Source organism: Saimiri boliviensis, chromosome 3 (assembly GCF_048565385.1).
Source record: "Saimiri boliviensis isolate mSaiBol1 chromosome 3, mSaiBol1.pri, whole genome shotgun sequence".
In the NCBI taxonomy this organism is placed as follows: Eukaryota; Metazoa; Chordata; class Mammalia; order Primates; family Cebidae; genus Saimiri; species Saimiri boliviensis.
Genome location: NC_133451.1, coordinates 59,176,456 through 59,320,634, shown reverse-complemented (window position 1 = coordinate 59,320,634; position 144,179 = coordinate 59,176,456). Strand labels below are relative to the sequence as shown.

Genomic DNA, 144,179 nt, shown 5'->3' with positions numbered 1-144,179 from the left:
GGCCTGCATTCAATTAACACTTGTAATGTTAACAGATATGGACCATCAGGAGATTGTCTTTTCATGGCTCCCAAATTATCAGTGTTAGAGAGGCAATGCGATAATTGCAGCGCAATCACTCAACATTTTTAGTGGAATGAGGGACAGGCTTCTCCTGCTCTGCTCATGCCTAACTTCTTGGAACAAGTTTTACTTTGACAGATAAAATTTTAGGTAAAATTTTTATTATTTCAAGCTAATATATTTAAAGGACACTTTATACAAGTACCTCTTTGTGGTAATAATTAGTATGCACATTGAGTAGTTATCAATTATATTATGCACATACTATTACAGCTGCAAAAAAGGTAGTAGGATTCAATTTTTGGGAAACAAAGACAAGACCACTTTGAGTTGTCCCACATTTCTGAACCAACCCAATGTATTTCTTATAATTTTAAGTTGCTAAGCTCATTTTCTTTTTTTGAATAGTTTTCTGTGACTCCATTATTTATTTATTTTTTTTGGTGCCCATCTTGATATCCAATTCTCTGTTCTGTTATCTCTGAGGAGTAAGCTCTGATATCTTATCTTGCTCAAATCTAGGGAGTCATGCCTTACAAACCATAAATTGTCATAAGATGGGTTTTATTTGACCCTACGTATTGTGACTTACTATTTAATCTGACTCTGGTATAGCATTATAAAAGGAAAAAATACTTAACCCCAAAATAAATTTCCTTGCCATACCTTCAAATTGCCCTGCAAAGTCTCTTGTGGGAAAAAAATCCGCATTCTATAGAGAACCTCCTTGCCCTTCATTTTTTTTTTTCCTTTATTTACAGATCCAGGAGATAATCAACTAAAAGCCAGGCTCCCCTTTAGGTTGATTAGAAATATTTTACAACTTGCTTTCTCTGTCTGAAGTCTTCTGAGAAATTTCTCTGCACAATAAAACTTTGTCTCCACAATCCTTTATCTTAACCTGAACATTCCTTTCCATTAATCATTAACCTGAGCTAAGACACCAGAATGGGCCCATTAAAGCCTCATGGAATTTCCTCTAGTGAAGTTGGTAAGTCCTGATCCTGATTTGGTTGATGGTCCTTGATTGATTCATTCTTAGCTTTTTTTTTTTTTTTTTTTTTTTTTTTTTTTCCTATCTCTTTTTCTCCTTGAAAGTTGGTTAAAATCCTAATTTTAGTATCAGAGATGCATTCAAAAGGGTCTTTCTTTATTGCCTTTTCTCTCAAAATTAATCTTAATTTGCTTGTCTGCAGGCACTTTGGGTGAGGAACTCAACTATCATTTTTCGTAAGTAAATGACAGACTGAGTTCCTCAGCTCTGACGAGAAAGAGCATTTTGCTCCTCCCAGTCAAAAGGCACCCTTGGGTGACCAGAGGCCTCATGGGAGTGTCTAAGGTGTTGAGTCATTACAACATGCAGCAGCTCTATAAGAAACTCCCTAACAAAAATTAATTTAAAAAGGCTTGTCCAGGAAATGCATGTAAGGGCTGATCACCCAGTGTTTTGAGCTCTCCCGGAGGTAATAGACCTCTGAAGAGAGCAACTGAGATATATAAGAGTGTAGAAATGACTCCGTGGTGACACACGGTGAGTCCTGACCAGAAGCAGTACATATTGATCCCCCACGCAAAAACCTTAAGCCACAGGTAAGTACCTCTAAAAAAGAAAAAAAAAAAAAAAAGAGAGAGAGAGAATGGGAAATAAATCCTCTAAAAAAAGAGGAAAGGGAAGGACAACAGCCTCCTGTGGGCATCCCAGCTAGATTATGTTTAATAACTATGGCACCTTTACTTGCAAGTATTTATATAATCGGGAACATCTTACTAAAGATTACCTAGGTCTCAGATTTTCAAAATCAAGAACTTCTGATATCCCTAAATTAGTTTTCTTACTTGCTAGATTGGAATAATTGGCCTCCCAAATCAAAGAAAATGAATGGGAATTGTACTTTAGCTGGTACCTAGAATCATCAAAAAGAGGGAACAATAATCTTGCCTTCCTCCAGAAAGTTAATAAAATTTTTTTTGAAACTGTCTCAGGATTAAAGAAATGAGTAGAAGCCACTTCTGAAATCAGGAAGGCTCCAGAAACTGTCTCTCCTTCTGCTCTCTGAACTTCCTTGTTTGGACAATTTCACTTTTCTTCCTCCTTCCTGTACTCCATTGCTTCAAGCCACAAGGGTACCAGAAATAGCTGAAGAAAATGATAGAGTAGATGTTCCTTTCAGAGTAAAACCCACAGGCAGAGGGGATCCTAACATAATATATACCCCCTGGAACAAATCAGAGTTAAAGGCCCAGGTATCTGGATTCCCCAATGCAAATAAAGGTCTCTTTGGATTAGCTAAGGAATTCCAATTAACACTTAAGATTTATGATCCAGGGTTCTCTGATTTATATCATCTGATTGAGTTACTGGTTCCCAAAAACAAAGCTGAAGAATAGCTTAGAGTAGCAGATTAGAAACAACCTTTAGAAGATTTTTGACAGAATAGATACAATTGGAAGAGAGAAATACAGAGAGCTTTGGAATCACCTCTGAATCTCAAATATTTCCCAAGGTTATAGATGGGCAAAGGTTAACAGTGTAAAATATATTCAAATGAAACCACGTCTGGCTTTTACATCAGGTTTGAAAAGGCATTCAAACAGTTTTCAAAAATATTTCCTGAAAACTCTGAGCACAGTAGAAGTGACACCTTACTCACTTCTGGCTTTATTCGAGGTTTAGATAAGGGGTTAGCAACACTAATAAATAACAATAGTGCGACTTGGGTTTCCTTGCCAAGTAGCCATCTAGTCACCCTACCTAGAAACTGTCACAAGCAATCATTAAGAAAGAAATTAAAACAGTCTCTAAAATTATGAATTTACAACAAAAAGAACTTAGTAATCAAATTGGGAGTTTGCAAGAGTCCCACGGTCCCTAAAAATCTAAGCAACCCAAAGAGGAAGCATTTTGCCACTGTTGCAAAAAGAAAGAGCATTTTTAAAAAGAATGAAAATAAAAAAAAACTTAAATGGGTGCTAGCACAAAGCGGGCAAAGGGCTCCAAAGGAAGGCAACATAACAAGTCAAAATTCAGAATACGGATGCTCTGAGGGAATACAGAGGGTTTCCTTGTACTTGTAACTAATGCTTTCAGAGAAGTAGAAATATCCATAAATGGGGAAAATGCCAAAGCCCTTGTAGACACTGATGCTACACTGTCAGTCCTCACCCCTACTTAACTTAGAACCCTCTCCCTCAAAGTAAAGAAAAAGTTGAAAGGGTAGGGGTTTCAAACCCCTATTACAGCCTTTAAATCAAATACCTTTCAATTTCAATTAGGTTAACTAGTGGGGCAGCACGTTTTTCTTATAGTAGATGGTGACACCATATATCTCCTGGAACAGGATTTCCTAGAGACCCATAATGCTTGCATCTCATTTTCACAGAAAGAAGAAATGATTCTCTACTTGGGAGATGTAGATTACAAAAGTCCACATGTAATATTATGATTGTGAAAGTTAATCAAGATACTGCACGGGAAGAATAAGAGCCTTTCTAATCTAAAGTACTAGACTCCTTATGGGCAGCTCTTCCACAGGTATTGGGAGAATTCAGCCAGCAGTCCGTATAGAGATAACCATAAATAAATCCAAACCTCTGCCAAATGTAAGGCAATATCCCCTCAGAACTGACGCCTTACTAGCAATCAAATCAATCATTCAGAAATATTTAGACAAAGGACTCGTAATATCCTGTACCAGCGCTTGCGGTATGCCAATCCTCCCAATTAAAAAGCCAATTGGAAGGGCTGGAGACTTATTCAAGACCTAAGGCTATAAAGAAAATAATAATTCCTAGACATCCTGTTGTTCCTAATCCCTACAGCTTACTGTCCTCTATGCCTATCTATACCAGCCACTTCTCTGTTATTTATTGATGTAGTGCATTTTTCAACATACTTATAGAGCAAAATACTCAGTATCTTTTAGCTTTCACTTGGAAAAATCACCAATACACATGGACAGTCTTACCACAGGGTACTCTGAAAGTCCTACTTATTTTTCTGAAATACTAAAGGCAGATTTCGATTATATTGAATTTCCAAATGAATCTACTCTAATTCAGTATGTGGATGATTTATTGTTGTGTTCCTCCTTCCTACTAAAATACGAAGAAGATATTGTCCACCTATGACAACAGCTTGCTTTTAAGGGACACAAAGATAAATTACAATTTTGCCTTCTCCAAGTTAAATATTTGGAACATATGATTTCCTCAGAGGGGCTACTAATAAACCCTTGTGAGAATCTCTGCTATTCTGACATTTCTCCTGCCCCAAACTGAAAAGTAATTAAGAGTATTCTTAGGGTTAATGAGCTATTGCAGAAGTTGGATTCCAAACTACTCCTTAATGGCCCAATTCCTATATAAGAAACTAAAACAGATCCAATCCACCGGAAGATGGGGAAAAACAACACCTGGAATATCTAAAACAGGCTCTCACCCAAGCACCTGCTCTAGGTCACCCCAATTACAGTCTTCCCTTTTCCCTCTTTGTACATGAAATATAGGGGAATGCTCTAGGAGTATTAACTCAAAAACATGGTGACAACTAGAGACCACTTAGTTATTTCAGTCAACAGATTCATTTGCAAGGAGGCACCCCCCTTGCATGAGGGCTATATTAGCTGAGCCGTCTTTTGCAAAAACATTGAATAATTTTTCCCAGGGTACCCTCTGACCATCAATGCCCTCCACTCTGTGAAATCTCTTTTAAGCTCTTACCCCACTCAACACTGTTCTGTTAGCTGCTTTACCTCCTATGAAGTAATCCTGCTTTCTGCTCCCAAAATCACTTTGAAGTGCTGTAACACTCTTAATCCTGCCACCCTGCTCTCCCTTCCAAGTGAATAAAAAGAGGAAGAGGAACATGACTGCAGTCTATGGACAAATACATTACTCTCCCCTAGGGAAGATTTATAGGAAACTCCCTTTTAGAATGCTGAATTAATTTTTTTCATAGATGGTTCTTATTTAAGAGAAAGCAGGGGTATTACTGAGCAGGATACACCATCAGTTCCATAACAGATATATTGAAAATGCCAAACTCCAAGGAGTCAAATCAGCCCCAGTGGTTGAATTAATAGTATTACCTAGAGCTTGTAAATTAGCTAATGGAAGTGGCATATGTATATATACCAATAGCTGATATGCTTTCCAAGTAACCCATGATTTGTGCATGCTACAGAAACAGAGAGGATTTCTTACCTCATACAGACAGCCCATAAGAAATGATCACCAAGTCTTGAGTTACTAAAAATAATTCAGATCCCAAAGCTGCTTGCAATCATAAAAATTCCTAGGCACTCAAAGAATAACACTGATGAAGCAAAATGAAATAATTTAGTTGATGCTGCAGTAAAGAATGCTGCCCTAGGAAAGATGGTTAGTCCTGTACGGGAATGTACCTTTCATCACACAAATACCCTCATTAACATTCTTTTACAATATCAACAAGCATCTACCCCTCAAAAGAAGCAAACTTGGCAGGGGAAGAAAGGCGTGTTTGACCCAAATAAGGAATTACAGATAGAGCCTAGCAAAAAAAGCCATAGTTTCCACAGGTGTGCAATTGCCTTTCCTTAAGTTTATTCATGAAGTGACTCATTGGGCCCCTAAAAAAATGGGATCATGTGAAAAACAATACTTTTGGAAACTATCCCTCATGATAGCTTAAAAGGCATACTCTCGATGCACTATATGCCCAAAGCATAACACTGGCAAGCCCTTACATAGCTCCCAAGATAATTTTCCTTTGCCAACAGGACCTTTTGAAGTAAGGCAGTTGGATTTTATTCAGATGTTCCTATCTCAAAATTTCAAATATGTGCTGGTCTTAGTTTGTAAGTTTCCTCAGTGAGTAGAAATATTTCCTTGTCAGAGGGCTATCACTTTAACTATAGAGAAAATTTTGTTAGAGAGAATCATTTCAGTTTGGGGAATTCCTTCTGTACTGCACAGTGATCTTGTGACTCATTTTACTGGACAAGTTGTCCAATCTATTTGAAAATTCTGGCTCATAATATAATATTTCCATTGTGCCTATCATCCCCAATTCTCTCCATTACTGGAACAGACAAATGCCACAATAAAAACTCAATTAGCTAAGTTGATGGAGGTTTTCAAACCTCTTTTAGCCAAAATACCTCCCACTGGTTTTGCTTAATTTTAGATCCACTCCTTTTGGAAAACAATGTTTATCACCCTGTGAAATCATAACAAGGAGACCTATGAGCCTGGATGAAGGCTTATATGAACCAGCCTTACTCAAAGGGAAATATTGCACTATTGTCAAGGGCTCCTCAAAATCTTAACAAATAATGCAAAGCTGCTAACATAATCTTTTCACCATGACCTACTAGGGTCTGATGACCCCAAAGACCATGGATTACAGGCAGGTGTCTGTATATTGAAAAAGACACCGACTGAGGGATTTCCCAAAACCCATTGGAAAGGACATTATCAGGTGCTTTTAACCAACTCTTGTGCTGCAAAGTTAAAGGGAGTCGCTTCTTGAACTCACATTTCACACCTAAAATGAGTGTCTGACCACAACCCTTAGACTTCTGAAACCATTTCTGACACCAGCCTGCAAATCAGAACACTGGAGGTTCAGTTGGTTTCTAGGGCTACAGTGAAAGCTGACATACTTTCAGAGACACTAGATCACGCCACTCCTCATGAACTCTGAAATAACTCTCATTTCTACTTTCCTTGTTATAGAATATTGCTGAAACACTGAGTATTTTAACTGTGACCTCTAAGAAGCTCTTTGGATTCTATGCAATTTTCCTTGGTATAACTTTCTAAATGGATGTGGCTATACATTTTCTTGCTAAGGGAAAATGTTTTACTTGTTCATTCTCAGTCCCACCATCTCCTCTGTCTGCCTACCCAACACTCCTGTTTTCAAACCTAAAAATTTCTCCTGGTCCCCTGAAAACCTCAGCAATCTTCCTGCAGGTGGAGCCCACATCATTTGGAATGATATAGACCAGGAAGAAATGAAGACTCATATGAAACAGCACAATTCTAAACATTCCTTGAGGTTTCCCCTTTTAAGGTATCTCTATTATAGGGCTGTAATGAAATATGACGCCCTGCAGAAAAATTTGCTTAAACAATGCCTCAGAACAATTACTGAGAGAGTCTAACCAGGTAGAATATTAGATAACAATAGAGATTGGGGATGATTAATTGAGGCAATTACCTGGTTACAGTGGGAGACATCTAGCTGCCTCCTGTGAAATCTGCCATAGAAATGTCTGCCCAAATAACCACCAGCCGTATGACTGCAGCTGGATGCCTCTATCCAGCACCAACCATACTGACACAGCCCTTAAAGAACTATTTATGTGAGTTAATTCTGGACCCAGATCTCTGACAACACAAATTTCACCCTAAGACCAGGGCTTCTCTGGAAAGCCTTATGGAATACCCAGACAAAGGTATACTTACATGTTACCTCCCCTCTGACAGTTATTTGGTATACCCAGCGGTTCTGGATTAATTCCATTTACCCAAATTGTACAATGCCATCAGTATACAATGGCAACATCATTCCTGGTAGATGCACCATTGCCACCAAAAAACAAAACAAAACAAAACAAAAAAAAACAATAATAAAGTCTGACTTCACTAAAGGAATTGGAGCTGAGCTAGGCATATTGGGGCAAACTGAGCTCATGACTAATGAAGAAAGATATTCTTTGGAAAAAAAATTCCTGTCAAAAGAAGGCCACATAAAAGGAATGCTATTCCAGGAGGAGGGAAAATGATGAGAAGCTAAAGGACTTATAAGATAATGCAGCACTCAGCTGGGTGCAGTGGCTCACGCCTGTAATCCCAGCACTTTGGGAAGCTGAGGCAAGTGGATCACGAGGTCAACAGATCGAGACCATCCTGGTCAACATGGTGAAATCCCGTCTCTACTAAAAATACAAAAAATCAGCTGGGCATGGTGGCACGTGCCTGTAATCCCAGCTACTCAGGAGGCTGAGGCAGGAGAATTGCCTGAACCCAGGAGGCGGAGGTTGCGGTGAGCCGAGATCGTGCCATTGCACTCCAGCCTGGGTAACAAGAGCGAAACTCCATCTGAAAAAAAAAAAAAAAAAAAAAAAAAAGATAATGCTGCACTCATCAAAAGGATAATAGAAATAATGACATAATGTTTACAAGATATATATAATGCTAATACAGTGACAAATACCATAGTAAGAGCAAAGATTAGGCTTCCAAGAAGGCTGTAAGTAGAGTGCAGTAAACAACCTAACTAGTCAATGGATACAGTTAAAAGATGATGCACCACTCATCAAATGGATAGAAGAAACCAGACAAACCATGAAAACATACTCCCAAACCCAAAGACGGGAATGAGCATGTATTCTTATCCAACAGGGACTCATGTCTATACAAATGGAATCTGAGGTGGCTATGAAGCAATGACCTACAATCCTCAGTACTGAAGCATAATGCAAACAGCTGTGGAAAATATACGGTTCCCCAAACTTATGGAGATTTTTGGATGGTAAATGTGACCTTAAACATTGCATTCTCAGAGCACAGGCAATGAAATTAGATGAGCTCTAAGGTTCTCTGCTGTCCAACCGGCAGGCACTGGGACTATCGTAAACCATACAAGAATATTCCCCCTGGGAAACAGGTGTGCTATTTTAGCTGATAAGACATGGCATCCCATATCCCTTTCAGATTATTAGAACAGAAAAGGAGAATGACTATGCCCTCAAATCAGTAGGAACCCTGATTTTTCCCAAACGTTGCCTTTAACATCCACCCCCATGGGACATAGCATCTGGTATATGGGAAAGGGCTGCTTCTGTTGGGTAAGACGACAAAACAGCAGGGTCGAATTATATGACTTCTGTGACAAAACCTCCTCTTCTCTCCCAAATACCGGTATATGGTGCAATACAAAACTGGAGGGGAAAATAGATTTGCCACTGCTAACAGGTCCTATGACAACTTAGACATTGAGGACCAGGCTTTCCTTACATTTGATTCTACCCTCCTCATGATGTTATATCTCTGGAGATAAATTGGAAGGAAGAGAGATTAAATTTACTGGATTTTGATTTAGTGTCAGTCCTACAATCCTCAAATAAAATTTATCATAAGTTTCAAATGACCCTTGATGAGGAGGGTAAACACATTGTGAGTCTAATAAAAGACTATGATTATGTATGCAATGTCTTTTTTATTTCTTAGATGGAGAAGTTATTTACTGCCCTATGACTCTACCTATAACCATCTTGGACACCTACTCTTTGCTATATTTATGGTATTTGTCACTGTATTAGCATTATATAAATCTGATAAATGTTATGCCAGATACAGCAAAAGGAAGAAGGGACAATTAAAAACTTGGTTCATAGTTGCTCACAAAATAGATTTGATCCGGGACTTTTTTATAGACTAAACCCTAAGCCTGACTCCGTTTCACCCCTAACCTATTGACTATTACATCAGGTCAGATCGTGTCCTCTCCCTTGACCCAAGTTGCAAATATTTAAAACTATTTTCATCAACCATACTACTCTAGGAATGAGCCTTCCCAGTACCCTGTGATCTTGCAAATGACTAGATCAGACATCGCTAGGAATGAGTCTCCAAGTACCAGGAGAACTGTTCCTGTTTTGTTGGCCTGCATATGCATTCTGTGAAATGTTTTTTGGCCAAGAGTGGGGACTGAGGCTTAAGCTCTGATTTTTTTAACTTGCCCAGATTCCTACTTAAGCGATATAGGGAGTTAGGCCATACAAACCGTAATATATTCTCATCTGATGAGTTTTATTTGAGCCTATATATTGTGACTTACTTTTCAATCTGACTCTGGCGTAACATTATATGATAAGGAAAAAAACATGATGCAATAAGGATATTTAATCCCAAAATATAGTTCCCGGTCATATCGTGAAATTGCCCTCCAAGATCTCTTGTAGGAAAAATCCACATAAAAATATTTTATATGCATGCGATTTTTCCTGAGCATTAGCAGAGCTTGTTTTTTTCTTCAGAATTCTTGATTTTGGAGACCAAGGGATAATTGATTTGTATGTTTCTCAAAGTGGCTAAACCTCTAAATATTGCCAGCTTTTGATAGACCAGTTTTCCATCAGATATAGGAAGCTAGTGTGTTTCAAGAAATGAGAATAAAAAGAACTTCAGTAAGGAGGGGCGATCCCAAGTGAACAGGAAAACCCAAAACCCAAACATTCTCCAGCCCTAATTTTGGATGTTACATGCTCAGCTGCAAACTTTCTTATCCAGAAACTTCTTGCTCATCTCCTGTTTAGGTGATATCTCAACCATAAATTACCTTGACCCCTCAGGTTTTTTGTTTGTTTGCTTGCTTGCTTGCTTGCTTGTTTTGGTCTCACTCAGTTAAAGTGGTTTTCAGTCACTTGGAATTTAAATAGTACTTACCAATACAACATATAAAATTTTATATTTGGAAAAAATATTTTGTGGAAAAAATGACATAATCTGATCCACAGAAATCAGTTCATTTCTATGCAAATTTTTCATATACATGTGCAATATACCTTAAAGAAAGACATTAAAAATGAGTAAATTTGTTAGTAAAAACATGTGGAATAACCCAAAATAATCTAAATAAAATAAGTGCAAATTACAAAGAAAAAAATCTTGAAAAGTAATTTTTAAATAAAATATATGAAGGATTATTAGTTACTTTAAATTTCCTGTTCATTTATTGTCATGGGAGAGTGACAACTATCTGGGCTGGTGGTGCGGACGTAAAAGAATTTACCAAGGCAGCAAAAGTAGATTTATTAGAGAAACTAGGAAAATATGCTTTGAGGAGACAATGAGCAGAATTAGCAGAAGAGGGGCTAACTGCAAAGAAAAAAGACTTGCTGGAGATAGTACTGATAATGCCAAGGCTGCAGTGAGCTAACTTTCAGATGTCTGGTGACAGTTGGGAGCCAGAGGGCTGCATGTCCTGGAACCTTAAGAAAGGCAAATAATACTGTTCTTGCTCTATTAAAGTACTAAGCAACAACAATGTGCAATAATTATTTTAAGCCTAGTAGAGATTGCGATTAGTACTAGTCAGAGTTCTTGCATGCTAGCAACTCTGAAGGAAACAAACAAATGAGATTATTTTGTAAATATGAAGGGTGGAAGAAAATTACTAAAGACTGGAGAAGTAGCTTTTAAATAGGGCCACATTCAATATGTCTGTAGAAATTCATTATTTAAAGCACTTAGTCAAGGCACCATACCTTGTATATACCATGTTCAATGCATGTTGCAAGTACAACTTATTCTTGAGTCACTCAATCAAGAACCTGAACTGTTGGCAAGAGAGACCACTTCAAAAAATGTAGGCTACCAATCTCTGTCTGCCAAACAATGGAAATACAGAGAGTATTCTCCTTTCAGATTCCAACATTCAAGGAACATAATAGAGAATTCCCAAAACGTGTAACATAATTTACATGTCCTGCAGGCAGGAAATGACAAATGTCTTTACCACTCTTTATTACACAAATAAAAAACATGGACAGAAAGTTATAATAAAGAATAAAGTAGAGAGCAAGGAGAAATCAAACTATGTGGTATTTTACTCAAGTATTTTTAATTAACTTTGCCTAATACCCAACTGATTTATTCTAATTAAAGAGCATATTAAATCAATGTTGAGATGTACTTTTAGTCATGCAATTTATAGCAATTGAAAAGGAACAATATTAGTATTCAAGAGTGTGAAGAAAAATAGTTACATGTGCTGCTCAGGAATCCACAATTTAGTAGAAAGCATATTGGAAAGTCATTTGACAATAGACAGCAAAATATTTAAACGTAGATATCTTTTGAAAAAGCATTTTGTGTTCAGATATTTATAACTACCTGAGTAGAAATATGAATAACATTTATCTATGGATATAATCTCTGGATATTTCCTGTTCCATTGTTAACATTATTTTTTTTAGTCTGAGTTATTCACAACCAGCCTGTCAGCAATTCCTGTTTACTTTTGCTCAGGAATGTTTCACCACATCACACAATTTCCATCGCTACCTTCCAGTATAAACTCAGCACATTTTGCCTGGAACGTAGAAGCAACCTCCTAACTCGTCTCACTATTTCTATGTTTGTCCACTCTTCAGTCTATCTTGAGTAGAGTAGCCAACATTATATTATTAATTCAGGTCATTCCCCTCTTCTTAGAATCACCCAAAGACTTCTCATTGCTTACATAGTAAAAGGTAAATCCTGACTAGGACTTCCATATTTCAGTATAATGTGCCCCTTTATGGCCATTTGATACCAGTCCCAAATGCTCTCCTCATTCCTACATCATGCCAGCACCCTGGCTTCTTCTCCATGGCATGCTGCTATTTTGGAATTCTGTACTCACTGTTCTCTTTCTGGCATGGTTTTTCTCCAGATATTCACATGAATGGTTTCTGATCCATGTCCTCATCAAAACACCTTCTCATGAAAACCTTTCCTGAATACTCTAATTAATACACAGTAAACCTTGATAATCTGTATATACTTTCTCACTTATAAGTTTTATGCCTATCATTGATGATATTACACAATACTAAATATTTACTATTTTATGTTATTTAGTTTTAGTTTTCTCCAAATTGATGGCAAGCTCTATGAGGGCAAGAATTTTTTGCCTCTTTTAATCATTATTGAATCTTCATAATAAAGTATTAAAGTGGAGAGCTGAAAACGATTTAAGAATATAAAAGATAGACATTTGATTAAATAGGATTTTATATATAATACTATGGGATCACTACAGTTTTATTGTAGAATTACACTTATTGACTAATACACTAGTCAATATATAACCTAAAATATATTTTTATATTTATAGCCTAAAATATTTGGGTATTAAATTGCCTTAAATAAAATAGACAATTGCATATACTGAAATGTTAGCAGTAATCAGTTTTTGGAATTGTGGTTAAAATGATGGATGAGACCAGGTATGGTGACTTATGCCTGTAATCCCAGCACTTGGGGAAACTGAGGCTGGTGGATCTCCTGAGATCAGGAATTTGAGACCACCCTGGCTAACATGGAGAAACCCCATTTCCACTAAAAAATACAAAAAGTTAGCCAGGTATGGTGGCATATGACTGTAATCCCAGCTATTTGGAGTCCGAGGAAGAAGAATTGCTTGAACCCGAGGGGTGGAGGTTGCAGTGAGCTGAGCTGGCACCCTTACACTCCAGCTTGGGCAAAAAGAGTGAAACTCTGTCCTCCCCCCAAAAAAGTGATGGTTGAACTTCTTATATTCTAAAATTTGCTCAAAAGAACCTCAAATATAATTGTATCTTAAAGACGGTTATTATATCCAAAGAAAGTCAACCGTTAAAGATGAATATTTGAAGGAGAAAATTGCTGTCTTACACATGATTAAACGAAATCAATTCTTCCATTCTATTAACTCAGTGAATCCCAAGAATGATAAATAAGATGAAATTTGCAGGCATATATATCTTAGCATAACTTGAAAAACCAATGGTGAAGAAAAAAATAATTAAAGCATCCTAAAAGGAAAAAAGAGAAAGAGAGAAGAAAGAATAGATAAAAACCGGGGCTGAGCATGCTGGCTCATGCCTGTAATCTCAGCATTTTCAGAGGCCAAGGTGGGTGGATCATTGGAACTCAGGAATTTAAGAACAACCCGGCCAACGTGGCAAAATCCTATCTCTACTAAAAAATACAAAAATTAGCTAGGTGGTAGTGGTGCACACCTATAATCCCAGCCACTCAGGAGGCTGAGGCAAGAGAATCACTTGAGCTTGGAGGCAGAGGTTGTGGTGAGCCAAGATCATGCTACTGCACTCTGGTCTGGGTGACAGAGTGAGACTCTGTCTCAAAATAAAGAAAGAAAGAAAGAAAGAAAGAAAGAAAGAAAGAAAGAAAGAAAGAAAGAAAGAAAGAAAGAAAGAAAGAGAACGAAAGAAAGAAAGACAGACAAAAATTACTTAGAGAATAATAAAAATTGATGGTCAATTGATATCTTAATAGGAATAATGGAAGCAGGAACAGCAAAATACTATCTTCAAATAACCTAATTGCAACCCCAACAAAAAATCTTTTAAGAAGAATAAGGTAAAAAATTTCTAATATAAACAATATATCCAATATATAACTTTGGGGATTAAATTCAACATGGGATTGGGATGAGGACACATAGTCAAACCATATTATTCCATTCCAGATCCTTCCCAAATCCTATTCCTTCTCACATTTCAAAATAGTAATCATCCCTTCTCAACAATCCTGAAAAGTCTTAATTCATTTCAATATTAACTCAAAATTCCAATTCCAAAGTCTCATTTGAGACAAGGCTGGTTCCTTCCACCTATGAGCCTGTACCATAAAGACAAGTTAGTCACTTCTAACATACAATGGGGGTACAGGCATTAAATAAATACTCTCTTTCCAAAAGGGAAGAATCAGCCAAAACAAAAGAGTTGCAAGCCCAACACAAGTCTGACACAATATTGTCAAAGAATATTACTTTAGAGCTTTCAGATTTAATGATTGCCCTGTGTCATATCCAGGCAACATTGATGCAAGGGGTGGGCTCCCAAGGCCTTGCTTGAGTAGCCCCACCCCTGTGGCTGTACAGGATATAGTCTCATGGTTGCTTCACAGGCTGGTGTTTAATGACTGTGGCTTTTCTAGGCACATGGTGCAAACTGTTGGTGGATGTATTATTCTGGGGTCCAGAGGACAGTGGTTTTCTTCTCACAACTCCACTAGGCAGTGCCTCCCAAAATTCCCCTCTGCATTGCCCTTCTAGAATTTCTCCATGAGGGCTCCACTCCTGCAGCAGACTTCTAACAGGATATCAGGTGTTTTCATGCATCCTCTGGAATCTAGGCAGAGGCTCCCAAGTCTCAATTCTTGTCTTCTTCATACCTACAGGCTTAACACAGTGCGGAAGGTGCCAAGGCTTATGGTTTGCATTCTCCAGAGCAACAGCCTAAGATCTTGGGGCTGGGGCCCTTACAGCCATTGCTGGAGCTGGAGAAGTTGAGATGCAGAGAGCAGTGTCCCAAAGTTGCCCAGGACAGAGGGGCCTTGGCCCTGCCCATGCTACCACTAGGTCTGAAAGGCTTTCAATGAATTTTTCCCATTGACTTGAATATTAACATTTGGCTTGTCATGCAAATTTCTGTAGCTGGCCCAAATTCTTCCCCTGAGAATGTGTTTTTCTTTTCAACCACATAGCCAGGCTGCAGATTTTCCAAACTTTCATGCTCTTCTTCCCTTTTTTTTTTTTTTTTTTTTTTTTTTTTTTGAGATGGAGTTTCGCTCTTGTTACCCAGGCTGGAGTGCAATGGCGCCATCTTGGCTCACCGCAACCTCCGCCTCCTGGGTTCAGGGAATTCTCCTGCCTCAGCCTCCGGAGTAGCTGGGATTACAGACATGCACCACCATGCCCAGCTAATTTTTGTATTTTTAGTAGAGACGGGGTTTCACCATGTTGACCAGGATGGTCTCGATCTGTTGACCTCGCGATCCACCCACCTCGGCCTCCCAAAGTGCTGGGATTACAGGCTTGAGCCACCGCGCCTGGCTCTTCTTCCCTTTTAAATGTAACTTCCAGTTTCAAAGCATCTCTTTGCTCATGAATATCAGTAAATGCTGTTAGATGCAGCTTGGCAACGTCTTGAATGCTTTGCTGCTTAGAAATTTCTTCCACCAGGTACCATAAATCATCTCCCTCAAGTTCAAAGTTCCTCATATGTCTGGGGCAAGGGCAAAATGCTTCCAACTTCGTTGCTAATGCATAATGACAGTGGCCTTTGCACCAGTTCCCAATAGATTTCTCTCCAGCTGAGAGGACTTCAGCCTAGAGTTCATTGTCCGTATTGCCATCAGCATTTTGGTGAAATGATTCGACAAGTCTCTAGAATGTTCAAAACTTTTGTTCAACTTTTGTTCATATATATATGTGTGTATATCAATTAATAATAAAAGATATTTTTATTTTTGGCACAGTGGCTTACACATGTAATCCCAGAACTTTGGGAGGTCGAGGTGTGTGGATCATTTGAGCATGGGAGTTTGAGACCAGCCTTGAAAACATGGTGAAATCTCATCTTTACAAAAGTACAAAACTTAGCCAGGTGTGGTGGTGGTGAGTGCCTATAATCCCAGCTACTTGGGAGGCTAAGGTAGGAGGAGCACCTGATTCAGGGAAGTCAAGGCTGCAGTGAATGAGCCAAAATCATTCCACTGCCCTCCAGCCTGAACAACAGAGTGAGATTTTGTCTCAAACATATATATACATATATATATATATATATATATATATATACACATAATTTAGAAAAACACATAAAATAAAAATAAAATAGTACTTAGAAACCTATCTTTAATGTTGATTTAGATATTAAAGATCTGAATCAATATTAAAGATTGTATCACTGTATTTTTTTAAATTAAGATATAATTTCTAACAAGCAGAATATAAAAGAAAAGCAACGTAAGGTCTAAAAATATAATTTGTAGATAAATCAGAGAAAAAAAGAATTATAAAAAATTACAATTAAATATTTTCTTGAATTTATAAGAATAATACACTCTATACTTTTTTTCAGGGAACTTGATAGGCTAATTTATAAAATTAGTAAAAAAGAGTAAGGAATCAAACATAATTGCTAAACCTACAGAACAACAAAGAAGGGATTATTTCTCCTCCTTAATATCATGGTTATTTATAAAACTGTAGCAATAAAATTTCTTTAGTAATGGTGCTAGAATGGCCAATTCACTAATTTTAATATATAAAAAAACAAAAATCAGATCACAGAATTTATACATTTTTTTGGAAAGCAATATAATGGCCAGTAATTAGTTCTCTAAAAGCTTATCTTAAAAATTAGCTAGATTTTGTGAAGTTGAACTGAAAAGGAATGTAATACCAATATGTGATTTTGAGCAGATGCATGTGTGTTGAATACATTGTTTTACGGATGGAAAACACTTTCTGTAACATAATACCAGTATATATTATAAAACCAGTATAAGCTGAGTACATAACAGAAAGCAGTATTAAAGTAAAAACTCCAAATCTCAGTCTTCAGAACCAGTCATTATTATTCAACTCCAATAATATCATGTTGACATCTACAAAATATAAGAAATAATTTTTTATTGTTAGGGAAAGAGCTTCATGTCATGATGTATAAATTATTATAATTGATAGTATATTTACTTTTCTTTTTATATGAATTCTTTATTTTTATGTTAATGTTCTCTTCAGTATTATTCTTTCTCAGAGTAACTGGGTGAGTAGATTATTTCGCTTTGCACATCGAATAAACATTAATGTGGACAATATGAAATACTAAAGAGTAATGAAGGTTGATTTTAATTAAAGAGAAAGATAAATATTTAGAAATTTGAGGAAAGTACTGCTATGTAATTATGATGTGGATTAATAAAAATGAGAGCGACTGTAAAAGATAATGCATTGTATTATGTATGCATAATGTGATTGAAGAAACTATTTTATGACTATAAACAATTTTTTAGAATTGTGAAAAATAAGCTTTAAAGAATATAAACAGTTGCTAAATGAATTAGCTAGAGGCTGTTTGCCTCTGTTCTGAAAACTATCATATTCTATATTCAAGATCTTTCTCACTCATTTTATTGATAATTCAATATATCTGTTTAGCTTGACAGACAAAAAATATTAGTATTTCTATGTTCTTCTCTAAATCTTGCATGATATAGTCTGTCCGAAGGATCAACAACAACAAAAAATCTTAGGATTGAGAACATTATCAGAGGTATGACAGAAATAGCTTCTGGTCTAGAGAGGTTTTCTTGATGTAAAGAATAGATATGTTACTGTGTCTTTTGTCCTTTATGATTCTGATATTTACAACAAATAAATCTTTGATTATTTTCAGCTACAATGAACTGCAGCACATTTAAACTGTCTGCTTTGCTTCATACTTAATTAGTTTGAAAGCATTCAATAAATATTTCTTACATATCTATCACATGCCAGGCAATTATTTTTGATGTTGCAGATACAACAGTAAAATAGACTAATCCCTCCTCTGTAAAGCTCATTTCCCACTGGGAGTTGGGGTAAGAAACCAAACAAACAAATAAAGGCATATATAATGTATTAAATTGTGGTATCTGCTAAAAAGAATAAAGACAGAATTGTGGGGATATGCTGAGAGATGGAATAGTCTCCTATGTGTCTTCTTTTACCTGGGGAAAGAGAGATGATGCAGAATTGTTCCCTTAACTTTGACCCTCCTTCTCGAGTGGGAGCTGGAGAGGGTTGCTTTACATGGCTCACCACTGACCACTCCTCACATGAGCATTATATTGATATGTTATATTTAAACAGACACCTGAAAAAAAGTGTAATCTTTCAAAAATTGGAGTAATTGCCCTCCCAAAAGGGTGAAAATAAAATGCAAACCTGAGAGGAGAGATGCTTGGTGTGTTCCAGAAACAGCTAGGCCAGAGTGATGGAGCAGAACGATTGAGAAGAGTGGGAAGATACATGAGAAGAATGGAACTCTAACAAGAGAAGATTCTGTAGTGTATAATATAATCTTGGTGCTTACTTCTCAGGGCAATAAGAGCAATTTGGTTTCTGTAGGAATTGGCTTTCAGAGAGTAAGATTAGAACACAGATGGCAGTTTGAACATTATTGCCGTATTCAAATGAGTGATAATGGTGTCTTGGGTCAGAGTGGGTTCTGTGGAAATTATAAAAATGTTCAGACTATGGATATTTTAAAATATAAAGCCAATACCATTTACATATGATAAGTGTAAAAGAAAATAGCAATTTATGGTAAAGCCAATAGCATTTACATAGCTTGGTTATGGAGTGTGTGTAAAAGGGTATAGTTAAGATCAACTACAGGAATTTTGTCCAGATAAAACTAGAATAATTGTCACTTACTAGAAAGTTTTGCATTTAAGAATTAAAATATAAATGGCTGTTGGAAAGAATATTGTTGGAAGAAAATCAAGTGGTTTTTATATTTTTATTCTTAGACCTATTTTGTCTGAGATGCTTAATTAGGTAGCCACTTGAGGTGTAAGTAGATAGCTGGATATAAGCCTGTAGTTACAGGCTAAAGCTGTAGCAATAAAACTGGAATTTGTTTCTTCATACAGAAGCCATATTTAAAGTCATGTGACTTCCTAAGAATCCATTGTTCACTACTGCACTTTCTTTATGTCTTTACTTAAATACTATCTGTCCTTCAAGGATTTCCTTGCCAACTCTGTTTTAAATTACAACCGTTTTTCTAGAAAAATTTATTTTTCTTTTTAGTAGTCATCACTTTCTAATACACAATATGATTTTCTGTCTATTGTTTATGTCTGCATTCGATAGAAAGTATACTGCAGAGGGCAGAATATTTATTCATTTTTTAAAATTGATCTATCTCTTTCACTCAGAATACTGCTGGTCACATACATAAGAGGTGCTACATAAATGTTTGTTGAGTAAAGGAAAAGATATAAAACAGGAAAATATTATTTAGCCATTTGTTTGTAAATGGAGTAAACAAGATATTTTGGACTAATCAAAGGGAAAAGCAGCAACATTTAAGGGTTCAGAAAGAATTCTAGAAAACATTTCTGTTGAGAAGATGCAAGTGATAAAAGAACCATGGGAGACAGAATCTCAGAAGTCAACTGATGATGTTTTGGACAGTGTGACTGGATGGGGTAAATGCTGTAGTCTGGTTCAAAAATTGAAAATTTAGAATACAGAATTTTATTTTCAATAACGATGATTGATGATTTTTTTTTTTAAGATGGAGTTTCATTCTTATCACCCAGGCTGAAATGTAATGCTACCATATCAGTTCACTACAACCTCTGCCTCCTGGGTTCAAGGAATTATCCCGCCTCATCCTCCTAAGTAGCTGAAATTACATACCTTCACTACCAATATTTTTTTGTATTTTTAGTTGAGACAGGGTTTCACCATATTGGCCAGGCTGGTCTGAAACTCCTAGCCTCAAGTGATCCACCTGCCTTGGCTTCCCAAAATGCTGGATTACAGGTGTGAGCCACCATGTACAGCCTGATTATTAATGATTTTTAAGAAATAATTGGGCCTGAAAAAGAGTTGTAAAATGAAGCCAAAAAAAATAAGTGTAGAAGAAATTGAACAAGAATCTTTGGCAAAATTTGCAGGGAGTTATTTATAAATGAAAAAATAGAATTGAATAGCTAGCTGGGAGAAAATATGGGATAAAGAGAAGTTTTCATTAATAAGTTTATATTAATACAACAGTAAAATTTTGAAAGTAACGATAGAGAAAAGAGGCCATTAATTGCTGGAGCAATGTTCTCAAATAGATGCAAGGACAATGGGTTTAGTGTATAATTGGAGGCACTGACTTTAGGTGGGCAAATAGTTCATCTATGCACTAAAAATACATAGAAGGTCTATATGAACACAGCTTCAGGTTTAATGATTCAACAGTTGAGAGAAAGAAAGGGGGGTAAATTTACTGAAAGAAGAATAAAGAAGAGAAATCCTCAGGCACTCACATATGTTCAGGTAAATACAGATGTACAGGACAACATGCTCTAATGTAAGGGTTAGCTCTTTCCAAACAAAGTATGAGCCTATACATATTGAACAAAAGATAAATAAATTTATGGTAGATAATTTTCTATTAACTTCTATTACTGAGAAATCGTTTTTCATCTGTAGTTTGACATAGTTGAATATTTTAATACATATATACACATTTTCTTCATAGATATTTAACGGTTTCTTTTTTATCAATATTTAATCTTCAATAGTTCCAATTTAATTTTCAGTGTTGTTTTTTCAGGTTAGAGACTTTTAAGGTTAACAAGCATAACAATAATATTTATCTACACAGTTCATAGAAATAACACTTGTTTTGCATATCAACTTGAATACAGTTAAAATAATACTAATATATATGTGTAGATATATTAAATTGTATTATATCAATTAGAGTTATATATTAACCACACTGAAATTTATCACTATCACTTAGCAAATGATTTATATGATATTCGCAATTCAGTTTTAGGGTGTTTATATTAATATGATGATCCTGCAGATTTACTAATATTTATAAACAAAAGTCATTAGAAATTAAAATAAGAAAAACAATGATGATTTTCATGGCATTTTCTCATAGTTTTAGGTGTAAAATCATTGTTGCAGTATGTACTTCATAATAATTTTATGGTGATTATTCATTTTCAGACTTGATTAAGTATCCTTTCTGTGTAGACTTCACAGATGACAGTAAATCACTGAATGTCACTACAGTGAAACTCCTTGTTCTGAAGGTTAGCCACGAGGTGTCACAGATTTAGAAAGTAAAATTCTAGATTCCAACATTTTTTTTATGTCTGATATCATTGCAAATGGAAAACTAAGGACTTCTGTAGTTACATATTTACTCTTCATATCTTTTGAATGTTGTATATGAGGGCCTCTTCATTTGTAAAAATAAATATTTCTTATTCTGAAATAATTACAAACTGAAAAGGAGATAGCATGAAAGCAACGTGAATATTTTTAACCCAGGTTAATATATTTAACCCTAATGCATTTTTAACATTTATGATTGTATTATTTTTTTCCAAACTATTTGAGATTTAGTTCTGGACATCATGGCCATATTTTAAGTAATTTAGTATAAAATTAACATTTATATATTAATATTATGAATGTATGGTTAATTCTTATTTCAATTATCTCAAATTCATTCTGTACAGCATTGACCCTGGATCTAATTATAAATTAATTATTATTATTAATATTTATTTAGCCTCCCTTAATATGAAATAATTATTTACTTGTCATATATTGCAATTGTTGAAGAATTTATTCCTGCTGCTTGTCTACTATATGGATATTTTCTTATATCTATAATAAACTTTATTTTTCACAAGAATGACACAAATTTTATATTATATCCTTTGATATATATCAAGAGATACAAGATACCAGTTTATCCTGTGCTTGTTAATATTAATATAAATCACTTTGTCATTGTTGTGGCCCCGAGGTTTCAATGATATTCCCATTTTTTCCTCAGTAAATAGTGATTATACTACTTGGAAATACTTTGGAACTATGTAAATATCTTGTTTCATCATCTTTTAAATAATCTTGCCTGAAAAAACTATGCTACAGTGGTAGCAAAGTGCTATCTTTGAGATGTCATTGTTATTTATTAATTAATATTCTATAACAAATATTTTGTCTTTGTTCACTATTTCTGAACATACAATAGGACAGAACATACAAAACATACCTGAAGCTTTTATATTCTATATATATTACTATTTTTTATTTATCAATTTTTCATCCATTCTGTCAGAAGACATACACAGCCAAATCTGGGTAAGAACATTCTTGACTGGATCTTCATTTCCCTATAAAATCATAGGAATATTCTGGTATCACATAGACTCTAATCCAATCCTGATAGCTACTGTGTTTATTAACATAAAACTACATTTAATTCATATCTTTTTATTACATTGTCTTAAGCATAATTTTTATTTTGACATTTATACATTTGTTCACTAAGCTATACTGAAAGCTAACCATACTATGCATAATGTACTGTGCTTTGCTCTTTGAAAACAAGATTAAGTAAGGTAAATCTTAAGATTTTAAAAAATACAATCTCGTTTATAAAAAGGCATAATATGTCAAATACCAAAAAACGAAATATGTTGTTATGTAAATTACTGTTCACTGTTTGGTACAGTGTGGTTTAATTTCCTTATGTAGTAAACGTAATGAACCTGTGAGGACCCTCATCAGTCTTTAAGAAAACTGTCTAACTCTGGATTTAACTATTAACCATGGCTCTGTAAATTCCAAAATCGTTGAGATGTAGGAATTGCAGAAAAAATGACTCATGATGTTAATTTAGAGTTATTGAAGGTCAGAGAAACATGAGCCTATGTACCTGTCAAGAAGCATCACGTTTTGCTATTTCATTAAATGCACTTGTCTAAAGCATCAACAATGTCTCTAAGTTCCTAAGTAACCACTCACACACACACACATGCATATACACACAAAGATACACACACAGATGACATTATGTGTGAAGGATCCCTGGGTTTTAAAAGTTGCCATTGAAAAATATGTGTATCTGTTTTCTATTTTGCAGTTCCAATTATATCTTTATTTTATTTTATTTTATTTATTTTATTTTTTTGAGACAGAGCCTTGCTCTGTCCCCAGGTTGGAGTGCAGTGGCACAATCTTGACTCACTGTAACCTCTGCCTCCCGGGTTCAAGCGATTCTCCTCCCTCAGCCTTCTGAGTAGCATGTGCCACCAGGTCCAGCTAATTTTTGTATTTTTAGTAGAGAGGAGTCTCACCACGTTGGTGAGGATGGTCTCAATCTCTTGACTTCGTCATTGTCCACCTCAGCCTCTGAAAGTGAGCCACCACACCTGGGCCCCAACTATATCTTGGTAGTATGTGCATATTTCTGTATAGAATGATTTTTAACTATAATGATAAATAATGGATACCCACATATGTATTTAGCTATATGTATTTCTGTGGTCATGAGAGGTGAAGTGATTAACAGCTTATACTGCTTCATGATTAGTTGTTCCACATTTTTAATGTTACAGATTTGGTCAGTTTATTCATACTCTCTAAGATTTAGCTTCTGCATCTATAATAATATCTACCTTATAGAGGTGTTAGGTGGTTAAGCACTGCATAGATTGATGGCCAAGGCCATAATATGCCTCACATGAGCATTGGCTATTGTTAAGTGAATGATAAGCACTTCAATTCAGACATAACTTTTTAAAATGTAGATTGATCTATGCAAATCTAGTGGCATAAAGCATATTTCAAAATAAAAACAAAATTATATTCTCAGAATCATAAGGTAAGATGATAATCAATATAATGATAGTCAGTTTCTCTGCTTCTAGGCCAAAATATACATCAAAAATCCAAAATAATATTATGAAAATTATTTTATATGTACATATAGACATGAATAAAATACTATAATTTTTTTTAAAATTATAGAAAAGAAGTGTTAGCTCTCTTACTCTGTACTGTCTCATTCTTATCTGTCTGGTGTATTTTAAGTTTTCACGAATATCTATGAAACAAAGAAATGTATTGGCCTTGATCCCCTCACTACAATGAGAAAAACAGCTACATATAATTTAATAAAAATAAACTTAGTTCTTGATTCACAAATTGAATCTTAACTTTTTGGGGTCATAATTCTCCCACAACTTACCAAACTATTTAAAGGTCAAGCTACATAAGAAATGTGTAATTTTGTTTCTAGGTGTGTGAATCTTGAGCAAGATTTTTTTTTTTTTAAGTTCTTGCGATGTTAATAAAGAAGCTCTTTGTGATCAGAAATCCCTGAAAGAAAAAGAAGAAATAGGCATGGCCTCAGCTCCCAAAATAAAGGGCAACATGTGCCAACACAAAGAGGGGAACAACTGCAATAGCAAGGCTCAGATTCGGGAAGGGCAGAATGGAATGATCTGGAAACTCTCCAGGAATGATTTAGAGAACACAGACGGCATAGCCAACTGCCCTAATAAAAGAATAGCATGCAATTAAGAGAATGCAGTTGGTTGGGCTGAGTTAAGGACAGACTGAATGGTTTGTTGCGAGTTTGTATAAATTGTTCAAATAAAACATTTTTGTAAATATTCATATACATTTCCAAAAGAATCAAGATAGATGGCTTGGTTCAAACTGACTATGAAGAAGGTTCTGCTCCCTCTTTTTCCCCTCTTCCATAAATATGTTAATTTTATGGGTAACTGGAATCTTATGTACCAAGATGAGACCATTTTCCCCAGCTTTCTTAAGAAAAATTAAATCTCAGTACAATTTATTTTCTCTGCTGGAAACCATTTAATTTTACCATCATCTTAAGTAAAGAGTCTTCCACCTCGATCTGGCATATTAATTATTAATAAGTTCATAGGCTGTCATAGCATATTTTTACAGATATTATTTTGTACAATAACCTTCTGAAGGAAGAATAGCTGTGCAAGTTTTATCTATTGTGCAGTGTTAACAAATTTTGCTAACATTGATTTTAAATAGGAAGCAAACTTTTAAATATTGGTTAGAAATCACAGAAGAGTCATTAGAGATTATGTTGAGAATGACGTAATTTTATGAATTATACAACTAGTGTTCAGCCAGGTTACCTAGTTTATTCAATAACATACATCATGCCCTGGCAGTTTGAAAAATAATTCCCATATCTGACTTTTAACTCCAGAGCTCTTTCCTCTACATTGCAGCTACACTGTCTTTTTCAGAAGAACAATAACATTTATGTATAACATTAACTGGTTTATTTATTATTGTTTCTTATTGATAATTATTTTAGGTCAACAAATTCTATTTTGTTGGTCAACTTTAAAACTGAAATTCTGCCACGGTAACAACATTTACTTTTACCTTTTCCTCCTTTGCTGCCTTTACAGGGGATATACTTCATGTAACCAAAATAATTTTGTAATTTTTATGTGTTTCTTGAAATGTTAACCCTGGTACTTTTAACCTTACTGGGCAAATATTTTTTTTAGATATTTCAGAAGCTTGAGATTCAGAAAATAGTTTATTCCTGTGTTATTAAGATCTCTTTTATCTGCTTACACACTGTTGATTAACAGCCTGTGTCATAAGTCATGGTTAATACTAAAAATGGAAAAACTGGAAAAAGAAATGAGATTATATAAACCTTATGGGAGAAGCGGATAATAAGCTTGAAGATATTTCTGGGAGTCAACTGATCTGGGTTAGAACCCAGTGCCAATGATAAACCCAAAAGATACAATACTAAACGCCATAATTCTGAAAAAAAAATTAAAAATCCCTATAGATAAAAATTCCTAGAGTCTAAATTCCTAATGTCTTAAACCTCAGAATATTAAAATCTCAAATGTCGAAATCCTGAATGCTAAATCCTAGGTAAGAGATTAGTGCGTTTTCAGTTATATGTAGGATAGTTGCATCATGTTAGTGGCATCATGTTAGATGAAACTACTACCTTGTTACTGTATTTATTTAAAAATTAAGTGTGGTTTAAGGAGTTGAATATGGTTGCCAAGTTGACAAAGGTTGGATTTGTGGACTTAATTTTAAGTGTCAACTGGATTAAAGGTATCTAGAAACCTGGTGAAATATTATTTTGGGTGTGACTCTGAGGTGTTTCCATGGCAGCTTTGTGTGTAAGTCTGAGTGGACCAGGTGGAAGAGATCTCCCTTCATTGTTGGCATGTACCATCAAATCTATTGGGTTCCCAGAGAGAATGAATACATAAGGATACTTGATCTTTCTCTAAGAGTTGGGACAGACTTTTCTTTTGCTCTCTTGGAGGTCACACCTTCAGGGTCTCCAACTTTTGGACAGAACCCTGTTACTGACATCCCAGGGTCTCCAGCTAGCAGACAGCCTGTTAGGGGACTTCAAAACCACAGTAATTGCCAGTAAACTTCCTTATTAAGTCCTCTTTTTTTTCTCTCTGTACATATCCTATTGATTCTGTCTCTCTGGAGAACTGAAATATAGATTTGGTATTGGGGAAGCCAAAAATTATTCCTTCTACTGTATTTCATAGAATGCAATGGAAGAAACTTGTGAAATTGTTCTCTCACAAGAATTCTGTTAAAATTAAATTTACTAGACTATTTAATGGTGAAATGTGAAGTCTTTAAAGTGATTATTATCAGTGCTTTGAAAGCAAATAATTTTTTAATTGCAGTGGCTGTGCAATAATCAGATATTCAAATGGACAACACATATTTACAGATTTGGTAGACCACAACCACTGCCTTAATGTAACTACAGTGAGTGTTTCAAAGAATGCAGAAGTAAAAATTCAGGCAAAAATACAAGAAATATTTCTGGCCAAATTATTTAATCTAATATAACGTTTTTCTCTTCCCATATAGCACCAATTTGCTATGCTATTTCATCTTTGCCTAATTCTCAATACTGGAAGGATATAAATTGTGTAAGGATATTTAAATATTCCAATTTGTTTTATGCATTTTTTGCAACTTTGACTTTATGAAAGTGTATTATCACAACATTAACTTTGTGTGTTAATGTTGTGCAAGTACAGAAAGTCCTTGACATTTCCTCAGTACATTAAGAAGTATCATTTTTGTATATTTGCTTTTGTGAATAATAAAATTTCTTAGGATCATAGCTCTTTAAGGTGACCGCACCCATCACAGTTTTTGACCAATCTTATTAGAACACTTAGATTGTCTATAATGGTAATACATATTACTACAGTTAAAAGATAAAAAAAAAAAAAACAAAAAAAACAAAAAAAACAAAAACCTGGGTGCACAAAATTGCCAACTATAGTGTTATGCGTCTAGACATTTCACTTTTGACCTATTTCTTCATGAATATGGTTCATCTGCTCATATTTTATACTGATGTGACAGTTCTTATTATACCAGTGTCTATACTTACAAAAATATGCCTGTCATTATTTCCTAATTTATTGTGTAAACTGGCCTATGAAATATTCTTTCATATTTTTATGTTTCTGAAGTAAACTTATTTACAAATATAAATAAACATATTTTATATAATTGTTTAAATACTTTTTTCAGAATTATATTTTTGGGATTTTGATCTTCCAGGATTTTGATTTCCAGGGTTTTAAACCGTAGGAATTTTTATCTTTTAGGATTTCAGCATCCAGGGTCATGGCATTCAAGATTGTGTCTTTGGGGATCAAGGCCCAAACCCATTAAAACCACTTGCCTAATAGAATACTCATTGTAAATAACTTTTATTCCCCCTGTAAACATGTATTATAACAATTTAAGTTTAGAAAGTGAGAGCATAGGAATAATTTAATGTTCGAGCAGGGTGACTGAGTGATGAAAGACACATAATCTGATTTGAAAAACATATATATATATATGTTTATGTATATATAAAGTCTTCTGTTTTTAAAATTTTTTTTTACTTTATATGAATTTCCTTATTAGATTTTATAAAATTACTATAAGATTTATAATGTTATAAAAATGTGACAGATAGTAGAAACCTTGAGATCATGTAACTCTTTAATTAGAACAATCAATTTGAATTCATACAATTTCCAGTAAAGAATGCTATTTTTCTATATGTATCTTTCTTACCTATGTGTTTGCCTGCATCCAAGAATAATGTATCTGGATACAGTATTTTGAAAATCTACTCATTTCATAACTTCCTGAATTCCAGTTCTTTTTATTGGAATAGAAAGTGGTTTGACTTCAGAGTCCGAAAAAAATCTTTCACCTGCCCCTCCCCAGATTCAGTGTCTTCAAACAGAAATTTGAATAGCATTTAGCACATATTAAAAACACAATTTTTATCATGAGGTCCTCCAAGATAAGCCACAGACTAGACATTTGTATTTTTAACCCATATATCTGATGAAATAATATAATAAGAACACTCAAAACTCAAAAATAAGTAAATGACTTAATTACAAAGTAAACAAAAGATCTGAACAAACACCTCATAAAAACAGATATACAGATATCAAATACACATATTAAAATATATTCAATATCTCCTGTCATTTTGAAATAATTAAGACAAAGAAATGCCACAAAACATCCATTAGAATGCTAAAACCCAAAACACTGGCAATACCAAATGATGAAGAGGATATGGAGTGACAGCAACTCTCATTCATTGCTGGTGGGAACGCAAAATGATACAACCACTTTAAAAAACATTCCGGCAGTTTCTTATAAAGCTAACCATAAGCTTACCATTCAATACAGCAATTATACTCATAGCTATTTACAAAATAAATTTAAAATTATATTCACATAAAAACTTGCACACAAATGCTCACAGCAACAACCAAGGATTCCTTCAATAGGAAGGGCAAACAAAATATGGTACATCCATACAACTAGGTATTTTTCAGCAATTAAAATAATTAATGCGCTGTCAAGCTATGGAAGAACATGGAGGAAGTTTAAAGGCAAATTGCTAAGTGAGAGAAGCCAGTCTGAAAACATTACATACTATATAATTCCACCTTCTGACATTATGGGAAAGGTAAAACTATGAAGATAGTAATATCATCAGTGATTTCCAGAGCTTGCAGGGACTAAGGAGGGATGAATACTTGGTGCTTAGAATATTTTAGGTCATGGAAACTATTCTGTATAATATTGTCATTATGCATTTATCAAGACCCATAGAACAGTGAAACACAAAGGGGGAAACCTAAAATAACCTATTGAAATTAGTTAATAATAATAAATCAACATGATTCTTCAACTGCAAAAATTGTACTACACTGTGAAATATGTTAAATAGTAATAAAGAAAATTGATGGGGATATGCAAGAGATTATAAGGAAAACCTGTACCTTATGCTCAATTTTTTTGTGTAAATTAAAACTACTGTAAGCCTGTTATGAATTTGAAAATGAACTGAAAAGAAATAACACCTCAAATGAAAAATAAACTGAAATGGAATGCTTTTTGTCAAAAAATGTAAAAGATATGAAGGTAAGAAAAATAATATAATGTTTCTATTTAATATTTTTAATAACTAAATGCAACTGGAATAAATATTCCATCTTATGGCTGTCTATTTTTATTATTTTTAAATTTTAAATATATTTTAAATTGCAGTATAGTTTACCAAATAATAGCCATTGTTTAGTAAAAAATGAGTACTAATTCAGTGTTATTTTCATTGTGATATACTTAGAAAAAACCTTGTAAAACACCTTGGCAAATAATAATATTTTGCTTTTAAAACTACTTCATGTATATACATAATAAAATAATAAGTAGCATAATATCTGAAATTTTGTACTCCCTGCAACATTTTTAACTTACATGAAGAGATGCAATTTTCATCTTTAAAGTGATACTTGCTCCCCACCCCTGAACTTTTTGTCTAGTTCTACATTTTTAGTTATTATTTTGGTGGGTAGATTACTTTGGAATGATTTTACCAGACCTGAGAAAAAAGTGGAAATATTTGTATATTCATCACTCAATTTCTCCTAATTTTAACATGTTGCATAACCGTAGTATATTTACCATAATTCAGAATTAACATTGGTACAATACAGTTCATTAAACTACAGATGTTATATTTATTTCAACATATTTTCCCACTAACATTTTTTTTTGGTTCCAGAAAATAATGCTGGATCGCACATGTTTGAGTAGTGTCCTCGTGTAGGCTTTTCTGATCTGTCACAGTCTCATTTTTTCTCAATTTTTCTGAATTTTTTATCCTGTTGACACTTTTGAATAGTATTGGTCAGGTATTTTGTAGAATGCCCACAATTTGTCCTTGATGTGTTCTTATAGCTGGCTTGAGATAATGAGCTTTGGAAGAATATTACAAGAGTAAAGCATTCTTCTCCTTTCATGACATAATGGGTACGTGAATAGCAGCATGACTTTACACAGTGATAGTAGACTTAGTCAGGTGGTTAAGCTGATATCTACTTTCTGGATTTCTCCTCTATAAGGAGTGTCTGTTTTTCCCTTTTCATTCATTATTTTTTGTAAATGTTTCACTAATTGAAACTCACACTCAAAGAGACAGTATATAAAAAAATATTTGGAAGTCTTGTGTAAGGAAAACTTCTTCCTGATTCTTGTTTATTCATTTATTTTTTATTTAATCATTTATTTATACAGGTATGAACTCCTAGGTATATTGCTTTTTAAATTTAGACTCATTATTATTAGTACTTGTTATGTTGCTTGAATTGTTCAAACTCTGGCTATGAGAATTCAGATTGGCTTCCATATTATTTTGACTATTTCTTTCTCTCTCTCTCTCTTTTTTTTTTTTTGACACGGAGTCTAGATTTATCGTCCAGGCTAGAGTGCAGTGGCACAATCTCAGCTCACTGCAACCTCTGCCTCCCAAGTTCAAACAATTTTCCTGCCTCAGTCTTCCGAATAGCTGAGACTACAGGCACCTGCCACCACGCCTGGCTAATTTTTGTATTTTTAGTAGAGACAGGGTTTCACTATGTTGGCCACGTTTGTCTTGACTCCTGATCTCATGATCTGCCCACCTTGACTTCCCAAAATGCTGGGATTACAGGCGTGAACCACTGCGCCTGGTCAACTATTCTTTTTTTTTTTTTTTTTTTTTAAATAAAAAGTATATCTGGAGAAATATTATATGAATCATGTTTAGGTTATTTCACTATAATGCAGTAACTTATCACTACATCATTCTGCCTACAAATTCAAATACACTTTTTGGTCATTAATTAATTTAATACATGTTTACTGATCACCTACTCTATGTTGGAAACTGTTCTAAGTGCTGTAAATAGTTTAGGGGATGAGGTCAGAGATGTCATAGGGTTCTGGGTGATGCAGAACCTTGCAAACCTTTGCAAAAATCTTTGGCTTTTTTTCCCCAAAAATTAGAAAGCCCTTTCAGTGTGTTAAACAGATTAAGTTACTTACTTTACATAGATCCAGGTCACTCTAGCTGCTGTGTTAAAAATAAGCTATTGATTGACTAGTGTTGGGATAGGAAGAGCCGTTTGGATATGAAATTCGGGTGAGATTCATGCTTGGATTGTAACTGTGGGGATGGTGAACAGATAATGTCGCGGATCTCTGGTGGACTAGATGTGACGTTTGGGAGCAACTGAGAAATTAAAGATGATTCCAAGTTTGAACAACTAGATGATAAAGTTGCACAATGTGTGTCTGCATATGTGTGTAAAAACACACACATCACTATTTTATATTTTTGAAATATAAAATAGTGAATGCAATGTAATATATAAAATATTAAGTGTGAATATAATAACAGTATAAAGTGAATCTCTAGGGCATAATATGTAATAAAATTATAAATGAATACATTATTTTAGTTGTTTATAAAGATTAGCCTTAGGTAGATAACAGGTTTCTTCCTCTATGCTTTTTGTCATTTTTCTTTTCATGTTTTCATTGAAAACTACATTCCAGAATATTTTCCGTCAGTATAATTTTGAATCAGTGATGATATATTTCAATTTTTTTTTTCAGTTTTGTCTTCACCACATTTACATGTCTCAGAAGACTAGGAGTCTTTCTAAAAGCTCTTTGCCACAATGTTTGTCATATGTCATTGTTCATTCTGAGGCTATCTATCTGCATTTTCCGTAACATAGTGTTGTGGAAAATGTGATGCTTACCACTGATTTTATATATCAATTCAATAGTTTTCCAAAGATATACAATGTTAAAATAATGTTTACTTCTTTTCCCTAGGTTACAAAACTGTTCTCTACAAATTATAATCTCATAGTTTGCTATCTTTTCATTCTTTATATACAGTGAATAATTCACCATTTTATATTGTGTAACAGTTATTTTAAGTTAGTTGAGGTTTATTAGTATTGATAAAAATAAATTTTTCATTTTAGAATTCTTTACGTGCACATGCTCATATAAAATATTTCTATATAAAACATATATAAACATACATGTGCCACTTATCTTTACCTTAGGCAACATTTTTTAAATGTTATATAGTAATGTACTAGGACTTTAAAAAATTTAACTTTAAGATAGCACTTTGCTAATGTTAAATACATCTCAATGCGAATGTGTGTGTGTGGTTTTGAAGGTTAGTGCATCCAGAATTCAGAGATAATGAAAATGCTCTGTCTATTCTTGCTTTGGAATTTCAGATAAGAGTAGTCATATTACAAAGCAGAGATAAAAGGAGAAAGCAAAGAATAATTCAATTGCTGGTAAAGTAATACTTTACACAGCAAATCATAATAGGGTGTTATATATAGAAATAAGATCAGTCATTGCTTTCAAGCCTGCTAAATTAAACTGAACTCTTGGAATGGCATACCATTTGACCTTTCGAAGGTTCTCCAGCAGTATTTAACTGGTGCAAAAGGAACACACTTGCAATTGTCTACTTTTGACATGACAGATCCTCCTGTTAGTTCACAAAATGTTCAGAAGACAGAAGTCCCTCGCTTCAGAACGCAAGAAAGAATTATTTTCCCAAGGAGCTACACAGTTCATACTGAGGAATGATATGAGAAATTTTCACTTTTTGTCAAGACTTGTACTCTCAGCGGGCCCTCTAAAACCAACTCCAGCAGTCAAACATTCAAAGAAAATTCACTTTGAGATTGAAATACTTGATGCTCAAACAAAGAAACAGATATGTATTCTGGATAAGGTGAGTTTTAAAAATGCGTTTTTTTGTTTCTTCTATATCCCAAATATTATTGATTGTTTGATTAAATCCTAACATGCCTGTTCTAAAAACATCCCTGACTTTTAACCTTAATTTGGTGATAAACAGGATGCATACTTTATGCATTGTTTTAATAGATGTTCAATGCATTTCACACACTCAAATTAATTATATCATAGATAACAATGCAATATTGTCATTGATATGTCAATAGTATGTCGTCATTGACCATTGTCCACGGGGAAAATTACAAATGCTTAACCTTTTTTCATACATGAAAAATGTCTCTAGGTTTTTGTCTTTGTGTAGTTCATTTTATATACAAATTATCATAGAGTTTGATTAATTTCTATAGAAAATAGTAAGCCAAAGTCACAGCAGTTGTTAGAAGTGATATATGTGAAAAAATTAATCATTTAAACATTATTTTGAATTAATTGTTTTAAATGAAATTTTTTAAAAAGTGACCACCTCACTTTTTATGAAAGTTTACTTCCTTCAAAAATACCATTTAAGTTCATGAAAATAATCCAAATCCATATTCATAGATGTTGTACTAAAGAATGAGAAAATATATTCTTAGGTTAGAAAACTAAATTATGAATATATGTTTATATATTAGATAACATATGCATAAATAATACTCTAAGCATTTTCAGTTTTTAATAAGTTTGAAAAGCACTATTAATTTAACTTAATGTGAGAAAGACATATTTGTATAGGTAATAAAATAGAGCTTGATCTTGTTTTACAAAAATTTTGAATACATTTTTGTTACTTTGTTCTAAAAATAAAATGCAATCATTTATTCCATTTAAGCTTGCTCTAGCTAGGTCTTTAGGAAAACGAAAAAGAGAAGAAATTGTTTAGTCTTTTTGTTAATAATTGCCAAGTAAATAATATATAATTTATTATTCAGTAATTATAACACTATGAGCAGTTTATAAATTGAGTTATATCAATTTTAATTTATAGAGTTAAAAGAAAGATTAAGACCTTTTATAAGTTCATACAGGTTGTGAATGGCACTTAAAGATCCAAAACCATTTCTATGCAGTTTTAAATTACATGCTTTTTCCATAGTTCTACGGAGGCCATATGTAAGCAATGAGCATTTATTATATAAAATATAATTTTGATATATTAATTTCAGAACTGGTTTAATTTACTTTTAGTATCAAGGTAAAGTTTTTTTTTTTTTTTTTTTAATATCATACAGGAATAAGAAAAAGTTTTTTTTTTTTTTTAAAGTACCCTTCAGATGTTGCTAACGTTTGTAATACCCCACTACGAAAAACACAAAACTTACAAGAAAAACACAGTTAAATCCAAGGACACAATGCAACAAATGGAATGAAAACCAAATAAATCAAGGATTTCCAGACTAGGATTCTAAAATGACACTAGTTATTGTGTCCTTTCTGACATGTGTCCAGACCCTGACAGGCAATCCACCTTAAAGTAATGGAAAAGTAACAAATTCCTAGTTATTTGCCTCATACAAGATAATTTTTTATTATTGAGATTTTAGTTGAAGGTAAGACAAGGATTTTTACATTTTTGGGCGTTAATTACATTGCAAAAAAAACCTAAACATCTAGAATAAATGAAATTTACACATTCATTATTTAGAGAAATAATTTTGTATAAACTGTGATAGTTCTGGCATTTGCATCTCAAGTGGCAGATCTTTATAGAAACTTAGCAGGCTACATAGGGGATTAACACTGGTTTGCCATTATCCTTTATTGCACAATCAACCCTACTTAATGTGCAATTTACTTCATTCTAATTTTTGACTTCTACATAGAACTGGATCTTGGTTTTAGTTTTGTAAATTGATAAACTGTTTCATAATAGTACTGAGACACTTAAGAGAAAAAAGTCTTTTAGATTAAATTTTATTTTATTTTTTTGATTAGGGGTTTCTAACATTTTGCATTTGTAAACATAAAAAGACTGATTTTTTAAAATTATTGTTCCCGATGTTATTTTTCTTAGACAAATTAACAACTTTATAGTAAGATCATATTAAGTGCCCTTCACTGTATCTGGCTTTACCCAGTGTAAAAAAGATATATTGCTTATAAGTTAGTTACTGTCTTTCAATGCTTACTATGCTGTAAAGCAGTACAAATTATATATTATCTACTTTGGAAGTAAGCATATCTGGACTCAATCCCTGTTACATTGTTTATATCTTTCAAGGATTAAGAAAGACACTGATTTGCTGATCCCCAAGACCTCTATCTAGAATATGGGCTAATAAAATCGTATCAATAAAGTTGATAAAATTTAATTTGGAAACGTAGAGTAAAGTAGGGATAATATGTGTAACATGCTTAGAATAGTGCCTTGACCACAATATGGACAAAATAATTTTATTTTTAATAATCATGTGGAGAAAGTAATGTACATGAAAATATAACAATGATAAATGCTGAGCCTTTTGATAACTGGCTCAGAATTGAAACTTGACTTCTTAATATTTAATTATTATTTGACATAATTTGTTATAATGCTTAAAATAGATATGTTTTTCAAATATCTTAAATGGGATGTATTATCTTAGTAATATATGTTCTAACAGAAACATTGTTTTATGTCTATCACTCAAAATTTAAAATGGACAAAGCGTGGACTCAAAATTGTATCAGATAAAAATTTTGAGGAAGAGAATATATTTATCATGTTCTTTTATATGTATATATATATATATTTATTGTGTTTTAGGTTTTGGGGCACATGTGAAGAACATGTATGCAAAGGTGCACACATGGCAATGTGGTTTGCTGCCTTCCTCCCCATCAGCTATAGCTGACATTTCCTTTTACTTACACACACACACACACACACACACACACACACACACAGATACACACACACACACAGAAACAAACAAAAAAACCTTTCTCTTGCCTCTGTTGTCTTCTCTAGTTTTTGCCAATTTCTCTCATTACCTTCCTCAGGTGTTCATGTTGTCAGCTTTCATTGACCTCTTCTCACTGTATCCTAATTTCAATTTATTTGGACACTTGTTTTCATCACTTCTCAAAATCTGAGCTTACTGAGGTCACCAATGAGGCACAGCAAATACTTTGCTAAATACAGAGGTCTATTCTCATGCCTTATCTTACTAGGTATATCAACAACATTTTCTACTGTTAATTGCCTCCTCTTTAACTAGCATTTGTTATTTGAGTTCCAGGATAATATACACATTTTCATCCAACTTCATTGGCTTTTCCCTTTCTTTATTGCTGATTCTTCATCTGACTTACTAGATATGGACTTTCAAGTACCCAGTCATCACGACTTCTCCTCCTCTGCAACAATTTACTTTATTGAGTCTCATAATTAAAAAAAAATCTTTCTAGTGATGACTCATAAATATATACTGCAACCTATTATTTTCCTTGGAGTGTAAATCTATATATGTGTATACTGATTAAATCCATCGAGCTATCTGGATGTTTACCAGCATCTCAAACTTAATATCTCTAAAACTGACCACTTGATCTTCTCCCAAACATCTTTCACAGAGCTACTTAAGCAAATAAGTGACAACGACATCCTTCAAGTAGCTCAGGCCAAACACTTGAGAAATCATGACTTGTCTCTTAATCTCACACCTCACATACAATCCATCTTCTTGGCATTAGCTTCAAACTATATCACCCCTTCTACTTCTAGCACTCCTAAATCTTCCCCCTACTTGTGTCTTTATCACTTCCAATATATCCCCTGCATAAAAACAAGAACTAGCCTGTTAAATCCTGGCAGATAATATCATTCACTCCTCAAAACTAGTCAATGCTTTTCTTCAGGTTTTAACTGCTGAAATTCTAGAAGTGTTTTCTGGACTACTAAGAGAGCAAGGCCAGCCAACATTTTTTACTATGCTTCCTTGTTTTATTTCTTTACTAGACTTATTGTCATCTAACCTACTATTTATTTTTTTCTTCATTTAGTACATTATTTGGCCTACTCTTAGAATATCAGTACAAAAGTGTCATTTTTTTTGTTTATAATACACTATTGTATTTTCAGCATTAAGAGCAATGCTTGACACAAAGAAAGTGTTTAACCAATATGTCTTGTATAAATGCACTCTTGCTCAAGGAATTTGAGATTTTGACACAAAATTCACGTTCAGCAGTGACAGTTTTGAGATGGAGGAGTATAATATTTGAAAATAAATTGTATTATTTTCTAAATAAAATCAAATTAATTATTAGAGTATATATTCATACATTTACAGAAAAAGACATTTTCTCAAATCATTTTACCAAATGCTCAAATTCTCTCCAGCTTGCCCTGAAAACAAATATATATATCATTTACTTTGTGTTAGTGTATAATTCATTATTAGACAATCACATTCTGATGACAATTTTAAGAAGATTTTCCTAAAGTAGATAGAGAAATTTATTTAGCTAATTTTGTTAGTTTCCATGAATAATTAAAATAACTAATCATGGATAACAAAATGGAGAACTTATTTAAAATAAATGTTAAATACCATTTTCAAATATTTGTTGTAACATTAAATATGTGAGATTGTACGAAAAATAAATTTTAATAATGTAACAATGAATAATTTCCAGTTGCTGCCTACTGTTGTCTCACTTCTGTCTTGTAAAATGTCAGAAGCTTATCTGCTGCTAAGTCAATGATTCAATAGCATGCAAGAACTCTAAGAGCCCGAGGTGATAAATGGTAAATGTTTCCAATATCATCTTATTTGATTTTATTCAATCTTTTCTGCAAGTAACTTGACCTCAAGAGCCCTCTTTCTCCTATTGTTTAGTTTTTTGTTTGTTTTTGTCAAAAGTCTCAAAGGCTTTTAAAATATTTCTTATGTATAAAATAAAGCATTCAATAATTCTCTATTTCTTTTAATAATAAAATTAAGAATTATCATCAGAAAACAGTAGAAAAGATTACATGGTAGTAAGAGTGCATATGAATAATACCTTTGTAACCATAGAAATTAAAGACAATTCTTAATTTTTGACATTGCCATTTTATACTTTATCTTGTACATGAAACTTAGCATATTTATGTCTTAGTTTGTTCATCTGTAAAATGGGAATATATCTGCCTTAGAATGGCCTCATGGCAGTTTTCAGAATTTCATGTGCATGTAAATGACAGTATCTTCTTCTTCTTCTTCTTCTTCTTTTGTGTGTGTCTTTCTCTTATTTTTCCTTCTCTTTTCCTTTATCTACTCTTCCATCTCTTCTTCACTTTCCTGCCCCCCTTTTCTTCCTCTCCATGTCCCTTCAGTCTTCTTTCTCCTACTTATAATGATGTTTCATGATATAAGAGTTAATCAAAAGCATATTGGAGTTGAATTCAGAAAGACTAGAATATTAATGTAAATCTGAGGGTGTGATTTCTTTTTCCTTAGGCATGGTCTGATATCTCTGACTCATACTCATTTTTTTTTTTTATGAAACAGAAAGGCTTTCCTGGATAAGTTATATTTATGTGTGTTCTAGCTAGTGTATAAGAAGGATATAACTGGGAGATATGTCTGAAGCTAAAATAATTTACCATGTAGGGGGGCAAGGAGGGAAGAATATTGTTTGTTTGCTTGCTTGTTTACTTGCTAGCTTGCTCTCTAATTTTGAGTGCATACAAGTAGAGAGGTGGTTAGAAATCACTCTTTTTTTTTTTTCATTTTAAATTGGAGATTCCTGTGAGATATACGAGTAGAGTTAACTATTAGCCCTTTGCCTGTGAAGAACTCAGGAGAGTGGTCAAAGTTAAATATGTTGATTTGGAAATTAGAAATGTATAGGTGATCTTCATAACGGTTGTATTAGAGAAGATACATTTGTAAAGAACAATGTAATAAGTAGGAAGAAGAAAGAACCAGTTACAGAAGCCTGAGAAACTTCAGCATGTACGTGTCTTACATAAAAAGATGACAAGAAAAACCAGAGAGAGAGAAACATGGGGAATGTGGCATCAGAGAAATTTCAGCAAGATAATTTAATTAAAAAGGACAAATTAATGGTGTCAAATATGGCTAAGAAGCACAGATAAATACAATAAGTATCTCTTATATTAAATGCTGTGATGTTTATAGAGTTTAATTAGACTACTTTAGGAAGAGTAATATAGGGAGAACTCTTATCTGGAATGGGAAATTATAATCAATGGGAGATAAGACATTTGAGTTCACTGGAAGGCATTTCTTTCGTAGGTAGTAGAACTTTGAACAAACTTACTCTTCATTTTTCAACGTATACATCCCTTATGTATCCCTATTCACATCCTTGAGATTACTTTCTAGCTCCCCTGTTACTGTATGTGTCAACATTCTATAGTACTTATCAATCTCAAAACACATTTTGTGAATTTTATTTCTTGAGTTTTAGGAATATTTGATTCCCCTGCTTGGAGTGTCTTCTGTCACAATCTGTAGATTTCATATTCACTCTGTATTGTCCAAAAGAGATGACAACTCCTTTATGTGCCACTTAGTATCTCCTACAGGTGGATGTGCTCCTCATCCTAGTAATGATTCACTCTATCAATTTACTATTATTAGTATCTATTATTACCATACATAATCCAATAGTTGGGAATGGGTATTTGTAAGCTATCATAGATATTTAAAAGAGTAGTTTTTTTGCCTGCTCAATATAACATTTTAATAATAAAATAGTAAGGCTTAAAATTGCTGTATGAGTATTTTTCTAGTAGTTTATTTTCATTGTATTTTACAAATGTATCAGTCCATGAGAAAATAGAAGTTTAAAAAAATTCTACTTTGCTCTACACAGTTTGAAAAGCACCAAATTAGATGACATGGGAATATTTTTAACATTGCCATGATTCAAATGTATCAACATGATCTAAGAGTTATTTTACAATAAACATGTCTTGGATTAAAAAGAATAGGCCATATCCAGGCTTTTATTGAATTTGATTCTAAAGATTGCATTTCCCTTGTTAGGCAAAGTAAAAATAACTCTCAAATGTTTGTTTTGTACATATAAAAATAGCAAAAATGACTTAAATTTTTAGACCAATGAAAACTGAATAAATTGGGTTTTCTTTGGCAATTTTCTACTTAAAATGGTAAATCTGAGAAGATGAGGTAAATAAAGAAATGCTAACCATTAAAGGAATAAAATTAAGTGGAACATATTGTGCAAATAAAAGAAAGCCTATTTCCTATGAAATCAAGATTGAATGAATAAAGTTAAGTACTGGAAACACATATTTAAAAACATATATAAAGCTTAAGTAACATTTCTCTCTATGGAAATCAGCAGTGAAGTGGATTATATCGAGAGACATATACATTTGAGAAAGCATTTCCTGTTTTGTTATTCAAATAGCTTAGATTACATGAAGCTTATAATGAAATATATTTCCTAACCTTAAAATGCATGAATCTAATGGGAAAGACAGATGACACATTTAAAACAAATTATAATATAATAAATAGCATACACAAGTTTAACACAAATTATACTGAGAAGTCTGGGGGAATAATTCTTTTATGTAGCAGAAATTTAGGTCTGTATATGAGAGACAGAGAATTGTTTAGCTGAAGACAGCACTTGAAAGGACCTTTAAAAATATGTTGTATAATGTGTTATCCTGATCCAGATCAAAAGAGCACCTCAGGTAGAAAATTTATCATATCCAATAAGAAAGAGGCAGGAAAGTAACAAGCCAAACTTCCTGGACTGATGTAATTAAGTACATGGTGTGAAGTACATACTTCAAAATGGAGCAAACTGAGATTAGAATGGTATAGCTGGGACTGTTGAGAGAGGGCCTGATTGCCTTCCTAAGGCATTTAGACCATTTTTCTTTGAACAGGGTAGTAATATTTTTTTTGGATCTGCCTTTCAGAAATTAAATCTGTCAACTATGTGGAAGATAAAAGGTATAGTAGAAATCCCAAAAACAGTTCCGTAAAATGGAGAAGCAAATCTGTGTGAGCTCGTTCAGGACTGCCACACTGGGGAGGCGACGTGGTATTGGGATCCGCTTAGGCTTTAAGACACTCAGCCACTTCGCACACTTAACCAGGTTGTGACGTTGGGCTAACTTATTGTGTTTTCCCTTATATTTATCATATTAGGCAATTCTCACATTGATATAAAGAACTATCTGAGACTGGTAATTTATAAAGAAAAGATGTGTAATTGGCTCACAGTTCTGCAGGCTGTAAAGGAAACCTAGTGGCATCTGCCTCTGGGGAGGCCTCAGGAAGCTTCCAGTTATTGCAGAATGCTAAGGAGAAACAGGCACTTCACATAGCTAAAGCGGGAGAAAAGAGGCAGAAAGGGGAGACGGCACACACTTTTAAACAATCAGATCCTGCAAGAAGTCACTCATGATGAAGAGGATGCTACCAAGAGAATGGTATGCAACCATTAATGAGAAATCTTCCATTATCCAATCACTTCCCACCAGGCCACACCTACAACACTAATGATTCCACTTTAACATGAGATTTGGCCAGGGACAAATTTTTCTGTCCTGAGTCCCTTCCAAATCTCATGCCCTTCTCATATTTCAAAATATAATCATGCCTTCCCAATAATCCCCCAAAGTCTTAACTCATTTTACTGTTACTTCGAAAGACAGCTACATTGAAATAACCTAATTCCTGTGTCATACAGTTTGCCCCCATAACAAACCTGCACATCTACCCTCTCAACCTACAATGAAAGTTAGATAGAATAAAAGATAACAATTAATATATTTATATTTCTGGGAAATTGTCTGTTTGTCCTTTTTATGGTTTTGTTTGATGCTTGTTTTAGAAGTCAAGTCTAGATTACGTGTTACTGATACATTTTGGTAGCCTAATAATGAACCTATCAAATCATTGCCTAACTTAGTTCCAAGATCTTAGTGTGTACTTAAATGAAACACATTGTGATTGTTTTAATTGTTCCATTTCACTGAAGTTTTGTGCTCAATATTAACCAGTGACAGCTTTCTTTCCTTTTAAAATTAGCATTTAATAAGTGAGCAGTAATTTATGGCAATGTTAAGTAACTTTCATAACTTAGGTTAATGGTCCATGTATATGATTAAGTATTTAAATATAATTTGCCTCAAATACTTAATTTATAGAGTCTAGAAAACTTTGTGTTTTGCCAGGCGTGGTGGTTCATGCCTTTCAGCATTTTGGGAGGCCGAGGCAGGTGTATCACCTGAGGCCAGGAGTTTGAAACCAATCTGGCCAATATAGGGCAGTCTGGCCAACCCGCCATCTCTACTTAAAATGCAAAAATTATCCAGGTGGAGTGGTGGGTGCTTGTAATATCATCTGTTCAGTAAACTGAGGTAGGAGAATCTCTTGAACCCAGGAGGCAGAGGTTGCAGTGAGCCCAGATCATGCCACTGCACACCAGTCTGGACAAACAGCACTATAGCATCACCTCATTCCTAGCACCAAGTTATGTACTAAGCAGACTAGCATAGTGACTAGTACATAACTTGGTGCTAAGAATGAGGTGGTGTTGTAAGACACATTTAAATGATGTAGAGATGGCTTAATTGTTCATTGCTAAGCAGTGAGGAAAACATCAGAAACTGGAAAAATGAAATTCCAGGTCATGTTGTGGTAAAATATTTTGTAACGTTATGTGCATAGTAACTTATAAAGTGTGGCATAGACCTGATGAAATTGCTGATCTAGTAAAAGAGGGCAGAAAAAAGTTGATAATACCATCTGTGCATTGTTATTGGATTCTTTTGGCAATGCATTTAAGGAGAGAAGTGTTCACATAAAAGCATGTGAAGCTGACAGACAATGAATATAAAAGCAGAGTTTAAGTTTTAATGTCAAAATATCTATGAGGCTCAATTACTATTACTTTATGAGCCTCACAATCATTGATTTCTCCCCAATGCTTGGATGTAAAAAGTGGGCTGCAGAAAAGCAGACAACGTCTATTAGCTCAAAGGTTGCTAGCTTAAATAGGTACACTTTATGACATTCAGAGAGTCTGGAGTTTGAGCTCTATGTCATGATTAGAAGAGGTTTTGCACTTTCTTTAGGATATGGGGTGTGTATTTTGAAAATGTAAAGGAGATTGGACTGAATTTTTGATGATTAGAAGTGTAGACTACAATAAATATTACTGTTTTTATTAGGTTTTTAACTGGTTCTCTCACAGGAACATGGTAGAATTAAATTCACCTACCTCCCTGAAGTAAGTGTTTGATGCTAATGAAATATGGATGGAAGGAATACTTATTACCAGACCGAAGCTGGAAGAACCTAACCCAATTTGATTCCCTTTTCTTTTAGCCACTGTCTTAGAACGAGGCAATGTGGCAGATGACTTCTGCTCTGTCAGTATAGATTCTAGAGTGAGGAGAATGCAGGGTACATATAGCACTTAATCTGCGAAACACATGTAGTAAGTGTAGAAAATAGCATGGGCTATTTTAAACCACTGAGTTTCACAACACAACCTAAACTATTCTATCAGGTGCATTCAATTAAATTTGAATTAAAGACAGCTTTTGTGATTCTGTCGGTTTCTCATTAAAGATCCTTCAATCATTAGAACCTATAACAAAGAGAAAGAGTGTGAGAAATGTTTTCTATATCATTGTAACATATTTCTTAAATTATTGCCTGTAAATCCATGCCATATGTTTTATTTTAAAATGGAAGGCATATTTATAAAGTATTTTGTTGTTCACATACAACCACTCAATAAATTGACTTTATCACTTAATATATCCAGTCTATGCTATTCTCTTCAATGAATGTTTAGGGAGTCCCTACTATGTACTAGGATTCCTAATCAATAATATTGAACATAAGGGCAGCAGAAGTGAGCTTATTTTAAATATATGAAGTTGTATCAAAAGAACGATGAGATTTCTTAGATAATTAAGTTGAATTAACATAGCTGATATAAAGATTCTGGCTAAAAACTGTTTGAGTGTTGATGTTATTAATGGAGTAGACACAGTTTTTTGCCTAACACATATAGCACTCAGTTCTGGCCATTTAAATTTGAAGTTACTCTGAGACAACCATGCAAACTGGTTAAACATCCAATTGTATGTGTAAGTTTGCAGCTATGAAAACAAGCTGGTGCTGGCGGTATACATTTGAGAATACGAAAATATATGGCATTCAAAGTCATGGGAATAAATGAAATCAACTTCCTGGATAAAGCATAAGCTATTTTTATGTAGGCTCACCAAATCGATGCAATTAATGTCTTGAACCTTCACGGTTCATTTAATCATCAAACAAGTTTTAGAATTTCAGACATATGAAATAATAAAATTTTCATTTTTCTCTATAACTCAGATACTCTGAATTTGTCTGTATGCTGAGGACAAATTCTTCCAAGAGCATGCAATTTACACAGTTAAAATTAAAATGTAATGCAATCATTTTTAGTGGCTGGCAATATGTAGTAGCATTTATGGGGACTGTGAGCCAATGATCCAGAAATAATTGTAACTTCTACCTCTGTGGTTTGATGTCAAACAATTCATTAGTGATATGAACTTTCTAAAATTGATTTTCCTCCCTAATTATTTTTGCTTGGAACTCATTTCATATTTGTCACATTTAAAAAACTGTAACATAAATCTTGAAGTAGGAAAAAATAAATATATGACCATCACTTCAAAATTTGAACTGACCTCTAAAATTTTGAAATCAATTTTAAATCTGTTATCTCTCAAGAATATAGGGTATGAGGTTTCTTTACTTCAATAGATTTAATCTAGTTATCTTTTTAAAAAACCCACCACTTTGACAATATACAATTAATAAGAATACTGCTCCATTTAAAATAAGCAATGACTCCAAACAATCAATAATGTACAACAACAAAAGTATAATGCTCACTCATATGACATGCCCAATGTGGATGAACTGTAGCTTTTCTCAAAGACCTGTTTATTCTGGAGCAGATTAAGTTAAACAGCTTTTGCCTTTACTATTGTCAGTTTCCAAGCAGAGCGAACAGAAATGTAGTGAACTCATAATGGCTCTTAAAACTTACTCTTAGATGCTAAACTTATAACTTCCTCTTACATTTCACAAGCCAATCGAGTTACATGACAATGCTCCAGTTTGACATATTGAAGATACAAAATATTCCCTCTGAGAGACATGCCCAGAGAGGGACCACAGCAATTTGAACATTTATAACAATGCACTTTGCATCAAAAATATTTACTTCAAAATTTATGTGCTAAAGTTTATTCACTTTAATTATTTAAGGAGTCTCAATTTCTCATGCAAATTTTATTAATGTGTTTGTTCAGTTGGAATAGTTGTACCTACCTGGCTTCTAAGCCAGAAAAGTGAGACCTGTAATAGTTAATACAAGGACAAAACTAAAAAATATGAACCAGCAGCCTTGAAAACATACTCAACAGGGAAGAAGTCAGTAGCTTCCAAATATATGAAAAGTTATAATGCTTTGTAAGCAAAAGGCTTAACATGGACATACACCTTCTGTTTATATTCGATTGGTCAAAGCAAACCAAAAAGTTAAATGCAATGTCTGCCTGGATCCCTTTGTAATAAAGAGGAGGAATAGAACAAATGTCTGCTAAAAGAGCCTAATTTGTCACTAGTTTTCGGTTTCCAAGAACAATTTAAATTATCTTTCATCTTTGAATAGGCATATATTTATTTAAAAAATCAAATCAATAACTAATAACTTATCAAAACAGTAGTACTAGCACCAGATGGATTAATTGGTGAATTCTACCAAATATTTAAGAAAGAAATTATACCCATTCTCTACAACCTTTTTTTACAATACTTCGTAACTCACTCTATAATGCCAAAATTACCCTAATACCAAAAACAGACAGAAGGATTATAAGAAAAGTAAGCCACAGTCTAACATCTATCATAAATATAGATGTAAAGATTCTCAAGTAAGTATTAGTGTATGAATTTAACACTATATAAAAAGAAGTATTCTCTGCAACCAAGTGGAAATTATTCTACTTGTGCAAGGCTAGCCCAACATTTAAAAAGCAATTAATGTGGTTCATCACATCACCAGGATACAGTAAAGCAAATGTTATCAATAGATACAGAAAAACCATTTGATAAAATCCAACACTCATCCAGAATAAAAGTCTCAGTAAAGTAGGAATAGAGGCGAACTTTCTCAACTTAATAAACAATATCTCCAAAAGATGTACAGGTCACATCATTTTTACTGGTGAAAAATTAAAAACTTTCCCAGTAGGATCAGAAAGAAGGAAAGGAGGTTTACTATCACCACTGTTGTGTGGCATCTTAGTGGAAGTCCTAGCTAATGTGAAAAAAATGAAATAAAGAATTTACAGATATGCGAGAAAAAACTAAAAGTCTTTGCAGATGGTATGTTTGTCTATGTAAAATATCTGAAGTAATTGACCTGAAAAAACTCAAGCAAACAAACAGTAAAACAAAACAAAATAACCTCTGGAATTACGATACATTTAAAGCCAGGTTTCAGGATACAATGTTAATATATGAAAGTCAATCACATTTCTATATCATATAGTCTAGTAATGAATAAGAGCAATTCAAAATTGTATATGAAATTATTATGCATATGCATAATTATTATTTATGTTATATTTACTTATTTGTATTCATATAATTTACATTAGCAAATTAAAATTAAAATAGGTATAAATCTAACGAAACATTTACATATTCAATATGAGAAAAAACAAAATATTCTGAGTATCAAAGAAACTAAAAAACTAAAATAGAGAGATACTATATGTTTGTGAATAGGAAGACTCAGTATTTTCAAGATGTAAATTCCTTCCAAATAGATCTGCAGATGTAATGCAATCCCCACTAAAATTCCAGAAAGTTATTTTGTGCCATATTAACAAACTCCTTCCAAAGTGTATATGTAGAGGCAAAAGATCCAGCATAGCCAAAACAATATTGACAAATAAGAACCAGGTTGAAGAACTGACAGTACCTAACTTCAAGGATTACTCTAGAACTACAGTAAGCAAGACAATGCGGTATTAGTGAAAGAACAGACAAATATGTCAATGACACAGAGTAGAAATCCCACAAAAAAAGCAATCTAAATATGATCAATTAATCTTTGACAAAGGAACAAAGGCAACATAATATAGAAAATACAGTCTTCTCATCAAATAGTGCTGGAGTAACTATTTGAGATAATTTAGAGATACTTTACACATTTCACATTAATTAATTCGAATCTCAGACCCATATGTAAAAGACAAAACTATAAAACTCTTATGGTATCACAACAAAATTTTCATGACCTTGGATTTGGCAAAGACTTTTCAGAGATGATGACAAAGGCAAAATAGGTGAAAAAAAAGATAAAATTTATTAAAATTAAAATTTCTACTCTGTAAAAATCAGAGAAAAATCAGTGCCTAGAAAATAGACAAGAAACAAATGGGAAAAATATTTGAAAAAGTCATATCTGATAATCTTGAAATGTATCCTACCTGCGAAAGGCTAGCCCAACATTTAAAAGCAAGTAATGTGGTTCATCATATCACTAGGATAAAGGAAAGAAAATCACAAAATTTTATAAATAGATACAGAAAAAATAAAAACCAAAAAACCTATTTAAAAAGTGGGCCAAAAAACTTAACAGACATGTCACTAAAAAAAGATATACAAATAACAAATAAATATACAAAAATGCTCTACACTGTGTGTCATCAAGAAAATGATAATGAAAAGGATAATGAGATATTATCTGAACCTTCTAAGATAGCAAAAATCCAGAACACTGACATAAGATGCTGGGAAGGTGTGGAACAACAGGAACTCTTATTCCTGTTGGAATGCAAAATGGTAAAACCATTTGGAAGACAATTTGATGGTTTCTCATGAAACTAAATATATTCTTACCATACAATACAGGAGTCGTGCTTTTTGATATCTACTCAAATGAGATGAAAACTTACGTCCATACATAAACCTGCAGGCAGATATTTATGGCAGCTGCCTCCACTATTGCCAATACCGTACTTGCAAACAACCAAGATGTCTTTCAGGAGGTCAATGGATAAATTATGTTACACCGAGACAGTGGAATGTTATTCAGCACTAAAGAGAAATAAGCTATTAACCAATGAAAAGACATTGAAGGAATTTTAATGTGCATTACTAAGTGAAAAATGTCAATCTGAAAAGGCTGCATACTATGAATTCAACTATATGACATTCTGGAAAGACAAAATAATGATGACAGCTAAAAGATTAATGGTTGCCAGTGGCGAGGTGTGAAACACAGAGGATTTTTCATGTAGTGAAAACACTGTGAATAATGCAATAAGGGTAGATACCTGTCCTTATAGATCTGTCCAAACTTATAGAATGTACAATACCATGAGTGAACCCCGTTGTAAACTGTGAACTTTGGGAATTATGATGTGTCATTATAGAATCATCAGTTGTAACAAATACACCATACTGGTGAGAGATATTGATAATGGAGGATGCTGTGCATGTGTGAAGCAAAGAGTACATTGAAAATCTCTGTTCCTTCTCTTCAGCATTGCTGAGAACCTAAAACTGCTCTGAAATCAAGCGTATTATAAAATAACACAAAACTAAACAAATGGATTTTAATATCTGTGCCTGAGTAACAGGCTTACATTTTGTTTGAAATAGCAATTCTTAGTTAAATATAAACCTTGAAAAACAGCCTAAATATTAATACCTGTCGTAAATGTACAGCTTAAAAGACAATAAAGGATAAACCCCCTAATTAGCAAAAGAAATATTACACATGAAAAGCTACATATTCAAAAATCACTTCCCATACTTTGTCCTCTACTCTTTTTTTTTTTTTTTTTTTTTTTTTTTTTTTTTTTTTTTTTTTTGAGACGGAGTTTCGCTCTTGTTACCCAGGCTGGAGTGCAATGGCGCGATCTCGGCTCACCGCAACCTCCGCCTCCTGGGTTCAGGCAATTCTCCTGCCTCAGCCTCCTAAGTAGCTGGGATTACAGGCATGCACCACCATGCCCAGCTAATTTTTTGTATTTTTAGTAGAGACGGCGTTTCACCATGTTGACCAGGATGGTCTCGATCTTTCGACCTCGTGATCCACCCGCCTCGGCCTCCCAAAGTGCTGGGATTACAGGCTTGAGCCACCGCGCCTGGCCTTGTCCTCTACTCTTACACATATATCTGCATACAGGTGACTCATGAACATTGGTTTGAAATGCATGGATTCGCTTATGAATGGATTTTCTTCCACCTCTACCACCCCTGAGACAACAACCAAACCCTCCTCTTCTTCCTCCTCTTCAGCCTATTTAGCATGAAAATGATGATGATAAAGACCTTTATACCTATCCATTTCTACTTAATAAACAGTAAATATATTTTCTCTTATGATTTTCTTAATAACATTGTCTTTTCTCTAACTTACTTTATTTTCAGAATACTTTATATAATACATATTATATAATATGCATTATAATAGTTAATAATGCTATAATTATATAGATGTAATATGTGTTAATTGACTCTGTTATTAATAAGGCTTCCAGTCAGCAGAAAGCTATCAGTAATCAAGTTTTGGGGAATAAAAAGTTATATGTGGGCCTCAGAATGGCTGACTAGAGGCACCTGGCATTTACAGGACTGAATTATAAAGTAAATAGATGATCACAGTTGGCATAGAGCATCTAGGAGAGAACACTGGAATTCATCAGGAAAGTGTCATTAAAGCTCTGAATTATGAAAGGTGAAGAAAATAAAGCAAGAAGCCCAGCCAAGTGTGGGGAAAAGGTATGCAAGAGAGTCCCAATTGCCCACATCTTCACCATGGACTCCTCTAACCTTAGCTCTGGGATAGCCCCTTGGCCCTCATGGGCCCCAAGACTAGTATAAAGAGCTGCCTGGAGTCCACATGATGGCATTATTCTGGAGAGGGAATTCACATTGGGTTTCACACGTCTGGAGACTCAAATAGCTGGCACACAGCTCCATTTTGAGAGCTCAGTCTCCAATAAATTATATTCCACCTTGGGACCCAACCACCCCTGCATCTCCCCATTCCTAGAGCCCCACTGTCATCCCTCATAGCCACCTAGAAAGCTAAGGCAACATGACATCAGGTGGAATAGCAGCTCGGATGGTTCTTCAGCACCCAGCCTATACAGTTTCCTGTATCCCAGGAAACAAGAAGGTGATGTAGTGCACGAGGGAGGTTGCTGCTAGAACAGAGTGTTAAAGTGCACACTCCCACAAGCCCTGAGAGCTGCCTGTTTGAAAGCCAATGAAACATTGCAACACTGACCTCCCTAGCAGCAGGCTGCTACAAACCTGCCTGTTCCAGGGTGCCTGGGGACTGGCCAAATTGGGCACTATCCTGGGGCCTGAAGACAGGCCTGTCTCACACATCAACACAACTCCACAACTGGGTCAACATGCTGTTCAGGAGCTTAAGAATCAATCCACCTAGCCTGCCACAGCTAGTAAGCATGTATACCATCAGGGGCCTGAGGACAGGCCCGCCTGAGCACCAGAGTCAGGAGCCTCTATGAGGATTGTTCAGGCCCTGGAGGTTTAAACCACCCCTCTGTTTGTCCCTGGTGCCCACATACACCATCGGGAAAACCTGAAAGCAAATCTACCACACCCACAGCCATTAACTGTATGTATCATCCATGGGCCTGGGAACTGGTCCTCATTGCCCACCACTATCACTGCTGGATGTGAGCATACCATTTGGAGGCCTGATCCACTCACCATAGCCTATGCTTGCAGATAACATTGAGGAGACCTGAGGACAAGCCCACTTCTCCTAGCACCACCATTTTTTCCAGTGTCTGCACACATTCTCCGGGAGCCTGAAGCCACAAGCACTCATGCATGACTTCCAGGAACCAGGGACTGGCCTGTTCTTACTGCCAGGGCCCCATACATTGTCCAGGGGTATGGAGATAAACCAGCCACAACCTGTGTCCATGCACACCATCAGGGGGCCTGAGGAAAGGTCCATACAAACTGGCACTGTCCCCAACAATGCTTGCTTGCATCATTTGAGGGTGTAAGGATTGACCCCTTCACCACTACCACTAATACCTTTAACTGCCTTTTGGGGAACTGAGAATGGGCCCTTAGCCTATTTGTGACTGCACACATTGTCTGGGGCTCTGAGAATTCACCTGTTCCATCTGTCACCACCAATGCCTGCACGGGCCCCTTCAAAGTCTGAGGATGGGCTCTCTTAGCCTGCTGCCACCACAGTTAATAGCATTCATCTGCATGTGCCAACCTGGGGCCTCGGGACTGGCCTATTCATCCAGTTGCCACAACTGCTGACACCTGTGCATGTTGCCAGAAGTCTTAAGGGTTAGCCCACAAACACTACTGGCATCAACACCACAGAGATAGACGCCTGAGTACCCACTCACCTACCCAGATAAACACTGTCATTGTAAGCACATGAGAAGCCACCAAGGGGCCTAAGAATCATCCCACCTGGAACACTAATGCCTGCATATACCATCTGAGTGCCCCATGACTGGCACGCACAGCCTGCTGCTGTCACCACTTGTGTCTAAGGATTACTTACCTAATGTTCTCATTTATAGTAAAGCCTTACCACAGGCTTTCCCTGAAACTGTAGCCTAAGTCTCTGAGTATGACACAGACAATATTGATGCTATTGACAATATTGACAATATTACAGCTGAATAATCATACAGAGACCACAATACTATACCCAACAAGAATCAAAGTCAAAGTGCCCTGCCGAAACAAGGCTATAGGGACATCTACAGGAAAATTTTTTTCCATGAAATACAATCCATAAAATTAGAAGAAGCAACTGTTACATCAGATCTGCAAATATTGGCATATTGAGGCGAGAAACATGAAAAAATGAGATATCATGACAAGAACTGTAATAATTCTCTGGCAACAAAGAATCATCTTGAAAATTATTCTAAATAGTTTTATTAAAATCCCTAAAATAAATTCAAAACATTTTTATTGAAATTCCTAAAAATAAATTCAAAATGATATTAAAGAAGCTTGGTGAGATATCAAAGAGCACAAACAATACAAATAAATCAGAAAGACATTTGTAAGCCAAATGATAAATTTAACAAAAAGATACATATAATAAAAAAGAATTAAACCATACTTTAGAAACTGAGAAACTCAATTAATTAAATAAAACTACAACTGAGAGCTTCCACAATAGACTAGATTAAGCAGAAGAAAGAATTTCTAAACTTGAAGACAGGTCTTTTGAAATAACCCAGTCAGACAAAAAGAAAATAATAAAAAAAGAATGAAGAGAGCCTTTATGACATATGTGACTTCATAAAGCAACCAAATATTCAAATTTTGAGTGTTCCAGTAGGAAAAGAGACAGACAAAAGCATAGAAACCCTACTTAATGAAATAATAGCTGAAAATTTCCTGTCTTGCAAGGTATAGACACCCTGATACAGGAGCTTAAAGACATCCAAATATACTTAACCAAAAAGATATTATTTAAGATAAGATGTAATCACACTGTCAAAAATCAAAGACAAAGAGAGAATACTAACAAGCAGCAAGAGAAAGGCATCAAGTCACATGTGAAGGAATCTTCATCAAACCAACAGCTAAGTTCTTAGCAGAAATCATTAAACACAGGAAAGAATGGGATAACAAAAAAACACACACTATGTGGTGTATATGTGTGTGTGTGTGTGTGTGTCTATATCTATAACTATACTGATATATATATATATATATATATATATATATATATATATATATACACACACACACACACACACATACAGAAACTTTCTCTGGACATACACAACCTACTAATATTAGGTCAGAAAGAAATAGAAAATTTGAACAGACCAATAACGAGTAATAAAACTGAATCAGTAATAAAATGTCTCCCAACAAAGAAAAGCCCATCACTGTGTGGCTGTACTGGTGCATTTTATCAAACTTGTAAAGAACTAATGACAGTTGTTCTCAGACCGTTCCAATAATTTTAAAAGAAAGGAATTCTTCGTAACATGCTATGGGTCCAGGTTTATCCTGAAACCAAAGCCATATATTCACAAACACACACACACACACACACACACACACACACACACACACGCAAATAATACTACAGGCTAATATTCCTGATGGACAAAGACACAAAAATCTTCAGAAAAGTACTAGCGAATCAAACCTCACAACACATCAATAAGATAATACATCTTGATCAAATAGGATTTATTCCAGGAATAAATGTGTGCTTTGATATATGCAAGTCAATAAATATGATATATCCACAGAATGAAGGACAAAATTCATATGATTATCTTAATAGATAAAGCATTTAATACAATGCACCATCTTTTATGATTAAAAAAAACTCTCAGCAAGTTAGGTATGGAATGAATATAACTCAAAATAAAGAGCATAAATGACAAATCTTCAGCTAACATCATTCTGAATGGGGAGAAAATGAAAGCCTTTTATCTAGGAACTGGAACAAGAGGATACCCACTCTTATTCAACGTAGTACAGGAAATCTTATTTGGAGCAATCAGGCAAGCGAAAGGAAAAAAAAATCTAAATTGGAAAAGTGGAAGTTAAGTTGTCCTTTTGAGATGGCATAATTTTATATATGTAATAAAATAAAAACACCACCAAAATATTTCCAAACTGATAAATGAATTCAGTAAACTTTTAGAATACAAAATCAACATAAGAAAATCAGTAGAATTTTTATGCATCAATGAGAAACTAGCTGAAAACTAAATCAAGAATTTTATCTCATTTACAATAGGTACAAAAAAAAAAAACAAAAACAAAAACAAAAAACAAAACAAAACAAAACAAAACTTTGAATAAATGTAACCAGGAAGGGGAAAGAACTTTGCAAGGAAAAGTGCAAAACCCTGATGAAAGAAATAGAAGAGGACACAAACAAATGGAAAGACATCTGATGCTAAGAGATTAGAAGAATTAATATTGTTAAAATACCACCCCACCCAAAGCAATCTACAAATTCAGTACAATCCCTATCAAAATATCAATGACATTCTTTACAAAATGGAAAAACAATCTTAATCTTAAAATTTATATGAAACCACAAAAGACCCTGTATAGACAAAGGAATAGTGAGCAAAAAGAACAAAGCTTGAGGTATCACACTTCCTGACTTAAAATATACTGCAAAGCTATAGTAACCAAAACAGCATTGTATTGGTTTAAGAATAGACCTGTGAAACATAGAAACCAGATGTAAATCCTTGTATTTATAGTCAACTGATTGCCTACAAATATGCCAAGAATATACATTGAAGAAAAGACAACTTCTTTAAAAATGGTGCTAAAAATACTGGATATCCATATGCAGAAGAATGTAATTACACCCCTATCTTTTATCAAACACAAAAACTCAATTGAAAATGGATTGAAAACTTAAATGCTAAGACCCCAAACCATGAACTACTAAAAAAAAAAAAAAAAAAAAAAAAAAAAAAAAAAAAAAGAAAGAACAAGAAATAGGGAAAATACTATAGGACACTAGGCCAAAAATTCACGACTAAGACCTCAAAAGCATAGGTAGCAAAAACAAAAATACACAAATGGGAACCTGTTAAAATTTTAAATATCTTCACAACAGAGTAAAACAACAGAGTTGCAAGGCAAAAGAGTGGGAGAAAATATTTGCACAGTATTTATCTAATGAGGGACTAATATTCAGAATAGATAAGGAACTAAAAAAATCCTCAATTCTCAGAAGCATAAAAACAAGTAAACAAAGAGTTCATGGAAAATTGGACAAATAATCTGAATAGACATTTCTCTAAAGAAGACATACAAATGGCCAACAGATACATAACAAAGTGATCAACATTACAAACATCAGGGAAATAAAAATCAATGCCACAAGGAAATATTATCGTACCCCAATTTGAATGACTACTTGAAGAAGACAAAAAAATAAAAAATAACAAATAACAAATGCTGGTGAGGTTGCAGATTAAAGGAAATTTATGCTATTAGTGGAAATGTAAATTAGTACGGCCATTATGGAAAAACATAGAGAGTGTCTCAGAAAACAAAAATAGATTTTTTGTAAATTCCAGACTCCCATCTGGGTGTTTAGCCAATGGAAAGCAAATCAGTATATCAAATGGATACCTGCACCCTCATGTTTATTGCAGCACTATTCACAGTAACCAAGCTATGGAATCAACTATTATTTGCAGCCACATGGATAGGGCTAAAGGTCATTACAGAAAGTGAAAAAAGCCAGGCCTTGAAAGACAAATATTGCATGTTCTCATTCATGTGTGGGGATTTAAAAAGAAGTTTAACTCTTTAAAAAGTTTATCTCATGAAGGTACAGGGTATAATATTTACCAGAAGCTGGGAATGGCAGTGAAGTAATGAAGAGAGGATAGTTAAAGGGTAGAAACCTACAGTTAGATAAAAGAAGTAAGTTCTACTGTTTAATAGCATAGTACGGTGACTATAATTAACAATTAACATATATTGTATATTTCAAAATAGCTAGAAAAAAGGATTTAAAATGCTTCCAACACAAATAAATGTTAAATGTTTAAAGTGATTGATGTTCTAAATGGTGTTTTGATCATTTCACATTTTATGCATGTATCAAAATAGCACATGTACCTCATAAATATGTATAATTATTAGATATCAATAAAATTGTTTTAATATATTAAATATAATATAACATTAATATATTAAATGCATTATTAGATATCAATAAAATTGTTTTAATATATTAAATATAATATAATATATCAAAATAGCACATGTACCTCATAAATATGTATAATTATTAGATATCAATAAAATTGTTTTAATATATTAAATATAATATAATATTAATATATTAAATGTATTATTAGATATCAATAAAATTGATTTAATATATTAAATATAACATAATATTAATATATTAAATGCAGAGGTTGGCACCTCTGCATTGTTCAAGGGTTGTGTGTGTGTGTGAGTGTGTGTATGCATAAAATGCCAGTAATGTTTTAGACTGTATTTCTAAAAGAAATTTACACATAATTTCCCAGAAGTAAAAATTTTCATTAAAAAGAGCATTATTCAGATAATTTTTTTGATAAATACCTTGAGAAAATCATTTTATATGTTAATTTGACATTATTTTTCAATAGGAAAGGCATAATTGATATTAACCAAATTGTTATTGCAATATAAAAAGTAACATTTTGTATGATACAGAAACAGGATATGTATGTATGTATGTATACATACATATATACATATAGTTTTATTTAAAAAAGAAGTAATTTTAAATGATTTAGTTTATAAATAAATAAAATGGATACAATATAAAACATTTCAATTTCTTAGATAAATAAAATTCAGTTAAATTTAAATATTTAAACCTTGTTAAAACTCATATTTCTTCAGATTCACTGTGTGATGTCAATTTTATTCAAAGTGAAAATTCTTGCTATTCTACGAAATACTGAACACATTTTGAATTTATAAAAAATATTTCCATGCATTTCTTACTTGTCTGAGCATCTGGAGGTTACTTATTAGTAAAATAACATTTACTTACTGAGAAAACCCTTGTCTATTCTGAATAAAATACTCAACTATATATTCTATTTGCTAATCTACTACCTTCTTCATCATTTTTTTCTGTTGTTTGAGATGGTCTTGCCCTCTCACCAAGGCTTTAGAGTAGCTGGGATTACAGACACACCCCACCATGCCCTGCTAATTTTCTTTCTTTTTCTTTTTTTTTTTTTTTTTGGTTGTACATTTCTTTTTTATTGCATTTTAGGTTTGGGGGTACACGTGAAGAACATGCAAGATTGTTGCATAGGTACACACATGGCAGTGTGGTTTGCTGCCTTTCTTCCCCTCACCTGTTATCTGTCATTTCTCCCCATGCTATCTCTTCCCACCTCCCCACCCCCCCATCCCTCCCCCATTTCCCCCCAACGGACTCCATTGTGCAGTGCTTTGTTTTTTGAGAGATGGGATTTCTGCCACGTAGCTCATGCTGGTATTGAAGCCCTGGGCTCAAGTAATCCTTCTTCCTTGGTTTCCCAAAGTATTTATTCTACAAGCATGAGCCAAGTCTGGCCTAAAAGTTTCTAATGGAAATTCTCAGTTTTTTTTTTTAATTTAATTTAATTTTATTTTATTTTTTGAGATGGAGTTTCGCTCTTGTTACCCAGGCTGAAGTGCAATAGCACAGTCTGGGCTCACCGAAACCTCCGCCTCCTGGGTTCAGGCAGTTCTCCTGCCTCAGCCTCCTGAGTAGCTGGGATTATAGGCACGCGCCACTATGCCCAGCTAATGTTTTGTATTTTAGGTAGAGACGGGGTTTCACCATGTTGACCAGGATGGTCTCAATCTCTTGACCTCGTGATCCACCCGCCTCGGCCTCCCAAAGTGCTGGGATTACAGGAGTTTTTGTTTTGTTTTGTTTTGTTTTGTTTTTTTCTTTTTATCATTTTTCTGAATTATCAAGCTTAAAATTTGATTCCTTAGGCAATTATTTTTTTTAGGTAGGAACCTGCGTCGTACATTTTGTATTTCTCTGTATCTGCTTATGAATTTCACACCTCTATATCTAATTATTCATATCAGTTTATCTTTTACTCTGGTTATATTTCTGCACTTTTAGACAAGCTCTTTCTTTTTTTATTAAGTTTACAGACAAATTTAGGTTTTTATGCTACAAAAATCCCATCAAATGAATGCCAAATGGTTACTGTTTAATTTCCATTGCTCTAATCAGGGTGAATGGTATTTTGGAGCCATTTGTATATTTTAAGTATTTATAGTGAAAATGGGTGAAATACGGTTTTAAAAACAAGCAATATTACAAAAAGAGGTTTCTTTGAAAAATTGTAGAAAATCTATATAGGGAAAATTCAAACAAATTCCAGATTAAATGCTTGAATGAAAAAGCGTTTTCATCTTCATCAATTTAAATGTAGGATAAAGTTATAATAACTCAAATTTTAACTATAATCAGTTAAAATTTAGATTTTTTTTTTTTTTTTTCTTCCTTGAGATGGAGTCTTGCTCTGTCACCAGGCTTGGCTCACTGCAACCTCCACCTCCAGGGTTCAAGCAATTCTGCCTCAGCCTCCCGAGCAGCTGGGACTACAGGCATGTGCCACCACACCCAGCTCATTTTTGTATTTTTGGTAGGGATGGGATTTCATCATGTTGGCTAGGATAGTCTAGGTCTCTTGACCTCATGATCAGCCTGCCTCGGCATCCTAAAGTGCTAGAAATACAGGTGTGAGCCACCAAGCCCAGCCAGAAGTAAATTTTTGGTTTAACTAACAACATCATTTGCCTTGCCTACTCATTATTTTAAGATTCATTTCCTTTTATGAGAAATAAACATAAATGAAGAGAATATTAAGATTTCAAACGTAGGATTTCAAGTAACTGCCGTCTGTATAATTATGAAAATGAATAAATTATAGTGATGATAGTTTATCCTTTTTAAGATGTTGTAAAACTAAAAAGTAGAAGTTATGATAAATAAATTCCCTGATGAAGCCACTGAGACATCAATTTAGTCATCAGAAGCTCTTATATGCTCAGTTAATTATCACACTTTCCTTTTTGTGCTTTCAATTCAACTAAAGGACTGAAAAGAGCAGATCAAACAGTCTTGTGGCTAATTGAATACATGTATGAATAATTTAGTAGTTAATTTCTTTCTGATTTGTTTTGTCTAAAATTACTACAGAAAAGGAAAGTTCTCAAGGATTTCTTCAAAATCAGCACTTTCTAAAGTGAAAGTCAAATAAAATTTTAAAAAACATGTTAAGAACTTATAATACATCCCTATTCCACATGATGGTTTCTTTCAGAAAAACATATTCTGAGTCTTGGAAATAAGCAAATTCAAAGAAAAATGAATATATCAAATTAGAAAATTGTCTGTTACATTATTATGGTTTGGGAAAAGGCACACAATGTTTGTATTATCAGATTAAAAAACTTTGATCTTACTCTGGTTTGACGTGTTTGCACTCACAGCTTTATTTCTGACTTCTAAAAAAATTAATTAAAACTTATTTTATGCTATGTGATGAACTACATGATTTTTTTAAAAAAAGTAACCCTAGATCATTATCCTCTGCTCCATATGGATTGAACAAACAATGCATAATACAAGAAAACGTGCCCTTATAAAATGCTAGATGAACACATATCAAACACAAATTGAGGGATTATCGATCATGAAAATTATTTTTTATTTAAAATTACAAGGCTCTTGATATGACAAATGGACAAATATTTATTACTCTGATGAATATCATGGGGGCTTTAGTTCACTCTGTCAGAGAAAGAAACATATAAAAATGCTGAATGAATAAGGAATATTGAGGTAAAACAATGGATAATGTTAAAACAGCATTTTGAAATAAAATTTAAATATTGAAGGTCAATAACCAAAATTAAAATATATGCACGAGCATATAAATATACATTGCTCTTTCTATAAACTGTTTTTAAATTTTTTTCTAACATCTTTCAGAAAAGAGCAATGCCATGAAATATTTGAAAATTGTATACACACAGAATGTTTTAGGATCATGTTTTTATTAATAGCATAACAAAAACTGGAATTCCTATTACTTTCTAAGGTTAAATCTCGTAATTGTCTTATTTAGTAAATCATATACATACAGGAAATCAGAAAAAAATTCTGAAATGTATATTGGTTGTAATCCTACTAAGTACAGAGTGGAATGCATTAAAATAAATATGTTCATTGTTATACTTTCAGTGCATAATAAAACACTAAATATAACAATATTAAGAACTACATGTTTTTTATGGACCATTATGGACAAACATTTTAGGCATTTTTTTTTTAATTTAACACTTTCAAAAACAGCTATAAGGGGATTTTAGTCAGCATAAATATATCATGTAGACATATGATTATAATAAATTTCACTAATACCATATGCTTATTCAGGGAAAGGAAATATATTTTCTTGAATTATCATAAAAATGTCTTTTGAGACAAATTCAGAAAGTCAAAAAAGTATTGTGATAGTTTGAGGTGTTTGGATGTCGTTATTGTCCTCAATAATTTTTTAATTTAGATGAATAAAACTTATTTTACTCATTTTTCTAATGCATGGAGTTAGTTTTAGTAATTTGGGACCACATATTTTTTAAGGAATCCAAAATATATTTAAGGAACCCAAAAAATATATATCTAACATGCATTTTAATGGACTTTTAGGACTCTTACTTGGAGATTTAAATAATGTCAACAGGGGGTATAAGATGGTATCGCATAATATTCTTATGTAAACATTTCTCTCATTTGCCCATATAAATTACCTTCACATCCTCAGGTACTATTGCTATACATTCTTTTACTTTCCTATATATTAAGTCATATTTTTAATTGATAGTCTTATGAGATGTGGAAAAATGCACTGAATATTTTGGATAAAGAAAATTCAAAAATATATCTTGGAAAAAAAATGGATTGAATTAATGTGATAACACTATTACTGTTGTATACAAATGTGATTCCAACCTTTCAAGTTTGTCAAAACAGTAATCTCTAGAAAGGTAAACAAAGAAGAAATTCCTATTGTGTAAGAATTTTATGATATATTTTAAAGGTTTTTTTTCTTAAACAAATGGATAGAAAACAAGTGAACAGTTTTAAAAAGTAATTCTATTGTCTTTTCTTTTCAGGTGACACAATCATCTACTATTCATGATGTTAAGCAAAAGTTACACAAAGCATGTAAGTTTTATGTATTATTTATAATTTACAGTGTTTTATGTTCAAATAGGTTTACATTTTTCTATAAGTACAATATATGATACAGAGTATGGAAACCATAGTTTTACATGGAGCTCAGAAACAGTAGTTTGCTTAATATTTCTTGGGCATAAATATTCTAACATTTAACTTTAATTGATCCTATAATCTCTAGCACTTCCAATTTTTCACAAAGTTGTTCTTAATTTATACTTAAACTTTATTTTATTAGAAGAGAAAACTTTCTATGTATTAAAGACATCAATTAATAAAATTATTTATATTTAAGCAAAACAGTAGGCAAATTTTTATTTCATGTATTTATACTGGTCAAGTATTATTCGTATAGAAATCCTTCACACAATTTATTTGAATTATAGTGTTTAATTTTATTAATAGATAAATCTACCTCAACAACTAACTAATCTTCTATTATGATTTATTAAAAGTATTTATACTTAATGTATTTCACTTATTATTTTTAGACCTTTTCAATAAAGTTCATCCCAGATGTTAAACATAAAAATGTTGGTAGAGTGCAGTGGCTCTTGCCTGTAATCCCAGAACTTTGGGAGGCCCAACAGGTAGATCATGAGGTTAGGTGACCAAGACCATCGTGGTCAAGAGGGTGAAACCCTGTCTCTACTAAAATTACAAAAATTAGCCAGGTGTGATGGTGTAATGCCAACTACTTGGGAAGCTGAGGCAGAGAATTGCTTGAGCCTGGGAGGCAGAGGTTGCAGTGAGCTGAGATAGCGCCACTGCATTCCAGCCAGGGTGACAGAGTGAGTCTCTGTCTCAAAATAAAGTCTTTAATGCTGGCAAATATTGTTTTTACAAATTTTATTTTTGGAGCAGTTTTTGTTTCATAGAAAAAATTAAGTAGAAAGTACAGAGATTTCCCATATAACCATTTCCCCACACATACATAGCATCCCTCATTATAAACAATCACTCTATTTCATGTTACCCAATTCAACAAATAACTGAATTTTCTCTTGGGATACAATATGACTTTATCAGAACGTTTAAAAACAAAACTGTGGCTGGGCACAGTGGTTCACACCAATAATCCCAACACTTTGAGAGGCTAAGGCAGGTGGATCATGAGGTCAGGAGTTCAAGACCAGCTTGATCAACATGTTGAAACCCCGTTTCCACTAAAAATAAAAAATTAGCCGGCTGTGGTGGTGCATGACTGTAATCCCAGCTACACAGGAGGCTGAAGCAGAAGAATCGCTTGAACCTGGAAGGCGGAAATTGCAGTGAGCTGAGATCATGCCGCTGCACTCCAGCCTGGGCAACAGAGTGAGACTCCAACTCAAAACAAACAAACAAACCCAAAATTGTAACAAATTACACTTAAAGACATAATTGGCTGTTATTAGTTATTCACAAAATGGGCAGTATCTTATCTACATAAGATGTAAGTAGAAAAGAGCTTCAATAAGCATGACAGAACATGATTTTATAAAGTGGGCTAGCTGGAATAGGAGTGAGAAAAATGTTTCTGCCTGAAAAAAAGTGAAAAATTCCTGTAGTCTAGGTTTCCACAGAAAATGTGATGAATGTGATACCTTACGTTAATAAAATAAAATATATATTTATGTAAATACTTTGAAGAGTTGATAAAGCGAAGCTCTGCTTAATATATTCTTTAGGAACTGCAATCACTCATTACTGTAAGCCAGGAAATCTCTAACAGACATTAGAAAATATCTGTATAAAGATAGTATTTTGTATAAAAAGTTTGTAAAATTATTTTTATTATTTATTATTTAATTATTTGTTTATTATAATTACTTGGTTTTGATTAATTAATTGTAATTGTGATTGTTTTATAATTGAGTTATAATTGTAATGACAAGTTCATTGTATTTTACTATTTAATTGTATTTATAGTGTACAATTAAATTACAACATAATACATTTAATTGTAATTACTTATTATTATTACTGGTTTTGTAGTTAAAAGTGATTTGTTTTCGTAAAATAAGATGCCCTAAATAGTACTCCAAATAGCATATACAGCCCCTACGGAGAAACCAGTCATTCATCAGGTATAATGGATGATCCCTTCTGTGATTATTCAATGGGGGTAAACACCAAAATTACAATGAAAACTGTGAGATATAACAAGGTTTCTCTTTAAGCAGCCTGCTTTCTTTTATTAATTTTTTAATTAATTAAGTAATTAATTAATTCTTTAATTCCCTTTTCTTCTCCTTTCCTTCTTTCTGACTTTATTAGGTGCCCAGGCATGCCCCAACACCAGTTGCCTTATCAACACCAACTCACATTCCTTTCCTTATTTGGAAAAAAACTGACTCATTCACCACCGACGACAACTTCCTCCTTTTCCCTCTCTCCCATCACACATCCACCTTATCAAAAAAAAAAAAAAAAAGTTTAATAGTTTAGCCAATTGGATCTGGTTTAGATTATATTGTCCGACCCCATCCAATGGGGAAAGGACTCAGGGACAGGACTCTTCTCTGCTCATGGTGTTCTGGTGACAACCAGCCATACTGGAGGCATGCTTCTGTGCAGAAGTAAATTTACTTTAGTAAAAAATTCTTTGTCTGAGTATTATTGGTTTTTCCTTATGACTCCGAGCCTTATTTCTAACAAAACCACAGTTTTAAAGTTAGATGAAAAAATAGTGTGGGAAATTATTGAATGATATTCAATCTTCATGCAATTGCAAATTATGCCCTTCATTAAATATGTTCAAAATTATATCAAAACATATTTTCAAATCTTTTGTCAAAGCTTATACAAAATGTACCGTAAGAACTATGTGCTATTTTAATTTAGATTAGCATATTACCAAGTACATGATTAATAGTTTTCTTTCTGATAGTTCATCATAAACATTGTGGATCCTTACTTGAGATAAAAGTTTTCTTACCTTTTTTGACAATTTTTAAGTAGTAGATACATTTTACGGTTTCTAGATGACATTTCTTTCTATATTATCAAAATCTTTTAAGATGACTAAAGATTAAATAGAGGAACTCATCAGAAATAATACCATTATGAAATTAGGATATATTACATTGAATTCTTCTACTCACTGATTTTCTGTGGACTAGTAACATATTAGTCAAGTTGATAAGAATATTAGCATTTAAAATAACAAGAGATAATAATGAAAAGGTAAAGATATGAAAAAATCTGATTATGACATCTATCTTATTTCTCTTCTTTCTTTTCTCAAATCTAAATGTCTCTGAAAAATTATTAGCCTCCTGTGCTTTTCAAATATTATCCCTCAGAAACATAATCCTCTTAGCTTTCAGTAGCATTCTTAGCCTGGTGAAATCTATTTTTCATTGGAGAATCTATTTCTAAAACCTACAAAGTTTATCTCCAAAAAAAACTGTCTTCTAATACTTAATATCCATATTTCTTCTTCAGATGAATTTCTCTTTGTTAAGTTTCTTATTTTCTACCAGTGTTATAGCATGATTCTTTTTGGTTTCTTTGAACTACCTTTAAAACATTGTTCTTTAAGTTTAAATTGTCTGTTATGCAAATTATTCCAATACTTTTCTTCATATTTGTTCACACCTTTTTTTATAACAGTAAGATTTGTCTTTCTCTGATTAAAAACCCTCATTTAATTATCAAGGTGTACATGTCTTTTGCTCTCTATGAGAATTTTCTTCACTCCTTCAATCTATACTCTCATTTTCTTCTATATAATTTAAAAATTATAGTTAATCTCAAGGTGAAGCATTTGTCAAATACAATGTCTTATAATATCATTACAACTATTTTGCATTAACATTTATAATAATAATAAAAATAATTAACATTTTTCAAAATTTATTATGTGCCATGAACCTAAGATATTTCTATTGTAGCATAGTTTTAAAATAATTGTGACAATACTATGATTATTTAGGTACAATTATAATTTTTATGTTTCAGAAAAAAGTCTTTAAAGAAATATTATATCACTTGCCCTAGGTTACACAGCTAATAAGTGACAAAGCTGGAATTTAAACTCAGGCATAGTGACTCTGTACCCTGTACTCTAACCATGATCCATCATTTCCTAAATTTTCCTGAAAATTTGTCATTAATTTCTTCAGGAAGACGTCCCAGTAGTACCCAGTTATTTTGCTTGAGAAAGGTTATTATTAATCCTCATTTTCAAATAGGAAGCTACAAATTTTGTTTTATAAATTATGTAATGAATAATAACACAGTAAATCTGAAGATAGTTCACAATTGATTACAATAACTGAAATCCCTGTGTAAGCTTACATGACAGTGTAAAAAAAGCTACTAAATTATTAATAAAAACAACAGTTAATACGAATATAGAAGAGTGCAAATATGGCTTAAAATTACTAAAGAAATATTATCCTGTGAGATTGATCTAAACATAGTAATATATAAATTTAAATGATTAACAGCTGAGGTGTAATTTGTACACTGACTCTGTGTCATAAAACTTTCTTAACAAAAAGAGCAAAATTGTTTTGCCAATGACTTCTGTGTTATCCATTAATTGAAAACACCTTAAAAAAGTTTTAGTGATGTTTATTATCCATCAGACTACTTGTCTGAGCAGTTCCCAGAAAGAACCATGGGGAACAAAGCAAAAGAAGAAACAATGAAATCAGCAGGAAAATTGTAGTTTCAGCCACACACACAAAAAAAGGGTATATAGTTTATTGTGACAGTTGGAACGCAAATAAATCTTTGCCAAAAGGCTGGGGTATATAAACAATGCTAAACTTTGAAAGGTTCAGTGATAGTAACTCAGGACAAAGATAGCAGAGCAGGAGGATTTATCACATATAGTAGAAAATAATGAGTGTTTCCTGGGCAATTTGGAAGCAGCCCCTGGAAAAGGCTGTGGAATTCCCTGATCTCACAACAACAACAACAAAAAAAGCCAGAAAAATGATAAACGCAACCAATGAAAAAAGTGGCAGGATGCTTTAAAAAAATAAAAAGTCCTCTACTGCTAACTCAAAAAGTAGCTAAGATTCTCTTTCTCATGTGTTAGGTTAAAAAACAGTTATGAGCTTAGTCAACATTTTAGATGACCAAACGGGGTAGGTTGCCATATTATTCATATTCATTTTTTGGTAACAGACGTGGGCACATTTTATGAACGCTATATGCACTAAGTGGTCATTCTAAGGACCTTCTAGGGACTTTAGTCAGGAATGTCCAATAAGCCCTTTTATTATTGGACAGCAATATCACCAGCTTTTTCATAGTATATGTAGCTTTCAAGACTGAGATATGTTAACAAAACCTGTTAGTCTTGATTCCCCATTTATGGAAGAAATTCTAACAAATGTGCCCACTGGAGACCAAGAAAATGAATTATGAATTCCCTTCCCAGAGTTGAGCATAACAAAAGTACAAATCAGTATTCTCCATGGACTTGAATATATGTTTCAGCAAAAGTGAAAGCATTTTTATGAATCATATTTCACCAATTTACTACTGAACACCTTTTCAAAATTTTTACTCTGTATTTGGGATACTGCATATGTTCTATGACAATTTTTTACCATATATGTTATTCTTCAACTTTAGACAAAAGATCATTATAATTTTGAAAGGCATTATTATTTAGTAACAAAATTTTTCTTATTTAGCATTAAAAATTGACTTTTCAGTGTGACTGCATTAAAATGCTGGTCAAATTTATTTTGTGGTATACTTAATATCATTGGATATTCATGTAAGTGTTGAGAATTTTATTTACCTATGTGATACATGATATTTTTTGTGTTTGTATTTTGTCTTGATGTTTCTGCCCACATACATGCACCAATTGAAAGACATCCTGGAATTTGTTAATGATTACATTAGTTTTAAAATTATGAGAATTTTATTTTATTATTTTATTCAAGTTTTAGGTTCATGAGGTATATGTGCAGGTTTGTTACATGGGTAAATTGCATATTTCTGGGGTTGTGTACAAATGATTTTATTACCTGTGTTGTGAATATTGTAACAAATAGGTAGTTTTTTGACCCTCATCCTCCTCCAATCCTCTACTCTCAAGTAGGCTCCAGTATCTATTATTCCCCTCTGAGTATTCATATATACTCAGTGCTTTTCTCCCACTTATATGTGAGAACATGCAGTATTTGGTTTTCTGTTCCCATGTTAATTTACATAGGATAATAGTCTGCAACTCCATCTATGTTGATGCAAAGGATACAATTTTATTGTTTTTATGGCTGCATAGTACTCCATAGTATATATGTACCATGTTTTCTTTAACCAGTTTACCACTGAGAGCTACTAGGTTGATTTCATGATTTTGCTATTGTGAACAGTGCTACAATGAACTTATGAGTACATGTGTCTCTTTGGTAGAATGATTTATATTCCTTAGGGTATATACACAGTAAGGGGATTGCTGGGTCAAATGATAGTTCTGTTTTAAATTCGTTGAGAAATCTCAAACTGTGACTGAGCTAATTTACATCACCACGAACAGTATATAAATGCTCCCTTTTCTCTACAACCTTGCAAACATTTGTTATATTCTGACTTTTTAATAATAACCATTTTAACTGGTGTGATATTGTAATTCATTGTTGTTTTGATTTGCATTTCTCTAATGATTAGTGACATTGAGCTTTTTTTCATATGCATATTATCTTTCACATGTCTATTCATGTTATTTTCCCATTTTTAATGGAGTTGTTCCTTATATGCTTATTCAATTGTGTAAGTTCCTGCTAGAAACTTTATACTAGGCTTTTGTCAGATCTATAGTTTGCAAATATTTTCTCCCATTCTTTACATTGTCTGTTTACTTTGTTGATAGTTTCTTTTGCTCTGGAGAAGCACTTTTGTTTAATTAAATCCCATTTGTTAATCATTTCTTTTGTTGGAATTGCTTTTGGCACCCTTGTCATGAAATCTTTCCCAATTCCCGTGTCTGGAATGGTATTACCTATCTTGTCTTCCAGGGTTTTTGAAGTTTAGGTTTTACATTTAAGTCTTTAATTTGTCTTTACATTTAAATATTTAATTCATCAAATCAAGTTGAATTTTGTATATGGTGAAAGAAGGGTGTCCAGTTTTAATCTTCTGCACATGGCTAGCCAGTTATGTCAACACTGCTTACTGAATGGGGAGTCCTTTTCTCCATTCCTTGTTATTGACAACATTGTCACAGATCTGTTGATTGTATCTGCATGGCTTTTGTTCTGGGTTCTCTATTCTATTCCATTCATCTATGTGTCTGTTTTTGTGCTAGTACCATATGGCTTTGATTACTATGGTCTTGTAGTATAGTTTAAGGTCAGGTAATGCTATGCTTCCAGCTTTGATGGTTTTGATTAGTAGTCCTGTGGCTGCTTTGGATATTTATTGGTTCTACATAATATTAGAATAGCTTTTTTTCTAATTCTGTGAAAAAAATGTCATGGGTAACTTGACATGAATAACATTGAATCTGTACATTGCTTTGGGCGGTATGATCATTTTAACAATATTGGTTCTTTCTATACATGGGCATGTACTTTCTGTTTCTTTGTGTCATCTCTGATTTCCTTCAACAATGTTTTGTAATTGTCATTGCAGGCATCTTCCACCTCTCTGACTAGCTATATTCTTAGGTATTTATTATTTTGTTGCTATTGTGAATGAGATTGCATTTTTGATTTGGCTCTCAGTTTTAATATTACTGGTGTATACAGATATTACTTATTTTTTACAATGATTTTGTATCCTAAAATTTGCTGAGGTGGTTTATTAATTCCAGAAACCTTTGAGCCCAGACTAGCATTTTATAGATACAGAATCATAACTTCCATGAAGAAAGATAGTTTCATCTCTCTTCCTATTTTTCTTTACCTTGCCTAATTGTTCTGGCTATGACTTCCAGTACTATGTTGAATAGGAGTGGTGAGAGTGGGTTTCCTTGTCTTGTTTTTGGTATCAAGTAGAATGCTTCCAGATTTTGCCTGTTTAGTATGATGTTGGCTTTGGTTTCATGAAAGATGGCTTTGTTATTTTGAGATATGCTACTCTGATGTATAGTTTGTTGAGGGTTTTTAACATGAAGCAATATTGAATTTAATGGAAAGGCTTTTGCATCTATTGAGATTATCATGTGAGTTGTGCTTTTAGTTCTGTTTATATGATATATTACATTCATGGGTTTATGCGTCTTGAACCATCTATTATCCTGTTTTATTATGGCCAGTTTTGATGTGATGCTGGGTTTAGTTTGTTATCATTTTGTTGATGAGTTTTGAGTATGTCTTCATCACAGCTATTGATCTCAGGTTTTCTTTTTTTGTCATGTCTCTGCCAGATTTTGGTATCAGAATAACGTTGGCCTCACAGAGTGAGTTAGGGAGTCCTTCTTCCTTAGTTTTAAGAAAAATAGTTTTAGTAGCATTGGTACCAGTACTTTTTGAAAGATTGGTAAAGTTTGGCTGTGATTCTGTCTGGTTGGGACTTTTTCTGGATGGTAGGTTTTTATTGCTGATTCAATGTTGGAATTTATTATTGGTCTGTTCAGGATCTCAATTTCTTTCTTTGAATTTCAATCTTGGGAGGTTGTATGTTTCCAGGATTGTATAGATTTCTTCTAGGTGTTCTACTTTCTGTGCACATCGTATTTGTAATAGTCTCTGAGTTACTTTCTGTATTTCTTTGGGGTAATGTTATCTATATTATTTCTGCTTGTTTGTTTTGGAACTTCTCTCTTTCACTCTTCATTAATCTAGCTAGCCATCTGTCAATTGTATTTATTATTTCAAAAATAAACCTTTGGTTTTGTTGATCTAGAGACATTGGAAAAAATTTTGTGGACAGAATCCTCAAACATGCTTTTCACCCCATCTCTTTCAGGAATTCAAATAAGTTGTAGGTTTGGTTTCTTTACATAATCTCACATTTCTGAGGTTTTGCTCATTTTTAAAAATACTTTTTTTCTTTATTTTTGTCTGCCTGTGTTGATTTAAAGAAGCAGTCTTCAAGCTCTGAGATTCTTTTCTCAGCTTGGTCAATTATGTTATGAATGCTTTCTATTGCGTTTTGAAATTTCTGTAGTCAATATTTTATTTCCAGAAACTCCATTTGTTATTTTCTTAAAATGGCTATGTCATATTTTAACACATGGACCATTTTAGTTTTTCTTGGATTGGATCTTAACCTTCCGCTACATCTTGATGAACCTCCTTTCTATTCAGATTCTGAATTCTATGTCTGTGATTTCAGCCATTTTAGCCTAGTTAAGAGCTATTGCTGGGGAGTTAGTGCAGATTTTTGTGGTATGAAGTCATTCTGGCTTTTAAAGTTGCCAGAGTTATTGCACTTGTTCTTTCTCATCTGTTTGGGCTAAAGTTTTCTTAATCTTTGAAGTTGTCTCTCAGATAGGGACTTTTGCTTTTGTATTCTTTGGTGACTTTGAGGGTTTGGCTATGGGATAAATCTGGTTTGGTCTATTGATTTTCTTTGTGAATGCTTTCAGACAGTGCAGGTTCAGCTCAGCACCCCTGGGCTGTATGCTCTAACTGGGGGGGGGTGGATGCAGGCCTGCAGCTTTGTTCTTTGACCTCTTATTGTTAAGCGCATGCTATGCTGGAGGGGCCAAGATGTTCCCAGTCCTCTGGCAACAACACTCCAATGGGGGCTGCATGCAACATTTTTAGTAGAGTAGAAGTGAACCCTTGCACATTTCGGTTCGTGATGGCAGAAGGACCACGTCTATGGGTATACCTGTGGATATATGCACATGTGTACACTGATGGGATAATGATGAGTTCATCTAGTGGATGTTCTGTGGGATCGTGTGTGCATCAGTAAAGTGGCAGGTAGAAGGCTGCAGGTGAGTGTGCACTCATGGAGTAATGCTGTGATGAGTGCATGCTGGCAGAGGTCTGTGTGCAAAAGCACTCTGATGTTAGTCAGGGTTGTCTGGTGAAAACTATGGCAGTGACCACTGACAAACTAAGGTTGTGCTGCAAGTGAGTGCAGTCAGGCTGAGACCCTGGGAGAGGCTGACAGACAGAAGAGTGCTTAGATCAGACTGGCTCTGTCACATGGGCAAGGAAACCCTGCTCTGTCTTCTGTCCAGTCCAGTATGTTGATGGGCACCCATGGCTGTGCTCCACTGTGCCTATTTCCTCACCAAAACTTCTGTGCACTATGCAAGCTGGTGTTCTGTCTCTGCCATTTCTCCACTAGTTCTACCTGCCAACTTAGATATCCATGGGGATTACACAGACTATCTCCACTAGGATTTCAGAAGTCCGTGGTGAGTGGGCCATTCCACGTCTATTGCACTCACCCCTTCCCCAGGAGCCATTTGGGGCCAGGAATGAGTCCCAAAGCTTGGCCACCCCATGAAGGGTTCCCGGCTTTCTCCCCTTTAAACCCAGAATCTGTGTCCTCCCTCTGTCTACACTCAATGCTTTCTTCCTGAAGATCTGTTTATAGTGTGCTGATCTTGGTGGTCTCATTTGTCTTGGTGAAAGAAGTTCTACGTGCTCCATCTAGTCAGCCATCTTGGCTGTTCCCCACAATTTTATTTTAAATTAATGTTAGATAATGTTACTCTTTATGCTCATAGATGTTCTCTTGATTTTTAAAGTTTGCCTCCATATTTCCATTTTACCTTTGCTGAAGCATAATTCAAAATAGTTGAACAACTTAAATATATTAATGAAAAGAGCCATCAAATCTTAGAAAAAGTAATTGTGAAGAAATTATTACTCAACTTTTAAATTGCAGATAAATTAATGATTAGTTTACCTAAAGTCACTAGCTGAGATTTAAAAACAAACTAAATGTGCGTCTCCCACTGAATTTGTCTCCCATTAACCCAGTATATTATTAAGAGTTGGAAACATATTGAGACAATAATATTTTGAGATGAATCTACATTTCAAATCTATCTGACATAAGACACATTATTAGTCAAAAAATGTACGAATACATACGACTTTGAACACATGGTTTGTTATTATTTTTTGTCTTCTCTTTTGAAGTTCAGCTAATGATATATAGAAGAATGAAATGGTATTGTCTCTATGATTCTTGACTGTTCTAATAAAAGTACTTTTAAGAACATCACTTAAATTTCTTACTTAAGCTTGTATTTTCTTTGTGCCTCCATATAAATTAATGCATATACTACTCAGGCTGTATTTGGCATTGCAAATGATCTTGTTTTCACTGTTACTACTTTAAAATACTAGTCAAATTTGTATTGCTTTACACTTAATGTCACCAGATACTAATATAAATGGTGAGAATTCTATTTACCTATGTGATATATGATTGTAAAATTGTACATCAAAATCTTTGTAAGGGGTAGTCATTTTGCCAGTCAAGGTTCATGTAATAAAACCATCTTAATTAATCATTCTTGAAGTGCATGAAATGTGATTCTGTCTATGAATGATTTTGTTTCTCATTATGGCACAGGATTAAAACTATGTACTGCTGTGCAACGTCAGTGTTATTTTGATTAATCTTTTATGACATGATGATGTTTTCCTAACCTGATATTACGGACTTTTAAAAATAATTACTAACATCTAGACAATTGGGTTAACAATATTTGAATGTGAGCAACACATTACAAATGCACTATTTGAAAATATAGTCTATTTCTAGCAGAATCATTTATTCTATTTGAATATGCAACAGTACAATGGCATTTAAAGTTCAATGGGAGATAGATATCTTGACAGAAAAACTAGTCATCACATTCTAAGGAATGCTCTCAATAATAAAAATTTTAAAAAACATACCCACAAACACACACAGGAAATAAAAATATTGTTACTAAAAATCAAAGAAAGACTCTCAAACTTTAATAAATATGCATTTGTTTCTTTCAACGGCTAGTGTATCTGATTTAATCACATGTATTAACAGGATTATGGAGCTAATGTATGAGGAGTAATATAAAAATGCTAAGTAATCTTTTTTCTCTTTAAAAAAATTTCAGAAAACCATAAAATACATCACAATGGAATTCTGTGTAAACAATCTAAAAAATAAAAACATGAGCTTTTGAAATGCTTTATTAATAATACTTCATTATTGACAGAAAATGTAAATTATTTGTCCTTATGGATATTCTCATCAATATAGTTGATTTAAAATGTCATTTATTTTTAACGAATTCCAAAACAGGACATATTCAAAGTTACTTCAAGTTTACCTGTGATAAGTCTTCTGTAAATATACAGAATCTTATTGTTAAGCTATATGGTATCTAAATATTTTCTGTTTTTCAAAAAATAATATTGTGTCAATGTCTCACTTGTAAAGACCATTTTTAAAATTCAATTGTATATATTATGTTGGCAAGGCATCAGATTCCATACAATGAGATGATTTTTGCAAGATAATAATAGCATCAGCTTTCAAAATAATAAAGTATCTATACCAAATACATTCCCAAAATACAAAAAATGACAAAAAATAAAATATTACACACTTGCTGCTAGCATTTTCATTAACATTATGACCCATCTATTCTGATAAACACAGTTTCACATATTTAACTCATTGTTCTCCAATACTTTTTTTTAATCAACAGATTTCCTATATGTATTTCCACATAAATATATATTGATCCAATTAATCAATATTACTGGAAATATACTTTTGCTTGATGTGCAATATATATCCTATAGATATAAATTCTAACTGCTTTCATAATAAAGTAATATAAAGATTATTTATATGACAATGTTTGTTGAACATTTAAATATATTAATTGAACATTTATAGTATATCATACATTAAAATTTTTGCTAGGCTTATTTATCTTGTGAACTTCTTTTGTTTTTGTAAGAATGATGCGAAATAAATGCTATTATAAATAAGTTCATTTTGATTTTTAGCAGAACTTTTTTTCCTAATTTACAGACCTAAAACAATAATTCAGAATGTCTTTTTTTTTTTTTTGGATAATATGGGATATCCACAGACCTAGTAATTTTTAATAATTGTTGAGCAGAAAAGAGACTTCATTTAGAATTAGATTCTATTTTGGATCACTAGTGAAAACATTTTTCCACACTCTTATTTTTTATTTACATTTAGTTTTTATGGAAATTACATGTTCATGATCTTTATCAACATTCTTCTTCGTTTGGATGCTTTCATTTTTCTTCCTAATCTATAATGTCTTTATGAATTAATGTGCAGGTCACAGATTCTATATTCCTCTCTTTTTTCAAAAAAAAATGAATTTTAAACATCTAAATTTATCTATTGCATATTTTGTATTTTGTATGGCTTAAAGGTAATTATTTTCATAGTCTAATTTTTAAAATGGAATTTGTGCTTGCAATTTGTAGTTTTATTTTCTACATAAACTTTCTGAATATCTAAAATTTCCTTTGGCATAAGGAATGAATAATATTATTCTCATGATTTGTATTATAATTTTTCTTTTTATAGTTTTAAATCTTTATCTTGTTATTAATAAATTTGCATGACTTTTTTTCTGATTAATTCATAACTTTTTTTTGTTTTCAAAATAATGTCTGAATCTCAGAGAATTAATTCTACTTTAAGTACTGTTTCCATAATCATTCATTTTGTAACATGATTTCTGCATTCTTTATTTGGTAATCAAATTGTGATCAGATAACTTTTTGACATCTATTTATTTTTTAGGATAAACTTGAATATCAAACATTCTTAGGAATGTATTGTTTTGTCAGTATTTTAATCTAAATATTTATATAACATAGTTATATTTCATCTTTAATAGTTATCAAATATGATGCTGTATAGAATTTTTATCTTTCCATGACTTATTTTATTGAGTACTGTTTTTATGTCTTGAAATGTGGCAATTTATTCTTATAATAAATTCACATTGAAAGAGCTTTTAGTCATAGTCTCATTTAACTCACAGCAGGGTAGTATTACATGGCATTACATAAGTACTATGTGCATTTTAATATATAGGTTTCAATTATGTGCTCTAGTGTATATGTATTTGTGTGTGTAATTACATGATAGAACATTGTAATGAAATAAATATATAATTAAACCATTTATCTTTTCTACTATAGAGCTGAGAAAGTATAGAGATAATCTGGTTTCAGAAAAGTATCAAATGCCTCCATGTGAATTAATTTTCTCCCTCCAACTTACTTTAGTATACACTCATTATTTTTGGAAACTCCATATCACCTATATTTTTAAAAATATGTTTATGATTAACATTTTAACTTATTATAGCTATATTTTCTTAATATTAAAACTTCTTAAGACATATATGAAGCCAACAAACATACAAAAAAATGCTCATCATCACTGGTCATTAGAGAAATGCAAATCAAAACTGCATGGAGATATCATCTCACTACAGTTAGAATGGCAATCATTAAAAAATCTGTAGACAACAGATGCTGGAGAGGATGTGGAGAAATAGGAACACTTTTACACTGTTGGTGGGACTGTAAATTAGTTCAACCATTGTGGAAGACAATGTGGTGATTCCTCAAGGATCTAGAAATAGAAATTCCATTTGATCCAGCAATCCCATTACTGGGTATATACCCAAAGGACTATAAATCATTCTATTATAAAGATGCATGCACATGCATGTACATGGTGGCACTGTTTACAATAACAAAGACCTGGAACCAACCCAAATGCCCATCACTGATAGACTGGACAAAGAAAATGTGACACATTACACCATAATGTGAATACTATGCAGCTATAAAAAAATGATGAGTTTGTGTCCTTTGTAGGGACATGGTTGAACCTGGAAACCATTATTCTCAGCAAACTGAAACAAGAACAAGAAATCAAACACCACATGTTCTCATTCATAGGTGGGTGTTGAACAATGAGAACACTTGAACACAAAGAGGGGAGCCTCACACACTGGGGTCTGTTGTGGAGGGATGGAGGGAGAGAGAGCAGGGGAGGGGTAATGTGGGGAGAAATGTCAGGTATAGGTGATGGGGGGATGGTGGCCACAAACCACCTTGCCATGAATGTACCTGTGCAACAATCTTACATGATCTGCACATGTACTCCAAATCTAAAGTACAATTTAAAAAAACAAAACGTTTTAGGTAGAAAATTCCATAGCAACATTTTCATGTTGACTGAATGCATTTAGGGTGAAATATACATATTTTCTGACAATCCACAATACATCATTCATCTAATTTCCTTTTAATTTTTAACACATTAAATTTTCACTCTCATAAAATCTCTGCTTAGTATAAGATTTATGTCACTTCAGTATATTACTTTTCATTCTTCTTTGTTTTGTAATGACCCACCAAACTTTCATCTATTTCCCTTGAGTCCTCCAAAATGCATCTTAAAGATTTCCCCAGTCTAAGCTTTGATATGAAAATTAGTGAAAATAATGATATATCCTGTATGCTAATCTCAAAACTACTGCTTTTCTGGAATATTCACTTCCAATCTACTTACTCGCTTATCCATACCATGATTCTTTTCACTAGTTAAAACTGAATTTTATTATTTAAACTCTGAACAAAGCCAGTTGACCATGTGTCATTCTAGTTGTCTCATTTTCTGGCTCCAGGACTCTGAGTTTTAAAAGCTCACAGAGATGTATTGTCTAGAACTTTTCCTTCTTCAGATTTATCACCTAGCATAGTTTATTTTATATTTTATCCTCCACTGTATCACTAATTGGCAACAAGGACTCTTGACAATGCAATCCTCAGACCCTATTCCATTCTAAGCATATTCTTTGTCATAAAAACTCTTTCACTAGAGCTCTATTAAAGAAAATCACAATATCATGCCCCTAAAGTGCATTTATCCATTCTCTGCTATATCACATAGAGCTTTTAGCAATATCTTTAAGGATTATCTACCTCTCCCATTTTAGGCAAATTTTCCAGAAATCAATTATGTTATTCAAGCTACTTCTCCTATTATAAAAGAGATATTTATCTTTTAGTCCATCAAAAATTTTCTTTCCTTCTCTTATATTACGTACATCCTCTGTTTCTCTACTTTTAAAGAAGGATAAGCACATCCTTCTGCACTTGATTACCTATTTGTGCTATAATTTCCCTCTCCGTATCCTTAGAATATTTACTTCTTTGATCTTGTTTCTTCTATAACTTCAAATGCTTCCTTTAAAATTGGTCTTTTATTAAAAATTTCCCAACTTAAATCAACTGATAGCAATATCATCACCTCCTCTCTTATCCATCATTTAACACTCACTTCAAAATGGTACTCTGTTTTAGCATGCCAGTGACCTTTCTACGGTCATCAGCATTTTCTTTTGTGCTAAAGCATATATCCATAAATATTTGAGTATGTCTAGCTTGAACTTTCAACTGCATTTGACGTAGCATAACATTCTTTTCTTTTATCATTTTGTTTGATTGTTTGATTTTCACTGTCTTTTCTCACTTGATTTCTGCTATATACTTTGTCTCCTCTGATCTCTAACTTTCAGACTTCTTAGAAAGCTTTTCATCGTTCTTTGGTCCCTTAAATGTTGGGATTGCCTAGATTCTGTTTTCAACAATCTTCCCTTTTAATTCTACTTCTTTTTTCTGGTGTAGAATCAAACATTTGCATAATTTTAAAAAATCCTTGTGTAAATAACTAAAAATGAAATCAAAACCATCTCATTTGCAGAACTTTCTACTGTACATTAAAATGCCAATGTGGCATCTCAATATTTTATATATTAATATCTTACAGATACTTCAACTTCAGCATTTGTTTTCTTGAGTTTGCTCTTCTTTTTCCTTATTCAATTAATAGCAATTTAATTCAAATACTCCATCTTGAAATCTGTGTATCATGATAAACACCAGGTCTCTTACATTCTACATCCAATTATCCACTCAGTTTATCAGTTTTATACCATACTATATCTGCAAACTGTACATTACCTTAATTATAACAACCACAGTTCAAGTCTGTATAACTTTTGGTATGTGTACCCATGTTAGTCTCCTGTTAGATGCCTTATTCATGTATTGCTCTATTCTCTTATTTTATCCATCCTTTATTACCTCTAGCATCAAGTTGAAGCTCCTTATGATATATAAGCCCTCATAATATTTGTATACTCTATGTACTACCTTTGTTGACTTTCTTGATTTTTACTTTAACAGCATAGTGTTTATTAACTCTCCAAAAACCTGTCACATTATTCTGTGTTTATATCTTCACTTTTCAGCTTTCCCCAACTGTTAAACTGTAATTCACTAAAGGAAAATAGTTAGGCATTATTTACCTGTATTTACCACATATTACTATGGTTCATCATTAGAAAAATGCAACTAGTCCAATAGTATAAAAATTTATGATTTAGAAACAAACGATTTAACTGGGTGCAGTGGCTTGTGCCTGTAATCCCAGCTACACAGAAGGCTGAGGCAAGAGGATCAAATGGGCCCCAAATGTTCACCAGCCGGGGCTGCTGAATGAGACTCTGTCTCTAGAAACAATAATAAATAAACAAAATTAGAAAAAAATTGTCAAAACAAATTATACTGCTTAGAGATATATTTGTCATCTATGCCTTGAATAATGAGCACTGAAGACAAAAACATACTTTGAGTCTGAAATTTTCTTATACATATGCCTAAACACATAGAAGTGCTTATGTATGTGGTGAGTCTGAGTGTTCGCATATGCATGTGCATGAGCATATACATAATTAAAAGAAAACTTTCTTTTAGAAGAAGATAATATATCAGGTATTATTTAGATGGATTCAGCTTCTTTACTCTTACAGTCATCACAGCTGTCTCAGACCCTTAAAATGAAAATAATAGCTTCACATAGTTCTGCTGCAGAGTTGTTTGAGATGGAGAGGTAAAATGCAGGAATTTTGTATTTGTGTTTGTTTGTTTCGTCTTCAGCAAAGTATCTGTAGAACATATTGCTTTCTGAAGTGAGAGATATTCAGATTTAAGAATACACTGGTTACAACATAAATACCTAATGCTGTTATTGAATCACTGAGAAGAATCTTTGGGTAAATATTTCCAAATATTTTCACCATTCTTTACTAAGCAAAACACATATTAATTCAATTCTAAATACATCATGTATTTAGTGTTACAAAAACACTCTCCCTTGTAAATTATACAGTAAGTATTTTACTATTTTACTTAGTTTTCACTATTATGAACTAAGTTCTAACAATGGATTAATTTTAAAAAATAATTTCCTGAAAGAAAATATTGATGTATTTATTATGATGAATGTTTAGGAATAAATTTTTCTAGCCTATATTTAAATTCTGAAATGTGTTAATGATTCAACCTTCTGTGAAAACATTAATATTCTCCAAAACTAAACAGCTTATAAAAATGATTTAAGAAACATGGCAATAAACACATACCACTGAGTACCTTTTTTCTTTTACTAAAAATGCTACCCTGTAAAACTCTTCTTTATGGAATTTCTTTCAAGTCGTAGTTGGTGATCGATATACCTGTGTTAGTCTCCTGTTGGAGGCCTTGTTCATGTATTGCTCTGTTTTCTTATTTTATCCATTCTTTATTATCTCTAGCATAAAGTTGAAGGTAAGAATAAATAAATATAATAATTAAAAATAAAGACATATAATTTCTTTTTAGGATAGTTCATTTTTAGTGTATAGAAAAGCTACTGATTTATGGTTTTTTTTTTATCATGAAACATTACCGTACCTATTATTAGTTCTAACAGTTTTTTGGTAAAATATTTCAATATATAGGATCATGTCATCAGAAAACAGTGATAATTTTACTTCTCCCTTTCCTATTTGGATGCCTTTTCTTTCCTTCTCTTGCCTGATTTCTCTGGCTAAATCTTCAAATACCATGTTGAATAGAAGTGGCAAGAATGGGTATACCCTTATCTGGTCTCCCGACCTTAGAGAAAGGTCTTTCAACGTTTCACCATTGAGTAGGATGTTAGCTGTGTTTTTTTTCTTTTTTCTTTTTTTTTTTTTTCATACATGATCTTTTTTAAAAAAAATTCCTGAAAGAAAACTTTAATGTATTTATTATGATGAGTGTTTAGGAATACCTTCTGTGCCTCATTTGTTGAGAATTTTTAACATGAAATAACGTAGTTTGTCCAATGCTTTGAAATATTAACTATAATTAAATTTGTTTAAATATTTGTACTTCGTTGTATTCGTTTTTGTTTGTTTTTGTTTTTGAGATGGAATCCTGTTCTGTCACCCAGGCTGAGGTGCAGTGGCATGATCTTGGGTCACTGCAACCTCCATCTTCCAGATTCAAGCGATTCTGGAGCCTCAGTCCCCTGAGGGGCTGGGACTACAGGGGTGCTCCACCACACTGGCTATACTGTATTAGTTTTTTATTGCTTCTGTACTACTTAGCTTTTAAAATCAAGAAATATATTATCTCACTGTTCTATAGGTTATGGGTCTGCATGGGCTTTGCTGGTTCCCCTGCTCTGGGTCTCAAAAAGTTGAAATAACGTGTTTGCTTTTACCTGGAGATGATGAAGAAGTAACTGTTTCTAGTCTCTTAAGGGAGTTGGCAGAATTTAATAACTTCCTAGAAACTAATCTCAGCTACTGAAGATTTCCTGTATTTCTCTTCATTGTTCTCCCTTCATCTTCAGATCAGCAACCATGCATCCAGTCTTTCTCACGCTCTGAATCTAAATTCAACTTTTGTTTGAGAACATAGAACAGTGACTGACTCTTTATCTTTAGCATCATCTAAAATTAACTGCATATTTGATGTCAAATATGAAATTAATCTTAAATGGTATTTTCTTATTGCTAACTCAAACTCAAATCTCAAAATTTTAGAATGAGTAAGTAACTAGTACATTGTACAGCAACTTCAATTTTACTACAGAGGAAAGAATGCAGTATTAACAAATAAAGACATATAAGTTTACCAGAATTCACTTAAAAATTAACATCTACAGATAATATTGGTGATATATGTAATGATAAAATTTTCTTCCCTTTACTGTTCTTACTTGGTGAAAAAGTAATTGAAATTATGTGAGCTCAGTATCTTCACTGGAGAAAAACAACATTATTATGAACCATGCATAAAATTTAGACACTATCTCTGTCTATCTACATGTCTAATCTATTTATCCACTTATTTATCTATCCCTTTCTAAGGACAGATTTGGAATACAATATTTTTTCTTAATAATGACTCAAGACTCTGTTCAATATTAATTTCTTATCCTAACTTCTACAAGAGAAATTGCTGATATGTCTTGGTGCTTGTACAACCTATTCATTAATGCAGTAATATTGTACTTTGAATTATTTGTGTGTCTGTTATCGGTAGACTCGGGTATTTGAAGTAATAACTCTGTATTTCTCTTTATTATTCTTGACACCAGGAAACCACTAGCTTATAATACCATTTATTAATATTTCTTTAAATATTTGTCTTAGAACTTTAAAAAAAATACAGTTTTAAATTAAGAATTGGAAAATGATAAGGCAATCAATATTAGCTCAATTTTCCTTTTCAGGGCTAGTTAGACCTTGATCCAAATGCTTAAAAAACATGGTTATATAACAATAAGGGTTTGATGTCAGTGCATTGGGGAGATTATTAGTAAGACTCAAGACATTCAATGGATTGGTGTTAGGCGCAATGTTTTGCTCTGTAATAACGTACTGCATTAGAATAATTTATAAAGTGTAGTTTACAAATGACTTCATTAATGAAATATTTCATTTATTATCCAATTAGACTCCTATTCTTTTTATTAAAAATGTTTGTCATATACAATGTTTTAAAATCTTTTTTTATCAATTCATAATAATTTACATATTAATGAAGTACATGTGGTATTTTGTTACATGTGTAGAATTTGTAATGAACAAGTCAGCGTATTTAGGGTTTACATAACCTTATTTCTTATTTCTATTAATATGTATTGGGGACATTTAAAGTTGTTCCTTTGGCTAGCCACAGTGGCTTACTCCTGTAATCCAAGAACTTTGGGAGGCTGAGGTGAAAGGATCACTTAATCTCAGGAGTTTGAGACCAGCCTTGGCAATATAGTAAGACCTCATTCTTATAAAAGTTTAAAAATTAGCTAAGTGTGGTGGTATGTGTCTCCCTCCCAGCTACTCCAGAGGCTGAGGCAGGAGGATTGCTTGAGCTGGAGGCTAAAGTGAGCCATGATCACGCTCAATGACAAAGTGAAACTGCCTCAAAAAAAAGTTATATTTTCTAGCTACTTTGAAAAGTATAATACACTGTTATTAACTACAACCACTCTATTCTGCAATCAAACATTGTAGTTTATACCTGATACCTAATTGTATATTTGTATTCATTAATCAATCTCTCTTCATGCCCTCTTCCCATCCAATCACGCTTCTCAATTTCTGGTATCTCATTCTACCCTCTACTTGCATGAGATCAACTTTTTTTAGTTTCTAAATGCAAGTGAGAACATGTGAAAGTTGTCCTGTGTCTGGCTTTTTTCACTTGTTATAATGATCTCCAGTTCCTACCTTGGTGTTAGCCACCATAACCCACATTTTACTTTGTGGGTTATGGTGGGTAACACCAAGGTAGGAACTTAAATTACCAGCTTAAAAGGTTAACTGTTGAAACTGTTTTTTAAACCACTGATTTCTAGAAAACTTTCACACAACCTAACTATGCTACTATATTTACTAATTTAGTTGGAGTTTCTGGAAAAACAGAACCAAAAGAATATGGATAGTGGCTCATATGATTGTGGAGGCTTGGCAAGTCTAAACTGATGGGATAAGCCGGCAGATTGGAGACTCGGGGAAAAATTGCTGTTTGAGTTGAAAGGCAGTCTGCTGGCAAATTTTGTTCTTCTTCAAAAGAGATCAGTCTTTATCAAGTGAGGCCTTCAATTGATTGGATATAGCTCTTCCACATTCCTAAGGTTAATCTGCTTTATTCAAAAATCCACCTATTCAAATGTTAATCTTTTTTTTTTTTTTTTTTTTTTTTTTTTGAGACTGAGTTTCACTCTTGTTACCCAGGCTGGAGTGCAATGGCGTGATCTCGGCTCACTGCAACCTCCGCCTCCTGGGTTCAGGCAATTCTCCTGCCTCAGCCTCCTGAGTAGCTGGGATTACAGGCACGTGCCACCATACCCAGCTAATTTTTTGTATTTTTAGTAGAGACGGGGTTTCACTATGTTGACCGGGATGGTCTCGATCTCTTGACCTTGTGATCCACCCGCCTCGGCCTCCCAAAGTGCTGGGATTACAGGCTTGAGCCACCGCGCCCGGCCAGATAATCTCTTAATTTATATAAACCTACTATCAATCAATAAAAACTTGCCAAGAATAAAATAAAATAAAATATTAATCTCATTCAAAAAACACCTTCAAAGAAACATCTAGAATCTTGTTTGACCAAATATTTAGGCATTATCACCCAGGTAATTCATCAGATACAATTAACCTTCACACAGTTATGTAATTTTAACTTTTATTAAGGGAAATAGGTGTATTATTCTATCTACTTCAATCAGAGCTGAGATCCACAAGACACACATGAAGGCATCTGAAAGCATCACAATGACAAATGACATTGTAAGTGAAATAAAATAGGAAACTGCTATTCTGGCAATTACTATTCATGTTGAGAAAATAAAGTCATGACAATGTTTTTACAGAATATATTGAAACTGAAAGGATGTGTTCTGATTCAGTTTACCCATATGTTAAGTTACAGCTTTGTGGGACACACACACAAAAAAATGATAACTTTTTTTAAGTAAATGCCAACCCTGCTTCTGTCAACCGACAGATGTTGATTATTTCATTATATTGCAATGCAGAAGAGCACATGCTATATTCATTAAACATAAATCATTAAATAATGTTAAGTATTTTATAATTTCTCATAAACAGTGACTTTATTATCTGAGAAATCATCTCTGAAACAAAATATCACTATTTAGATCATTGAATTAGCATCTGCTTAATTTGGGGAGTAGTCTTTTTGTTTCGACCACACTATTATTCTTCAAGTTTAAAATCCATAATTATTTTTGATATATATTCAACAAAGCTGTTTACTTCTATAATGAAATTGCCCTTCTGGAAATGTTGGAACTCAATTCATGAGTTGAAATCTTGTATATCTTTTTAAGGCCCTGCTGTGCACCACAATATAATGTGATATATTTTTAGGACTTATTCCATAGTTATCAATTAATTAATTATATTCAATTACTATGTGCTAAATAATATTAGTATTTTTTTTTTTTTTTTTTTTTTTCCTTTGAGACGGAGTTTCAGAGTTTCACTCTTGTTACCCAGGCTGGAGTGCAATGGCACGATCTCGGCTCACCGCAACCTCCGCCTCCTGGGTTCAGGCAATTCTCCTGCCTCAGCCTCCCGAGTAGCTGGGATTACAGGCACATGCCACCATGCCCAGCTAATTTTTTGTATTTTTAGTAGAGATGGGGTTTCACCATGTTGACCAGGATGGTCTCAATCTCTTGACCTTGTGATCCACCCGCCACGGCCTCCCAAAGTGCTGGGATTACAGGCTTGAGCCACCACTCCCGGCCTTAATGTTAGTATTTCAAATTATGCCTTGACTTATAATTTGTTTATATCACAGAGCATTTACAATTGTGTTAAAGCTTTTCATCTGGGTTCATCTTCAGGAATATTATCTTGAAGATTTTTGGATTTTCACTAGGGTAATCAAACTCTGCCATATTTCAAAGCAACATCAATGCAATCCCTAATATGCTGTTTCTTAAATGGTTTTTATAAATTATTATTTTCACATTTTATTTAAAAACTATTTATGAGAAATTAAGGGTTTTTTAATTGCAGTTTCCAAAAGCCTCTAGTAAAGGTATTACATTTGAACACAAGATGGAGTTTTGCAATTTTGTCTTCTCTTGCATCTGTCCTCCTGATTGAAGGCACCAGAACATTGTGTCCTGAAGAATCCAGTATGCTTTCAGGACTGAGGTAACTGGAACAAAGACGGGGGATCTCTTCCATGCCGTTATCTGTGCAGAGGACACTGGATATTTTCCCTGCCTCAGCAGCATCCATTTCCTGGGATGTAGAGTGGTCGATCTCACTGGGAACCAAGAAAAAATGTATAAGGGAAGAGATAGTTCCTGAGCTACAATGTTTAAACACTCCAAAGGTTGCTCAGAAAAAGATTAGACAGGAATTGGGAAAATAGTGGAAGCAGGGACACAGTAAGGATCATGCTAGCTAGGAGACTAAATTTGGGTATAGACTACTGTGATGTCAGTATATGAGAGAGAAGTGACTAGATTCTAGGTACATCAGATTGACAGAGCTGACAAAAATATTCCTGCTGCATTAGCTGTGGAATAGGGGAAGGATCGAAAATAGAGAGTGAAATAACTTTCCGCATTTATTTACCAGAATATCTGGAATAATGGCAACGTGAAGGTGATATGGTTTGGCTCTGTGTCTACACAAATTTCACCTCAAATTGTCGTCCCCACATGTTGATGGAGGGAGGTGATTAGATTATGATGGTGCTTTCTCTCATGCTTTTCTCATGATAGTGAGTGAATTATCACAAGATCTGATGGTGTTATAAATGGCAGTTTCCTCTGTGTTTTCTTTTACTCTCTCTTCTGCCACCTTGTGAAGAAGGTGCTTGCTTCCCCTTTGCCCTTTGCCTTCCACCATAATTATATCTATGCCTCCCCAGCCGTGTGGTACCATGAGTCAACTACAGTTCCTTTGCTTATAAATTACCCAGTCTTGTGTAGTGTTTAATAGCTGTATGAAAAGAGACTAATACAGTAAATCGTTACCTGGAGTGGGGCACTGCTATAAACATAACATGAAAATGTAGAAGCAACTTTGGAACTGGGTAATGAGTAAAAATTTACACTAATTTAAGTTTGGAGGGCTTAGAGGAAGACAGGAAGATGTGAGAAACTTTGAAACCTCCTAGAGACTTGTTGAATGGTTGTCACCAACATGCCAGAGGACTACTGGGAAGGCATGATTGCTTTTGAAATGTGTAAAGACATGAGATTTGGGAGGGGTCATGGAGTAAATGATATGGATTGGCTCTGTGCCCCCACTCAAACCTCATCTTGAATTGTAATCTGCACATGTCAAGGGAGAGATCTGAATTCCCCACATATAGAGAGGGGGAGGTTATTGGATCATGGGGGTCATTTCCTCCTTGCTGTTTTTATGATAGTGAGTGAGTTCTCATGTGACTTGATGACGTTATAAATGGCAGTTTCTAGGGTGCTTTCTTTCTCTCTCTCCTGCCACCTTGTGAAGAACGTGTCTGCTTCTCCTTTGCCTTCTGCCACAATTATAAGTTTCCTGAGGCTTCCCCAGAAGTGCAGAAATGTGAATCAACGAAACCTCTTTCCATTATAAATTATCCTTTCTTGGGTAGTGTATTTACAGCTGTGTGAAAATGAGCTATTATAGGAAGTTATAAAGGAGTAGATTTTAAGGGGAAAAATATACATTAATTTAGGGACACACTGATTTTGAGATGTTCCAGAATAAAGTTGTCACATGGGCAGCTGGACATATTCTCATGACATGAAAACACCCATAAACTCTAGGAAGGGCTGTGTGGTATTTGTGGATGTGACCATTTACTTTTTCCAAATAAGTCAGTGTTCTTTGATGTGACTCAAAGATTACTGTATCATGTTGAAATGCTGGATAATTTTGCACGGTGGCCTCACTGCATTGATAGCAGGGAGTGTAGGACAAGGAGATAACTTTTTGAACAGGCTATTTCTGTAGGAAGGTCACAATTTAGGATTGTAAAGGCATATTTGTGCATTCATATGGCCGATGACTTAAAGGCTATTTTTTCACCTAACTTCATGTCAAATAACACAATTATGGGCAGAAACGCTACAGTTGTAGACACCACATACAACAGACTTCACGTTCAGCAAAATTTAACCAGCACAAGAAGCAAAACAGTAGAGACAAATTTTTCAGAATGACAGGGCTTAGTTTATGAAGTACCTAAAAGCAAACATATGAGGAAAATCCTTCATATGCAAGAGACTGGGAGAAAATTGAAGTCCAGTGCTGTAGTACCAGGCCACTCATATGCAGGGAAAGGCCCTCTTAATCACCAAGAAAATGGGAAAAATTCTTAAAGGCATCTCAGAACCTTCATGGCAGCTGCTTCCAACACAGGTCTGGTGCCCTGGGAACCCCTGATCTGTGCAGCCTCTGGATTTGGTGCCTTGTGTCTCAGCTGCTCCAGCTCCAGTCATGACTAAAAGCAGTCAAGGTACAGTTTAGGCTTTAGAGGGAGCAAGCCTCAATGCTTGGCAGCTTGCATGTGGTGTTCAGCCTGCAGGTACACAGGACTCAAGAATTGAGTTTGGGAACCACAACCAGTATTTCAGAAGATGTATGGAAACCCCTGAATGTTCAGGCAGAAGTGTGCTGCAGGAGCAGAGTTCTCATGCAGAATTTCTGCTAGAACAGTCCAGAGGAGGAATGTGGGGTTGGATCCCCCACATCAAAGTACTCTCTATGGCACTGCCTATAGAGCTACAAGAGAAGAACCACCATCATCCAGACTCCAGAATAGTTAGATCTACCATTTTCCAGGTGCAAACTTGCACCTGGAAAAGCCACAGACACTTCTTTCATGAGTTGAAAGATGACTATTGATTATTCTGTAGGAAGAAAGTATTTTTCCCTTAACAACATCCAATGAGATGAATAAAATATTATTTGCCCAAATTTATTTTTCTTAAACTAGTAATTTTTCTGGAAGAATGTTTTAAGTAAGCCTGTGTGTGTGTGTGTGTGTGTGTGTGTGTGTGTGTGTGTTTGTGTGTGTATGTGTGTGTGTGTGTGTGTGTGTGTATGTGTGTGTGTGTGTGTGTGTGTGTGTATTTGTGTGTGTGTGCTTCTGTGTGCATGTTTATCCTGGTGGAAGTAAATAAAAATCCATTTACTAGTTTGAGGGATATCACGATAAATGTTTCTTTGCTGTTGAGGCAACCAGTATGGGGAGTCTTATTACAGTGGAAAAAGATGTTACAAAGTGCAGTCAAAGCAGAAATGATTACCTGCAAACATACAGTTTTTCTATATTAGTTAATCCACACAGGAGAAAAGCATTAGATTCAATGAGACCTTAACCGAGGCCCACTTGTGACTTAGAAAACCTTTATCTTCTTTATGGACCATGCTAGTCTCACTTGACTTGTGATGGATTCATTTAACCTCCACGTCACTCAGTCAAGAGCAACCTGTCTTACAGTGGCCTGGTGTGTAAAATAATAAATGTCTTATTATCTAAGACAATAAAAACAAACAGACTAACAAACAAAAAACAAGATGGAGAATAAAAATCTTTTTGATACATTTTCAGATTGGCATTTTGTATTTCTCTCCAATGTCTCTTACCAATTGCTCTTTGCTGAGAGCTATGGTTGGCAGTGTGCATTTACTATGTAGTTTCATTCAAAACTTCAAAGCCATTACATTTTAGATAGGAGCTTTGTTTTAAATTATACTTCAAACAGCAGGCACCATTTTCAACACTCACCATTAATGTTTGTACATTTGAATGGTAAGAAAGTATAAAGTCTCTCACTTCAGTCTATTTTCCAATCTGAATGCAAATAACCGCAGATGCTGCCTTATCTGTAATTTATATATAATGTCATAAATGGTGTTTTTCTTTTCATCAGAACAGAGCTTCTGAAAATGCACCAGAAATTTGAGATTCCTATGTCAAAACTAAACAAATATAACATCAAATATCATCTTTTTATATCTATCTATTCATCTATCATATATCATCAAAATTATATGGATGTATAGATACAGAATCTTATAGACATATAGATATAGGTTATATAAAGATATAAATATTATATTTGTATAATCTTACATGTAAAACTGTATCACATATGGAGTTACATTTTAAAAATCTACGTATATGGGTATATACATATGAGTTTTTTCTATGATTTTGTCCCATTTTTTTCTTCCCATTCTAAATCCTGACAATTTCATAAAATAAAACAAGGCAAACGGTAACCTAGCTGGTTTGTATTGGATTCACATATACATTTCACAGATATTTATACACAGATTACCATAGAGGAGAGGGGGGATAGACCCTTTTTTCTCACCTATTAGTATTTATTTTCTTCCAAATTTTATGTTTTCAGGTGAATTTTTTAGAAAGTTTTCTAGAGCTTAAAAATGAGAGCAGGAGAAAATGTTCTCCACAAGCCATGGCATTTTGTTCATACTTTATTTTTTCTCTCTGTGGCTGTAAAGTGTATAATTGAGGTTAATATTTTGGCAAACTGATATATCAACAATCAAACACCAAGATTTTGAAAGCAAAGCATTCTTTCATGAGTTGAAACATAACTGTTGAGTAAGTAGTAGCAAGAAAGTATTTTCTCTATAACAGTGTAGAATGAGATGAATAAAATTATGTTTACCAGAATTTATTTTTGTTAAAACAGTAAATTTGCCTGGAAATAATGTTTTATGTAAGAATGTGTGTGTGTGTGTGTGTGTGTGTGTGTGTGTGTGTGTGTGTGTGTATCTTAGTGATAGTAAATAAAAGACAATTTAATATTTGAGGGCTATCATGATAAACATCCTTTGATTTCTTTCCTGTTGAACAACAACTATATTTGACTGTAAGAATATGTTTACTTGATTATATAGTTTGCTTTATTTGTCTGTATAACTTTAATTAGCTCATGTAAAATTGATAAATAGGGTAATGATATCAGTATGATGTGGAATTTACAATTGTTATATACCTTTCTTTGAGCACGGTATCATTTTGCACCACCACGTGACAGTAGCTGAGCGCAAACTATACAACATAAACATGGAAAGATATAAGCTCTTAATATACACTGTATTACATCTATTTTTAGCAAGCTCATTTTGCCATGTTTTCTGTCTTAGAAATGTATTTTGTTTAGTTTCTCCTTATCTTAGTTAATTTAAGCGCTGGAAAATCATTCTTACACACATTTTTATCACCCTTTATTCCCCCTTTTTTAAAGAAGGCACAACTGTATTTTCTGTTGAATTTTTTATTAGAAACATATATTAACGGTATTAGTATTTTTATTATGACTATTGCCGATTTTGTTAGTAATCACAATTGAGAGTTGTAAATATTTTAACTAATCTTTCCATAACTTTATGTTTTTGTAACACTGCATTTTCATAGTGTTGTTTTTTCAGAAAATGTGTCTCATGCATATATCATGTTTTAGCAGAAAAGCTTTAATCTGTACAAGTGACTAAAAGTTTTTGATGTTGCTTTAGAATTATAATTTAATAGTATACTTAATGTGTTCTCAATATTTTTTGGGAATTTGACATGTTATTTATTACATTTATTCTTCACAATGTCCTGAATAGATATATACTTTTGTGAACCTTCATTTATTTTTGTTTTTATTATTTGTTTCACAGATGAGAACACTAAGATTCATGGAAGTAATTTACTTGAGATTAATAAACCAACAACAGAGTATAATCTCAGATTTTAAACACAGTGAATGTGTGCACAGACTTTGGCAGTTATGCAGCAATAAAACACCTTCTCATCAGAGAGGGAAAGGATTATAAGTAACAGTTTCACATTTAGCTAAAATCATGGTAAATATAAGTACAAATACTTTCATTCACACACACACACACACACACACACACACACACATACATATATATAACCAATTCTTCCATACGAAGGCCATGTATTTATTTGAATCTTACAAAACCACATCACACATTCTTCTGTGTCATGCCGTCTCCTAATCACTGCATCAAAATGATCCAGAGTCCCTGTTCTCGTGGAGATTTCGCAACAGTAATGAGAAATGTACACTAAAAATCTTAATAGACACAAGTAATTTCAGATAAAAATACCAAAACAGGGAATTGGGGAAAACAATAACCGGGAGAAAATACTAGGATCCGCTCCATCTGGTAGTATTTTATGAGATTTTTGGAGTGTTGCTTTTCTGGCTGGAAACCTGTGGCTATTGATGCCTTTGCTTGAGTTTTGCTTGGGCCTGCTGGGCTCATTCTGGCAGGTTGCACTCAGTTCACGCAACTGTCCTGGATCCCACGACTCCAGAGGAAACTGAAGTCAGGTGTGGAGTGACAAAAGTGTGTGAGTGATCAGGTCACTGAACAGTCAGACATACTGGCTCCTGCCACAGAGTAGGCACCTCCAGGTGCCAGAATGGGCGTTAGCTCTCTGTGAGGCTGCAGACAGACCAGGCACATCACAAGCTGTTTCCCCAGCTGTAACCGGGGAACGTTGTGGCACCCAGAAGCTTAGAAATGCCGGGAACTGCAGGGCCCCAAAGAGGAAGTCACAGCCCTGGCTCCGAAAACTCCCAGGTCTGGGATCCCTGAAGGGGTGCAGCTCTTCTCTCCTCTTCACCTGCAACGTACTAAGCCAGGGGCACGTTTCAGCCTCATTTCTTTCTTCTCTTTCTTTCTTTCTTTCTTTTTTTTTTTTTTTTTTAGACGGAGTTTCACTCTTGTCACCCAGGCTGAAGTGCAATGGTGCAATCTGTGTTCACTGAAACCTCCACCTCCACCTCCCAGGTTCAAGTTATTCTCATATTACAATATAAGTTCGTATTATAATATTATTCTCATGTTTTTGGAATCCTCTCATTGAAACTCTAATAGCATTCAACTAATAGTGGTGTCAAGCTGTAATACTTCCAGGACACCTGTCCCTAGAGAAAATAACCCACTGGAGAAGCATCCATTCAATTTATGTAGCATAGCTTAAAATCCCCAAGAAGGTAAACTTACAATTTAAATTTAAAACATCATATAAGAACTAATTCACCATCAGAAAGTGTCAAGGGACATGATAAATAATAGAATTAACTTCAGAGAACATTAGAAATATGGAATCTCATAGGAAGTCAGCTAAATCACTTACCTATGATTGGAAGATTTAAAATAAAGAACCAAAAATACGAGAAAAACATGATATTACAAATACCTACAGGCTTTTTTGAGAAATAATCAAATAAAATTGATTGAAATAAAGCATTTTATCCCTTATGATTAAAATATAATGGAATGATAGCGTAGCCATACAGAACAAACAGAACAAGTAGTCAGTTAAAGGATGAGCCAGAGGAAACTACTCAGAAAGCAGAAAGATAAAGGGATTAAGAAAATGTGAAAGATACATTAAAAGAAATAAGGACCAAAATTAGACAATATAACGTGTTCATAGGCATCCACCAAAACAAGCAAAAATGTTTATTAATTGCAATGACAAACTATATACAGTACTGTAAAATAGTATAGCAGAATCCTGAGTTTTCCTTCAAAAATTGAATAAAAATTTTATGTATCATTCTGTGGGCTTTTAACATTTATTATACTAGATGCTACCTTTCAAATATTTGTTCTTTAAAAAGTGCTAATAACAGTATATCAACTTGACTTTTCACATCATGACAATATTTGGGATATTTATTTATTATTACTATTATAAATGCATTGAAAAGTTGTAATCAAAGCAATATGACTTTTAACCAAATAAAATTACTTGGCTATGGAAACTCATAGAGCTAATTATCCCTAAATAGCATCTATCAGGTGTGTTTTATGTTATGATTTATTATTTTTAGGAAAAGAACATATTTACTAGATAGTTAAATTTACTTCAGTGTATGCATTTACAGTACTCACACATAATAGATTTGAGAAGGTAAACATTATAATGTAATCTTAAAATTACCCACATAAATTTTTCATCTGATTTTCCTTTTTTCTTTCAGCTAGTTATAAATTATCTATTAATAAAGATTCTGTCCATGGCTTCTCGTTTCCATGAAGTATTCTCATGTGTTTCTACTCCTGAGTTATCTCTGCTTTCTCTCGTTTATTGTTTTGGGAAAAGAAAGAAAGAGAGAGAGAGAGAGAGAGAGAGAGAGAGAGAAGAAAGAAAGAAAAGAAAGAAAGAAAGAAAAAGAAAGAAAGAAAGAAAGAAAGAAAGAAAGAAAGAAAGAAAAAAGAAAGAAAAAGAAAGAAAGAAACAATAGAAGGGGAAGAAAGAGAAGAAGAGGAGGGAAGAGAACAAGGAGAAAAAAATTGTGAAAAATCTCTTTAAAAATACCATTCTTAGGCCTGGAGTGGTGGCTCATGCCTGTAATCCCAGCACTTTGGGAGGCCGAGACGGGTGGATCACGAGGTCAAGGGATCGAGACCATCCTGGTCCACATGGTGAAACCCCGCCTCTACTAAAAATACAAAAAATTAGCTGGGCATGGTGGCACGTGCCTGTAATCCCAGCTACTCAGGAGGCTGAGGCAGGAGAATTGCCTGAACCCAGGAGGCAGAGGTTGTGGTGAGCCAAGATCGCGCCATTGCACTCCAGCCTGGGTAACAAAAGCTAAACTCCTTCTCAAAAAAAAAAAAAAAAAAAAAAAAAAAAAGTTTTTAAAAATTTATTACATATTTGGTAAATTGGTTTAAATTTTAATCTCAAAGTTAAGAATTAAATTTTTTAATGAAGACTTTAAAACTATATAGAATTTATTTAAAGATAAAAAAATTATATTCTTATAATTGTGACTCAACTATTAAGGAAGTGTATAATAAAGATGATTTAATTTTTCTATACAGATAGAATTATTAATGGTCTCTTTATTCTTAATGGCAGTATAAAGAGAAAACTTCAAGTGATATTTCTGCTGTGACCAATAAACTCATAATATTAAAAGTCAATGATACATATAATTCTGATAGACATCTTAGTATTTACTCTTAGTAGGAAAAATAACCCAATTTCAGATGCAAATATTAGATGAATTTTAAATCAGATTGAAGTCTTCGATTTTAAATCAAATATGTTCAAGTTTTGTATTGATGAAAAATTTACATAAACTGAAGTGCACAAGTCATAGGTCATACTACTTGATGCATGTCCAATCCTGAATACACCTATGTAACAAGTCCCCATCAAAAAGCAAACTTTACCACTTTTAAAGCTTTCCTCATGCTTTCTTTCAGTCACTATATATCATTGCTGGGCAGCACCCTACCAAAGGTAACCACTATTTCAACTTCTGACACTACATAACCCATTTAATTTACTTCCCAAGATCTAATCTGTATTCCCATGGAAACAGTTTGTTTCATAAGCTATGTTTACCCTTTTGCTGACAAGTAAATGTTATTTTTCATTGAATAGGTCCAAAGTGGTACCCTTCCCGAGTTGGTCTGCAGCTAGAATGTGGTAAGAAGCATTTTTCACTGATGCATTTATTTAATTTAGAATCTCCTTTCTATTTTCAGTAGCTGACATTTACTTATGTAGTAAATATGTAAATATTAATATTATTTAATTGATTCTCCCAACAAACCAGTGCTCCACTTTTATAAATAAAAAATTTAGTGTCAAAGAGGGATATTTTACATATTCACTGTCTGTGAGTTTTAGAAGCAGATTCTGAACCAAAATATTTCTGTCTGTTAAGATTTAACCAGTCGCATTCTCATTCTACTGTCCCGTAGTATATTTTTAAGGCTAATGCTTAGTTTTTCACTTATTTTATTTTATTTTATTTTTATTTTTGCTGTTATAAAACAGAGTAAGTGATATAAAGAACAAAAACTAAAGAATTTGGAGAAGCATTATATCCTCTGTTAAACCTCAAGTTTTTCAGAATTTTAAACCCTATGATCTTAAGAAATTTATCAATATATTCACTTAAAAATGGTTCTTACAAAGAATTACTGTTATTGACACTGCATCAACTTGAAAATTTGGAATTTTTAATTTTAATGAAAGCTATTGGTAGCATATAGTTTTTTGTTTTTGTTTTTGTTTTTATCAGGATACAGTGGGGATACTTAGCAAAAGCCTTTAATAGGAAATCTACAGGAGGTACCTCTTAGGGAATTTCAATCTCTCAATTTTTTCATAAATGATTAATTGAATTTTTTTTCTATTGCTCTTGCTAATATTTAGGTTGTCCTCTCTCAGATATTGCATGCACTTAAAGACAAATAATAATTTCTTTGATTCTCTCAAAATTGTTATGAGTGTTTTCATTGCTATCTTAATCATTGACTCTTTCTCTGAGACCTACATGTTAAAAACAGAGAAATATGCAAGATTTCTAGAAGCCACAGGTTTTTTTTTTTCTCTCTCTCTCTCAAATTCATTTTTCCTCAAATATTCAACACAAATTCCCACCTACCCAGAGTTTAGGAAAGAAAAATTATTGTCATTTATTTATGCCTTGGTAGGGCCTGGCATGTGTCAGCCTATAAAGGCCTTTCAATACATGAATGTTGACATATATGAAATGAAATTGACTCTTACACAAAGAAGTATCAAAGAATGTCACAGACAACATTGTCAAGTGTAGCTTCTGTTTGAAGGACACTCTAATGGACTGATAAATTTCTGCTTGTTCAGTGGTCTGGTGGAGAATCATTATATCCACTGTTAAATCTCAAGTTTCTCACAATTTTAAACCCTATGATGTCAAGAAATTTGGTGAATTGACACTTTCCTTTTCTTCTAAATTTACTTACTTGGTTTAGTGTACCAGGGTCAGGTATGAGATGAGTAAAATATAGGTGTCTAAGTGTCCTTAAAAAGAAATGTGATGGGTCAGGTGCAGTGGTTCACACCTGTAATCCCAGTACATTGGGAGGCTGATACCAGTGGATCATGAAGTGAGGAGTTTGAGACCAGCCTGGCCAATACAGTGAAACACTGTCTCTACTAAAAATACAAAAGTTAGCCGAGTGTGGTGGCATGAGCCTACTTGGGAGGCTGAGGCAGGAGAATCACTTGAACCCGGGAGGTGGAGGTTGTAGTGAGCCTAGACTGCACCAGTGCATTCTAGCCTAGGTGACAGTGAGATTCCATCTCAAAAATTTTTTTTTAAAAAAGATGTAATGATGTATTTTTTAAAAACAGAAAAGAATCAATTGACTTAGTGAGATATGGTGCAAAGAAATCAAAATCCAAAGTTTATTTGGACTGATTTGGAATTTTACATCTGATTAACTCTCATACTTACTTGCCCACAGGGTCTTCTTTTGCATGACAGAGATTAAAAAAAAAAAAAAAAAAAAAAAAAAACACACATTGAATCTTTTTTAAAGTGTTAGATTATGTTTGTAATGCGTATGATGATTGGCACATGCTAGTTACTCCATCAATCAGTCATAACTATTAGTATTAACAAGAAAAAAAAGACAATACCAAAACAAAGCAGGGTCTTAATATTTATACATGTTTGCTCCAAAAATATATTTACTAGAATTGTTAATCTTATGCAAATATTAGCGACTTCTACAGTTTCTTCAAACAATAGAAATCTCTAAAACAAATAAAATAGCAACCATTGAATTTTCATGGGTAAAATTTTAACCAGTTCTTTAGCTCTGTGTCTCTGCTGAGCTGTGCTATATTTAACTGATCTTGGCTAGGCTCATGCATGCAGCTGCAGTCAGCTGCTGGACTGTTAGGGAATGATTGGTTTATAATGACCACAACTTTCATGAAATTCCCTTGGTTCTGTGTGGTCTGTCACTCCTTAGCAAAATAGTCTGCACTTACTCACAAGTTGGAAGTAGAAGTATAAAATTGAGCAGGGGTACTAAAGAACTGTTGAAGTCCAGGCTTGGAAATGGCAAATGATCACTTGTCCCACCAGTCACTAGTGAGCCCATATTCAAGAAGTGGTTATATAAGGACAGCTCTAAATGGGAAGATCTACAAGGCCATACTGTATGTACTGTAGACATGGAGTTAGTGAAGAATTTTCAGCTATTTTTACAATAAATCTGTTATATAATCTGGTGAGTATAATATTTTGTATCTTCCTACCTTTGTTAATAAGCTTTATAATGTCCTGGAAGGACTGGGTGAAATTTCTAATGCTTAAAATTATTGTATTTCTACATAGAAAAAATAGGATTTTTTTTTTTCCATCACTGTTTCCCAGCAATACATCAAAGCTCCCTCCACATCCTTTATACAGTAGTCCTGACAAACCACTAGGTTTGAGATTGGTTGTATACCCAGTGCCTGGCCCATATTTGCCGGGGGACATCCAGAGACCGGGTTGTGCTTGTGTTAATTGGGGCAGGAAATTCAAGGCCTTTAAGTGGCTGAAACATGATCTAGAAAGATATGGCATGGAATCTAGTTAGGCATGTCCTGTCCTCTTGACCCCACATATTCCTCTCCCTTTGATAAAGGACATAATCACGAAAAGCCAAGGAGTCCCTGCTTCTTGAGACTGAGTGCTATAATTAATGGTACATCTGGATTTTGTCAGGTTGTGTTTCCAAAATGTCATATTGATGGGACCACATTTCAAAAATAGAATGCCAATGCTCTGTTCTTTGAAGCTGGCAAGGATGATAGAAGGGTAGAAACGAATTCCTTTTTTAAGGGTGGTGATAGATGTGTATTGGAAACATATTTTCAGCATTCTTCAAGTGATACAAAGTCAGCTGAATTTTTTTAACTTACTAACATTTTCTTGTTCTTATACACAATTATCATACTACTACTGACCTTTTGGATGTCAGAGTCTTCACTATGACCCTTGTTGCAACAGTTTTCTATTGCTGTGTATCAAATGCACACAAATTTAGCAGTACAAAAAAATTATCATTTATTAAATTGAAGCCATATTATGATTGGATTTTCTGATTAGGATATTATAAGAATGGAATCAGAGTGTTGGATGAACTGAATTCTCATGTGAAGACTCTTGACAAAAACCACTTGTGTTTTTGGAAAAGTTCATATTTTATGTTTGTTTGTTCTTTATAGTTGCATGAGAGAAGTCCCTGTGTTTTTGCTGGCTGTCAGTTCCTAAAGGCTGCTGTCTTTTCTCAAAGGCCACTTGTATATTTGACATTGATCAAGCCAGCAATAGCACAGTGAATCTTCCCAATAAACTAAATATCTAAATTCCTCTGTCTCTGATTTCTACACACAGATTGTAAAAATTCATGCAATAAATCAGGACTACCTAGAGGATCTTATTTTTTAAAGCCATGCAACATAACTTAATCAACAAAGCAACAGCCTATCATATGCAGATCCTCAGGGATTATACAGAGGGCAGAAATCCTGGGGATTATCTAAGAAATCTGGCTACCTCATATGTATTCTTAGGTAAATACATTCACATTTTCAAAGCAATGTCAAATTATCTTTATATGTAATTAGATATATACATATTTTACAAATAGTAATCAATTTACATGAAATTTCTAAAATATAATTATGAAATGGTTGCCATTAATGTATCCAGATAACCATATAAATATAACCACCTAAATCATCTGGCTATTAAAAGCAGATTTATCAAGTTACTACCTTCAAATGTAATATACAATTGTATGTTTTTCATTTCACTTTAAAAAACCTAGTCATCTAATGGTAGATACATATTAACATTTTCTTATTTATTTCAAAATAGAGACTGGAATGATGCCTTTAATTATGTAGGTAATATAAATCACAAAGCATGCTAAGTATAACAATAATAATAACAACAATAATAGGATCATATATGAGAGATTAATCCATTTTGGTATATGAGTTCTAGTCTACTCATTTTTCTTCCTGCTTTGTATACATTAGTTTAAATAAAACAAAATGTATTTATCTTTTAGGTTATTAAAGAATAAGTTTTCTTCAAATATTTTATTATAAATGCTATAAAAGGACATTTTTGTACATTATCTTCCCATATTCACATTCCAGACTTGTCTCATGGTTATTTTTAAGAATGGAATTAATTCTGTTTATTTTACATCTATTTTATGAGCAGCTCCTTTCAGTAACCATTGCTATATCTTTGTCTTACTATGTCTAAGGCCTGTAATACTAGAGACCTTAGTGTGGTCTCATTTCCTTCTTTACAAAATGAATACATAAACAATCTCAGCAAGCCCCATAGTTTTAAATGTTAATGACTTTCAAATATTTACACACACTTCCAGCCGGCTGCCTATTTGTCAATTCTTTCTTGAATATCTAAGATATACCACACACTTAAAATACCTTAAGGACTCTTAATTTTCACCACCAAATCCTGCTTTTTCTGTAGCCTTCTTCATGTCAGTTAATGAGATTACAATGCACTTAAGTACTCTGGTCAAAATCTAACTGTCTTTATCTCACCGAATCCTCTTCTCTCAATCAGTTTCTCAACAAGTTGAATTTAGGCTACATTCAAAATATTTCTACAATTCATACATTTTAACATTTTCAACAGCACAACCTTAATCTAAACAAACATCAGCTCCAGCTGGATTAATTTTAAGTGTTTCCTAAATAATCACCTTTGTTTCCCTTTTTTTCTATTTTCACACAGCATTCAGAATATATTTTAAAAAGATAAATTACGGCATTCTTCTAGTGCTTTAGAGGGACAATCCATCCATCCACCAATAATTTATCCTATTATAAAATCATTTAGAAATTAGTTGAGATGCAGTCCTGCTAACACTCAAAATTACACTTTTTGTTATTTTGTTTTGTTTTCATTTTGAGACAGGATCTCACTTTGTGGCCCATACTGGAGCTCAGTGGTGTGACCACAGTTCACTGCACCATTGACCTCTGTGGCTCAAGCAATCCTCCCATCTCACCTTCCTGAACTGCTGGACCTATAGGCATGCACTACCACGCCTGGCTAATATATTTTCTAGTTTTTGTAGAGACAGGTTTGCCTCTTCACTTTCCTGAGCTCAAGCGATCCGCTCACCTCGGCCTGACAAATTGCTGAGATTACAGATGCGACCCATCACACTCATCCTAAAAATTTACTTAAAAAAAATCTGGGATCCGGGCGCGGTGGCTCATGCCTGTAATCCCAGCACTTTGGGAGGCCAAGGCGGGTGGATCACAAGGTCAAGAGAGCGAGACCATCCTGGTCAACAAGGTGAAACCCCATCTCTACTAAAAATACAAAAATTAGCTGGGCATGGTAGTGCGTGCCTGTAGTCCCAGCTACTAGGGAGGCTGAGGCAGGAGAATTGCTTGAACCCAGGAGGCGGAGGTTGCCGTGAGCCGAGATCGCTCCATTGCACTCCAGCCTGGGTAACAAGAGCAAAACTCTGTCTCAAAAAAAAAAAAAAAATCCTGTATCTTATTTGTTTAAGTCCTAAGAAATAATTCTCAGAAATAATAGGATAGTAGTAACTAATTGTGGTCTAAACTTTGGTTAGATGGTATTGGGAAACCACTGTGCATTTCAAAAGTTGCCAGATATATGTTATAAAACGGGATTGTTCACATTCTATTTTACTTTGAAGATTTCTTGTACATTGTAATTTTCATATTAAATTGAGCCTTAGCTTTTACTGATTTTACATTAAGAAGTTTTTTATCATTATGCTTTAAAATTCTATTAAAAGAACATTTTCTTATTTTTATTCTAGGCGGGCCTTTTTTGAAGGACCATATTACCATTCAAAGTATTGCAGCTTCCTCCATTGTCACACTGTATGTTACAGACCTAGGTCAACAAGTCAGTTGGACCACAGTAAGTGTCAATCTAGAATGTAACACGCATGCCTCGGGTTTTGCTCTAAATAATTCACGGACAGCCTATTTCTGCCAAATAAAATAATAGTGAAACAAAATGTACTGAATGCTGTTTTAAATTTTCTATTCTTACTATGACCAGTGGCCAAAGTTCTACTTATGTATTGGAGAAATAGAAAACCACACTTTTGAAAAAGGAAGGTAAGTTCCTTTTTAAAATATCAATCCACTCTAGGACTGAGAGCTTCAACTCTGTTAACAAAATACCAGGGGTTCAGTCTAGGTGCTGCTGCTCCCTAGAAAGCCATTGACTCTGATGACAAGTATTGCCAAGGAAGAAGGCTTCAATGGGGTGCTGCAGCCAAGGAGATGGGAGCTCAGTCTCAAATCCACCTCCCTGACTAAAACTAGGGGTTTATATAGCAGGGAATACATGCTACAATGTGTTAGAAAACAGGTTCTAGGGAGGGACAAGAAGCCATCTGGTGGGGTGATCTGATGAGTTTCAGTTCTCTGATACTTTTTTGAGAGGGCTGAAGGTTCTTTCCTGAAGAATGAACTTAGGTAACACAAATAAAAGTTTCAAACTTTAGCAGTAGAAGGATCAATTTCTACATTTATCCCAAAACAACTATCTATGGGACTATTGGACTGCTTTCATCTGCTTTCCCCTGTGCTTTGTCATTCACATAGCATCTTTTTACCTTTTCCTTCTAGTCATCTAGGGACATCATAGACCCTTTTGACACTGGAGAGAAGAGTACAGAATATCTGTTAAAAAGGAGGTTCTCAGGCAGAGAAACAAACTTTTGGCAACAGATCATGAAAAAGTAAACATTTTTTAGCCTGTGAAAATGTTCTTGTGGCTCCTTTTGGGGGAAAATAGCAGATCCTTAAATGATAGTATCTGGAAATGGCATTAGAAGAATGAGGACTACATAGAAAAGATACGGAGGGTTAAGAGGCAGTGAAAATACTTGGTACTAGTACACAGTACTGAAACATTCATGGGTAATACAATAAATCAGTAGAATACCTTCAGCATCAAGAGGAAATGTTAATATGATATTTAGTAACAGAGGCAGTGAAATAATTAACAAATAGTTTTGATGTACAAAGAATGGTGAGCTTCATTTGTTTTAATAGCATTAAACTTCTGTTATGTGTATTGTTTAAACTATGAAAGCTTTTTCTTTGCTGTTACATTCTACTCCATATTTGTGATAACTTTTAATATTTTCTATTCAAAATGGCTTTTCTTTTTGCCAGAATTAACAATCCGCATTACCATTCATCCTGATTTGAGCTGTTTCTTTAAAATTAAGCAATTAATTTTTGTAACTATTACAAAGGTATGAAAATGTATATATTAATATTTAATTTTTAAGCATAATCTCACAAAATTTAATTTTAAATTTGTTAAGTAAAATATTGCTACATCTGTTAATATTTTCTAACAATCTTTCCTTGTAAGATATATTTCCTGGCCAGGCACGGTCGCTAACGCCTGTAAATCCCAGCAGTTTGGGAGGCCAAGGTGGGTGGATCACCTGAGATCAGCAGTTGGAGACCAGCCTAACCAACATAGAGAAAGCCTGTCTCTACTAATAATACACAATTAGCCTGGTGTGGTGGGTCATGTCTGTAATCCCAGCTACTCAGGAGGCTGAGGCAGGAGAATTGCCTGAATCCAGGAGGAAGAGGTTGCAGGAGCAGGGACCGAGCCACTGCACTCCAGCCTGGGAAACAAGGCAACAAGAGTGAAACTCCATCTCAAAAAATAAATAAATAAATAAATAAATAAATAAATAAATAAATAAATAAATAAAAATAAAAATAAATAAAATAAAAAATCTATTTCCTGTGTAATTACTATGTAATTAATTAGTTCTATTTTATGTTTTCATTAAATAGTTTATTTACTTTCGAAAGTATATTGAGCTTTTGAGTACTAATTTGTAGCACTGAAGATTGAGTTTAGAATTTATGAATTCTTATGAAGCATATTTTAATCTTTAGAAAGCAACCTATAGAAGATACATGCATTCCGCAAATTAAGTTTTTAATACTGTACTTAAATGTACTGTCTAGAGATCTTTGCTTAAAAAGATTTTAGAAACACATGTTTGGTCTTCAAAGGTTAAAATATTCAAAGGATCTTTGTCCACATTTACAATGAAAAGGGAATTCTGTTTACAGGAATTGTGTCAGAATTAGCAGTATTAAATAATTATAAATTTCAGCTTCATCACTTGGATAAGCATTGAGACAAAAACACACTAAAGTAGAGTTAGTTGACAATTGCACTAGAAAATTATAGCTCATTTGAGAGGAAAATCATCTATGTGACAAAGAGAACTCTGCAAATAGGCTGGATATTTTTAAATCAACCCTATGGTTCACATATCCTTTTCCTACAAATGAGTCAGTTCTTTTAAATACTAAAAATATAGACATTACATTGCAATCACACTCATTTTGTATCAACTAAATGATACACCAAAGGTAATATTTTACCACATATGATATTCTTGTGCATTGATAAATATAAAAGTTTGTTCCTATAATAAAATATTTCATAGTGTTGTGGAAGTAATTAATTTAGCAAGGTTAAAATTGAGATTTTAATATTTTTCTCCAACAAACAGTGTGTTACAAAATATTGAGAGAATTTTTCCTCATTTAACTTGCAAAAACTTAGGATAAAGGATTAATATGATAACATAATCCTCATTACATGTTATATGTTAAAGTTTTGCAGTTTTCACCATTTTTATATTAATTCTTGTGTGTATGTATTAATGTGTAATTCTATGTAATTTCTCCCTTAAGTTCCTCTACATACCACCAATGCCAAGATAGAGAACTGCTTCATCCTTAAGAAGAACTTCTTCATGTTATCCGTATATACTTACATACACTTTTTCCCATCCTAGAGTAACCACTGATATGTTCTTCATCTCCCTATTTTTGTCATGTGGAGAATGCTCTATAAAAGGATTCAAACAATATTTTGAGATTGATATTTACTTTTCTGTAAACATAGTTTCCTTGAAATCCATCTTGATTGTTGTATCAATAATCGGTTCCTTTATATTGGTGACTGATACTCAGTTATATGGATGTAATGAACTTTGTTTAACCATTTACTCTGAATTACATTTGAGTGATTTTTTAGTACTTGGCTTTTATAAATGAAGCTGCAGTGAACATATATGTAGGGGTATTTTGCCTGAACTTTAAAAAAAATTATCTGGGACACACTGTTGAGTTTTAAGTATTCTTTATATAATTTAGATTCGAGTCCTTGTGTATGTGGTTTAAAAATATTTTCTCTCAGTCTTTAACTTGTCTTTTCATCATCTTAACAGAACTTCTCACTGCCAGAAGTGTTTTCAATTTAATGCAGTCTAATTTATCAAGGATTCCTTCTAAAGATCATGCTTTTGCTTTCGTATGTGAGAATCCTGCAACTTAGCTCTAGCTCCTGGAATTTCTCGCCTGTGTTTTCTTATAAGAGTTTTATGTTTTGCATTTTTATGATAGTCTATTTTAATTGTAAATTCCACATTTTTAATCTCTAAATCTTATTTTCTTCAATTTGTCTCGTGTATTCTATAACCTTTTTTTTTTAAATTAATTGTCATTCTCTTTTTGTATTTCATCTGTGTTATTTGGGTACTTACATCTTTTATTTTACTAACTCTAGGAGTTACCAAAGAGGTTACAGTGCGTACCCTTGAGATATTTAACACTAATGTGCATTTTTACATTTGATTTTACTAATGTAAAAATACTTCATAAATAGTTGAATGACTTTATATTTAAGCTTCTCCTGAATCATCATTCATAGTTTTGGTATAATTTTCTATAAATGTTAAATCCAAATAAATTACTAAAATTTTATCTAATAAATATTTATTTAGATTTATTCTTTTTGCTGAAATTTAGTTATTTCTTCTAATGCTGAGTTTACCTCTGGTCTCCTTCTGCCTGGAAAACATCTTTAGAGTTTTATTCTACTTCTGTCATTGATAAATGATCTCCATTCATGTTTATCCTAGAATGTCCTTATTTTGGCCGGGCGCCGTGGCTCATGCTTATTATCCCAGCATTTTTGGGAGGCCGAGGCTGGTGAATCACAAGGTCAGGATTTCAAGACCAGCCTGACCAATATGGTGAAACCCTGTCTCTACTGAAAATACAAAAACTTACCTGGGAGTAGTGGTGGGCACCTGTAATCCCAGCTTTTCTTAACTCGGGAGGCCAAAGTTGCAGTGAGTCCAGATAGTACCACTGCACTCCAGCCCAGGTAACAGACTGAGACTCTGTCTCAAAAAAAAAAAAAAAAAAAAAGAAAAAGGAAAAAAAAAATTCTTGTTAACTTTATTGTTAAAGAATATTTTTATATAAAAATAAGTTTATATTGGCAGTTCTCTTTTATTCACTTTACAACACTTTATTGTTTTAATTTCTGAACTTCATTGTTTCTGTTGAAAAGTCAGCTATATTCCTTTGAAAGTGATCTGTCTTTTCTAAACAATTTTTACTTGGTTTTGTTATTAGTGATTTGACTATGATATGCACCATTACGATTATATTTCTATTTGTCTTGCCTTAGTATTGTTGGTGGTTTTGTGTTTGTGTGTGCATGAAATTTGATATTTGAAAAATTAGCTACCATTATCTATTCAACTATTTCTTGTCCATTATTCTCTTTAAATTCTCCTTTTAAATTTTATATTACATTTTCATAGTTTTCAAAGTTTTTGCATACCTGAAAATCTCAACTTTATCTTTTATTTAACACATAAAACATAGTTTTTATTAAAGTTTGTGTCTAATAATCCTGTCATGTGAATCTTCTTTCTCTCTCTCTTTCTTTCTTTCTTTATTTTGCTATTTCTCTTGGTTTTGCTCACAATTTGTTCAGTCTTTGTATACCTGCATATTTCTAGGTGCAGAAAATTTATGTGAAAAATTTTAATTTTAATGATAACTAAGTCCTAGGGTGATTTCTGTTTTCTTTCAAAGGTAGGTTACCATCCTCCAGATGAATGAATTGCATTATTAGGTCCAAATCGTCTTGATCCAATCAATGATTGAAATGATTTTAGACTGAGCTTCAGAATCTGTGGAGATAGTTTTATAAGGCCAACTTCATCCTTTATGGATGATGAACAACAGCTTTTGTTTGTTCATTCCTAGGCCCCATCAAAAGATCTGCTCTTCTTCTCAGGTTCATATGGGGCTTCATATGCAAGGTTCAATCTCTTCCTGCTGCCGTTTTAAAATTCTCAACCTTCGAATTCCTCAATCACATTATATTTCTGAGGGCTAAAAAAAACTTTTTAAAAATATTTTGATCAGTGTTTCTCACTAAACTCATTAGTTTTCTGTGTTTGAATTATCTAAAATAAAAATCTCCATCATATGTTATTTATTTGACAAACTACAAACACACAGACACACAATCTTTATTTAGCATGATAATGACTTCAAAAGTATTCATTAAGTACAAAGTGATATTACTGTATTACAGCTGAGAAATGCTTCCAGATAACACCCTTGTCTTCAAGAGATTAAGGTTAAAACTACTTTGTTTTCAAGAATTCTGAAATACATATTTTTTAACTGCCAATAGCAATTTTAGAAAAAGAGACAGTAAGTCCAGCGACACCCTAATAATGATAGCATTAATTTTTTTTTCAAGATAGAATGAAATGCATTAAGCATAGTTTAAGCACATGGTTCCTAACCAATTCAACATTGCAGTTTCATGTTTCAGAGTATTTTTTAAGCAGATTATTCCCTTTTTCAATTTATACATATGTCACATTGAATATTCCACTGAGGTTTCGAAGACCCCCAAACTCCTTGCTTGCCTAGTAGAAGTAATAATTTTTTTTGTATTCAAAACAAAAGATTAGTCTAATGAATATGACTTTTTCGAAAGAGAAAATATTAATGTATGTAATAATATAAATAAGTTGGAATTTCAATATAGTGTTTTTCTTCAAAATAAGAAAAAAATAAGGTGTATGTGCCTCTTTAGAATATAGAATCTTCAGTAGAATTTTGTATTATAGGAAAGTTTCCAGTCTTTTTAAGTTCTTGTGTTGGACTTGGTCTTTATATCTTTGTATCTGTTTACTTGATTGCACTTGATTTTGATTTTGTTTTACTTCCTCTTATTTAGTGGAAAAAAACAATTGTATTTTCAGAAGAACATATTGATATTTGTCTATCTAGCCCTACTTTTCCTCATCTTGAACTATTTCCTGATTACTTTCTAGGTTTAATAAAACATCTTTTCTCCTTTCTTCTATTTGTACTGAAATAATACTTTTCAAATGCATTGTCCAAAAGTTATTTATCACTGTCTAGTGCTTTCAGGACATTATTCATAACCTAGTACTTTTTTTTTACTCTCCGTATTCTAGCATAAAAATATTCTTTATAAAATAATAGGCTTCCTAAAACACATTTCTATATGCTAGTAGGCTCTCTGAATTTTGTTTGAGGATTGAGATAAGATTATAGTTTAATTTCCTGTCATCCAAAGAAACTTCAGATCTGCGTTAGTGCTTTTATTAAGTTAATAAAGAGTGACACTTGGTCCAAGATAACTACTGTACACAGCATTTTATATTCCTAATATGTTCTTAGAGAATTTGCTCAAATTCGACTTCACTAGATCAATTGGTGTCAAAATAACTATTTTAAACTTTTTATTGTACTAAAACAATTACCCTCTTCATTATTCTGAATTTTTGACATTCTATCATTAGATATTCACAAGGGGTAAACATTTTCTTTATATCTGAATAATGAGGCATTTTGTACACATAAAATACTCCAGTGTCTCAAATGAGACTGCTTTTATCATGAATTGATCAGAATTTGCATTGTTTTTACTTCTCACACACAAATCTTTCTTGGCTCATGAGAAAATAGTTAAATTTCTAAAAGGAAGAATTGTAAGTGAAAAAAACCTCCATACGTAAATTGTTATTTGTGTATTTGTGTGTAATTATATATAGGTTATATATAGTGTATGTGAATGAATATGAAACCATGCATAAATATTATGCATTCTAATAATGTTCTAACCAATGTGTACAACTAACTGCATATTTGAGTAAAACATATCCAGCTACCAATTTATTCTTCAAAACACGGTAGCAAGTGAAGACAAAATAGTTAATGGCAGTCAAATTTATTATTGTCAAGTCTTGTTTTTTTCTTTTTTATTTGAAAACTCCAAAGTAAATTATTTTCTCCTCTCTGTCTAAATATTTGAGAAAATTGAACATGATTTTATCATTAAAAAAATTAAAAAGTCATCAAATTTACACAGTTAGCCAACTCATCTTTTGAAATCATTTCATCTTGTTTTCAATTACCTTTCCAAATGCTATTAGTGTCTCTCTATAGTTCAAATACGGTTACCCCCACTCGGCTCAAGCACTCAGAAGTTAATTCTTTTAACCACACAACTAGACTCATTAGAATTAAAGAATAAAATTTCTAATAGAGAAGACTGAATTGTTTCCATTTGAATTAGTGTCAAATCAGTAGGTTCAAGCTAACAGGCCCCTGGAGGGTAGGGAAGGGAAGAAAAGAAAGAGAAAAAAATAAATACTTTAGCTCATTCAGTTTATTGACAGGGACAGTTCATACATATGATACTGTGTGTATTGGACTGGGTAAACATTCTGAAAAATAAACTAATAATCATCTGTTTATTCAAATAAGTTCTCCTTTTTACTATATCTAATGAAAGAAACCAGTTTATTAGGTTCAATATTTATTTTTATTTTAAGTTAATTATTCATATATTTTGCTTTTTCCTTCTTGTTCCCTCAAAGAAGACATTATTTCCACTATCACTTAATCTAGTTATTTAAAAAAATAATTCATCTGTCAATTTCACCAATTTATCCAGTAGGCTAATACTCATAGACACACATAAACCTTAAACACATCTATATTTATTGTTTAATCCAAATCATCTTTGATTTTCAGGTATTTTTGGCTGAATACACAGGACCTCTGCTAATATATCTCCTCTTTTATTTGAGAATCCCATGTATATACGATGGAAAAGAGAGCGCTAGAAGACTACGCCACCCAGTGGTACAGTAAGTGATGTGTGTGTGTGTGTGTGTGTGTGTGTGTGTGTGTGTGTGAAATACATGTGAATATATAAGTGATATATATGTGTGTATATACATGTGTGTGTATATACATATATAAATACACATATATATATATAAAATATACACATTAAAGAGGAGATGAATTAGTAAGGAGACAAAATATTAATAAAAGTTTTTGGTAAACTCAATTAAACTGGATATAATTTTATGGAATATATTTTAGATAACCTCAAATAGTGTATATACATCAACTTCCAAATTTGTAAACTAAGGACTATTAGGTATACCTTAAAATAGAGGTAATTTGGTGTCACATGATGGCTCATGTCTGTAATCCCAGCACTTTGGGAAGTCAGGGCGGGAAGATCATGAGGTCAAGAGATCAAGACCATCCTGGCCAACATGGTGAAATCCCGTCTCTACTAAAAATACAAAAATTTAGCTGGGCATGTTGGCTGTGCCTGTAATCCCAGCTACTCAGGAGGCTGAGGCAGGAGAATTGCTTGAACCCCAGAGGCGGAGGTTGCGGTGAGCCGAGATCACGCCATTGCACCCCAGCCTGGGTAACAAGAGTGAAACTCCGTCTCAAAAAAAAAAAAAAAAAAAAAAAATAAGTGAGGCATGGTGACGCTCACCTGTAGTTCCACTTATTTGGGAGGCTGAGGCAGGAGAATCTCTTGAACCCGGGAGGTGGAGGTTGTGGTGAGCCCAAGGTTGTACCACTGCACTCCAGTTTGGATGGCAGAGCAAGATTCTGTCTAAAAAAAAAAAAAAAAAAAGTAATTTGTGTTAATAATGATCACAGCTGTCAACAGAAACTGGGAAATTCAGAAATATCATTAAAAGAAGCTTGCAATTATAAAATTGAGAGACCATGTATAGGACATAAAATATAAGTACTCACTAAAAGTTTATTTATTATTATCTATTATTAAATCCCTATTTATTTGACAATTTTCATAGGAAAGAAATAATGACCAAACTAATAAACAGGAAGAAAAGAGTTTACAAGTTACTTTTTATAAGTCATAATTGAAAATTAAGCACCACTTTGAAGTATGACAAATAAAAGAGTAAGGGAATAAATAAAGCATTCTATATAACTGTGGTTATTAGCATATTGTGAAAATAATCTCTCTCTCTCTCTGCAAGAATGATTCACCAAATGAAATAGAAAGAAAATATTTATTCAAGATGCTTATTGGGCTCTGGAGAGAGAAATTTGTTAGAAAAAAAGACCTGAAAATTTTTTTTCATTAAATAAACTCCAAGTGAATTAAGAAGAAAATGTTAAATGTTTAGGTCATATGAATCCTAAAAGATTGAGAACTTTTATCCTAACTTTCTTACCTTTAATCAAGTTTTGGTTAACTTTAATTACTGTACTCCAGCCACACTTATCTCCTTTCATGTCCTGATTTTCTACTGTATTAGTTCGTTTTCTTGTTGCTGTGAAGAAATATCCAAGACTGAGTAATTTATTTTAAAAATATATGTTTAATTGACTCTCAGTTCTGCAAAGCTTGGGCGGCCTTAAGAAATGTACAATTATTGCAGAAAGTACTTCTTCACATTTTCATGAGGGAAAGGAATGCTCAATTATTTTAAAAAGAGGCTGGGATAAAGAGTTTGGTGGAGAATCTAAAAGTATTCATTTTTTAGGCCAAATATGGGACATATACCAAATGTGTAGCAGAGCATGAAGAAACAAGTTTTTTTTTTTTTTTTTTTTTGAGACGGAGTTTCTCTCTTGTTACCCAGGCTGGAGTGCAATGGCGCGATCTCGGCTCACCGCAACCTCCGCCTCCTGGGTTCAGGCAGTTCTCCTGCCTCAGCTTTTGTATTTTTAGTAGAGACGGGGTTTCACCATGATGACCAGGATGGTCTCCATCTCTCGACCTCGTGATCCACCCGCCTCGGCCTCCCAAAGTGCTGGGATTACAGGCTTGAGCCACCGCGCCCGGCCCGAAGAAACAAGTTTTCTTCAGTGTCATTCTAACTGACTCATATTTTTCCTTTTTTTTTTTTTTAATTTTATTTTGTTTTGTTTTTGAGACAGGGTCTTGCTCTGTAGCCCAGGCTAGAATGCAGTGGTTCAATTATGTTTCACTGCATCCTCACTCTTCAGGGCTCAAGCCATTTTCTCGCCTCAGCACCCTAGGTAGCTGAGACTATTGGTGTATACCATCATATCCAGCTAATTTAAAAAACATATATATATTTTAGAGATTAAGTCTCATCATGTTGCCCAGACTGTTCTTGAACTCCTGGGCTCAGGAGAATCTCCTGTCTCAGTCTCCCAAAGTGCTGGGATTATAGGCATGCGTCACTGCACCAGCCTTACTATTCTTAAACACAAATATAGCATGTTTGGTAGTATCTCAGTGGTGAATGTATTTGTGCCACATTGTTCCCAACTAACAAATACATTAAGTTTGTATAAGTAACTCCACAGCAGATAGATAAACTGCTTTTGAAATTTAGGTGTCTAGCAGGGCTTTAGAGAATAATCACAAAGCTGTGTCACCTAATTTTTGAGATGATGTTTTAAGATGAATTCTTTTTTTTTATTATTGCATTTTAGGTTTTGGGGTACATGTGAAGAACAGGCAAGATTGTTGCATAGGTACACACATGGCAGTGTGGTTTGCTGCCTTCCTTCCCCTCACCTGTATCTGTCAAGATGAATTCTTAAATGTTGCATCCAATTGCCACAGACTAAAATGTTGTCTCCAAAATTGGTTTGAATTAATGTTACAATGTCAAAAGAATTTTCTGCTAAGTTCATATAGAAGGAGATTTCTATATGTGACTCAACCACCACAAAGTAATTCAGATCTCTTAGAATCCTCCACACACTGAAACTAAAGGGATATCTCCTGTAGGAACTGTAACCACATCAAGTATCTTATGAATCTATTGCCTGAATATTTCCTTTTCTTCAACAGAAACCAGAAACCTGGTGCAATGCCTCCCTTGCTGTTTCCAAAGCTGAAGATGTGCTTTTCTATGCTGTGCCCTCATATCCTGAACCTTACTTGATTTAAAATAAATAAGATTTTATCAGTACTTTCTTTGGGAAAAATAATTGGATTCATGCCTATTTATGGTTTACAGTTAGTTTAGAAATTAACAGAAAATAATCAGTGTTTGACTAGAAGTTAAACATAATTGTATAAAATAATAATGCTTTGAAATAAAATCAAACTTGGTGAGTTAGCAATGATGTACAATGTGGCATATATATAAACAGTATGGTTCTACTTGTATATTCTGTGGTGGTTCCTACACTCTCATGGTATAGTGTAAAAGAAGTGAATGAACTAATGTAGAAGAATCACAGATTGAACCAAAATTTCTCACTTATGGCTCTGCTACATTGCTGCTTTCTTATAAAACAAAAAACAAGTATATTACCCAAGGGTTTTTGTAACTACTTCTACAAAAGAACAATAAAATGAGGAGAGATACCAATTTCCTTGTCTACCTTTTGAAGTCGTAAGGCAGCTTCTTATATCATGACTTTTACTTCTGTTTGTCTGACTTTCGAGAAAGCTCTTCCCCCAGATATCCATGTTGTTTGCTCTCTTACCTATTTTTCAGAATTTATCTATTATTATACTTATAGGTATATGCATCACATAAAACATTTATGTTACATAATAGGTGCACAATTTGTTTTTCCTGAATTAACGAATAATGATAAATTTGCTGCTGACCTAACCAGGATAGTGTTAGTTTAATTATTTGTTTTCTCTAAAGTCACCCTACTCATACCAAAAATCATTTCCATAGAAATAAACTCCCAGACTTATAAATAAACTCAATGTCTGATTTTATTATTATATAGAGCACCTTTACTAGTTAAAGTATGTCATCAGTTGAGTGTGGTGTCTTATGCCTCTAATCCCAGCACTTTGGGAGCCCCAGACAAGTTGATCACTTGAGCCCAGGAGTTTGAGACTAGCCTGGGCAACAAAGTGAAACCCATTTCTACAAAAAATACAAAAATTTGTCCAGGCATGGTGGCATGGGGCTGTAGTTTAGCTATTCAGGAGGCTGAAGTGGAAGGATTAGTGGAGCCTGACATATTGAGCCATGATTGTGCCACTGCACTGGAGCCTGGATGACAGAGCAAGACTCCAACTCTAAAAACAAAAATAAACAATACACAAAAGGCATGTCATCTTTGATCCCTATTTATTTCTCTAATAGCAAACAAAGTTTTTGAGATTTTACATTTTTATATATAGCAAAATAGGTACAGATCTTAATGAAAACTATATGCTTTTTAGTATATCCAGAAAAATGTACCTCTGTAAATCATATTTTACATTTACTTTTAAGATAGTAATTATATGAAAATGATAAGAGGTAGTAACTTAGAATACAGCAGTAAAAACAAGGACACAGAGAGACAGAATATTACAATATTCAGTAGAAAATTTAAAAAATACAAAACAAAACATAAAGCTACATTATTACTGCACTGAAATGCAATTTAAGCTTTCTCCATCTTAGTATTTGCTAAAGGACAAACAGACAATTAAAAAGTTATTCTGAATATTATAAAATGTCAAATGCATTCCAAGTAGGCTTTGGAAATTTTTAAAACTTGTAGATTGTCAGTTTCAGTCAAGACATTTTGTTATGAACACATTTGCAATTATTATGTTTATACCTACTCCTGGGACAGGTGTGAGCATAACAGTTTATGACTGGTATTATAAAATATTTTAGTGTCATCAGAAGTAAATTTACAGAGACTCTTATAAAACAGCTGCTTTTATTGCTAAATTTTGAAAATTAAATATTAAAGCAAGTATTTGGGTTTTAGTTACCAGAAACAATATTTCCTAATAGCTAGAATATTACAGCAAACTAAAAATTTTAAATGTATCATGCATAAGGCAAGCCAGAATTTCAAAGGGATTTATTTTAATGTTTACTTTTTTTTTTTTTCAGCTTGGCTTGCTTCTGTCATTGTATACACTACATCCGATACCTTTTGGAAACCTTATTTGTTCACAAGGTTTCTGCAGGACAAACAACTTTGAAAAATTTGATAATGGTGAGGATGCTTTGTATTTTTTTTTTATTGAGACATTTTATATGTTGGATTGTTTGCAAAATATTTAATCACTGTTTTCTTCTGAAACTTAGATTTTCATGTTTAATTGTATAAGCATATCTTAAACATTCTTTTCCTCAAATGCCATTTTTTGAGTAATATATTTAATTTGAGCTTAATCCTATAGAAAAATTTGTCAGCTGGGCGCAGCGGCTCAAGCCTGTAATCCCAGCACTCTGGGAGGCCGAGGTGGGTGGATCACGAGGTCAAGAGATTGAAACCATCTTGGTCAACATGGTGAAACCCCGTCTCTACTAAAAATACAAAAAGTTAGCTGGGCATGGTGGTGCGTGCCTGTAATTCCAGCTACTCAGGAGGCTGAGGCAGGAGAATTGCCTGAACCCAGGAGGTGGAGGTTGCAGTGAGCTGAGATCGTGCCATTGCACTCCAGCCTGGGTAACAAGAGTGAAACTCTGTCTCAAAAAAAAAAAAAAAAAAGAAAGAAAGAAAGAAAAAAAGAAAAAAAAGAAAAATTTGTCATTACCTCATATTACAAGACAAGCTAGATAATCCTAGATATCTTTTAATTTTGGTAACATTAAGCATTGATTTCAGATTTCTTGAGTGCCACTCAAAGAGAAGAATATCAGATAAGAACATTCCTAAAAACATATATCTGTGTGGGATTAAAATGATGCTACTATATTCCTTTATAATGGCAGTTGTCAATATGATGCTAGTGTCTTTGCTCTTTCTAGAAACTGTGAATGCAACAGTTATCAACTATCAAATAAGTACTAAAAAATGAAAAAAAAGTATGTAAAATGTTGACATAGAAAAGTACATTAGACAACATGTTGAGATTCAATTTTCAATTTAAGTTAAATTTTATTTTTTTTTCAATTTAAAATATATTTTCAAAAAAGGTTTGCCTGTACAAAAAAGTCCTAGTTTTTGTCAAATATATGCTTTGCAATATTGCTAGAACATTATAGTACACTAAACAGCTATTTTATTGTTGTCATTGCAATGAAACAGTAATCTCTGAAATTCTTATGCCTCAGAAGTCATTTAGACCTGCTTATTATTGATAGAATAACTAATCAAATCAATTCAAGATCACCATTATTGACTATAAGTCTTAAATACAAGCCATTTCCATTCCAGTCAATCAACATGTTTTACTAATTATTAAATAATTTATTTTTTACATTTCCTAATTGTTGAAAAAACATAAGCATATCTTAATAGTAACTGATGTTTTATTTTTAGCAATTTGTTTACTACTTGCTAGACAAAAATAATTCTTACCACTTTTCTAAAATATTTTGTTAACTTGACATATATCACAAATATTCATTAATATTAATATAAGTGGAGCAAAAAAATCCATCTTCTTAGTGATATGAAAATAGTATTCTTAAAATGCTACTGTTATGATCTCCTTATGCCTTAGTTTAGTGAGGTCCAAGTTTTTGTCCCCCAACTAAGAAGAATAAGACACATGCATACCGGTGAGTAGGGCAGATTTATTAAGCAACAGAAAACCTCTCAGCAGCTAAAGGGTACCTGAAGAGCGTTGCCAGAAATGGGGCTGAATTCTGTGTCTTTTATGTGGCAAGGACAAGGAAGTCTTCTGTGGGTTACACCCTAAGGGGAGGGGGTAAAATTCCTGCTGAGGGTGATGCATCTGCACAAGCCTGGGGTTGGCCATAGCTACTCCATCTTGGCACAATACATATATATTATAGGTGTGTCACATATATGTATGTTACAGTTTTTTTTTCTAATTTTTATTTTGTTTTGTTTTATTTACAGATTTGTGCCTTTTACTGGGGATTTACTTCTTGGATTGCCTATTACATTAATCATCCACTATATACACCACCATGTATGTAGGGTTCTTCTTAATTAACCCCATACTAAATGGCCAACCTAAAAACTTTGTTCTAAATGGTATACATGTTATGCACAGCACAGAATTAAGGGATAAGTAAAAAAATTAAACAATTCCATTTTAAATTGCTTTCATATGTATTTAAATGCTTACATAAGCCTAAAAGACCAATTTGACTTATTTCAATTTATTTTCTTTCTACATGAATCAACAAAAATATTAGTAGATTGTAAACCTCCAAAAAACAGATAATAAAATGAAAAAGCAAAAATTAAAGAGAAAATTATTATATAACTATACAATCATATACCAGCTATCAGATATTCTAAAATTAAATAATAAACATTTAATTATTCTATTAAATATAATTCAACAAAAATAGAGGCAACTTTTTGTATGACAAATTAGTTCTTATTTATGATTTAATTTACTAAAATACCTTGACTTAGATGAACAATTTGGTTGAATGTACACTGTTAGAAATCTAATTTCTTGGTTTTAATCTTTAAAAAATAAGGTCCTCTGATCAAGGAATTTCATTTCTTTCTTCAATTTGGATTTATCTCTCTTCAACTTTTACTGTAGCACATAAGACACATGAGGTAAAGCTCAAAAATTAAATGGTTTCTCAATTAATTGACAATTATTTTTGTGGTCTATTTCTGATGTTTGCAAAGTTAAAAATAAATTGAAATAAATATATATTCAATCTTTATTTAAAATTTTAAAAAATAGCTTAAACTTGCTTAATTTCTTAGCCGAAGTGTTAATACAGAGAATTACAATGTTCAGTGTCTTTGCTAAAATCAACATATCTAGTTCATTCTGGGAAGTGAAGAGGCATTGATTTTAATGATTAAAAATTCAGCTGGTCTTAATACTAACAATTAACTATGAATATTGAAAATGAAAATTTTCTGCATTTACTGATTTTTCAAATATTTTATAAGACATACTTATTATCTTTACAACTTTAACACATGGGTGTATTGCTCCAGACTATGTTAAGAAGAAATGCCTCTAAAAAATGATTCATTTCCATATTGGGTACAAAATAATAATAGTGGTTAATTTTGTTAGTGTACACAAATTATGTATTAAAAACTGAATATTTGTTAATAACTGTAAATATTCTATTTATTTTCAATTAAAAACATTATTTTGTGGCTGTTAATATTTCCTATTAAAGGCTAGAAAAATAATGCCCTGAAAATATAATTTCACTATGCTCAAGATCTTAAAATGCATAAGATAAAAGAAGGATTCAAATGCTGTGAAAACATGTGATAGCATTTTAATACTGATTACAAGTGGAAAATGAATGCCTAGGAAGTCCACACTTAACATGGTTGTAATATACATGAGCTAAAGCTCTTATGCTTTAGTTAAATGATACTAAATAATAATGGGACTGCTAAAACAGTATATGATAGAATATGTTGCTCTTTTATAGAGAAAGTATAAATTAACTTTTATTAAGGCTTCCTATGTTTTACATACTATGCAAACTATTGCCACATTTTGTCTCATTGAATCCTTATGAAAATTCAACTATTTATATTTCCATTTTACAAATGAACAGCTAAACTTAAAAAAATTTAGGAAGATTTTCCAAATTTACTCAGCGAATAACTGGAAAAGAATCTATAGCTTAGATACAGATAACAGTAGACTGTGCAAGAGATTAGCCAATCCACAGCCAGACAGACATGTAAATTCTATATAGACATTATCATGAAGACCCCCTTACCAAATGAGAATGTCATCTTTACCTTAGTTGTGATCTGGGTAGCAGAGGCTCTCATTTCTTAAACTGTTTGTTATATGGGCTTAGGATGCATAACACACATTGTTAAGAAATAACAGGACCCAGTAGCTTTCTCAAATTTGTTCCATGCTTAAGTCACTTATTGTTTTATTTTTTCTGTAAAATTTCATTCTTTTTTATATTTATGCTGCAAAAAAAAAAACCTTCCCTTTCATTTCTTGTCACTTTCTAAGACTTTAATAGAATATTTTCCCTTTTGAACATTTTGATTAAAATAAAACAATATTTTAATTTTAAAAATGGATTATTACATCATAAAAATTAAATTTTGTACTCACAAAGCAGAAATAGTACAAACTACATTATCTTTAGGTGAGACAAAATAGAACTTAATATTACAATATAAGCACACAAAAGTGTTTATAAACCAAATATTTGAGGGGATATTTTAAAACACATTCCGAAATTATTTTAACAGTAAGAGATATAACAATAATTACAGAACAACTATGACAAGGTAACAGAAAAAGAAAATAGTACTTGTTAAAGTTGTTTTCAGCAGAGCCGGTATAATCTTAATAAATAATAAAGTTTAAGGAAGATGAAATGAAACCCTTTAATTAAACAAATCAGTAATTCCTTCAGTTTTTGTTTTAATATATTTTACTTCGCTGCATTAAATCCATCTGCTTAAGGTTGCAAAATAGACAATTTATCCAATTTTTATTTTGTTGTTCTTGAAATTTTTCATTAAATCATCCATGCTTACAACATAGTTTCCCTCTTTTTAACCTGGAAATAAGAAAAAAAAGTGATTAGACTTTTGGACTTTATCTGTTTAATCTTTGATCACATTTTCTGTACTTTCACTTTATATGTGATATGTTCCTTCAATAAACATAATTAAGTCTTAATTCAGTATAATTTTTTATTACATTATGGCCATGATTATTATTATTTTTTTTTTGGTTTTTGGTGTTATTATTGTTGTGTTTTTGTTGTGATAGCTGACACTGCTGTTCTTTGCTCTCTATACCAACTGGAATTTTTTTCCACTTCCTTCTGTATTCTCTGTGCTAACAGTGTTTGACTTTTATTACAATTCTTGCTGCAGTCTATTCTCATCAAATTTGGCTGCAAAAAGTTAAAAGCATCTGTATATTAATACACAAAAGCTAATAGTTGAAAATCAACATGTTGTACACATATTTCCAACACCTATTGTACTAGAGAGTTCATTTTCTGTTTTTCTGTAATTCTTTTTTTTTTTTTTTTTTTTTTTTTTTTGAGATGGAGTTTCGCTCTTGTTACCCAGGCTGGAGTGCAATGGCGCGATCTCGGCTCACCGCAACCTCCGCTTCCTGGGTTCAGGCAATTCTCCTGCCTCAGCCTCCTGAGTAGCTGGGATTACAGGAACGTGCCACCATGCCCAGCTAACTTTTTGTATTTTTAGTAGAGACGGGGTTTCACCATGTTGACCAGGATGGTCTCGATCTGTCGACTTCGTGATCCACCCGCCTCGGCCTCCCAAAGTGCTGGGATTACAGGCGTGAGCCACCGCGCCCGGCCCATTTTCTGTAATTCTTGAATAATATTTAAATACAACCAAATGAAATATGTTATCAGAACTGTAAATTGCCAAATGGCAGGAACATTTTAATAACCCCAAATTAGAATGTGTATGTTCAAATATCTTAATATATAAATGTTTACTATCAACATAATCAAGGAATAATGTCCTATTAGGTTACTTTTACCTATCTAAATGTGAAACATTACACAAATTATGAAATATTATTAAACGTTTTAAAAGCTTATAATGACTAAAACCTCTCTAGAAAGTTTATTTCTCTTTACACTACCTATGACTTTGTTTTTTTTGGAGATAAATATGGCAAATGACTCTTCACTCGATACTTGTGTTTATCATATTGTTATTCATTTTCATTTAAAAATAAGAATAAGACATATGTTTACTGCCGTCTGCCTAATGTACTCTGAAACCTCTTTTCTCTATATCAATGCCTATTCATTTTAATAAATCAAAGCTTAAATTTGTACTCCAAAGAATCCTCCCTGATCTCCCAGATTAAAAAAAAAAAAAAAAAAAAACCTTTTTAGTTATTCTATTAAATACTATATAGATATTTTTAGTAGCACTAATCAATTTTGCAAACTTTTATTTGTTAACATTGATTCCTAGTTTTCTGGGCAAGAATGTAAGTTCAATTAAGATTGCCTTTGGCTTTGTCTGTACTTTATCACAAGCACACAGTTCAGTGCCTCTCACATGAACTCTTGGTAACTAGTTGAATGAATAAAGTTACATTGAATAATAGGTATAAATCAAAAAATTATAGCTGAAACACATGTGTATCAACCAATTGTGATTTGGCAAGAGCAGAATGTTTAATTATGTGACAAAATATGTTTAACATTATGTTAAGAGAAAAACAGGTTATAAAATTTTTGTATCGAATATTGTGAAAATGTACAACATTTATGAATATGTCAAAGGGAAAAATCATAATACTCATTGGTTTTTTTATGGTTCATGAGATTTTAACGCATTTTCCTTTCCCTTACCACTTTTTACTATTTCCCAAGTATTCTCCATTAATACGTTTTATTTTACTATTAGATATATAAACTGTATGAAAACAAAACTTCCAATTTTTGTTTTCATACAGTTTATATATCTAATAGTAAAATATGTATATGTATTCTATGAAAATATGTCTATGCAAAATACCTATATGCCTTTAACTATACTTTTAAATTTCTAGCTTAAAAAAATAGAATTTAGTAAAATATTTACTAAACATTTTTATACAAAAAGATGTTCAAAACAGTATTATCTATCAATCACACGTAAAATTTAAATAAACTTTGCAGCAATTCTATAGCCACATCACGCATTATTTAAGATTCAATTACAGTTACGACAATAAGTGTTTAATAATATTGGAAAATCTTTAAATATATTGTTAGGTGATAAATGATAGTGTTAAAATGAGGGATAATATTTTCATGTGTCTATGTAAATGTGTTTATATAAATACATGTTCTCATACATATAGCAAAAAGAAAGAAATGCAACTATTAATAAGCATGATGAGTTTGTCAAATAATTCTATCATTCTTGTTGAATATTCCAACTTTCCCACTATGAGCAACCCTTCCTGTAGAACATTGATTTAAATGCTGCTTTGTACATTACTCTTTCTCTACTCTCTATAACTTGACCTATATTTTTCTTTAAGGTAAGAAAATTAATACATCATATATTTGTTATAATAAAAAATATACTTATAATTCCACTTATTACAAAACATCAAGGCAGAAAAATAACTGTAATGAGTAATTTTCCTTTTATTGTTAAACGTTAAAAAACGGGAGTTGGCCGGGCGCTGTGGCTCAAGCCTGTAATCCCAGCACTTTGGGAGGCCGAGGTGGGTGGATCACGAGGTCGAGAGATCGAGACCATCCTGGTCAACATGGTGAAACCCTGTCTCTACTAAAAATACAAAAAAATTAGCTGGGTATGGTGGCACGCGCCTGTAATCCCAGCTACTCGGGATGCTGAGGCAGGAGAATTGCTTGAACCCAGGAGGCGGAGGTTGCAGTGAGCCGAGATCGTGCCATTGCACTCCAGCCTGGGTCAAAAAAAAAAAAAAAAAAAAAAAAAAAAAAAAAAAAAAAACGAGAGTTATTTTGTTGTGTCATTATATACTTGACCATACTTAAATGTGCTTGTAAATTGGGACAAAGACTAAATCTGCCTTCAAAGAGTTTAATAATAAAAATTAATAATATATTTCATCTGTAATTTAAATAACATATTACTAAAGTGTACAAGTGGAAAAAAATTAACATTTTAGATTGCAAAAGTATCATCCAAAAAGTTGAATTATATACTAGACAGTTCTGTTGATTGTAGAAAAGTTATGTCCAGTAATTGCTGCCTGAGTTATGTCTATATATCTGACAACCCAAACTATGAGTATCTGCATGACATATTGTTTTCCTTCTCTCTAGCATTTGGAAACAGGCAAATCACAATATCTGCTATCAATTTTCTGGTATGTATCATTTATGTTTTTGCTATTCATGCTATAATTTTGGTACTATGAAGAAGAAAAACAAACAGTATTGAGGATTTACCATGTAGAAAATATGATATATATTTCTATAATATATATAATGATATAAAATTAAGTAAATATAATGACTTACTATAATTGAGTCTTTAGCTCTCTAAATTTAGAATAATCAAAATGTTGTAGTCATCTCTAAACATTGATTGGAATTATTTGAAATACAATAGATATTTGAAAAACATATACTCAGTGATTCTTCACACTGTATGCACATTTACCAACGTATAAACTTCCAAGAGCAAAAATTTTTTTGCAAATTTTACAGATGAACACCCCAAAAACACTTTGGCATAATTGTTAATTTAATTCAAGATGAACACAGACTTTGTTTTTTTTTTTTTTTTTTTTTTTAATAGAACCTGGCTCTTTCTATACTGTACTGATTTCAATTTCTTTAGATTGTTCTATGTAAATAGATATTTACATAGATTGAATTGTATGAAAATCAATCTGGATACACAAGAGTCTTGATTATTTCTAAAATGTATTAATTATTTCATTTGACACTTTTTTTTTAGCTTTTCTAAGCTCTATAATGCCTTTCTTTCATTCTGTATTTATGTTTCTTTCATCCCTGTCCTTGATAATTTAGTTAACCCCCAAGATTCATGTACAAGTTCACATTTCTTGCACAGGTTGTATTCAACAGCTTACTTCCAACTATTTTATTCAGGTCATAAATCACCCACCACGCTTTGTAAGGAGCTCTCACAGGACACTCTCTTGCTCTCTCACTCTCTACATATTTTTAGTTAACAGTTTAGGTAAAAATGTCCTCCACTGCATTTGCTCTGAAGAGAATAGATCTTGTTTTTCTCTTTTCAGCATATAGTTTGGCATAGCACAAACTCATTACATGTTCGAATAATGGCACAGATAATTTACGTATTTGGAATTTCTTCAGAAATGTATTGAAAATATATCACAGCCATGTAATTTTCCAATTGTGCACATTGCTAAAGGAGAGTAATTCTATGGTTCATGTGTTGTAACAGCATTAGTGTTAACCCCTGTTGTATTAAGTCTAATGTTCTCATATTAACTACTTAGTAAATCTGAGTGAAGAGAAGAATGAATTCATAGATAAAATAATAACCACCTATTTGGTAGTAATTTCAGTATGTTTTAGATTAATATCAGATAATTTTTCTGATTTTTATTCTCCTTATGATGTCCACTTTTTCAAAAAAATTGACAATTATAATTTTTTCTGTGTAATTAAGACAATTCCTTTTTTATATAATATTTTTTATTTCTTCCATTTTCTCCAATATAGTATGGCTATGTATGTATTTATTCTCTCTTCTCAAACATGTATGATACTACTACAAAAGCAAACTTTTAATAAAAGTCCTTTATTAAAAAGTTATATTATTATAAACATGTTGTAGTATTTTTCTTATGAAGTTAAAAGGCGTAATTAGACATAAGCAAAATTCGAAGAGCTTGCAATTATTGTTTTTATTCCCCAGAGACACAAAAATTCTGCCTTCTTATTAAGCTACTGATTTTTCCTGTCCATATATCACTTTATTAATCAAGTGTATTTCATACAGTGCCCATGCAAAAATTAATAAAGTCCAGGTGACTAAATTAAACAAATACTGATAGATGATAGAATAGACTATGTCTATTACCTAAAGTAGGTAAGTATGATAACTTTAATTCCACATTTTAGCACGTAACAAGCATTTTTTATTTCAGTTATAGATTTAACAATTTGATAAATTTTATATTTCTATAATCTATAGATTTAAATGGTTTTAAAAATTAAAAGTAATATAATTAAAACCTGTGCCTTTAGTTATAGATAGTATAATAGTATCTGTGAAAACCTTATTTAAAATAAAAATATTTAATGTAGTTATATTCCATAGGAATGCAAAGCTTAGAAATAAGATATAAGGGCCACTGTCACTCTCTTACACATGTAAATTGTCATGAGAAATCGAGAAAGCCTGTTAGTACTGAAATTTTTTAGTCATGTTTATTGTTAAAACATATTTAACTTTCAAAAATAATATGTGATATTAAGATATTAGTGTTAGAAAGCTGAATCTATTATAAGACATAGTAATAACAACAAAGTAGTTGATTGAGCTTGCATTTAAACATAGAGAGGCCTGCTATTCATTGTAAGCAAGTTAAAGTCTATTATTCAACATATAATAACAGAATATATGTGCATGTGCGTTTGAAAATTATTACAAGTACTATATATACACAAATGATTTGAAAAAATAATCAACATATGTCAAGTCTAATGTATTGTAAATTATATTCTACTACATACTGTTCATTGTAATATAAATTAACAGTAGATAGTACAATCCATATTTTACAGAATAAACAAAGGAAAAATTTATGGATCAATCTTATATAATATGCAATTCAACCAGAAAATACCTATTTTAATTGCAAGTGCTTTTTTTTTTTTTTTGCTGATAAAATGTTATGTTAACAAAACTTCTTATTTTTGAACTGTGTGCTGTTTTAATACAAGAAGAAAGAGGCATTATTCATTTAAAATTGATTTTGCCCCTGTTGTTATGTAGAACCAGATTATCACCTAGTTAGAAAATAATAGAACAACATTGAATAGAGTTATGGTTAATTCTCAGGTATTCATGTCAGATTCACCTATTTTTTGTAAACTATTAATGGTCATAAATTTACTTTCATCTCCCTCTGCTTTTTCTACTGCTATTCTGAGTTTTCTAACATATTAAGCAAAATATATTGTAAGAAAAACAAAATAGTTTACAATGTGTACATAGTATTGTAAAATCAGGTTCTTATTTTGTGGAAAATTCTTTGATTTTGGTGAGGATTTTCTTTTTTTTTTTTTTTTTTCTGTCTCTATTATATTCAAAGGAGTAGTCTCTCACCTCTTTCTTGGTTGAAATTCCTTCTAATTTTCAGCACAAGTTTGAGCCTTCAAATAGGTTCAGATATCACAAATCTACAGCAAGAATTAAGGAGAATCAAATACAGGCAAATTTATAAAGACATCAATATAACTTTCCACGCAAATTTTAGGTGTAATCTTGGTTGTCTCATGTAAATAGTGTGAACACATATTGTAATTTTAGTATACAGGTGTATTTTTTTCTAGGGGCAGGTTCATCTAATGATAAATTTGTGATTATTATAAACCTATCCAGTGTCTAAAACCTACATGCTGTTTTCTTCATGACTCATTATTTGGTCAAACAATTGATGTTCCAATACTTAGTTTTGTTGTAATAAATAAGCAGGAAGAAGAAAGTATTTTGATGGTTGAATAAGCATACAAATATTAATAACTTCAAAACAAATGTTTCATCAAAATACTTATAATTTCTAAACTATAATTTTTCACAAATTTTGGTAAGTTAATTTGATTTTTAATAAATATTTTATAATTTTTTTGTGCTTGGCACAGTAAGTGATAGAAAATAAATATGACAAGCTGTCTAAGTTGAAAGATGTACAAAAGATAGGGAAACCAAACGGAAATGTAACAAACCATTAGTTCAGTAATTATGAGTTTTGTAGTGCCGACAATTTGTGGAAATGAAGTCTAGAGAAGTGAGATTAATGTAGGATAATCTGGAGAAGTTTTTATTGATTAAATTGGTAACTAAAATTACCACAGTAATTTTATTGGGTAAACATGATGTGCAAGGTACTTGACTTCATTCAATCATTATAAAGTCTCTGGAGACAGAAATTAACATTTACATTTAGGTGAAGAGATGAAATTCCAAATGTGGAATTCACTTCATCTATCATACATAGTAAATGAAATATGTGGCATGTGAGCACAGGTTCATGCAACTGAAAGCCTGATACTTACCTGCATTCACATGTAAAACTTGCAAAAAAGTATTACCTGAAAATTTAAATTTCCACTTTGCCTCCTCAAAGATAACTTAAGAAACCAAATCCTTTTCTATAATTATTTTATGCATTTATGTTGGCATAAAATTTGTATTTGTATTGATTCCTGGATCTTTAAGTATTGATTTTATATTTGGTATATGTGGTTATATTATGTCCTAAGTGAATTAATTTATTGAAATTATTTTATTTATTTATTTCCTTTATTGTACTTTGGGCTCTGGGATACATGTGCACATCCTGCATGCTGTCTCCACTGCCCCCACCAAGTCCTGTTGCCTACATCAGATATTTCTCCTGGTGTTATCCTTTCCCATCCTCCCCACCCCTCTACTGTCTCTCCCCTCCCCTCCCCTCCACCCACCCCCACCTAGCCCAGTGAGTGTTGTTCTCTTCCCTGTGCCCAAGTGTTCTCATTGTTCATCACCCACCTATGAGTGAAGACGTGGTGTTTGGTTTTCCGTTTTTGTGTCAGTTCACTGAGAATGATGGTTTCTAGATTCATCTACGTCTCTGCAAAGGACATGAATTTGTTTTTTTTATGGCTGCATAGTATTCCATGGTATATATGTGCCACATTTTTATTTTAAGTAGCATTTTTACGTAACAGTCCTGGATGATGAAAATGGATTTAAAATTTATCTTTCAATATATTTTTGCACTAAAATTTAGAAAGCATTGAATTATATGACACTTAGTCTGTGAAACATCCAGAAATTAAAGTCCATAGAACTATTATTATATGTGAAAAAATGCATACAGAAATGGTTGAAAAGAACAAAATCAGCTATAATCTATGAGATTAATAACATTAAAGGTACTGAGTTTAATGGGCACTCAACTTTTGGGATATGGTAAAAGTTTAATGACTCTAAACAAGAAAGATTTTGAATAACATACTCAGATATCAGTGTCAGGGTATTTATATGTTGTTAAATAAGATAAGGTATATATGGCAGACAAAAGAAGGGTCTTACCCTCACAGGACACATGTTGCAAATTGAGAACATTATTATTCTCAGATGGTGGTGAGCCTTTGATCAGTTAAGGTATACATGGCAGACAAAGGAAGGGTCTTACCTTCCTTTGTGTTGTGTCTGCCATGTATACCTATCTGATTTAATACTTAGTGTTAAATCAGATAAGGTATATATGGCAGACAAAGGAAGGGTCTTACCCTCTCATGACACATGTTGCAAACTGAGAATATTATTAGTCTCAGGAGATGGTGGTAAGCCTTTGATCTTCGAGGGACATAGTGGCCTATTAACAGCGTCAACTAGTAGAGTGCATATAATCAAGAGGTCTTAATGACAGATAAGCAGCAGTTTTCTTTGTGGGTAGCACTGCTCACAATAGGTTTTCTAAACTGAGCTGATGCTAGCTGGAAATCAAACAATCACCATTCACTAGAAAGATTTTTGCTGTTAATGAACTAAGATTAACATAAACCTATGCCAAATTTGTTTTCAGCAAGAGTTGTCTCTTTATAGACTGAAAATCTCCCCATAGTAACAAGCACAAAACTGATTAACAGGACAGTTTAGACCTAATTATTGAGCAGTGTGAAAAATATCTTCAGAATTTCTAACTTGTTGTGAGTAATTATTTTTATTCAATATATGCCAGCAACAGCTTTTATCATTGTTATAATAGTAAAAAAAATTACCTTTATATTTAGAATAAAATATATGTCTTTTGAATCTTTGGGATTAATGTTTTACATAGATTTTGTATATCTGTAGGATACATTTTATTTTTTAAATAGGCAGAGAGGTGTATCACACTGAAAATGTTTAAAATGTTTTGCAGATGTGTGAAGCTGGAAATCATTTCATCAATGTAATGCTGTCTCATCCCAATCACATAGGTTAGTACTTTTTTCTTTTCTTTTCTTTAGAGTGACCTACGTTAATAATTATTTTTATAACCTTCAAAAATCTTTAAAAATAAAAATTTTAATAGTTGGAAATATCTATGTCACATTTTCCCTTTTATGTCTAACTTTGCCAAATATTTGAGCCAAATCATATTCTCTAATAATGATTTATCTAAAATAAAGTGTGCCTGCACGCAATCATCCTCCCCATATAGACTAAACAATAATTAACAATCTCACTTAAATATGTAAATAAATGAACTAATGGATAAAAACTAAACAGTATAAAATCACTTGGCAAATACCCAAATTACTAAACTTTCAATATTGATCTAGTTTGCACAATACTTGATACAGTCCCTCTGTTTCAAGTGATTTTATTTATTTTTTTTTTTTTGTAATGAGAATAATCTTTCATTGAAAAACAAAATGGCACAGAAGTATCAGTGCTTCGGAGAACATTTCAAAATTAGTAGTATATTAAAAGTATTTGTAGTTTTGCACCATGAACTTTAAATCATTGTAACTAATCTCATACGCATCTTTATTAATCAAAATAGGAACCATTATAATCAACATATTTTTGTCAATGAGAAATTTTTTTTTATTCCTGTAGCATAATAATCCATGCTTCAGGATTCAACAAACTCTTGGAAAGCATTTTCTGCATCCTGCTAATTGTGGAAGCAATTTCCCTGCAAAAAGTTGTCCAGATGCTTGAAGAAGGGGTAGTCAGTTTGAGAGGTCAGGTGAATATGGTGGATGAGACAAAATTTTGTGGTCCAATTCCTTAAAATTTTAAAGCATTGGTTGTTGATGTGTGAGCAGACATTGGCATGGAGAAGAACTGGGTCCTTTCTGTGGACCAATGCTGGCTGCAGACTTTGCAGTTTTCAGTGCATCTCATTGATTTGCTGAACACACTTTGCAGATGTAATGATTTTGTCAGGATTCAGAAAGCTGTGGTGGATCAGACCACTAAACAGTGACCACGGACTTTTTCTTTTTTTTTTTTTTTTGGTGCAAGTTTGGCTTTGAAAAGTGCTTTCTTTGGAGTTTCTTCTCAGTCCAACTACTGAGGTGATCATCACCAGTTATATAAAATCCACTTTTGTTGCACGTTACAATTGGATCAAGACATGATTCACTGTTCTTGAATTGAATAAGAAAAGACAACACTTCAAAATGATTTTTTTTTTAAATATATGCGATCAGCTTATGAGGACCTGACTCATTGAGATTGTTTCCACCTTTCCAATTTGCTTCAAATGCCAAAGGAATGCAGAATGGTCGGTGTCAAGTTCTTTAGCAACTTCTGTAATTGTAAGAGGATCATCTTTGATGATTCATTTCAATTGGTCATTGTCAACTTCTGATGGCCAGTCACTAGCTCCTCATCTTCAAGGCTTTCACAAAACTTCTTGAACCACCAGTGCACTGTGTGTTCCTTAGTAATTCTTGGGCCAAATGTGTTGTTTATGTTGTGTGTTGTCAGTTGTCTTCACTGCTTCCTGACCCATTTTGCATTATTATTATTATTATTATTATTATTGTTATTATTATTATTATTCAGATGGTGTTTCACTCTTGTAGCCCAGGCTGGTGTTCAATGGCAGGATCTTGGCTCACTGCACATACCACCCTGCTAACTTTGTATTTTTAGTAGAAATTGTGTTTCTCCATGTTGGCCATGCTTGTCACAAACTTCCAACCTCAGGTGATCCACCTGCCTTGGCTTCCAAAGTGCTGGGATTACAGGCATGAGCCACTGCACCCAGCTCATCATCCATTTTGAACTTGATTAAGAAAATCACTTGGATTTGCTTTTTGTCTGATATCATTTCCATATACAAAAAAATGAATATAAAATATCAGCAGGTAATAAGTCCTTAGCAAAAAAACAAAAGTAAGAAATGCCCATTAAAATGATGTATAACATAACCACGTTTATTTAAGAAGGTATTCCAATATCAAATGACAAATTCCAGCAAAGCAGTAATCTCTCTCTTTCACACTCAACTATATATTTGAAAAAGTTCACAGTGTCTCCATTACTTCAGGATATTTGTGGTAAATCAATCATCTCATTTAGGCTCATTTATATGTAGGGATTCCCAACTGCTCATCCTATATAATACATGATTTAATTATAATTCAAATAGAAAGGATAAACATTTGGTCTATTTGTTAACAATTCAAATGAAAATATAAAGGCATATTTGACTCTTCAATTATTTTTTAACAACAACCTGAATTTCTTAACATTTTCTTGCCTTCCACACTTCTGGTAGGCTAGTGAAACACATAAAACATTTTCCAGAATAATTGTTATATTAAGTAAAATATGTATAATTACTAAGGAAAATTATTATATTAGAATAATTGTGAATATATGAAAAAACTATAATATAAGCATATGTTTGTTATTGTAACATTATGTAACATTTTGATGAGTACTCATCTTTTTGGGTATTGATGATAAATTATGGAGATTTAAAAAGAAGTATAGTGTGACTTAAAAATATCTGTGCTTTATATTGGTTAAAAAAAAGTTTACATTGGGCCAATGCTGTTATAGTTTGCGGTCCTCATTTGCAATTGAGTGAAGCCTACATTTCATTAAGAGATTGAATGCTATTTTATCCGATCCAAATTCATAGGTACATTGAATTTTCTTCAGATGCATGTGAACCACAAATGAAAAGTATCTGAGAGTCTAATTTTTTTTTTACTGTATACTAGTATAAAACTGAATATACATGATGTGACACAGCTATTTTATTTGACTCAAAAGTTTATAACATTTAAAACTGGGTATCTTCTGCGTAATTTGTGAAATAGGTTGCTATGAATCTGTGATGACATTTAATGTGGTTCATAGTTGTTTTGGAGAAATTAGTATTGTATAATAAGCATATGATCAGATTTGCAATATGTAGCATCACTGACATTTTACTTTCCTTTGCAAAAGGAAACAATGCCTGTTTCCCAAGTCCAAATTATAACCCCTTCACATGGATGTTTTTCCTGGTTTCATGTCCTAACTACACCTATGAGGTATGTTATAAATACCTGAATTCCATTTATGATATACTATATGCATGTACTTGTGTAGTTGCATATATTATAAATTAATATATACAAGAATTGAGGTCTTATCTATAGATTCTGGAATAGGAAAATAGAACATTTCGATAACAATTTTCTCTGCAGAAACAAGAATATTTCTGCATAAGTTTATTTGTATTTAAAGAATATTTTAAAATCTTAATATAAAATGTTGAGATATTTTAGGAGTTTCATTTTATCAACTGTTTAACAATGTGTTTTATTTTCTTATGAACGTGATCCCATTTTATGAGATTGCTTGACTTTATTATATGTAAAAATTAAATTTTTTTTGAAAATGTATTCCTACCTATAAGTTTTCTAATATTTTAGGCCTTATAATTATCTATTAAAAGCCCCAAGTGAACAAATTACTAGATTACAGTTATGTATGTGCTAATTTAAGTTTTAATATAACAGATTGGATCATGGATTAGTTTCACAGTCATGACACAAACACTGCCAGGTAAGATCTAGATTTACTGACAATTAATCAAAATAAATGCATCTTTAGGAGAAATGGCTTCTGATAAAAAGTTATGATAGTACTAAAGTATAGCCTGTTTGCAAAAGGATTTTATAGTTTCATATTGATTTTGATTTTTAGCAGTTTTAAAAAATGTTGAAGTACTATTGGCTTTTTATCTCTGTGTAATTGTTGCTTAATCCAAGCTACGAATTGGATTCCAAATATATTTATTAAGCAACGAGGTTTTTTTTAGAAGAAGTTTTGGTAACAACATATATCGTTTGAAACTTTTCTTTGTGCATGTACACAGGCATGTGTATGTGTTTTGTCTTCAAAGGAAGAGTTGGGGTATATGAGAATTAATCTTGAATACTGAGTATTTTAACACACACTAAGAAGTTGAATTGCATGACTTTCTTATAGTAGTAGGGACATATGTCGTGTTCATTTTATCCATTTTGTTATATTGTACAAAAGTTTTGAATCACAATTAATAGGGTTTATTATATTATGTGCATGTAGAAGAATATTATATGCATCTAGGAAACTATTATTGAAAATTTTAAAATACAAAAATATATCCTTATATGAGAAGTAGTTTGTGGCAGTGATATATAAGACATGTAAATTAATTTTGAACTTGGTAACATATTTTATGTGTTTAATTATTCACACAATATTGATTGGCTATTGATAGGGAACGGGTGTGAATAATGGAAATTGTTACGAAATTATGCAACATTTGACAAACATCTTAAAAGTTAAACACAGTAGTGATGTCTTTTCTAATATAAATTTATTTTGTAGAAATAAGAAAGAAATAATAATTATTTCTTTTTCCTTCTAGTTGGAATTTTCACACTTCTGATGAGTATCCAGATGTCTTTGTGGGCACAAAAAAAACATAAGATTTACCTGAGAAAATTCAATTCATATATTCATAGAAAATCAGCAATGATTCCATTTATATTGTAAAAAATAACTTATCTTCTATAGAAAACGGCAATATGTAAATTCAATAAACGAGACTTAGTTAAGGATAGTTACTACTATATTTCAACAATTCATGAGCGACCACAAAATTTCACTGAATTTAGAGTAATACACAAGGTATTAAAAGTAAAAAATATAAATACAATTAACTAAGAATAGCGCTGAATTATATACATGGGATTGGTCCTTGAATAAAATTGTCTTCAGTAATACTTCACTATACTATTTGCAATAGACAATTAAAATATCACAGCAAAAAACAAATCTGATTAAAAAATGAAAAAGTAATCTGAATAGACATTTCTCAAAAGAAGATCTAGATACTGCTAATAGTATATTTTAAACATAATGAAGATTCAGAAAAAAGTGAACTCTTAAACACTGCTGGTGGGAATGTAAACTAGCACTGCCACTGTGGAGAACAGCATGGAGTTTCTTCAAAAATTACAAATAGAACTATCATATGATGCAGCAATACCACTACTGCACAAAGGAAATTTGTGTATTAAAGAGACATTTGCACCCTATATTTACTGCAGCACTATTGACAATAGTCAAGATACAGAAACAACCTAGGAGTCCAACAATAGATGAATGGATAAAGAAAATGTGACATATATATATATATATATATATATATATATATATATATACACACACACACACACATATATATGCTCAATGGAATACTATGCAGCCATAAAAACTGAATTCCTGTCATCAGGAAAACATGAATGGAACAGGAGGACATATTTTAAGTGAAACACGCCAGGAACAGAAAGTTAAACATTGCACGTTATCACTTATATGTAGAAACTAAAAAAGTCACTGTCATAGAAGTAAAACATAGAACAAAGGATACTACAGGCTGGAAAGTTAGGGTCAAAGGGAGATTAACAGGAGATTTGTTAAAGGATATAAGGTTACAGCTTGGTCAGAGGAATAATTTCTGGTGTTCTATACCACTGTAGGATGATTATAGTTAAAAGCAATATATTCTATATAGTTTCAAATAGCTAAAAGGAGATTTTATGCCCAACACAATGAAATGATAAATGTTTGAAACTGTGGATACCCTAATTACTCTGATCTGATCACTACGAATTATATGTATTGAAACATTATTATGTATCTCCCAAATATGTTCAATTCTTATGTGGCTTAAAAAATAAAATTTAATTTAAAAAGTATCTGAATTCTAAAGTAAATATTTTTAAAAGTTTTGACATTTAAATTACTTGAATCCCACATTATTTTGACAACAATTTAATTCTTTTATTGTTTGATCTGCTAGGGAGATGTTTCATAGTTATGTCATTAGTTCAAATCCTTGTGGAAATTATATCTGTATTAAAAGTGAAATATTTTTATTAATTTGTATATCTTATTTATTAACTATATAGACATTGTATGCTATCATATTGGAATTTACAATTAAAATATTTTCTATATATGATTGTTAAATCTTTATACATATTTTGAAATATATATTTGTTTATATTTATATGTAAATTACATTTATATCTTCTGAAATATATTTCAAAAGATGTGTCTATATACTTGTGTTTATGTGTATGTATATACCCACATATATATATATACACACACACACACACACACACACACACACACACATATATCACATATATATATATATATATATATATATATATATATTTCAAATGAATTCTATGCACTTGCAAAGGGAAAGTACATTAGTAATTTGAGGACATGAAGAGTAAAAAATTTTGGTTTTTATACATCTTTAAATACCTATGTTCTCTGAAAGCGTGTTTGTGTGTGTGTGTGTGTGTTTGTGTATGTGAGCATGAATATATACTTAAGAAAGAGATGACCTACATAAATCGAAGTACACAATATTTAAAATATTTAAAAGAAGTTTTCAATTTCTTCATTTTTAAATTGTGATTCCTTGGATTTGTCTATGAAGCATTTTTAATTCTCAGATTACACATATGTAATAAAATATGCTCATTAATGCTCTTAGATTGTCTACATATATGACAATATATACATATATGATATATTGACCTATAGTAAAGTAGGTCTATATGTACTGGGCAGGGACTGTCTATTGCTAACAAGTGTGGCCATTTAAGAAATAATAAAAAGCCCCTTTAAAAGCCTTATAATTCCCAAAGTATACGATTAAAATATCTCAGGAGAAAACAGCAACGAAATTCTAATTCCCTAATACCTATTCAGCTAAATTGTATGATATCATTTAATGATCTTAAAAGGAAGTGCATTAAATTATATATACCTAAGGCACTTACGTAATCAACTGCTTGTGATAAATAACCTTTTTTTGAAACTAAGAGTAGTTTTGTGTTTGTAACTGGATGCTGACAGATAGTAACCCAGGAAATTTGCGTATTCTTGTAAGACTAGAAGGTCTTTGTTGTGGCAGGAAATATGGGCTACCTATATAACAGACATTTTTCTTCCCATTGTGCTATATTCTCTTATTCCAGTTGCTCCATCCTATTTTTTTCGTATCAGTTATTTCCCTTATTTTTGGTAGACGTATCTTAAAGGATACCTTAGTTATGGAGTGTTTCTTTTAAAATTTACTTCTCGTTTTTATTTGTAGGTGGTCTCACTGCCTAAGACATGAAAAGAAAAAGCCTGACAAACTTACACCATCTTGTTATCAATGTTAATGCTACAGATTAGTCCTGCAGCAGCCATGTACACGTTTTCAGCCTTTAAAACCTAACCTTCATTTATAAATGTTAAGAGTTACTATACCTAAGTACATATACATATGAATATGTATATGAGTGTGTGGGTAAATGTACACACTTTAGGAACTTTAATAATACTTTCCAAATTAATATATAAGATTTAGATAAATAATAAGTTTGCATTGGTGACTAAAAATGTGCATTTATCTTAATATAAAACAAATCTGTGTGATCTCTTATACTCATGTTTTTTTGTCACATATCTAGGTAACAATTTTAGCCTATGGAGTATTTTGCAGGAACAGCATTCCATACTGCATAGATTAGTTGTAGGTATATCAATTATATTTACATGTCAGTGTGCTTGGTGCTTTGTGGGGAAAGTAGATTTAAAAAAGAGATTTTAAATATAAAGTTGAAATAAAACATTAAAAAGTTGAAATCAAAAATAAAATATGACAATTATTTACAGTAGATGTCATAATTTGATCATATTCATAGAAAAAACATTAAGGAAAACTATAAATGAAGAAAAAATGTACATACACACTACATAGATTATCAATAAAATTGTTACTATAGTTACTTGTTGAAGTAATATGCTGTCCTAAATATGTTTCATTATACCTATTTTCACAGAGTCAACACTCTCATCCTATAAACAAAAGATACATTATCAAATTCTAAAATTCTTCACAATTGTGATTTTTATGTCAAGGTAAATATTATAATATTAGCAACTTTTAAATACTATACTTTTACTAGAGGGAGGCATATAGACCTTCTTTCTAATTTAATAAGCTACGTATATATTTGATATCCTTTTAAAAGCAATACAGAGTTTGGCAAAGGTTTTGCCATTTGTGAAAGGCACACATTTGATGCTATTAAAAGCCATAGTAACTGAAGAACAGTTCTATAATACTTCCATTTCACATGTAAATTTTATAGTCTATATATTGATGGATTCATGTATGAGATTGAGGGTCAGATGAGGCAAACAGTGAGAGGAGAAAAAGTTACAAAGCAACCTCTGCTTTTTAGATAGCTTGCTTATTTAAGAGACAAAATGAGTTCAACTTCAATTAAAATATTGCATATTTGCTCGCTTAATTATTATGTTAAACCTTAAATATTCTTTATAATAAGCATGTCTTTGAACATGACATAAAATGGACAGCTGTGAGTGTGAAACTTTCCATGATGAGAGACATTTTAGCCTCATCACAAGAAGATTTTGCTCTTATCAAACCATCTCATATTTCTTTTTGACATTTGTAATTATGTCTGTGCTACTTAAATTTTTTTAAACATTCTGGAATTTTTGACATTTTGTTGTAACTGTTGCCAAATTTATAAATGTCAGATGACAAATGTCCTTAAAAAGTGTTTCCCAATAATTGTGCCTAAAGAAATACAATTGTCATCAAACTAATTTGCATTAAATGAGACCATAAATCGTCCTCTTCCTGCTGAAAACTGTAAACCTTGAATTAAAATCAGATCAACAATTTGCATTCTTGCAATGTAGAAATCAGTTCATTTTTTTAACCACAGGAATTAAAGACTGCCTGGAATAATTGTTTCATATAATTATCCCCAAAATATTTGCAAAAAACAAACAAACAAACAAACAAAAAAGAAGTATTTTTAAAATGCCGTATCTTTTTCTCTCACAGTATTTTCATTAAAAAATAGCTGGAGAGAGAAAAACAAACAAGACAAAACAAAACAAAGATACACATCAGCTGAATCTACGCAACAATACAGCATACCGCTTCCAGTGCCCAGTCCTTCTACCTCATTTCTACTTTTTCTACCTCTAGTTATTACTTTTAAAATGTATTCTATTTGACTGTATGTGTGTATTTTCAATTTTTTGCTAACTGTGACTCAAGATACACTGCAGTGCATTTTGTTTTTTAGCCACACTCATGGAAAAAATGTTTCTCTCTGACTCATACACAGACACACAAACAGATCAATTTTAAGCAACATTACTTCTTAAATGAAGCATACCAAATGCAAATAGTCTCATTTTAAAAATGTGTATGTTCAGTTTTATTTCTCCACTATTTCCAAAATCTAACCCTAACAAAATAGTAAAATTCAGGATATTTAAATATTGTATATATGCCCATTACCTTTCTTCCAGTAATTAAACATATTTTCAAAAAATTTAAGTTCAATTTTAAGTAACTAGCATTCAGTACATGTTAAATTTTGGCAGTTGAAATATGTCAGTTATAACACTTGTGCTCATACAAAAAAAGGTTCATGAATCAATAATGAGGATTTCTATTTTTATTTTTATTAAAAACTAAAATCTTGAGGTTGCTCCTGAATGTTTGAGGTGATTGTAACAGTTTTGCTTTGTAAATGCAATTACAGGTATTTCTGCAGTTTTTGCATAATGATAATAATTTAAAAACTTATTTTAAAAGCTGCTTAAAAGTTAATTTTCGGCAGGTGCATAATGAAGCCTATAATTCGGCCTCCTTCAGAGGAGGTTTGATTGTGAAAATACACAGAAGCATTTCCTGAGACAAAAGTTCCAGCTAAAATGGGATTTTGGTTTTTTTAATTTTAGTTTGCTATTGATTCTTGAAATGTGAGGAAATAAAAATCGCTCGGAAACATTTACAAAACAAATGCATAGTTATTTATTTTATTGAGAATATGGAAGACATTTTCATCCCATGTGTTTGGGAAATGAAATCCTGTAGTCTGGTGTAAAAAAATAAAACCATAAAAAAAATAAGAAGTATTCTCAACAATCCCAGTGCATAATTTCTGGTTTATCCCATTGTTCTATCCCCTGGTAAATCGAATTATTTCTGTCACAGGGTACTTTGGGAGTCGCTTCACCCAGCCAGAAACCTCTGTGGCTGGTGGGGCCTCTGCCTGAGTTTTGATCACACCTGCAGAACTTTTTCTCCCCACTGGGACCAACAGGTTGCACTTGGCTCCCACTAACAGCCTGACTTCCATACCTGCTGAGTGAGGGTGAACTAGAGGCGGGGCTGCGAGGGTTGTGTATGCAGCAAGCAGGTGTGGGTTCCAGCTACTGCGCAGAGCAGGGCACTCTGGCTGCTTTGGTGCAGCGGGCAGTTTCAGGTATCTACACAGGTGCTGGTGTTGTAGAAGGCTGCAGCTGGACCAGGCATATAGCAAGCAATTTCTGCTGCAGGTGACCGGGTCTGAATGAGGGGAACATGGGGAACGTGGTGGCACACACAAAAGTTGGAGATGTTAGCAACTGCAGAACGCTAAGGGTTGGTGGGGAGTGCTACAGCTCTCTCATTCCTAATGCCAGCATCTCAGCACTACGGGAAGTATTTCAGCTTTTTTAGTCTCTCCCCCTTGTCCCACATGGAGCTTCCTGGCTGTCTCGGCCCTGCCTCCACTTCTCATCACATGGGGTGGCCACTGAGGGCTACAGTGTTACAGCTCTGGCTTGGGGAATCCCGAGGTCTGGGCCCTGAGAAGGGCTGCCGCTCTTCACTTTCACAGCCCGATGAACGGGAGTATGTGAGCGGGAGTGTGTCCACACCCACAGCTTGGCGAGCTGGCCAGGAATGTGTACAGCCCTTTTGAGTCCTGCCCACAACTCAGTCAGAAGGCCAGGAAAATGTTACAACCTTTTCAGCTTCCGCCATTCCGTGGGGCCCAAGCTCTTACCCACATCCAAAAAGAATGAGGTCACACCAACGACTGGCGGGTGAGCAAGGCAGAAGACTTTTACCCAGCGACAGAACAGCTCTCAGCAGAGAGGAGACCCAAGTAGATAACGCCTACCTGCTGGGGTTTGTCCCTATGTGTGTCTGAGTCTGCCTTTGTTTGGGGGTTTTTACTGGACTCAGAATGGAGGAAGTACATGCTCACTGGTTCATGGGCAGGAGGAAGTGTGTGCTGATTGTTTCGTGAGTGGGCCTGGAAAAAGCATCATTTGATTGGCGAAGACAGGCATCAGAAATGTTTCTGCTTGGGGCTGTTGTCCTTTCTCTGTAGGAATACAGGATAAGCATACTGAATGTTTCCTGAAAGTAAATACGTATTAATCTTCTAGATGTTACCTTTTGTCAGAACTCAGAGTTATGAATAGCCCTTGACATACTGATGCTTTCTGACTGAGCTCTTCTCTACCCGGAATACAAGAGACCCTGCTAATTAAGTAGGAATATCATTGCCCTTCCTCAGCCTGAAGAAGTTACAGCAGATGGATATTCGTTTCTCTGCAATTTTTAGGATTGAGTTCTCATGAAAAAGCGAGGGGGAAAATGTCAGAGGCATTTGAACCGGTGCAACTCCATCTTGAACAGGGGCTGGATAAAATAAGGCTGAGACCTACTGGGTTGCATTTCTAGAAGTTTAGGCATTCTAAGTCACAGGATGAGATAAGAGGTCAGCACAAGATATGTCAAAAAGACCACGCTGTTAAAAAGTTTGCAGTAAAGAAGCCAGCTGAAACCCATGCACCACGACAAAGATAACTCTGAATTGTCTTGGCTTTTGATGCCACAATGAAAAACGTATTTATATACCTATAAGTCAGGCCACTTTCAATATTTTTCTAGATTATCCTGCCATACTGAGTTTTAACTCTGGATTGGAAATGGAGAACTTGGTGTTACTGTATGAAGTGGTTCCATACCAGCGGCAGTTCTTAACTAGAGCCTAATTTCTCATTTCTTCATACTCTAGGCTCTTGCATCTGTGGAAACATTTCCAAATTTCTCCCCAGTTTATCATTTATTTGTCCAGACAATATTTTATTTACTATTTTTGAGGCACTTTCAGCATTTGAATATATATAATCTCTATTCATATAATGGCATCACTATCCAAAACAATTTTACACATAGCAACAACAGAACAAAAATGCATGAAAGGAAATTATTCTTTTAGCTATTTTACAATTTTACGTATTTTATTTTAAGTAACAGTTTTCTCTTGTGAGTTGATAACCTACCCCTCTGATTTTAATAAATGTGTCCTATTACAGGTGAATCAGTACATGTATACTTTTAAATGTTATGACTCTAGTTATAATTACTTGTCACTATCTATTAAGAATGTCCAACTCAGTTAACATGGATTTCAAGTAAATTCAAGGGTAAGTGAAAAAGATTATCTGCCTTCTGGTAATACCAATCTCTAAGCCAACTGACAGGCAATATATGAGGCCAAATTTAAATTTTCACTGAAGAGATTTGTCTAATCTTACTTTCACCAGCCACCGTAGATGGCTGATGAAGCTACAAAATCATCTTTAAAGGTGATCTAACTGTCAAGTTTTCCATAAAACTTTCCCTAGTGTGGTTCCTTATTTTCATCATGTTTTCTGGCCACTTATGGTTGTTGTTTTTTCCGGACTCTCAAATATTCTCAAGTAATTATATTCAAAAATACTGTTATAGGGGTTCATATACCATATATAATATTATATGTACTTATCTGTCTGCCTTGGTAGATTGTGTATACTGTGCATTTCTGGAAGGCATAAATTAAGTCTTAATAATCTTTGTATCTTCAGTAATGAGCAAATATTACACACACTACCAGGGTTTAATCTATAGGTGACATAACTATAGCAGTGTAGTTTTAGGCCCCTCTCCTTCTATTTTTATTTTTAACTTGGAATGTTGGAATAAAAGTTACTAAGGCAAAATGAGTTTCTATTCTACAATAGTATAATTCAGATTTTTTTTTTTTTCTGGAAAGCGCTAAAGGAGGAAAGTTCAATTTTAAATTACTGACACCTGAAGTGTCATTCAGTAGGTGAATGCTGATCAAAGTGAGCAGTTTTATGTTCTGTGGACTATAAAAATATATCATGTGAAAAAATACCTTAAATTTTTACTTTGTTAGAGTGAATAAAATGGATGATCACACTGCTTCTACACTATCACTTGTGAATAATGCATTGTAAAACATGATGACAAGAAGTTTGCCCCTGAGAAGCACTGAGAACATCATCTTTCAGAAATACTTTGCAAATGAAAATACAATTCTATTTTTTAGAGAACTCAAATATATCATTAACATATTCAATCTATAGATTACTTATAACACAGAAGTAATTACAGAATCAGAAAGAAAAGTTGACAAAGGAGGATAATAATATGTGGTGTTATTTGATTAATTAAATGAATCAATGAGTTAATAATATAGTGTGTAGTTTGTTCAAAGCTACTAAAAACTCGTACATGTATGTGGCATTAAACTAAGAGTGTTAAGTCATATTAAATCAAAATTACACACCAATATATTTCCCAAGTTAACATTTACATTAAGAAACCAATGATGTAGGAATTTAAATAGAAATATATTTTTAGATATTTCTAGTCTATCAGTGATCAAAGTAGAATTTCATTTCAGAAAGTTTATCTACATTGCATATTTTTAAGTCATTTATTTGTTGTATTTCACAGAATTATAACTTGATATTTTTCACCAAAAATGATGCTGAAAATATAAAGGTAAAATTCATACATTGTTTTATTGGGAATTTATGTGTGCGTTAAAAATTCTAAGGTCCTGGATTGATTAGTTCTCTCTTTAATCCACTGAATCAGAAGGTTTTTCAGAGAGAGATTTAAAATTCAAAATAATATTAATAAGAGAAAAATGTACACATATTTACTTTTATAAATTTTCAAGGAAATATAATTTTAAACCCACTAGTATTTGATACTAATTTATTGCAAAAATATAATAAAAGACATGAATGTAAACATTCAAAAAGCTCAATGCACTCCAAATAGGATGAGTTCAAAAAGACCCATAGTAAGGCACATGATAATCAAATGTTAAAGACCAAAGCCAAAGAAAGATGGTTTTAAAAACCAAAGGAGATGAGACTCATCATATGCGACCCTCAATAAAATTGTGAAAAATTTCTCTGTAGAAACTTTGAAAAACTAAAGGCATTTGGATGATATATGCAAGGTGTTAGCGGGAAGAAAAACCCTACCAGTGAAAAATCTTATGTTTATTTATTTATTTATTTATTTATTTATTTTATTGCATTTAGGTTTGGGGGTACATGTGAAGAACATGCAAGATTGTTGCATAGGTACAAACATGGCAGTGTGATTTGCTGCCTTCCTCCCCTTCACCTTTATCTGACATTTCTCCCCATGCTGTCTCTCCCCAACTCCCCACCCACCGCTGTGTCTCCCCTATCTCCCCACAACAGACCCCAGTGTGTAGTGCTCCCCTCCCTGTGTCCATGTGTTCTCATTGTTCAACACCTGCCTATGAGTGAGAACATGTGGTGTTTGATTTTCTGCTCTTGTGTCAGTTTGCTGAAAATGATGGTTTCCAGGTTCATCCATGTCTCTATGAAGGACACGAACTCATCATTTTTGATGGCATGGTGGCTCACGCCTGTAATCCTACAACTTTGGGAGGTCGAGGTGGGTGGATAATCTGAGATCAGGAGTTCAAGAAAAATCTTATGTTTAACAAAAGTGTTCTTCAAAAGTGAGAGCGAAATTAAGACTTTATCAGCTATACAACAGCAGAGGCAGTTTGTTGTCAAAAGACCTGTCCTGCAAGAGACTCTAGATATCTGCCACTTGGAATTAAAGTACACTAGACAGTAACTCACAGAAAAGTATAGAAATGAATTTCTCGATAAATATAAATACATTGATAATTATAAAAATACAATTATTGTAGCAGTGCTTTGTAACTAAATTTTTTGTTTCTAGATGATTTAAGATATAAACACATTATGAAAAATTATTGAATTATTAATCTAAAAGCCAGCATTATTGTAACTTTGTGTTTTATTTTCTGCATAATTAAGAAACCGACACATTAAAAATTGTTAGTTTATAATTTGGAACACCAAATATATGAAGATGCAATTTGGGACATCACTGACTACGAGGGATGAAATGAGAAGATTTTTATGTGTTATTGAACTTCAACAGTTATAATATCAATTTAGGGCATTATAATTTTAGAATTAAAATGTAATCTTCATGGCAACCACAAATGATATATAGAATATATACAAAAAGACATGGGGATATAAACAATGTAGAATATAGAACATACACAAAGAAATGAGTTTCACTGAAACATCAACCAAATGCAAAAATGATAGCAATGCTAAATATTAGGGTAAAAATGTTACAAGTTAATATAGAAAACAAACATAAAAATGACTGAAGTCCTTCCTCATGAGTAATTACTTTAAATCTAAATGGGGCAACTTCTTCAATCAAAAGAACAAGATAAGTGAAATACATTTTAAAAGATAATCTTGGAGTATACTGTCTACAAGAGACTCACTTTAGATCCATAGATATAAATAGATTGAAAATGAAAGAATAAAAAAGATATATGCAAATCATAATCAAAAGGGAGCTCATCCCTAAGACTTTACGTGCTCTCATTCTAATCAGCTTATATAATGTTCATATAATCTTTAAGTGAGATTTACAAATATTTGATTTATAAAAATGAGAATTACTATGCCAAATTTATGGTAGTATTATCAGATTAAATGAAATCAGAGTTATAATCCTAAGGCACCTGCTATTATATAATAGGTGCTCAGTAATACTAATTATTTTTATTGATTCTCACCTAAGTAAGACTGCCAACTGATAAATTCTCAGGGCTTTAGCCCATTAGGTTTCAATCTTTCCTCTTGGACTCCACAGTTTGTTTCTAAATCACTTAATAGACATAATTTTTATTCATTCATTTTAATTTTCTCTTGAAGAGTTGCCTGGATATGTAGCCCCAATATGTTAATAAAAATATTTATTGAACCCATAAAGCTAGAAAATTGCAATTTGCGTGTTGAAACATTGAGTGTTGGGTTAACCAAATGGAACGTCTGGAACCTACAGCATGATGCACCACATAATAAATGCCACTACAGCCCCCAAACTTCAGCTTCCATATTCTTCTGTTTTTCTGCCAAGAGAACCTGGTAAGTCAGGCAACTAATCCCACCTGGATTTACTAAATAATTTCTTCTCCGAGTAAGAAAACCATGGAGACACATTTTATGTCAAATATATTTGTATTTCAATCTAATTTTGTCTCATGTGAAAATAATCAACGTAAATTAAACAAAATGTAAAGGGCATTGAACTTTACATGATAACAGTTTCTGCTTCTTAAGGGTCAAATTCTTAATTACATGTAACCTGGAAATTAGAGAAAAACACTGAATTCAGAGGCAGAATTTTCATTTTTGTTAAATAACTTTGTTCTACCACAAAAAAATTACTGAACCTCTGTTTTCTCATATAAAGTAAGCCTATTTTAACTAAACAAGTAGTTTCTAAAGAAGAAGTTCCTTTTTTTCAACAAAATTTCAGGTAACTCTTAGTAATCTGAATT

General features: G+C 33.0%; 1 protein-coding gene across 3 annotated transcripts; it reads left to right on the top strand.

The window, feature by feature from the left end:
- Positions 1-32,918: 32,918 nt before the first annotated feature.
- Positions 32,919-133,289, top strand: TECRL (trans-2,3-enoyl-CoA reductase like). 3 transcript variants are annotated; one of them, XM_039468008.2, is made up of 12 exons: positions 32,920-33,335; positions 61,096-61,147; positions 94,366-94,410; positions 100,605-100,708; positions 108,739-108,854; positions 113,838-113,943; positions 115,762-115,834; positions 121,647-121,690; positions 127,463-127,520; positions 130,501-130,586; positions 131,058-131,103; positions 131,954-133,289. In XM_039468008.2, the coding sequence occupies exons 1-12, from the start codon at positions 33,102-33,104 to the stop codon at positions 132,079-132,081; spliced, it is 1,092 nt and encodes a 363-aa protein (XP_039323942.2). In that variant the 5' UTR covers positions 32,920-33,101; the 3' UTR covers positions 132,082-133,289. The 3 variants fall into 3 exon arrangements, with proteins under 3 accessions (XP_074252309.1, XP_039323942.2, XP_039323944.2); XM_074396208.1 differs by lacking the exon at positions 94,366-94,410 and having other exon boundaries at positions 32,919-33,335; XM_039468010.2 differs by lacking the exon at positions 131,058-131,103 and having other exon boundaries at positions 32,921-33,335; positions 131,954-132,129.
- Positions 133,290-144,179: the final 10,890 nt, after the last annotated feature.

Bases quoted from the DNA above. Each gene is read 5' to 3' on its own strand.
- TECRL (XM_039468008.2), top strand. From the start codon at position 33,102: ATGTTCAGAAGACAGAAGTCCCTCGCTTCAGAACGCAAGAAAGAATTA. The intron at 61,148-94,365 runs GTAAGTTTTATG...TTCATTGAATAG, and splicing joins GCAAAAGTTACACAAAGCAT to GTCCAAAGTGGTACCCTTCC. The intron at 113,944-115,761 runs GTGAGGATGCTT...TTTTATTTACAG, and splicing joins CTTTGAAAAATTTGATAATG to ATTTGTGCCTTTTACTGGGG.